Raw genomic sequence first — 118,159 nt, forward strand, 5'->3', positions numbered from 1 at the left:
ACATCCTTAATCATCGGGGAAATGCAAATCAAAACAACCCTGAGATTCCATCTCACACCAGTCAGAATGGCTAAGATCAAAAATTCAGGTGATGCTGGCAAGGATGTGGAGAAAGAGGAACACTCCTCCACTGTTGGTGGGATTGCAAGCTTGTACAACCACTCTGGAAATCAGTCTGGTGGTTCCTCAGAAAATTGGACATAGCACTACTGGAAGACCCTGCAATACCTTTTGTGGGCATATACCTAGAAGATATTCCAACTTGTAATAAGGACACATGCTCCACTATGTTCATAGCACCCTTATTTATAATAGCCATAAGCTAGAAAGAACCCAGATGTCCCTCAACAGAGGAATGAGTACAGAAAATGTGGTACATTTACAAAATGGAACACTATTCAACTATTAAAAATAGTGAATTTATGAAATTTTTAAACAATAGATGCATCTGGAGGATATCATCCTGAGTGAGGATATCAACCCAATCACAAAAGAAGTCACCAGATATGCACTCACTGCTAAGGGGATATTATCCCAGAAACTTAGAATACCCAAGATACAATTTGCACAACACATGAAACTCAAGAACAAGGAAGAACAAAGTGTAGATACTTCGTTCTTTCTTAGAATGGGGAACAAAATACCCATGGAAGGAGTTATAGAGACAAAGTTAGGAACTGAGATGGAAGGAAGGACCATCCAGAGACTGCCCCACCCAGGGATCCATCCCATAAACAATCACCAAACCCAGACACTATTGCATATACCAGCAAGATTTTGCTGACAGTACCCTGATATAGCTATCTCTTGTGAGGCTCTGCCATACCTGGCAAATACAGAAGTGGATGTTCATATTCAGCTATTGGATGGAACACAGAGTCCCCAATGAAGGAGCTAGAGAAAGTCCCCAAGAAGCTAAAGGGGTCTGCAACCCTATAGGAGGAACAACAATATGATCTAACCAGTATCCATCCCCCCCCAGAGCTTTTGTCTGTAGTTGCATATGTGGCTGTTGATGGCCTAGTGGGCCATCGATGGCAGGAGAGGCCCTTGTTCTTGTGATGATTGTATGCCCCTGTACCGGGGAATGCCAGGGTCAGAAGTGGGTGGGTTGGGAAGCAGGGCAGGGTGGGGGGAGGGTATAGGGGACTTTCGGAGAGGAAACTAGGAAAGGGGATAGCATTTGATATGTAAATGAAGAAAATATGTAATAAAAATGAACTATTCAAAAAAATCTAGCAAGTGCTCTTAATCTCTGATAGATCCCTACAGCCCAGCTCCAACTATTAATGTAAAATAATGTTTCTCTATAGCTCCTTCCAAACATCCTTAGTGTTATTTACCCTTCTTCCCTCCCTCTTCCTCTATATGGCCCTTCCTTCCTTCTTTCCATCTAAATATCCTCCATTTTCCCCATCTACCTACCTATTTATACCACTTGTGTACTACAACCTCTTTCTATGAAGACCCCACTTTCCATGACCACTTTTTACTTTCCTGATCCTTACAGTTACTCCAGGTTATGTAATCACATCTAAAGATTCAGGATGGGAATCTAGAAAAAGAACAGGCGTAGCATTTTTCTTTCTGGGTCTTAATTACCTCACTCAGTATGTTCTCCAATTCCATCTATTAATGCTTAAATTTCATGATTTCATTTTTCTCTGCAGATGTCTAGTATTTCATAGTGTGTATACACATTTCCATTATCCAGTCATCAGCTGAAGGACACATAGGTGGCAATCAACATGGCTGAGCAAGTATCTGTGGAGTAGGATGTTGGTTCCTTTGAGTATATGCCAAGAAGTGATAGAGCTGAGTCATAAGGTAGACTTATTTTTAGCTTTTTGAGAGCTCTCCACACTGATTTCCGGATAGGCTATGCCAGTTTGCAATCCTACCAACATTGAGTGAGGGTTTCTTTTCTCCCACATTCTTGCCAGCATTTGTTGTCAGTTGTTTTCTTGAGCTTAGTCATTCTAAGGTAAGATAAAAACCTCAAAATAGTTCTAATTTATACTTCTCTAATTTCTAAGGATGTTGAACATTTTTAAGATGTTTCTTAACCATTTTAATTTCTTTTTTCAAGAACTCTCTGTTCAGATCCATAGCCCATTTTTAATTTGGTCTTTGTTTTCTCAACTCTGATTTCCCCCCATTAGGGGTAAAAGGCAATTTATTATTGTTGTTGCTCTTGTTGTTGTTGTTGTTGTTATTTAATCTTGTTTTACAGTCCAGTCATTATTACCCTGCCAGTCTGCCCTCTTATCCCATTCCTCCTTCTCTGTCCCAAGATGATGTCCCAACCCCACAAGACCTCCCCACTCCCTCAAGTCTTTCAAGGGTTAGATGTGTCTTCTCTCACTGAGTCCACACCCAGCATCTTCTGTTGTATATGTGTTGGGGGCCTCATATCAGCTGGTGTATGTTGCCTGGTTGGTGATCCAGTGTCCAAGAAATCCTGGGGGTCCAAGTCAATTGAGACTACTGTTCTTCCTATGGGGTTGCCCTCCTCCTCAGCTTCCTCCAGCCCCTCTCCAATTCAACCACAAGGATCCCCAGCAAAGATTCTCTCCCTTCTGTGTGCTTGTTCTTCATTCAATTGTTTCCTGTTTTACAGAAGACTTTTAGTATTTTTAATGTTTGTTTGTTTATTTATTTATTTATTTATTTATTTATTTATTTATCTTTTTTATGTGTATTGGTGTTTTGCCTGCAAGTAAGTCTATGCAAACGTGTCAGATCCTGGAGTTACAAACAGTTGTGAACTGCCATGTGGTGCTGGGATTTGAACCCCAGACCTCTAGAAGAACAGTCAGTACCCTTAACTGCTGAGCCATCTCTCCAGGACTTCCTTTTAGTTTTGTATGGTCAATTATTCACTTTAATGCTGAGCAAATGGAGTACTATTCAGAAAGTCCTTTCCTACATCTATACAGTACTGCCTATATTTTCTTCTAGCAGTTTAAGGATTGAAACATACTTTTTGGTTTCCTTTTCCTTTTTCTTTTGATACAGAATCTCACTGTGTAGCCCCAGCTGCCCTATAATTAACTATGTAGACCAAACTGGACTTCAACTCAAATATCTGCCTACCTCTGCCCCCTGAGTGGCTAATATTAAAGATATGGTCCATCAAGCTCAGACCCAAAGTATGCTTTTGAACAATAAAGCAAATATTCCAATTATTTAGGAAGACATAGCCTATGGAGAAGAAAACTTCTGTCTTTCAATGTGGTGGCAAACATTAGGTAAGCTAAGATGGATGGTCATAAGTACATACAAAATCTATAGAGTACATATAAAAATTAATAAACAGTGTATTTCTTCAAAGACTTCACAGCTGGGAGTGCTGCTGATGCTTATCTAGGCAAAAACACAGAGCCTTCAAATCAAAAGAATAAAGGATAGTTTATTCTAGAGCCAAATGTAAGAAACCATGGTCCAGGAACACACACATTGAGATTGCCTCTAAATACCATGCTCCATCATAAATCAAGATATTTACTAAGTGTATTGATGGAGTCCTTGGGTGGGTGGGTTTCAAAAAAACAGGCGAAACTATGCTATAGATTCCAGATGCTAATTGATGACATTCTTAGCTGTTGGATTGGTGGAAGCTAATGTTTTTACTAAGAATACTTTTTAAAGGTTTTGATAGTCACAAGAATGTTAGATAAGACACAAGGGTGTGTACAATGATAACTTTTAAAGGGACTAACATAGTCAAATATTATCTGTCTCTAGTTTATTTCTCATTGACAAAATATGAATCTTGTTTATAGATATGGAAAAATACATATACTTACATAAAATTAATAGATAGGTACATTGTCAACTTTTGGGGTGTATATTAAAGACTCATGTAAACATAAAGCATGGACTCTTAAGGCATAATCTACTAAAATCATTATTTCTTTGGAGATTGATTGATTTAAACAATTTATATAAATATAGAAAATTCCAAAGCATACCTACAAGAGTCAATAGACTTGAAATTACTCCAACATAGACAGATGTCTGTGAGAGCCTTTGTCTTAGTTAGGGTTTTACTGCTGTGAACAGACACCATGACCAAGGCAAGTCTTATAAAAAACAACATTTAATTGGGGATGGCTTACAGATTCAGAGGTTCAGTCCATTACCATCAAGGTGGGAGCATGGCAGCATCCAGGCAGGCATGGTGTAGGAGGAGATGAGAGTTCTACATCTTCATCCAAAGGCTGCTAGTGGAAGACTGACTTCCAGGCAACTAGGGTGAGGATCTTTTGCCCACACCCACAGTGACACACCTACTCCAACCAGGTCACACCTATTCCAACAAGGCCAGACCCCCAAATGGTGCCACTCCCTGGTCCAAGAATATACAAACCATCACAGCCCTTAATTTATTATACATTAAATTTTTATAGCAATAGTAACAGTAATCTATAATTAATTGGAGCTGGCTTACAGTTCAGAGGTTTATTCCATTATAGTCATGGCAGGCAGCAGGAAGAGACCTTGAAATGCTGGTCTAGCTTGAGCATCTGAGACCTCAAAGCCCACACCCACAGTGACACACTTCCTCTAACAAGACCACATCTACTCCAACAAGGCCACACCTCCTAATAGGATCAATCCCTTTGGACATATGGGACTATTTTTATTCAGCCCACCACAGTCATGGTTCTATTGCTGTGAAGAAACATCAAGACTAAGGTAATCCTTATAAATGAAAACATTTAATTGTGTGCTTGCTTACAGTTTCAGAGATTAGTCCATTATTACAGTGGGAAGCATAGCAGACATGTACACAGGCAGACATGATGCTAGAGAAACAGCTGAGTATTCTACAACTTGAGCCATAAGCAAAGAGAGAAAGATACTTGAGCCTTGGCATGGGCTTTTGAAATCTCAAAGTCCACCACCAGTGACACACTTCCACCAACAATGCCATACCTCTTAATCCTTCTAATCCTTTCCAAACAGTGCCACTCTCTGGTAATTAAGCATTCAAATATATAAGCATGTGGGGGTCATTCTTATTCAAACCACCACACACAGATTGGTCAACAAGAGTTTAGGATGCTTGTCAGCCCTATGGCTTAGCCAGCACTTGCATACTCAGCCTCCAGGAAAACATCAGCAAACATAGATTTTTTTTTCAGTTAATCCATTTGACTCTAGACCAAAACTAGCAACAATGTCAAGTACCATGTGAGTGTACCAAATATTAAAGACCCAGATTCCACATTGAGCCTAATAGAAGCAGATTCCAGATCACAGGTATTCTTAAGTTCCAAAGGTCCCAAGGTCCAGATTTGCTCCATTAGGCTCAGAATTTACACAGATTCCTGTATCAGAACAGAATGTATGTCCTGAAGCTTGAAGAGCAAATCTACAGATGAAGACTCCAGACCTGCTAACACAGACTCAGGTTTCAAAACCTGTGTTGCTTAGTTAGGGTTACTATTGCTATGATGAAACGTCATGACAAAAAACAACTTGAGGAAGAAAGGGTTTATTTGGCTTATACTTTCATATCACTGTTCATCATTAATGGAAGTCAGGACAAGAACTTAAACAGTTCAGGAGCCTGAAGACAGGAGTTGATGCAAAGGCCATAAAGGAGTACTGCTTAATGGCTTGCTCTTTCTAGACTTCTTAATCTGCTCTCTTATAGAACCCAGGAACATCAAACCAGGGATGGCCTCTCTCCTAATGGACTGAGACCTCCCCCATCAATCATTAATTAAGAATATGCCCTACAAGCTTGAATGCAGCATGATCTTAATAAGGAGATATTTTCTCTTATGTCAAGTTGACATAAAACTAGCCAGCACACTATCCAAGTGCGTTCAGACATCAGGCCTATCAAAGTACCAAGCTAGCCCATGTGAACTTAGGCCTCATACACATACTAATAGACACCAAGTGTCTACACCCATCCATTCCAGTGTCTAGTCAATACCTGAAGATTCAAGCTGTAGGCCCACTCCACTGAAAGATCATACCCTATCAACTAAGACTTCAGGACATTCCCTGGAAATACAGGCTCCAGGTCCACTTTTGGGAATCCAAGGTGTAGGCTAATTCTCACATAAACAATCATAGTTGTATTCCTGTGAATCCAGGCTCAAACTCAATTATTTAAGCACCCAGAATTCCCACCTAGAAACTAAAACTACTTGCCTAAAAGAGATAGCAACTACTCTGCCCTTAGAGCATGGCATATGTCCTTACTAGAATCTCTAGTCAGGCTGACATTTGAAGGGCGTTCCCAGACAGTACCAGTCTGTAAAGACTGTAATGTGACCTTAGTTCCTCAAATACAAACATAACAGCATAAGGCAATAATAACCATGAAAAAGTGGAGAACGTACAGTTCTACCAAAAGAAAATATTAATTATCCAGGAGCTGGCCCTCCATAAAATGAATTGTACTATGTGACAATGAATTCAAAACAATTGGATTTTGTTTAGATTTATTAACTATATTGTGTATATGTATGTGTGTGTGTACTTTGCCTGCATGTATCATGTGTATGCCTGGTGTCCAAGGAAGTCAGAAGAGAACATTGAATCCCCCAGAAATGAAGTTATAGTCAATTATGAGCCACCATATGCGTGCTGGGAACCAAACCCAGGTCCTCTGTGAGAACATCAAGTGCTCTTAAGCACTGAGCTAACTCTCCAGCCTTATTGATAAAATAATTGTTTTAAGGAACTTAGGTTAACTTAATGGAAAAATTCACTAAAATTTGGAAAACAGTAATGGGCAAGATGAGAGATTTTAAAAACAAAAAGAAATTCTGTGGCTAATAAGTGAAGTAAAGGAAATGAAAAACTAGAGAAGCACCAGCAGCAGAATCATTTGGAAATAAGAATCTAAATGTGAAGATGACTTATTTTAAAACACAGTAAAAGGAGGAAAGTGAATAAATAAATATAAAGAAAAAATTTTCATTTAATTTTATTGTTTCACTTATTCATCTTACATCCTGCTCATTGCCCCCTCTTGGTCACCCCTCTTACAACCCTTCCCCACATCGCCCTCTCCCATTCTCCTCTGACCTGGTTGGGGCTCCCCTGGGTATCCCCCCATCACACTAGCACTTCAAGTCCCTGTGAAGCTAGGTGCTTCCTCTCTCACTGAGGCCAGACAAGGCAGTCATGCCAGTAGAACATATCCTATGCACAGACAACAGCTTTTGGGGTAGCCCCCATTACAGTTGTTCTGTACCCACAAAAAGAACAAGTTGAACATCTGCTACATATGTTCAGGAAGGCCTAGGTCCAGCCCGTGTATGTTCTTCAGTTGGTGGCTCAATCTCTGAGAGCCCCAAGGGTCCAGGTTAGTTGACTCTGTTGGTCTTCCTGTGGACTTCCTCTCCCCTATGCATCCTGCAATCCTTCCCCCTATTCTTCCATAAAAGTCCCCAAGCTCAATCCACTGTTTGGCTGTGGGTGTCTGCATCTGTCTGAGTCAGCTGCTTGGTAGAGCCTCTCAGAGGATAACATACTCCTGTCTGCAAGCATAACCGTATTATTAATAGTGTTAGGGATTGTGCTTGCCCATGAGATGGTTCTCAAGTTGGGTCGGTTTATGGTAGGCCATTGCCTCAGCCTCTGCTCTATCCACTGTGCCTGCATTTCTTGTAGACAGGAAAAATTTTGGGTTGAAAATTTTGTGGGTGGGTTGGTGTCTCTATCCCTCCATGGGGGTTCCTGTATGGCCTCAGGAGGTAGCCACTTCAGGTTCCATATCCCCAGTGTAGTGAGTCATAGCTAAGGTTAACCCTATTGATTCTTGAGTACCTCCCTTATCCCAGGTCTCTGTCTCATCCTGGAGATGCCCTTCCCACCTCCTCACCCCTGTCAGTTGCAGATTTCCATTCATTCTCATAGCCATTTCTCCTGTCCTTCCACACACCTGATCCTAAACACCACATTCTCTGCCCCATAGCCCCTCCCTCCAAGTTCCCTCTCTCCATCTGCCTCTTATGACTATTTTAGCCCCCATTCTAAGTGAGATTCAAGTTTCCTCACTTGGGACTTCTTCCTTGTTTAGCATCTTTGGGCCTGTGGAGTGTAGCATGGTTATAAAGAACATTTACTGAGACACAATTAAAAACAAGAAAGCAGGAAAAGAGGTATGCATGGTGGTGCACACTTTTTATCCCAGCACTCAGGAGGCAGAGGCAGGTAGATCTACAAAGCAAGTTCCAGTACAGCCAGAGCTACACAGAGAAACCCTGTCTCAAATAAAAATAAAAAAGGAAAGGAAAGAAAGGAGGGAGGAAGGGATGGAAGGAAGGAGAGAGAAAGAGAGGGGGAGGGAGGAAGGGAGGGAGGGAGGGAGGGAGGGAAGGAGAGAGAAAGAGATGGGGAGGGAGGAAGGAAGGAAGGAAGGAAGGAAGGAAGGAAGGAAGGAAGGAAGGAAGGAAGGAAGGAAGGAAGGAAGGAAGGAAGGAAGGAAGGAAGGAAGGGAGGGAGGGAGGAAAGAAGCAGGACTAGTAGCAGATATTTCAGCAGTTAAGTCACAGGCTGAAACAGAGTGCAATGATATATCAGAGTACCAAGGAAAATATCATCTAACCAAAAATTCTGTTACCAGCCTAGCAAATATGTTCTTTAGATACAAATGTAGAGACAAAGACTTCCTCGAAGAAGCAAAAGCTGAGGAAGCTCATCACCATAAGATCATTGTTTCAAGCCATGCTAAACAAGGGTGTTCAAATGAGGTACGTGATGCTAATTAATAACAGGAAAATATATAAAATATAACATCTACTGTTAAAAGCAAGTACACAGCCAAATTCATAGCACCCTACTACTATAAGAGTGGTATGTAAATTATTTTCTTTAGTAAGAGGATTTAACATAGAACTATTAAAATAACTAAAATAAATTTAAACCACATACAATGAAAATAATGGGAATTATGATATCAAAGATATTAAATAAGAAAATGATATAAACAAGTATATATCTTATACTGTCAGAGTAGTTATTATCAGCTAGCAATGCTCTCTTATGCCTATTATTTTCAAGCACCATGGTAAATATTAAGTAAAAACCTATAATAGATTTTTTGAAAAAAGAAATCAAAACCTACAACTATAGAAATCTTTTACTCAAAATCGTGTAATGAAAATACCCAAAGAGTAAAAAGAAACAAAGTCTTCTCAAAACAACCAAAGAATAATTAATACACTGACAGTTGTTTACTTGAATCTTAAGTGAATTAAGTTCCCTAATCAAAAGACCTAAAGCAGCTGAATAGGTTGTTGTTTAAAGGTCACAACTGCATACAATCTGCAAGGACTGCCTTCACATAGACTGGAAATAAAGAGACAAAAAACAATGCCTCACAGTAGTGGAAAACAAAAGAAAGCAAGAGTAGACAAGTTTATAATGGATAAAAGAGACATTCATTCAAAACCTGCAAAATAAACTATAGAAGCCATTAAGGGACTCACTCAGTCCACCAAGACTATTGTTGAATTAACTATAACAATTTAAACTAAGTGCTGAAAAAGTTGTGGAGAAAATGCAAAGCCTGCACACTAGAGATGAGGATGTAAATGAGTGCATCCACTTTGTATAATAGCAGGAGAATTCGTGAAAACACTAAAACCAGACTGCCATATATCCCAGAAAATTCCACTATTGAATATCTCCAGCAAAATGGAGTTAAACAGTATCTCAAAGAGGTACTGTTCATTGTATGAGCACAAACCAAGTAATAGAAATAACCTATATATTATAGATGAATATGTAAAGAATATATGATATATAGAATGTTATTCTGTATTACAATGGAAAAACATGCCTGAAAAAAAAAGAGTATCATTCTGTCATTTGCAACATCATGAACAAGAGTAAGGAATTATTGAATGGAATACAGTAGCAACACAGAGTTAAACACGACATGGCATCACTAAATCAATACTAGTTGAACACATACACAGGTAGCCATCAGATGTAGAGGCGCCAAGATGCTGTTAGGGAAATGTTGAGCAAAGAAAACAAAATTTCAGGTGCAATAGAAGAATAAACTCAAAAGATATTCACTAATCTAGTGGTTGTGTTCCCGAGAATGTTGTATTTTACAACACATCAGAAAAACATCCAGTTTGCACTGAGTAGCTCTGACAAAGCTCCAATCCTGGAGAAGACTTAAGCTGCTGCTTCAAGTAACTGTCTCTGAGTTTGGGATTGCTTATTATTGATCTGGAGATTTTCCTTCCTGTCATAGGTTTTTATTTTTATTCTAGTCTTACAAATATTTAAATTTTATTTTCAGAAGCAGCTTACAGATTGTCCTCCTAGGTTTAGGCAGTTTGCATATTTATTTCTTTATTGTGCTGACGGTTCTTTTTATCTCCTTAATCTCTCTCTTCCTAGCCTTCTTCTCCCATCTTCTCCCTGCTTCTATTTCATTTAAAAGGGATTCTCCTTTCATTTTCCCCTTGCCCTGTTCAATATTGCATCTAATTTTTCTTTCTATTTTGCCTTAACTAATTTTTAACTTTTTACCTTATTCTACAAAATTTTCAAAGACTGACTATACACAAATTTTGAGCATGCATGTGCAGATACCCAAGAAACACGGACCAGGGAGTCAAATCCACTTAAGTTGAGGTGACAGGCAGCTGTGAGTCACCTCATATGGATGCTAGAGTCCAAACTCTGGTCCACTGGAAGAGCAACCAGTTCTCTTAGCCACCGAGTCATCTCTCCAGCCTTTGGTTCACATTAGATTTCCCATTTCTCTTCTGTGGTCACTGGTGATATCAGAGCAGGCAGTAATCAATTATGAGTGTCTGCCTCTGTTTTGCTTGCTTTGGCATGGCTGCCAGTTCAGTGTTAAACTTTACTGAAACTTTACAGTTTAAATCTGTTACAACAGATGTGCACACCACAGCAGAGAAACACAGGAAACACAAAAAAGTAAGACAGTATGATGCCTCAGTTACAAAATTCCAAGCATATGAAACAGATGTCGACCAGTTTGCAAGTATTTTATTGAGATCTCTGTCTATGCTCATCGGACAAATTAGTTTCTATGTTGCTGTGTCCTTGACTACCAGGAAATGGAAATAGCTTAGATTCCCATCAATTGATGAATCGATAATGATAATAATAATAATAATAAGTGGTACGTTTACACAGTGAGATATTATTCTGCCATTAAGAAAAGTGAACTTGGTTTTTGTGGCTGTGCTGTTTCTGTAGCTGAGCAAATCATTTGTGGAAGGAAGCATGTGCAAAGTGTGGAAGGAAGCATGTGCAAAGTGTGAAAGGAAACCTGGTCCAGCTATCACTCCAGATACACAGAAACACATAGAATGCCACAGAAAATGGTGAGGGAAAGTAGAGCAAAAAAGTTTGACTTTGGGGGCTGGAGACATGGCTCAGTGGTTAAGAGCACTGACTGCTTCTCCAGAGGTCCTGAGTTCAATCCCCAGCAACCACATGGTGGCTCACAACCATCTGTAATGGGATCTGGTGCCCTCTTCTGGTGTACATGCATACATTATGTAGAAAACTATACATAATAAAGAAATTAATAATATTAATTAATTAAAATGATACATAATTTTTAATAGAAAAGCAACGTTTCACCTGCACAAAAAGGATAAGTCCTCCAGTTGCAGAATTGGAAAAAGGAAATCTGTCAGTCAGGCTCCCATTACTTCCAGGGCTACAAAAAAGGATGTCCTTACCCTGTGTGGTGGCCCTGTATGGCAAAAAGGGTGACAGGACCTCCGGAACTGGAGTTACAGTTGGATGTCAGCAGTCGTGAGGATGTTGGGAACCAAATCCAGGTCCTCTGCAGGAGCAACAAGCTCCCTCCACTGTGGGGCCATCTCTGCAGCCCAACATATGTATGTGTGTGTGCATGTGTGCATGTGTGCATGTGTGCATGTGTGCATGTGTACATGTGTGCGTGTGTGTGTGTGTCTGTGTGTCTGTGTGTGTGTGTGTGTGTCTGTGTGAAATTACTAAGGCTATACTCTGAAATTGGCATACACCCTCATTCTTGACAAATGTGGTTCTAGACTCAACAGTCCCTTAATTAATTGAAGTTTCGTGAGCTATTTACCTATTCGAGGCCATTATTGCTGAATGGTTCCTCAGTAATTAGTCTAAACCCATATTAAAGACAAGTTGCGTTTTTTTCTTTTATGTTTGTTGTTGAGACTAAAGTGCCAGTTCCTTTGACTTGTGAACAAGAACCCAATGGGCACTCATTAGTTCAAATGAGTATACCAGATTTCAGAGAAACACATATTATCCAAATTATCTTAAATTCAAATTGTCCTGAAATTGCCCAGAGAACAGAGTTTGTCCTTGACAGTATCTGCCTGGGCTCTTAAGTATAAAAACGAATCTCTACTTTTTGAGAGAACTTTTTGAAGCAGAAAACGAAAGAAAAACAAAAATAAACCTCTCCATCTCCTCCAAAGCCATACTTGGCTCTGGCTCTCCCTCTCTCTCCTTCCCTCTCTCCTTCTCCTCTCCTTCATTTCTCTCCTCATTCCTCCCTTTTTGTCTCTTATCTTATCTTCCTCTCTTTTGTTATCTTTCTTTCTGTCTCTCCTCCCTCCTACTTTTCCTTTCCTTTCTCCTTCTTCCTCTCTTTCCTTCTCCCCTTCTTTCCTCTATCTCTGTCTCTCTCTTCCTCTCTTTTCCTCTCCCTCTGACAGACACTGTAGACTTCTAGGAGACAATTTTAAGGTTTCAAATGAATTTATTCTTTTGTTTTGTTTTGTTTGGTTTGGTTTGGTCGGTTTTGTTGTTGTTGTTGTTGTTGTTGTTGTTGTTGTTGTTGTTTGAGACAGGGTTTCTCTGTATAGCTCTGGCTGTCCTGGAATTCACTTTGTAGATCAGGCTGGCCTCAAACTCAGAAATCCACCTGGCTCTGCCTCCCGAGTGCTGGGATTAAAGGCATGTGCCACCACAGCCAGCGAATTTATTCTTTTTTTTATTAGATATTTTCTTTATTATTCTTATAGTGCTTACCTAGGTTTGGGCCTTCCACTTTTAAATCCTGCAGCCCACTAGGAGATCAAAAAGGTATTTCCTGTTTCTACATGAAGTGTCTTTAAGTACAAAGCACTGGATAACAGGTCAACTGCTACAGATAATTTTAAAAAATAGGTGTTGTATTTTTATTGTCTCAAGATGACTATGGAGTACATCTAAAGTTTTAGCCTCATTTTATCTATAAAATTCTTCCATGTTTTTCTGAGATGCATTGTTATTTGTGTGTCGAAGAAGGATCACAAGGGTAATGCAGAATACAAATGCTATCTTTGATGACAAAAGACAGTAGATGAAAACGTTCCGAAGAGAACAGTAACATAAAATACTTTCGATAAATGAAGGCAAAAATCAAAGCAAAACAAACAAAACAAGCTATAGAAAAACAAGATGGTGGAATCAAAGTCAAGAGTGTGTTTGGCAGAGTCCAAAAGTGATAAAAACCTATAATGTACTTCTGCACTAAATGACAGAGCTGTGTGTGTGCAGAAGTCTTGTGTATACATGAGGAGAAATTGAACAAGGGTACTGCTATTTTCCCTGAGAGAGCCTTAGCCCCTTCCATTCTGTGCCCACTACCTGATCCCTTTTTACTCACAGCTCCCTCCGCCCCCAGAGGAACATTCTAGGACTAAACCTTATAGTATTCCATGTTTCAGGAATTTTAGATAGAAGTTCTAGTCTTTGCTTTGATTTCTTTTTGAAATGTTTGCTGCATTCACTTTACTATTTTTCTATTTCTTAACATTTCTTTTTCTTTGAACCATTTGAGAGTTAGGGTAGGCATCATAGCTTTTACCATTAGCACTACACAAGTCCTTCCTAAGAATAAGCATGTGATCTTACCCAGGTGTAGTTAGGAACTCAGAGGCTGAACATTTACATAACAGTTTTGTCTAGCTGGCAGTCTGCATTCCAGTTTCATCAATTTCATTTCTTATCTGCAATGGGATCCAACCCAGGATTTTGTGATGCCTGTCAGAATGCTAATGTTCAAAGATGGCTGGGCTGTTTTATGTCTTTTAAAATACTGTTGAATTGGAACAGTAAATAAGAACTACAGAATAGTTGGATATTTTCTGTTGTGCCTCATGGCTGGATTGTGCTGTGCGATATGGATAAGAATAGTAATAAGCGTGGATGTGAATAATAAGTGATGTTCTCTCACCAATCATCACATCAAGTGAGGTTCACTCACAAAACATCATACCAGATGCTCAGAATGTCTCCTGCCTGGGATGCTAATCTGGGTCACATGGTAAGGTGGAGGTCCACTTTCATCCCGGTGTCCTTACTGTTTTCCTTTTAGTGGTTCAAATCTTGGGAGAAGGAACTTTCAGGCCATGTTCATTCTGTTCCTTGTTACAGGCACCTATCCTATATTTCCCACCTTTCGATGATTCTTATGTGAACAGTTTTATTAGAATGATTGTAAATTGTGACTCATTTAAATTTCATGATTCCTTGTGTAGTTATTGTTTGTCTCTAATGAAGAAGCTGCCTTTTATCTATAATACGCCTAGCAAAAGTGCTTTTGTTCTGAACCATTTAAATGTTCCTTACAGATGTGGTAACTACTTTAACCAGAATCTTTGAGTTTGTATTTCTTGAAGATAAACACACGTTCCTTTAAAGGAAAATGAAATCATGAAATTCACAGGTAAATGGCTAGAGCTGGAAACAATCATTCTGAGTGACATAACACAGACCCCAAAAGACAGATGTCACACGCTTTCTCTCATTTGTGGATGTCGGCTTTGAACCTTTAGATATGTGTGCTTTATTTGGAATATACCCACAGAGGTCAGGTAATTAGGAGGGAACCATGGGGAGAGAGAGCTTTCAGGGGAGGGAAGATAAAACCCAGTGATAAAGAAGAGGAAAGGAGAATAATGGAACAGGAAGGGTTAACTAGTTTGGGGGATGGGAGGGCAGGACAGAGAAGGGAATATGGCTAGGGATAGCTACCACTGAAGACTTTCTGAAAAAAATCACACAAGTAAAACGATAGCAGCAGAAGCTTCTTAGAATATGAGCTTACATATAGAACATCTTGTAGTTCTGGTAGAATTTGACAATGAATGGCGCAAATCCTGAGTTTTCATTTGATGTTTCAGTTCCCTTGCTTGTTGAACATCTCTTTAATTTGTAAAGACACATGTCACCAAGACTGACAACCTGAGTTTGATCACAAGACCAAGGGCCTCTCCTCCCATTGATGGCCGACTAGGCCGTCTTCTGCGACTAGAGACATGAGCTCTGGGGGAGGGTACTGGTTAGTTCATATTGTTGTTCCACCTATAGGGTTGCAGACCCCTTTAGCTCTTTGGATACTTTCTCTAGCTCCTCCATTGGGGGCCCTGTGTTCCATTTTATAGATGACTGTGAGCATCCACTTCTGTTATTTGCCAGGCACTGGCATAGCCTCACCAGAAAGACAGCTATAATGTAAAAGGATTGTCTCATTCCTGATTTTAACTGGATTGCTTAGAGTCTTTGTTCATTTAAGATGATGTTGGCTGTGGGCTTGTCATGTATTATTTTTATTATGTTGAAATGTATTTCCTTCATTCCCATTCTTTCTAGGATTTTTATTATAAAGGCATATTAGGTTTTGCCAAAGGCCTTTCAGCATCCATTGAGATAATGCTGTATTTTTTGTCTTTAAACTTATTTACATGATCTATTGCATTTATTGACTCATGCAGGTTCAACCATCCTTGCATGTCTAGGGCAAAGCCAGTTTGATCATGATGGGTGATTTTTTTTTTTTGATATATGCCTGTATTCAACTTGAGAGATTTTATTAAGGAGTTTCCATCTATTTTCATCAGGGATGTTGCTCTCTTTTTTGTGTCATTACCTAATTTTGTTATAAGAGTTGTCCTAGCTCTATAGGAGTAGTGAAATATGACCAAAAATCGAAACAGAAAATGAACTTCCAAACTATTCCTACAGTCACAGTTTTTCTTTGAAAGTCTGGTAGAATTCTGCTGTGAATCCATGCTTTTCCAGAAGCGTTTTTATTAGTTTCAATTTCCTTATTTGTTATGAGTCTGTTTAGATTGTTGCTGTTCTCTTCTTGATTTAACTTTGGTGGTTTGGATGGATCTAGAAATTCATCCATAATGACACTTAGAATTTCTGTGTTATTTGTTGTAAGGTTTCTCTGTTGATCTCTGACTCTGTTAATTCAGGTCTTCTCCTTCATTCTTTTGGTTATTTGGGCTGTGGGTCTGTTGAGCTTCTTAGTCTTCTCAAAGAATAAGCTTTGTATTGGTTTTTTGTTTTTATTTCATTAATTTCTGTTATGATTTTTATTATTACTACCGATTACTGCTGACTTCCCGGTTCTATTCCTCTTTTCCCCATCTTTTCATTTTTAAGATGGTGCCTCTCTTTAGAGCTAAAACAAATTTCTTGTGGACAAAGTAAAGATGGGGTTTTGTTCTTAGTCCTTCCAAAAAACTCTTGCTTCTTGGTTAGGAGTTGAGACTGTTAATTTAGTTATGAAAGATGGATTGTGTTGATTGCAGTCATTAATTAATTAAGTAAATTACTATTTGTGTTCTTAATCCCATTTTGTGTTTGGGCAGTTACATCTTCATTTGTTTTCTTTCTATAGTCTCTCAGTTATGTCTTTTCCTTTTTTTACTACAGAGTATTGCTCAGTAGTCTCTATACGACTCATTTGGTAAACATGAATTTTTTGTTTGTTTGTTTGTTTGTTTTTGTTTTTTTTATTTTTAATATTTTTATTACATATTTTCCTCAATTACATTTCCAATGCTATCCCAAAAGTCCCCCATAGCGCCCCCCACTTCCCTACCCACCCATTCCCATTCTTTTGGCCCTGGCATTCCCCTATATTGGGGCATGTAAAGTTTGCAAGTCCAATGGGCCTCTCTTTCCATTGATGGCTGACTAGTCCATCTTTCGATACATATGCAGCTAGAGACAAGAGCTCCGGGGTTCTGGTTAGTACATCATGTTGTTCCAACAATAGGGTTGCAGATCCCTTTAGCTCCTTGGGTACTTTCTCTAGCTTCTCCATTGGGAGCCCTGTGATACATCCAATAGCTGACTGTGAACATCCACTCCTGTGTTTGCTAGGCCCCGGCATCGTCTCACAAGAGACAGCTATATTTGGGTCCTTTCAGCAAAATCTTGCTAGTGTATGCAATGGTGTCAGCGTTTAGAAGCTGATTATGGGATGGATCCCTGGATAAGGCAGTCTCTAAATGGTCCATCCTTTCATCACAGCTACGAACTTTGTCTCTGTAACTCCTTCCCTAGGTGTTTTGTTCCCAATTCTAAGAAGGTGCACAGTGTCCACACTTTGGTCTTCATTCTTCTTGAGTTTCATGCGTTTAGCAAATTGTATCTTCTATCTTGGGTATCCTAAGTTTTGGGCTAATATCCACTTATCAGTGAATACATATTGTGTGAGTTCTTTTGTGATTGTGTTACTTCACTCAAGATGATGCCCTCCAGGTCCATCCATTTGGCTAGGAATTTCATAAATTCATTCTTTTTAATAGCTGAGTAGTACTCCATTGTGTAAATGTACCATAATTTCTGTATCCATTCCTCTGTTGAGGGACATCTGGGTTCTTTCCAGCTTCTGGCTATTATAAATAGGGCTGCTATGAACATAGTGGAGCATGTGTCCTTTTTACCGGTTGGGACATCTTCTGGATATATGCCCAGGAGAGGTATTGCTGGATCCTCCAGTAGTACTATGTCCAATTTTCTGAGGAACCGCCAGACTGATTTCCAGAGTGGTTGTACAAGCTTGCAATCCCACCAACAATGGAGGAGTGTTCCTCTTTCTCCACATCTTCGCCAGCATCTGCTGTCACCTGAATTTTTGATCTTAGCCATTCTGACTGGTGTGAGGTGGAATCTCAGGGTTGTTTTGATTTGCATTTCCCTGATGATTAAGGATGTTGAACATTTTTTCAGGTGTTTCTCTGCCATTCGGTATTCCTCAGGTGAGAATTCTTTGTTCAGTTCTGAGCCCCATTTTTTAATGGGGTTATTTGACTTTCTGGAGTCCACCTTCTTGAGTTCTTTATATATATTGGATATTAGTCCCTTATCTGATTTAGGATAGGTGAAGATCCTTTCCCAATCTTGGTGGTTTTTTTGTCTTATTGATGGTGTCTTTAGCCTTGCAGAAGCTTTGTAGTTTCATGAGGTCCCACTTGTCAATTCTCGATCTTACAGCACAAGCCATTACTGTTCTATTCAGGAATTTTTCCCCTGTGCCCATATCTTCAAGGCTTTTCCCCACTTTCTCCTCTATAAGTTTCAGTGTCTCTGGTTTTATGTGAAGTTCCTTGATCCACTTAGACTTGACCTTAGTACAAGGAGATAGGAATGGATCGATTCGCATTCTTCTACATGTTAACAACCAGTTGTGCCAGCACCATTTGTTGAAAATGCTGTCTTTCTTCCACTGGATGTTTTTAGCTCCCTTGTCGAAGATCAAGTGACCGTAGGTGTGTGGGTTCATTTCTGGGTCTTCAATTCTATTCCATTGGTCTATTTGTCTGTCACTATACCAGTACCATGCAGTTTTTATCACAATTGCTCTGTAGTAGAGCTTTAGGTCCGGCATGGTGATTCCACCAGAGGTTCTTTTATCCTTGAGAAGAGTTTTTGCTATCCTAGGTTTTTTGTTATTCCAGATGAATTTGCAGATTGCACTTTCTAATTCATTGAAGAATTGATTTGGAATTTTGATGGGGATTGCATTGAATCTGTAGATTGCTTTTGGCAAGATAGCCATTTTTACAATGTTGATCCTGCCAATCCATGAGCATGGGAGGTTTTTCCATCTTCTGAGATCTTCTATAATTTCTTTCTTCAGAGACTTGAAGTTTTTATTATACAGATCTTTCACTTCCTTAGTTAGAGTCACGCCAAGATATTTTATATTATTTGTGACTATTGAGAAGGGTGTTGTTTCCCTAATTTCTTTCTCAGCCTGTTTATTCTTCGTGTAGAGAAAGGCCATTGATTTGTTTGAGTTAATTTTATATCCAGCTACTTCACCGAAGCTGTTTATCAGGCTTAGGAGTTCTCTGGTGGAATTTTTAGGGTCACTTATATATACTATCATATCATCTGCAAAGAGCGATATTTTGACTTCATCTTTTCCAATTTGTATCCCTTTGATCTCCTTTTGTTGTCGAATTGCTCTGGCTAACACTTCAAGTACAATGTTGAATAGGTATGGAAAAAGTGGACAGCCTTTTCTAGTCCCTGATTTTAGAGGGATTGCTTCCAGCTTCTCACCATTTACTTTGATGTTGGCTACTGGTTTGCTGTAGATTGCTTTTATCATGTTTAGGTATGGGCCTTGAATTCCTGATCTTTCCAAGACTTTTATCATGAATGGGTGTTGGATCTTGTCAAATGCTTTTTCCGCATCTAACGAGATGACCATGTGGATTTTGTCTTTGAGTTTGTTTATATACTGGATTATGTTGATAGATTTCCGTATATTGAACCATCCCTGCATCCCTGGGATGAAACCTACTTGGTTAGGATGGATGATTGTTTTGATGTGTTCTTGGATTCGGTTAGCAAGAACTTTATTGAGGATTTTTGCATCAATATTCATAAGGGATATTTGTCTGAAGTTTTCTATCTTTGTTGGGTCTTTTTGTGGTTTAGGTATCAGAGTAATTGTGGCTTCATAGAATGAGTTGGGTAGAGTACCTTCTGTTTCTATTTTGTGGAATAGTTTGTGAAGAACTGGGATTAGATCTTCTTTGAAGGTCTGATAGAACTCTGCACTAAACCCATCTGGTCCTGGGCTTTTTTTATTTGGGAGACTATTAATGACTGCTTCTATTTCTTTGGGGGATATAGGGCTGTTTAGATCATTAACCTGATCTTGATTCAACTTTGGTACCTGGTATCTGTCTAGGAACTTCTCCATTTCATCCAGGTTCTCCAGTTTTGTTGAGTATAGCCTTTGGTAGAAGGATCTGATGGTGTTTTGGATGTCTTCAGGATCTGTTGTTATGTCTCCTTTTTCATTTCTGATTTTGTTAATTAGGATGCTTTCCCTGTGCCCTCTAGTGAGTCTGGCTAAGGGTTTATCTATCTTGTTGGTTTTCTCAAAGAACCAGCTCCTTGATTGGTTGATTCTTTGAATAGTTCTTCTTGTTTCCACTTGGTTGATTTCGCCCCTGAGTTTGATTATTGCCTGCCATCTATTCCTCTTGGGTGAGTTTGCTTCCTTTTGTTCTAGTGCTTTTAGGTATGTTGTCAAGCTGCTAATGTGTGCTCTCTCTAGTTTCCTTTTGGAGGCACTCAGAGCTATGAGTTTTCCTCTTAGAAATGCTTTCATTGTGTCCCATAAGTTTGGGTATGTTGTGGCTTCATTTTCATTGAACTCTAAAAAGTCCTTAATTTCTTTCTTTATTCCTTCCTTGACCAAGGTATCATTGAGAAGAGTGTTGTTCAGTTTCCACGTGAAGGTTGGCTTTCTATTATCTATTTTGTTATTGAAGATCAGCCTTAGTCCATGGTGATCTGATAGGATGCATGGGAAAATTTCAATATTTTTGTATCTGTTGAGGCCTTTTTTGTGACCAATTATGTGGTCAATTTTGGAGAAGGTACCATGAGGTGCTGAGAAGAAGGTATATCCTTTTGTTTTAGGATAGAATGTTCTGTAGATATCTGCCAGATCCATTTGATTCATAATTTCTCTTAGTTTCTCTGTGTCCCTGTTTAGTTTCTGTTTCCATGATCTGTCCATTGGTGAAAGTGGTGTGTTGAAGTCTCCCACTATTATTGTATGAGGTGCAATGTGTGCTTTGTGATTTACTAAAGTTTCTTTAATGAATGTGGCTGCCTTTGTATTTGGAGCATAGATATTCAGGATTGATAGTTCCTCTTGGAGGATTTTACCTTTGATGAGTATGAAGTGTCCCTCCCTGTCTTTTTTAATGACTTTGGGTTGGAAGTCAATCTTATCAGATATTAGAATGGCTACTCCAGCTTGTTTCTTCATGCCATTTGCTTGGAAAATTGTTTTCCAGCCTTTCATTCTGAGGTAGTGTCTATCCTTTTCTCTGAGATGAGTTTCCTGTAAGCAGCACAATGTTGGGTCTTGTTTGTGTAGCCAGTTTGTTAGTCTATGTCTTTTTATCAGGGAGTTGAGTCCATTGATATTAAGAGATATTAAGGAAAAGTAATTGTTGTTTCCTGTTATTTTTGTTGTTAAAGTTGGCATTTTGTTCTTGTGGCTGTCTTCTTTTAGGTTTGTTGAGGGATTACCTTCTTGTTGTTTCTAGGGCGTGGTTCCTGTCCTTGTATTGGTTTTTTTCTGTTATTATCCTTTGAAGGGCTGGATTCGTGGAGAGATAATGTGTAAATTTGGTTTTGTCTTGGAATACTTTGGTTTTTCCATCTATGTTAATTGAGAGTTTGGCTGGGTATAGTAGCCTGGGCTGGAATTTGTGTTCTTTTAGTGTCTGTATAACATCCGTCCAGGATCTTCTGGCTTTCATAGTCTCTGGTGAAAAATCTGGTGTAATTCTGATAGGCTTGCCTTTATATGTTACTTGGCCTTTTTCTCTTACTGCTTTTAGTATTCTATCTTTATTTAGAGCATTTGTTGTTCTGATTATTATGTGTCGGGAGGTATTTCTTTTCTGGTCCAGTCTATTTGGAGTTCTGTAGGCTTCTTGTATGTTCATGGGCATCTCTTTCTTTAGATTTGGGAAGTTTTCTTCTATAATTTTGTTGAAGATGTTTGCTGGTCCTTTGAGTTGAAAATCTTCATTCTCATCCACTCCTATTATCCATAGGTTTGGTCTTCTCATTGTGTCCTGTATTTCTTGGATGTTTTGAGTTAGGATCTTTTTGCATTTTACATTTTCCTTGATTGTTGTGCCGATGTTCTCTATGGAATCTTCTGCACCTGAGATTCTCTCTTCCATCTCTTGTATTCTGTTGCTGATGCTCGTATCTATGGTTCCAGATTTCTTTCCTAGGGTTTCTATCTCCAGTGTTGCCTCATTTTGGGTTTTCTTTATTGTGTCTACTTCCCTTTTTAGGTCTAGTATGGTTTTGTTCATTTCCATCATCTGTTTGGATGTGTTTTCCTGTTTTTCATTAAGGACTTCTACCTGTTTGATTATGTTATCCTGTTTTTCTTTAAGGATTTGTAACTCTTTAGCAGTGTTCTCCTGCAATTCTTTAAGGGATTTTTGTGTTTCCTCTTTATTGTCTTCTACCTGTTTACCAGTGTTCCTTTGTATTTCTTTAAGTGTGTTATTAAAGTCCTTCTTGAAGTCCTCTACCATCATCAGGAGATATGCTTTTAGATCCGTGTCTAGCTTTTCCGGTGTGTTGGGGTGCCCTGGACTGGGCGACGTGGGAGTGCTGGATTCTGATGATGGTGGGTGGTCTTGGTTTCTGTTAGTAAGATTATTACGTTTACCTTTCGCCATCTGGTAATCTCTGGGGTTAGTTGTTGTCTTTGTCACTGTTTAAAGATTGGAGCAGAAGCTGTGTTCCACTCACCAGCAGTCTCAAAATCCTGTGGCGGGGGTCGTGGGTAGCTGGCAGTACCCCGGTGCTGGTCCAGCAGGAAGAGGCCTGTGGTCCTACTCAGGCCGGTTTTCTGCTTCCCTAACTAATGCAGTCTCTGGTCCCGCGTGCAATTGGATTGGAGCAGAAGCTGTGCTCCACTCACCAGAAGTCTTAAGATCCTGTGGCGGGTGTTGTGGGTAGCTGGCGAGTGTCAGCTGACCTTGCGCCCCAGCTGCCCTGGTGCTTTTCTGACAGGAAGAGGGTTGTGGCCCTATGTAGGCCGGATTTCTCTCTCCCCAACCAGAGCAGTCTCAGGTCCCGCATGATTGGACTGGAGCAGAAGCTGTGTTCCACTCACCAGCAGTCCCAAAATCCTGCGGCAGGGGTCGTGGGTAGCTGGCGGGTATCAGGCAACTCTGCGCTCCAGCTACCCTGGCGCTGATCCGGCCGGATGAGGCCTGTGGCCCTACTCAGGCCGGTTTCTGCTTCCCTAACTAATGCAGTCTCAGGTCCCGCGCAATTGGATTGGAGCAGAAGCTGTGCTCCACTCACCAGAAGTCTTAAGATCCTGTGGCGGGTGTTGTGGGTAGCTGGCGAGTGTCAGCTGACCCTGCGCCCCAGCTGCCCTGGTGCTTTTCTGACTGGAAGAGGCTTGTGGCCCTGTGTAGGCCGGATTTCTCTCTCCCCAACCAGAGCAGTCTCAGGACCCGCGTGATTGGACTGGAGCAGAAGCTGTGTTCCACTCACCTGCAGTCCCAAAATCCTGTGGTGGGGGTCGTGGGTAGCTGGCGGGTGTCAGGCAACCCTGCGCTCCAGCTACCCCGGCGCTGATCCGGCCGGATGAGGCCTGTGGCCCTACTCAGGCCGGTTTCTGCTTCCCTAACTAATGCAGTCTCAGGTCCCGCGCGCAATTGGATTGGAGCAGAAGCTATGCTCCACTCACCAGAAGTCTTAAGATCCTGTGGCGGGTGTTGTGGTAGCTGGCGAGTGTCAGCCGACCCTGCGCCCCAGATGCTCCGGTGCTTTTCTGACCGGAAGAGCATGAATTTTTTTACTTTGTTTATAGTATCAACATTTTTTTATCAGCCAATTTCATATATATACATATATATACATATATATGTATTATACATATATATTACTGTTACAAATTTTTATGTGTAAGAATTTAAATTTTTCATTATATATTTATTTTGAAAATTTTATACATATTGCAGTGTATTTTGGGCATTTTACCCGTTATGATTTATCTTTCTCCCTTTCTATTCCTACAATCTCCTCTTCTCCAAACAAATCTCTCTCCTATTTTCATGTCATTTTTACTTTGAGTCACTGTGTTTAATATCCTTGCATGAGCATGGTCAACTGTAGTAATGATTCCCCTCTCACTGTAATCAATACTTTCAATAGCATCTCAGAGAGGGATGGGGCCTCATAGACCCCTTCCCTAACAATTACTAACTGCCCATAGCTACTTAGGGAGGGGTTGGCCATTATCTATGATAGAATACTGATTGCTCAATCTTGCATAGGTCTTGGTCAGGGAACCCCACCTATTGGTTTCCAAGTATTTAAAAACAAAACAAACACAACCCCCCAAACCAGTGTATTGGATTAGAGAGATTAGATTTGGATTAGGTGATTGTGCTGTTGGGAATGCCAGAAAGATTTTGCTGACAGGACCCTAAGTGAGAAAAGAGAAGGAAATTAAAGGGAGAGAAATAGGAAAGGAAGTCAAATTTTTCATATTCATAAATTATATAACATATATAGAGATCCCAAAAATTCCACCAGAAAATTTCTAGAAATAATCAACAAGGTGGTAATTTACAAAAAATTATAACTTTTATATATATAAACAAGTACTCTAAGGGTAATAAACAGCTGTCTAAACAGAGTTAAGCCAGCTCGGCAGGAGGAAAATGATACCTACTACTATAAAAGTTGCCAATTACCAATGGCTGGTAAGGTTGTGGACCCTAGAGGAGAACCTACTATTGTCCCTTTCCTCAACTAGTTTAATTTCAAATTGCATTCTAAATGCTTATTCTTATACCCACATATAAGTGTAATTCCCATTCTTCATCAAAGGAGCTTTATCCAGCAGATGGAGACCATTACAGAATTCACAACTGGTCAAAATGCAGAAAACATCTTGAATTAACTAAAACATGGTACATTCATGAAGAAGTTTTAGTTAACCAGATTATTTGAGATAGGAAGACTCACCTTAAATCCATGTGACTTGACGTTAGAAGACCTACTTTTAATCTGGGCCACCCCTTCTGGCAGCCAATCCCAACTGATATATTTATAACACAACCCCTACATCTAAGGCTCAGGAAACATCATGGAAGAGGGAATGGAATTGTAAGAGCCAGAGGACAAGTATGTCTGCTGTGAAACAGCATATCTTCTACATATGACAGGAAAAGTGCACTCACGAAATCTTAACAATATGGTCACCTAAAAAAGAACTGCATACCACCACCAAGTTCTTATGCCAGCAAGAATGCTGGAATTCTCACAAGGCCCCTAGATGAAGAACTGTAGGCAATTAATTGATGTTGAGAAAGGAAACATCAGTCTTCTGTAGGGATGAGCCCCATGCTTAAATTACCCAAGCCCAAATGGTTAACCTTAAACAAATATACATACGAACAACAACAAATGGATTCAGCAGGCCTTAGTTATATATTCATATGTGTGACAATAATTGAAGATGTGGAAGTAACGAATTTGGGAAGAAGTTGGAGAGACATTGAAGGAGTTGCAGTGGGGAGAGGGAAGGGTGAAAATGATGTACAGTACTACTTATGTAAGAAATTATCATCTCTTTAAATGAAATATAAAATAATGACTATAAAGTAAAATTTATGTATACAACATAAAATATTAGATGAAGAAAATATATAAAATTTGTATATTATTAAAGTTATTATTACCTTAAAATAGAATTTACATCTATGGGTTTTTTTATAATCTCCATTTAACCATTTTATTAGTAAGGGTTCTCTAGAGAAACAGAACTGATACAACTGGTGTGTGTGTGTGTGTGTGTGTGTGTATGTGTATATATATATATATATATATATATATATATATATATATATATACATACAGGCTGTGGTCCAGCTAGTCCAATAATGTCTGTCTGTTTCCCAGTGGAAAGCCCCAGAATCCAGTAATTGTTCAGTTCATGAGGCTGGACATCTCAGCTGGCCTTCACTAAATGTTAGAATCCCAAAGAAGTAGGCTCTAATACCAGTGAAGGCATAGGTTTGCCAATGAGAGTGAGGACCAGCCAGGCAAAGAGTAAGAGCTTCCTTCTTCCTTGTCCTTTACATAGGCTGCCAGAAGGGGTTGCCCAGATTAAAAGTGGATCTTCTGACCTCAAGTTACATGGATTTGAGGTGAGTCTTCCTACCTCAAATGATCCAATCAACTAAAAACTCTTCATGAGTGTACTCTGTTTTAGTTAATTCTAGATGGAGTCAAGTTGACAACCAAGAATAACCAACACTATAGGAAACCTGTTACTGGGCATGATGGCACATATCCTAGAATCTCAGCCCTCAGGAGGCTGAGGAAGGAAGATCATGAGTCTCATGCTATTATGGGATATACAGCAAAAAGCCTGTCACAACAAAAATGAAAGAGCAAAATGATGAACAAACGTGAAAATTATTAACAGTAAACAAATCACAAAGGAAAATGGCAAAAAATGAGACAGAAGTAATGAAAACAGCTTGTATCTATCAATAATTAGTTTTTAAAAATGGACTATCATCTATAATAAAAATATACAGACTAAGCCAGTGGCGCACACCTTTAATCCCAGCACTCGGGAGGCAGAGGCAGGCGGATTTCTGAGTTCGAGGCCAGCCTGGTCTACAGAGTGAGTTCCAGGACAGCCGGGGCTACACACAGAAACCCTGTCTTGAAAAAAAAACATATATATATATATATATATATATATATATATATATATATATATATATATATATATACTGTACTCAGGAGGTGGACATGAAAGGCTTAGGAGCTTGACGCTAACTTGAGAAACTATCTTTTTAAAAAACAGTAAATGAACAGACAAATGAACATACATGAAGACAAGCTCCCACTGTATGCTATCAACTTTAGAATTTGTCGCTTAGAAACTGGAGAAGAAACAAAGGAAGAATCTCCGTATAAGTGGCTATCAAAAGAGAGGAAGGATGACTGTGATTTACCAAACAATGAATGCAAGAAAAGAGACAATTCCACCTAGAAGGGGGAACAAAATAATCACAGGAGGCAGAGGTAGGGAGGCACCAGGCTGGGAGAGGAGAGGGGGAGGGAAAATGGTGGGGCAGTATCAGGTATGTGGGGACACAAGAGAAAAGCCCAGAGGGACAGGAGAATGAATAGAAGTATGCAGCAGTGTGGGTGGGGGCTGGGGGAGAACCACCAGAAATTCCCAAATACCAGGAATGTGAGAGGCTCTCAGAACCCAACGGGGATGACATTAGCCAAAATGCCAAACAGTAAGATGGAACCTAAAGGGACCACTTCCAGCAGATAGACAGGGCCACCTTGTAGAAGGATGGGATCACCAACCCACCTTCAAAATTTCTGACCCAGAAGGAAATGCAGGGACAAAAAATGGAGCAGAGACTAAAGGCAAGGCCATCTAAAAACCATCCCAATTTGGGATTCCATGCACAGGCACCAAACCCCTGCATTATTGCTGATGCCATGTTATGCTTGCAGACAGGAGCCTGACATGGCTGTCCTCTGAGGGGCTCAACCAGCAGCTGACTGAGACAAATACAGATATTCACAGCCAACCATTGGACTGAGGTCAGAGACTCCTATGGAAGAGTTAGGGGAAGGATTGAAGGAGCTGAAGGGGATTGCAACCCCATAGGAAGACCAATAGTATCAACTAACCTGGACCTTTCAGAGCTCACAGGGGCTGAGTCAAAACCAAAGAGCATACATGGGCTGGTCCATGGCCCCCACTACATATGTAGCAGAGGACTGCCTTGTCCGGCCTTAGTGAGAGGGTATGTGCTTGGTCCTGTGGAGGCTTGATGCCCCAGAAAAGGGGGATGCTAGAGGAGTAAGGTGGGAGTGGGTGGGGGCGCCTTCTTAGAGGTGAAGGGGAGGGGGTTAGGAGTGGGAGATTCACAGAGAGGGAACCGAGGAACCAAGAAAGGGGACATTTAAAATGTACATAAATAAAATAATTAATTTTTAAAATACTTCAAAAATATTTCTTTCTGAAAATTTTAATTTACTATTTTTTGACTGCAGTTATCAATGAATCTCTAACAATATGGTAAAAGAAGCTACAGATTAAAAGAGAATAATAGTTATACTAATTCCAGAGGAAGCAAGCTAAGGTATAAGTAAATCATAAAGGATTTTGAAAAATAGGCATTACATAATGATAGATCAAGAAGGCAATCTTTAACTTATAATAACAATAGAACAATAATTTGCCATCAATATATTTGAGGTAAACATGATACAACTGAAAGGAGAAACAGGTGAATTCATCACTATTTTTGAGACTGTAGCAGTCTATATAAGAAAAGGGAAATATTAAGCAAACAGACAATCAATATGCACATTCTTGAATTTAACAATACCATCATGAAAACTAGCATGTTGCATATCTACACACACTTCACTTTATCCAACTTCTGAATACACATTCTCCCAAATCACCCAGAACATTCATCAAAAGAGACTACATACCAGGTTGTAATTATTTTCATTAATTTATTTATTTACTCTCTTTACATCTTGATCACAGCCACCCTCTCTCCCAGTCCCCCTACACACACAACCACACACAGCCCTTCCCCTACCCCCATCCCTTTCAACAGAGTCAGGGACAACCCCTGCTCCAGTTGCTGGGGGACCCGCATAAAATCCAAGCTGCACATCTGCTACATATGTGTGAGGAGGCCTAGATCCAGCCTGTGTATGTTCTTTGGTTGGTGATTCAGTCTCTGAAAGTCCCCAAAGGTCCAGATTAGTTGACACTGTTGGTTTTCCTGTTGAGTCCCTATTCCCTCAGGCTCTGTTGGGCTGTGGGCCTCTGCATACTTCAGTCCGGTGGTGTGTGGAGTCTCTCAGAGAATAGTTATACTAGATTCCTGTCTGCAAGCATAACAAGAGAATCACTAATAATATCAGGAATTGGTTCTTGCTTATGGGATGGGTCTCAAGTTGGGCCAGTCAGTCATTGGTTGGCCTTTCTCTGAGTTTCTGCTCCATATTTAACCCTGTACAGATTTTTTTTTTAAATTAATAACAGGATCACAAAATTCTCAGATGACAATAGGATTAAAAGACAAATCATTAGCAGAATTATAGAGTAAAATCCCCAAATACATAGACCTTAACCAGTATACTAACATGTGGTTTAATGAGAAAATGCCAAAATAAAATTTAAAATATTTGATACTAAATAAAATTCCAATTTACCAAAATTTTCAGATGCAGCAAGATTGTTCATAGAAAAAAATATGAAGTTGAATTCATTTTTAAAAAGAACAAAGAGCAAAAACTTATCACCTAAAATTCACTTTAGGAAACTAGAAAAAGAAGAGTAAATTAAATCCAAAGGAAGCAGTAGAAATGGCAAAAAAATAAACACAAATCAATGAAAGTGGAAAGAAGGAACACAGAAAATTATTAAAATCAAAAGTTGTTTCTTTGAAAAGAACAAGAAAATTTATAAATCTTTAACTGGTCTAACTAAGAAAAGAAAATTCTGTAAACATTTTAAAATTAAAAACATTCCTTCTCGGATCTGCAACCCTATAGGTGGAACAACATTATGAACTAACCAATACCCTGGAGCTCTTGACTCTAGCTGCATATGTATCAAAAGATGGCCTAGTCGGCCATCAGTGGAAAGAGAGGCCCATTGGACATGCAAACTTTATATGCCCCAGTACAGGGGAACGCCAGGGCCAAAAAGTGGGAGTGGGTGGGTAGGGGAGTGGGGGGAGGGTATGGGGGACTTTTGGGATAGCATTGGAACTGTAAATGAGGAAAATACCTAATAAAAAATACTAAAAAAAAAACCCATTCCTTCTCAAACTGCCCCCCCCCAATAGAAGAATACTTCTTAAATAAGTTAATGAGGCCAGTATTATCCTGATTCCAAAACCAGACAAGAACACTAACAAGAGAAATTAAAAACCATTCTCAAGCTGGAGAGATTGCTCAGCAGTTAAGAGCACTTACTGCTCTTCCAGAGGTCCTGGGTTCAATTCCCAGCAACACATAGTGGCTCACAACCATCTGTAATGAGGATCTTTTTTATTACATATTTTCTTCATTTACATTTCAAATGCTCTCCCCAAAGTCCCTTATACCCTCCCCCCACCCTGCTCCCCAACCCACCCACTCCAGCTTCCTGGCCCTGGCATTCCCCTGTACTGGGGCATATGATCTTTCCAAGACCAAGGGCCTCTCCTCCCATTGATGGCCTACTGGGCCATCCTCTGCTACATATGCAACTAGAGACACAGTTCTGGGGGGTACTGGTTAGTTCATATTGTTGATTAACCTATAGGGCTGCAGACCCCTTTAGCACCTTGGGTACTTTCTCTAGCTCCTTATTTGCCAGGCACTGGCATAGCCTCACAAGAGATAGCTATATCAGGGTCCTGTCAGCAAAATCTTGCTTGCATATGAAATAGTGTCTGGGTTTGGTGGTTGTATATGGAATGGATCCCCTGGGAGGGGCAGTCTCTGGATGGTCTTTCCTTCCATCTCAGGTCCCAACTTTGTCTCTGTAACTCCTTTCATGGGTACTTTGTTCCCCATTCTAAGAAGGAATGAAGTATCCACACTTTGGTCTTCCTTATTCTTGAGTTTCAAGTGTTTTGTAAATTGTATCTTGGGTAGTCTAAGTTTCTGGGCTAATATCCACTTAACAGTGAGTGCATATCCTGTGTGTTCTTTTGTGAATTAGTTACCTCACTCAAGATGATATCCTCCAGATGCATCCATTTGCCTAAGAATTTCATGAATTCATTGTTTTTAATTGCTGAGTAGTACTCCATTGAGTAAATGTACTACATTTTCTGTATCCCTTCCCCTGTTGAGGGACATCTGGGTTCTTTCCAGCTTCTGGCTATTATAAATAAGGCTGCTATGAACATAGTGGAGCATGTGTTCTTATTACCAATTGGAACATCTTCTGGGTATATGCCCAAGAGAGGTATTGCTGGATCTTCTGGTAGTACTATGTCCAATTTTCTGAGGAACCGCCAAACTGATTTCCAGAATGGTTGTACCAGCAATGGAGGATTGTTTCTCTTTCTCCACATCTTTGCCTGCATCTGCTATCACCTGAATTTTTAATCTTAGCCATTCTGACTGGTGTGAGATGGAATCTCAGGGTTGTTTTGATTTGCATTTCCCTGATGATTAAGGATGTTGAATATTTTTCCAGGTGCTTCTCAGCCATTTGTTATTCCTCAGTTGAGAAGTCTTTGTTTAGCTCTGTACCCCATTTTTAATAGGGTTATTTGATTTTCTGGAGTCCATCTTCTTGAGTTCTTTATATATATTGGATATTAGTCCCCTATCTAATCTGATGCCCTCTTCTTGTATGTCTGAAGACAGCAACAGTGTATTCACATACATGAAATAAATAAATACATTGTTAAAAAAAACTCTCTCTAACACAAATATGAGAATACTCAGCAAAATACAAGCAAATCAAATTCAATGAAAAAAATTCATTATGACTATCCCATAGGTATAGAGTGGCAAATCACAAAGATTTTTGTCTAAGGTTTAAAAACAGAAAACAGATATCCAGTCTTACCAAAATAATAAATAATATGCAAAAGATGAAATTAGTTCCTTATCTTACACCATAAAAAAATCAACCTGCAATGAAATAAATATTTAAGACTTGACATTTGAGAAGTAAACAGGAAATAAGATCCTTAGTATTTGGTTTAGCAGTGCTCTTTTGGATATTGCATCAGAAGGATAGCAAGAAACAAAAAAGCAAAATGTCAATAAATAAAGTTGCATCAAACTAAAAACATTCTGCACAGTAAAGAAAAAAACAACAAGATTAAAAGACAACATAGAAAATGGAAGAAAGTATTTGCACACCATGTAACCAATATGGAGCTAATATCCAAAATATGTAACAGCTCATAGTGTGTGTGTGTGTGTGTGCGCGCCTAGTTATGAGATAAAATAAAATAGATGGATGAATTAAGTAGATATTTTCAAAGAAAACATATAAATGGCCAACAGGTACATAAATGAACTAGCATTACTCATCTTCACAGGAATGCAAATCAAGACCACAATGAAACACATATCTATTAGAATAGCTATTATCAATAATCAAAAGATAACAAGTATTAGTAAGGGTTTGGTGAAATAGGAAACCTTATACATTGTTGGTGGGAAGGTAAATTAACACATCATGGAAAATAAGCATAGAAGTTACTCAAGACACTAAAAATAGAAATAACATATGATCCAGGAAACCTACTTCTAGAAGTATGTCCAAAGGAAACAAATTAGCACCTCGAAGATATGTGCACTCCCAAGATCACTGCAGAATTAGTCACAAGAGACAAGACATGGAAATAACCTATCAGTTGACAGGTAAAGAAAATTGCTATTACATGTGTGTAGAATATACATGCCATGAAAATACAAATGCTATATCATTTCACTGATGTGGCATTTTGAAAAATCAAACTCATAACTGCTGAGTAGAATTGAGGTTAGCACATTAATGGTAGAGTAACAGAGAAATAGTGATAAAAATTACAATTTTGGGTTATATAATAAGTTAATTTGGGGTAATTCTACCCTATATCATGATGAGTATAATTAATAATTTATTAAATACTTGAAATATTAAGAGTGGTGCTTAAACATACTCACCACAGTCACATAAGTGGTAACCACGTGGATGCCCTGTGGATCTCCTCACAGCATATAGACATACCAAAAGACCACATTACATACCTCAAATACATAACATTGTTCCATGGATAATCTTGATTCATCAGCTTAGTTAGTTTAAGAAGTGACTAAAAAATTAGGAAAGCACACTTCTAAGTATGCCTGTGAGGCCATTTCCTGACAAGATAAGCAGAGGAAGAAGAAACACCCTAGATATGAGTGGCATCACCCTACAGTTCCTCACACCCAAAGGGAATAAAAGGGGATAAAAGAGAAACACAGCTGGCAGGACATACTCAAATATTCATATTCATATTCACATTCATTCATTCTCTCTCCTTCACCTCCTGTCTTCCCCACCCTTATGGGCCATCATAGTATCAACTCTTCTACTACCATGATATGAATTACTCTGCTACCATGAGACAGATGCTCTACTACCATACCACTTACTCTGTTCTGCCACACTCTCTACACCATAAAGGACGCAGACTCCTGAAACCATGAGCTAAAATAAATCTTTCCTTCTCTTCTAAGTTGTTAATTCAAGTACTCCATAGCAGCAATGAAAGAGTAATAAGTAAAAATTTTATTCTTTTATACCTCAATAAAACTAGAAAAATGTCTTCCCAGTTGTAAATATTTTGAGGAAATAATAATAAAAATAAATAAAATAATAAATATGAAATAATATACTTGTTTTATAATTATTAATAAGATTGATTATAATTATCAATTATTTTAATAATAAAATCTTTCATTGTTTAATTTTCCTATTTCTACTATAAATTGCCTAATATATGGACAATTTCAAATATGGATTGGATATATGACATACTTTTTAAAGCAACTCCTATTGAGTGTAGCAAGATCCCTGAATTTAGTTGACCCAAGTAATATTTTGTACTAAATTTCTTACATGAAGTTTCTTCCTAATTCGACCTGATACAGTTTTAGTATGGTTCTGCTCCCTATATAGTCACCACAAGCTGTTGAAAGTCTAGCATAGTAGTTCACACCTACAATTCTAGCACTCTAGAGGCAGAACCAGGAGGATTATGGAAGAATTCAGTGTCAGCCTGGGCTGCATAGTGAATTCCAGAATACAAAGGGTTACAGTGTGAGACTTTGTCTTTTTAAAAAAACAAAGTTGTTAGAAATGCTAAACAATGCTTATTTGTTCTTTGGATGGATGTTTACACTTAAAGAACTAACTTAACTTGTTTTTCATCCTGTAGTTGGATTGTAAATTTGGAACTTTCTTTAGAATTTAACCCTCATTTGCCACACAATTCCGGTCAGTAAGGTTGCTGTTTATAAAATTGTTTGGAATAAAGGTCATATTTCCAGAAGTCCAACCCAAGACCTATTAAAAAGAGGCACGTGTATCTATTTGTAGGATGTCACTATTTGCTTGGATCGAGTACTGCCGGTCTCTAAGAGTTTTTCCCTATAGAGTTACTTAGGCTCAACTTGGCCACTAAACTTTGCCAAGGGTATTTTCAGTATAAGGTCTCTACATACCACTTTTTGAAGTTCTGTTTCACGGTTGCCCAGACTTAGACTACATCCCCTTAAGTAGTAAATCCTGGTTAGCTGACATTTATCTTGGGAATAAATTCTACCCCTGTATGAGCTTTCAAATGCCACTACAAAGAAACTGTCCCCAGGTCACATACACTGATTAAAACAACACTCAGAGAACCACGAAGACTTGCTTGATTTACTTTTACTTTTTAAGTTAGTTAAACTAAGAGATCATGAAAGAGATAGAAATCTTAGTAAGAAATGGCCCTTGCCCCTCCAAAGGTCTTCTTCTTTCAACTGTGGCAGCCCTCTCTAGTCTGAAAACTAGTTCTCAACCAGGCATACTGCAGTGCTGCAAACTAAAACATGGGCTTATGTGCCCTTCACACTGTGAATAACAAGGCTGATAAGCAGGAGACCAGTCTTGCCACTAAAGAGCAAGCCCCTTCCCTCACTGGCCCTCCCTGCTTCCTTCAGTGAGAAATTTGCTTAATGATTCTCACATCCTGTCTGCTACATTACATCAAGTGATTTTCTTTAGGATCTTTGTCCTGGTCAGTCTCTCCCAGAACCTTTTTGCTTCCTCTCCTGCACCATATAGATTGGTTCCTATAGGGACTTAAATACCAAGTCCTGTTAGTTTCCCTGCTCCTTTCTGGTTCCTAGTTTTCGAGGTCCCTCCCAACTCTCTGGGAGCTCACTTTGTTCTCAGTTGCCCCTTGTCTCTTTTTGCACTAGTCTTATCTTGACTTGAGTCAGGTAGTCCCTGATCCATTACTCAGAGCTGTACTGCTTGTCTGATATCTTCAATCCTTGCTGTCCTGACATAGTCTCCCAGTCCCCCAGAATGCCTCAGTTTATGAAGCTGGGAATGCCAGCATCAAAGGACTCTAAAATATAAGGCAGCTTAATTGAATTGAATTGACTGAACATCCCTCTGAGAATCACCATATCACAAACTGGGCTCCTGGCACTTGTCTCCTGTCAGACATTAGCATCTCTACAACTCTTAAGGACAGTTTGTTTACTCTGGCCTTAGCCAGGCTAGGGAAAATTTTAAATCCTTTTATTGGAGATGACAGCGATGGGGGTGGAGGTTGGCAGGAAAGAAGGAGCCTGGCCACAACGTTCTTTGTGAGTTATAGTATTTTATAAGTGTCCCTGCCCTTTCACCTCACAAATCCTTTTGTTAGAAGAACACTTCTGTCCAATTCTATGATTCAGCAATTTCCTCTTCTGGACCCTTTCACTTTGGGGCAGCAGCTGCCACAGACCCTTACGAAACAGAATCCACACAATAAAATGACCAAGGAGATAGGTTTGCAAATTGGGAGTGCTAATCTCACAAGAGAACGGAAGAAAAGGTTGGCCGGTCCCACGATTGCGCAAATGAGTGAATAGCGTAGTATACAAAGAGGTAAAAGGCCCTCATATGAAAGAACTCAGAGCAGTGGCTTTCCATACCCGGACCTGGGGGTTGGGGGGTAGACATGCACTGAGTCAGTGTCCTTTGATGTCCATCGATGAGTTTTAACCCTCTTTCAGAAAGCCTGGCAACAGAGGATGGCAGCTATATGGGACAGATCTGGGACCAGCTAAGGACCGCCTGCAGAGTCAAAGTAGGGCTCAGAACTATCTAGATTTGGGAATGGAAACCTCTCTCAACTGACAGTCCTTAGCCAAGAAAAATGAGAACCGCTGCACAGTCACTCGTGAATTCTCAGGCTCAGATTAAGAGACCTCGAAAGCAATGCCAAAAGGGCAAAAGAGGAGCAAGTAGGTAAAGTTTGATGAGTGGTATTCCTTCTGTGGTTGGGAGGGGGGCAATGCCTTCCAGCAAGCTCCCTTGCACCCAGCCTGGCACTCACTTGGGCTCATTTTGCCCTGCGCAGACCTCAGAAGCATAGGTCGTTCAGTGCCCGAAAACCTCAGCCGTTGAAATCTAGGAGTGCTCAATCCACCACTCTCAGTTGTTCCTGAAATAACTTGTTGCTTGCACACTATAGCAGTGAGGTCCAGGGCTTTCGGAAAAGCTCAGGGGCTTAAAAGACAGAGAAGACCCACCAGGGATAATAGGAAAGAATGGGATCTTTGTCAGCACCGGGTGAGAGGGGCGGTCAAGGAGCCACGGCCAGTCCCCGCCCCCTCCCTCCCTTTTCCCCTGACCTGGTGGCCTGGTTAGTCTGTTGGTACCCTCCTGGGGCCGCGGGCCTGTGACCCCACTGCGTCGACAGCGGGGGGCGCGGGCCCCCAGCCACTCTTGTTTTTCTTTTCCTGTCACTTTTTCTTTCTCACCCCTCCCCTCTCAGTCTTTGGGCTCCGAACAGCTGCTGCTGTAGCTCCTAACTTTGTGCCTTTCTTTCTCCACCCCCCCCCAACCCCCCACCCCCAACGGCTGTTGGCGTCTTTGGAGACGCGGGCTGGCCACCCCGCCAAGGGGGCGTGAGCAGGCGGCCGGGTCCGCGCCGAGGGGGCACGGACTGTGAGGTGGTGACCGGATGGAACGGGAGAGGAGCACGAGGCGGTGAGGGAGGGGCGGCGAGGGGCGAGGGGGCGGGGCGGGGCGGGGCCAGAAGGCCAGGGGCTGGATGTGCCTGTTGCTGGGATGCTGATGGATAGGGTTACACCGCTGCTGGGGCCGACTTGAGGAGGTGAGGGGATATTTTTGGAGGGAAGAGTTTCTGAGTTTGGGATCGGGGAGTGGGGGGAGGGCGAGAGGACACCGAAAGTTCCTCCTACATCTGGGCTTTCGTCTCCATTCAGACCACGTAAAAGGCGCGGTCCCCTCCAGCCATTGGGTGCCGCATGGACCTTCTACTGCTCTCCTGTGCCTCGCGTCCGGTGGCCTGCCCCATAGGTCCCGCCAGCTCCCTTTCTTCGCTTAGCTTCACTTGCTTGTCTTTGTATTTGTGACTGTTTTCCAGCCCGGTCTTTTACTTTTCTTAATCTTGAATTGGTCACTGTTGCCGGATCTCTTGCTATCTGGAGTCAGATCGAGAAGTACCTGAATGAAGAGCGAGGCTTTTGGAGAAGCATTTTTGTATCTACTTAGGTATGCTCCTTGACTTTGTAGCAACTATCTATACTTTTCTATGTGCAATTAGTTGTAGAATTCGGAGCTCTTACTCTCTGTGAACGCTTTGCAGAAAATCTTTTCTAATTCCGTCCTGTGGGTTTTTTTTTTTTTTTTTCTTTTTCGTTTATACGTTGACTGGTAAGTGAACTAGGTGCTCACTTTATTAGGGAGAGAAATTTCGATTCCTTGGGGAATGTACACAAGATGATTGCCCTGAGCTGGGCATCATTTATTTAGCCACCTATGGGATAAGTATGTATGGCTTAGGGTGGAAAGATTGTTGAGAAATCATTGGTATTTTGTTTTATTTTATATCTGTACTTTTGTATTGCGCCTTGAGGGTATCGTTGTTTTCGTGGATGTAAACTTTTCCAAAACTTAGAAGAAAACTATCTGGTAATGTTCTTGAACTTTCTACTTATTTTCTTCTTATTGTTGCTCTTGCTTGCCTGCTTGCTTGAATGAGTTGCCTTGTGAAATACTCGGAAGCACGTTGTCTGGTTCCTTCCCGGTGGTACAGTTGGAAATTTTTCATCCCGAATTTTGTCTACTTAACAAACAAATTAATTTGTTTGGAAATTATTTTGATGCAAAATTCATTTAAGAAATTAGTAATTATTTTCTCATTATTCTGACAGATTAAAGGGGAGTAAGGAATTTAAACATTTCTTTAAAACTTAAACACCTGAGAAAGGAGAAATCAATCTTTTTGCTACCACAGGGCTGGGTATTGCGCACCAAAGTGCCTTGCCCGGCTCTGGCGCACTCTGCCCCCTCCTTTGACATTCCACATAATGAATATACTTGAAATATGATTCTTAAAGTAATATCTGTGTCATATAGAGTGTGTAACGGGAATACCAGGGAGCGTTCATGGGTTAGTTTTGTAAATATTTTGTTACCCTGCGTTTTGTTTTGTGAAGAACGGAAAATTCGTTCTCAGAAACTTGTGCTCTTGTTTTTTCTCCACAAGCGAGATATATGTTAATTTTAATCATTCATCAAGACGTAAAATGTTCATGAAGGGTAGCAAATTAAAGGTAGTCTCCTGAGAATATTCTTTTTTTTTAATAATACCTAATACCAACTTTTTCATTCAACAGTAAATAGCAGCCTGAATGGCAGGTTTGTAAAGCACAGTTTTAGGTGAATTTTTTTTTCCACCTGTTTTTGTGTCCACCTCAAAGCAAGCCTGCGTGGAAGTCTTTCCAGACCAATGTGGCTCCGTGCAGCTCGTCACTGCTGGGGGCCAGATTTTAGCAGAAGAGTAAGTACCTTTCACTGCACTGAAGTCCTGATTATAATGGCAGGATCACCCCTTATTTTAAATTGCCCTGTGCCCACTAATACAATCCTGACGTCCTAGGACCTCAAGTCCCGTTTTAAGCTCTAGGCAAAACACCTTCTGCTCTATTCTAGGAAAATTAGATTGACCAAGAAAACGAAATCTCAACTTCCTTTCTATTATATTGGACCTCTGCTATAAATTGCAATTGCAGTTCATAATGACATTTATTCTAGAAATATTTCAGGAAAAGTAAATTTATAATGATCTGCTGCTTAGACTTGCCAGCTCTCATGATCTCTCGGATCTTCACACAAAAGAAGGTTTGCACTTGTGTGTTCACTCAACTTTCTTTGCTTGCTTTCCTTTGTTTTGCTGTGACTTAAAATCAGAGTTTGACACTATCACCAAAACTTTCACTCAAAATGAAAACAGATTTTTCACAAATTCTTATTCTGTTGTAATTACCCGAGTGAATTAAATAAGCTAAAGGACAGATTTAAACTTATTAAACATACATTCTTTGTGTGTGACTTTGTTAAAAGCGAGTCGTTTTCTGATTAAAAGGTTCAAGGATTAAAAGTAATTCACCTATGGAAAAGTTCAAATTTTTGAAATGTACAATTTAAGGTATTGTATTTGGTCATACTTTTGATGTTCAGCATAATTTGATGCTTAATGACAGTTTGGGACCATAAATTCAGTAGATTTTCTAAAATTAAAAAAAAATAATGACATTTTAAAACCAACCTTTTTTAATGATAACATCTTGTTCTTCTACAATAAGAAAGGTTGTACTCTCCAATATAAGAAATTTAGTAGTTTTAAACAGGAATATCTGACAACATAAAATATATTCATAGAGATCTTACTCTAATAATTTGTAACATCTTAATTCTTTAAAAAAATATCCTTTTTACTAGAAAGTATCATTTCTTTTGTCAAAGGGAGACAATGTTCAAATCCAGGAAAGACACACATAACATATGACCCCACTGGCCATTGCCAAAGCTAAGCATAATGTCTCAGTACTGGTGTTATGGATGTACACCACCATCATTCTATACCTTTCTATCCTAAACTTCTAACTTTTAGAGTAAGTCTTTATGGATGCCAAAAGTACTTATGACTGCCATTTGTAGTTTGAACTTCTCTTGGAGGCATTGCCTTTAAGATGTAACATAAGTGGGATGTAAAGGAATAAATAAATAGATGAAATAAAAAAGAATTACAAGAAGAAAAGACGTAACATAGTGTTTCTTAATGGAGAAACTTTTAACTTTAGAGTTAAACATGTCATTCTAGGTCAAACCCAAACTGTCCCAGAGTCCAAATCTGGTAGTGACACTAAAAGATGCTTTGTGAAGAATATAACTGCTTTTTATCATAGGCCTCAGGACACTAGAACTAGTGTTTCATAATCCTTGCTTTCTGTTAAGAACTCAAAATTGATCAATATTTTAAAATTTTTTCTAACTTTTCAAGAAGAATAGAAGAATCTTGATTTTGGTATTTCAATGCATGTTGTAGAAATGCACATTTATTCTAGGTTTGCTCTCTCCTTTTTCTCCATTTACACTTGTGTTTACATTTTAAAGGTGAAACAGGAAAAATAAATTTTTAAAAATATAAGTCACTTGTCACACCAGCCAACTGAAGTCAGCCACTGGTAAAGTCTAATTATATTTGTGCCCAAACTATTTTCGGTATATATGTATATGCACAGAAAAGTGTTAGCTACTATTGAAAGCATGCTACACACGGGTTTGTTTGGGCTTTTGTTTGTTTGGAAGTTCTTTTGTTTAGTTTTGTTTTTATTTGTTTTGGGTTTTGGAGTTACTTGGTGTTTTGAGGGAGTTTGTGAGATTTTTTTTTTTTTTTGCCATGATAAAACCTGTGACCATTCTTTCTCAACCTATCATATAGCTGGAACATCACCATCATTCTTTATCTTTCTATCCTAAAGTTCTAACTTTTAGAGTCAGTCTTTATGTATACCAAAAGTACTTAATCACTGGGACTTCAAATCATTTTTTCTATTCCATCTGGAGTATTATTTCTCTGCTTATTTTATTGAAAACCAATATAGTCTGCTCAACTGCTATGTCTTTTGGTTAACAACCCATCACTGGCAAGTTCTCCAGCAATATTTAAATTTGTAATCAACATCTTTTGCAAATATATTCTATACAGAAATTGCTAAACAGGACACTGAGTATTATCTTTAACATTTTTGTTTTCATCCATATAAACTAATAATATGTTAAGTCCCTGATTTCCCTGGAGATAAAGTCTCCCTTTGTGGTTAAGTCTGCCTTCAGACATGCTTCTCCTGTCTCAGCATCCTGAGTGCCAGGATTACAGGAATGTACCTTCAAGCCCAAAGTCTACATTTCCAACTTTAAAAGTTTTCATTCCCTACAATGTGGCAATTTCAAATTTTTTAATTACATGAACCTTTTGTATTTATTCTTTAATAGTACCTCTTGTGACCATTTTTAGGGAAAATCTCATTGATATTATTTATAATGTTCAACTTTATTTTGTGCTTTTTCACAGTCTATATTTTTTATCAAGCTTACTGGCTAACCCATAATTATTCAAATATTATAAATATACATTTCTAAAGCTAAGTAATTTTGGAAAACTTTGAAATAATGGTGGTGGTGTGCGTATACATGTGTGTGGGTGTGGGGATAGGGGGTTTTTCAGAGGGAAAACCAGGAAAGGGGATAACATTTGAAGTGTAAATAAAGAAAATATCTAATTACAAAAAAGAATCATCTATGGTGGCCAGAGAAGTGGTTCAGAGGTTAAGAGCACTGTCTGCTCTTCCAGAGGTCCTGAGTTCAATTCTGAGCAACCACGTGGTGGCTCTTAACCATCTATAGTGAGAACTGGTGCCCTCTTCTGGGCTGCAGGCATACATGCAGGCAGAATACATAATAAATAAAGCAGTGCCTGGGAAATACAGAAGTGGATGCTCACAGTCATCTATAAGATGGAACACAGAACCCCCAATGGAGAAGCTAGAGAAAGCACCCAAGGAGCTGAAGGGGTCTGCAACCTTATAGGTGGAACAACAATATGAACTAACCAGTACCCCCAGAGCTCGTGTCTCTAGCTGCATATGTAGCAGAAGATGGCCTAGTCGGCCATCACTGGAAGAGAGGCCCCTTGGTATTGCAAACTTTATATGCCCCAATACAGGGGAACGCCAGGGCCAAGAAGCGGGAGTGGGTGGATAGGGGAGTGGGGGCAGAGGGTATGGGGGACTTTTGGGATAGCATTTGAAATATAAAATAAGAAAATACCTAATTAAAAAAAAAAAGAGTTATTTACTATGCATACAGCATTCTTCCTGCATGTATGCCTGCAGGCCAGAAGAGGGCGCCAGATCTCATCATAGGTGGGTATTAGTCACCATATAGTTGCTGGGAATTGAACTCAGGACCTCTGGAAGAGCAGACAGTGCTCTTAATCTCTGAGCCATCTGTTCAGCCCACTGTTTCAACTATTTTTAATGTTAGTTTTCCTGAATGTGTGAATATATGAGTATGTGTGTGTGTGTGCACATGCATACATGTGTGATGTATAGGATTGTATGCATAAGTATATGTAGGTGCACTCTCACACAATAAAGTAAAATTGGAGACCAGAGGTCAATCTCTCTCTACCTTAATTTTTTGAGATGGGTTCTATGATTGAACCTGCAGCTTCTTAATTGATACACTGGCTAGCCAGCAAGTCCCAGTGTTCCACCTACCCATCCTCAAAGTGCTGGAAACCTAGACATGCACTACTGTACTCGGCTTTTCCATGGGTGCTGGGGCTCTGACCTCAGGTTCTCATGCTTGTGCCTCAGGCCCTTTATCCATGGAGCCACCTGCCCAACCCTTTAGTGTTTGTTTTCTTTAATTAAACTTCTTGAAATACTCTGAGAAGTCATTTGTGGCAAAAAATGAGCATGTCTTTGTGAGTTAATAATACACAGGGCCCCTAATGGAGAAGCTAGAGAAAGCACACAAGGAGCTGAAGGGGTTTGCAACCCTATAGGTGGAACAACAATATGAACTAACCAGTATCCCCAGAGCTCGTATCTCTAGCTGCATATGTAGCAGAAGATGGCCTAGTCTGCCATCGCTGGGAAGAGAGGCCCCTTGGTATTGCAAACTTTATATGCCCCAATACAGGGGAATGCCAGGGCCAAGAAGTGGGAGTGGGTGGGTGGGGGAGCAGGGAGGGGGTAGGGTATAGGGAACTTTCGGGATAGCATTTGAAATGTAAATGAAGAAAATATCTACTAAAAATAATATAATGTAAAGCACAATTAATACAATTTATATTATATTATATTATATTATGTTATATATCTAAAAATAGAGAAATGTGAATACACTCATCATGAAGAAATGATAAAAGCTCTTATAGGTTGATTTACTACATGAATCAAAGCATCCCATTGTACCTCATAAATATATATAAATATGATGTGTCAATCAAAATGCAATGTATGTTTTAATGGAGACATTTAATGGATGCTTTCTGGTAAACATTGCCTTACACTGGGTGTGGACTTCGACCTCAGCTTCAGAATTGAACTGGTCTTTTGAAACAGGGACTAGGGTTGTCCCGAAAGGAGCCTGGAAGTAAACTCTGACTATGTCATCTGATAGTGATTGACCTCTTTGTGGCACCCCCCTTATTTGGTAAAGAGCCAGAAATATTGACAATTGCCTTATTCCTGAGGTTGCCACTTTCAGAGTCCATTTCCTTGTCCAACTGTTGTATTCATGAGGAAATGTAGTTGAAATGAGCCCTCAGTAGATGATGCTAGAGACATTCCTCCTTGTTAATTTAAATAAAATAGATTTCTCTGATATTAGCCACCTAAATAGCAAATACCAAATCAATCAATAAATATTAAAAACATCAAAAATAGCAAATACCTTGAGTGAATTTTTTACAGCAATTGTTTTATCTCTAAATGAGGAAGCCTTCATTTTTAATTTGAAGCTTACATTTCTGTTCATGTTATGCACAGGGAAAACCAGTGGTCCTCAAAAGAGTAGTTCATTTATATAGTAAACTCCATTATTTAGCAAGCGCTCTTTTCTTTGGAAATACAGCATCTAATTTCGAACGCGTTGTAATTGGGACTATTTTCTGGTGATTGCCTAGTAGAGTAGGTCATTTGCAGGTAAACTGTCCAGCCTTCAGTCAGCAGTTCTGAAGCGCCTGGTAAGTACTTAGCAGTGAAGAATACAAACAAAGCAGAAGAATTTGCCTAATAAGGGACAAAGCAAGGACTTGACCCCAGGTCTTTTGACCATCAGAGTTGAGTTCACTATGAAACAATTCACTCTACCTTTTCTGACATAAAACAAAAAAATGCAGAGATAAGAACAGCACCTGTTCTCTTTCACCAATAAGTCCTTTTAATTCCCTACATAATTAATGTGGATATCAAAGAAATATAAACTGTGTTTTGTATAAAGTTAAAAGTTAAATTCAAACTGAAAACCTGGAGAAAAAAATCTAAAAATAGATTTCTGAATAATTTCCTTCCAATCATATCAATCAGTATTTACAAGAAACAATTCCTAATCAGGTTACACATATGATACATTTTTCTGCTGTCAACAAACGCTGAAAATAATGTCTGAGGTTCATCTATTCCTTTAGAAATGACTTGTACATAATCTAGTTGAGTGTGTATGTAGGTAACTCTGAATCATTCTTGTTGGGACAGACACAGAGTCAGGTATCAAAGCTGCCTATTTTAAATATCCATGTTTTTTTTACAGCAGAGTAACAGTGACTGCTTATATCTATCATCCATTTAATTGAACTATAGCAGTTCTCCCCAAAGAATATTGCCTTGTGTTCCTTTTGTTTGTTACATTTGGGTGTTTATGGTAAATGCGTCCAGACAGTCAACATTTACATAATGAGATTTTTTTTTTAAATCTTGATTGCAACATGCAATCAGCACTTTTAAAATGTAACAGTTTCTTAAAATCACCTTGAAATTAAACGTATAAAAAGAGCTAAGAAACCTGAATGTGTCTGTTTTAACATTTTCTGAACAATTTCTAAAGCTTTTATGCTTCCAAAAAGCATATTGTTTCTTTGTGTTTTTTAATCCCTTATTTTGGCCACAGTCAATAAATTTTATTCATACACAGTAGATTTATCGAAATGAATCAGGATATCTGCAGTTGCACAAATGCCACTCACAGTTTTGTGCTTTTTCTGACAAAGCATATTTTTGTCTTCTTTCAAGTTTTTTTTACATTAACTCATTACAGTCATAGACCAATTACAGTACAAAGTAGTGGCAGAATAATACTGAATTTGTAAGGAAAATGCAATAACAGAATGGAAGCATCTACGGAATTTTTTTTCAGGAGACTTCAAGAGCCTGAAAAGCAAAACTACTAAAGCTTCATTGAAAAAGGTACTTCACCTTATGGAGTAGTTAATTGACTACTTAATGAGGTGGAAAATAGATTATGTCAGGAAAGAGGTATTTAATGAAGCCACCCTAGAAATTCTCTACATTAGAAAAAATCCTTGGCAACCAAGCCTTTGTCACATTTGTCCTTAATTGTATACTTATCTATCTTACTTGTGCCTAATGGACGAAAGCTGTATTTAAAGCAGCTGTTAAACTATGTTGTAGATAGGAAAAGTGTATGGTTTTGTTCCTTTAGTCCACTTTGCCTGTAATACTGATATAACTATGAAAGTTCAGTTCTAGAGTTTTTACACTTTGTTGATATTTTGTTATATATGTTTAAAAGGATAAGTGTGTCTTCTTTGAAATAATTGTATTATTATTATTATGCTTAAGTTTTGGTGGTGGTTATATAAAGTCATAGTACCTTAAACTCATATTAACATTATTTTATTTTATGTGTGTGTGAATACTTTCTCTACACGTGCTTGTACACTATGTGCAGGCCTGGTGCCTATAGAGGGCAGAAAAGACCATTGAATCACTTGGAATATGAGTTACAGGAAGTTGTAACTACTGTAAGCCACCTCATGGGTGTTGGGAATCGAACTGGGGTCCTCTAAAAGAACAGCCAGTGTTCTTTACCTCTGAGTTACCTCTCAAGTCCCCAAATAGTCATACTATCTTTAAGAAGTTGATCTATATATGAATTTAAAGATGATTTTTTTCTCTTCATAACTATCTTTTTTTTAATTAGATATTCTCCCTCCGCCCTGCTCCCCTACCCACCCACTCCCACTTCTTGGCCCTGACATTCCCCTGTACTGGTGCATATAAAGTTTGCAATACCAAGGGGCCTCTCTTCCCAGTGATGGCCGACTAGGCCATCTTCTGCTACATATGCAGTTGCTACCCATACTGTAAAAGGGAATCGGATAATTTAACTATCCATACTGTAAAATTGAATAATGATAACTTAACCTGTAAGACTTAACGATGTAAAAGTCCAAAAAGGAAACTGAATCCCATATAATATTTGGTTGTGGGAAAAGAATTTTCACATGTTTCTATTTTAGAAAATCTGATACCAATTATAATTGCAGAACAAGTAGAACTTCTTTCTCAATTTGTACTAAAGAGTACTTCTCTCCCTCAGCCTGTCCTCTGTGAATCTGTTGGCATACTAATGTCATCCACAGCCAACAAACTCTAGCAAGGACATAGTAAATTTTATCAACTTAAGATGACTTATAGACAAATGATTGTAAATTTGGATGAACTTTAGCACATAGGAGTGATAAATAAGAGGAGAGAAAGACAGGAAGAGAAGGAGAGTGGACAAGCGAGAAACGAGATTAAGGAGAAAGAGGAGATGGAGAGAGAGAGAGAGAGAGAGAGAGAGAGAGAGAGAGAGAGAGAGAGAGAGAGAGAGAGAGAGAGAAGAAAGAGGGGAAGAAAGGCAAGAAGGGGATAAAGAAGAGGGAAGGGAGAGAAAGGAAAGAAAGGGAAAGAGGACAAGAAGAGAAGAAAAGGAGGTGGAAAGAGAGGAGTGGGAAAGAGAGTTAGACAGAGAGAGAGAGAGAAAGATTCTGCTTTAAAAAGATATTTGAAGTTGGTCAATCCATCCATCAGAGTAGACCACAAAGCAATGACTTTTGCCTTTTGTTAATCCAATATCTTGATTACAAAATATATATCTAGAATAATGTAAGTTGCTTGGCACTCCTGAGGAGGCATTTTCAAGCTCTTAAAAGGGTGACTAGTTACTATCCCTTAAACCTAAAAATATGTGTTTTTCCCTGCTAGATACAATCCAGATTTCTTTATGACTCCAAAGTTTTCTTTTCAAAATACTTACATTTAAGCAATATTCATAAATAAGGAGTCTCCTAAGGCCACTTTAAATTTTTGGAAAAGAAATAATGTCACCAAATTATGACATATACAAGTGTTCTTTTACTAATGGCTGTGGAATTATCACAAGACCCTCATTTCAAGACTTGACTCCCTCCAGAGAGGTTCCTTCTTAAGCATCTTCTATCTCTCTCACATTTCCCTACCCATTTTTAGTCTAAGTGTTTATTTTGTTGTCTAGTGTCATGTATAAATCAAGTATTTTGATCAGAGAAGAAATAGAAATTTAAATGTTTTAGTTCAAAATTTTACATTAAGTTTGAGCTATTGGGTTTAATGTCTAAGACAGCTAGGTTAATTTTTGTATTTCTAACATAATTAATGGTAACTAGTTAATTCTTACAGCTATCTTTACAATATAAAACCTTATTTATAATCAGTGCCATAAATTGTATCTGTTTGTTTGAGCTAGATATAAGTGAATAAAATAGCCTATGACTTGTTTAACTAAACCCTCATTCATATTGCTTAATATGCTATTTTTGTTTGTCTTCACATGAATGAAGAGAAAACAATTAAGCAGAAACTGTCAGCTCTATGCTTGGTTCTGTAATTTGTGAAGATCAATGATTAATTTAAATGATGTCTTAACATAATTCCATTTAACTCAATCATTCCTAGAAAGGAGAATTAAGATGGAATTTCTCAGACATACCTTGTCGTGTTTTGTCATTTAAAAAAACATGATTGTGACTACATTTAATTAAACTGTAAGATTCTGTTTGTTTGTTTATTTTAGAACTACCACTTAATGTGAAAGTCAATCCTTTTAGAGTCAATGGAACATCAACTTGCACCCATTCTTTCTGAAATACCTCCGACACTGCCAGTTATCAATGGAGATCCCATGTGCCCTGTAAGAGAAGTTTTGGCTCTTTTTTATTTTCACTATAACTGGAAATGTTATAATCTGACATTACATTGGTTATTTTCCTTGAAGGACTATTGAAAATAACTTAAGACATTCAACACTAGCTTACTTACCTGTATAGCATTTCTTTTTAAACTAATTTAGCTGCTTTTTTACATTCCTTTGCACAACTTAAAAGGTCTAGTTCTATATTATTAAGTTTCTACTCTTTACAGTTTCCTAGGGTATATCTTTTGAAGTTGTGTGTTTAAAGAAGACTAACATTCCTTCGTGCTCATTCAGTAATAAGTTCAATTATATAATATTTGAAAGTATTGTATTTGAAAAGCAATTCCTTCTATTAATTGATTTCTAGAATGAAAAGGTGTAATTAAGATTTAGCATCTGCCCCTTTAATAGATTCAGGAGAACATGTAACTCAATAGATAATGTAAAAAGAAGACGAACGTTTTGTCTCTTGGGAAAAAAAAAAGATGATTCTTTCTCATAACAGCCAGAAATGATTGAGATATATGCATGCATAAAAATATCAAAATGATACTCAGTTTTATTATTAGTGGATGATAATAAACGTGTTATTTCTAAAAGTGACAAAAGTAAAAATTTTTGTAAGCAAAATTACATTTTTTGTAGGTGGAGAATTATCTTCTGGACCCTAATGCCATGGCAGTGTGTTCTAATCATTCACAGATTATGACTCAGCATAAGATGTATAACAACTGGACGTGTCCCCAATACTGGTCTCAAGTATGACGGAATCTTCAGATAACTTGTATTGTCTGGGGTTTCATTTATTTGTTTATAGAGCTTTTGTTCTGGGGGTAGATGCAGAGGAGAATGTTGTCTTCCCACCTCAATGCACCTATTTTCCATGACCTTATTAAATTTTACTTGGGTGGGGGAATGAGTTGTTCTTACTAAGGGGTATTGAATTTCTATTAGGTGTCCATTGACCTAATTGTACTCTTCTCCTTGAACATTTTGAAATCCCTATAATTTGGAAGCCTAAATATTATTCAAAATGATAATAATGACTTTTCCATAGATTTGCAAAAAGTATGCTATTAAATAATTATCTATTTCTAGATTGTATTTGTTCAAGTTAACCCTGGAGAAATCCTTACCATTAAGGCTGATGATGGATCCATTCAGAACATTCAAGGTTTGTTAAAGTAATGCTCTTACTGTTTGGGAAACTAAATATTCTTGAAATATTCCTCATAGGAGCTTAACACCAACAAGACAACCACAGCTAATCTTGCTTATCTTTCTAGAAATCTTCAAAACTAACTTTTAAAACATGAAAGGAAGTTGAATGAAGAATTGTATTGTCAGGTCGACATTGTAGATATTGATGTTTACTTATAGTTTTACTTCTGACTTCAATAATTTAAATACTTAAATTACAATATGACCTGTGCTAAAACTTTTAATTTAATAGTAAAATGTTTGAAGCAGTTAATTTACTACAGGTTAATACAGAGGACTATACTTTATGTCTAGTGAGATGTTTGTATATTTGACAGACTGGAGATTATCAAAAGACAATGAAAATAATTGCATATACTTTTAATGTTTGCATCAAATTATAAGGCCACAGAAACATATATCGGGATATATAAACCAGTTTTATACACTTCTGCATTGACAAATAAACCTATATTTTCAAAATTAAATGACATCTAAATTGTAGTCAAAGTTAGATTCAGGTTTATTGAATTTATAAAGCACAGTATAACTGATGAACAGAATAAAACAAAATTATTCAAAAGCAAATGTCATCTCACATTCTCCTCTTCTCTTTTATTTATTTTATTTTTACTTTTTTTTCTTCAATATTTTTTATTAGGTATTTTCCTCATTTACAGTTCCAATGCTATCCCAAAAGTACCTCATACCCCCCACCCCCACGCACTCCCCTACCCACCCACTCTCACTTTTTGGGCCTGGCATTCCCCTGTACTGGGGCATATAAACTTTGCAAGTCCAATGGGCCTCTCTTTCCAGTGATGGCCGACTAGGCCATCTTTTGATACATATGCACCTAGAGTCAAGAGCTCCGGGGTACTGGTTAGTTCATAATGTTGTTCCACCTATAGGGTTGCAGATCCCTTTAGCTCCTTGGGTACTTTCTCTAGCTTCTCCATTGGGAGCCCTGTGATCCATCCAATAGCTGACTGTGAGCATCCACTTATGTGTTTGCTAGGCCCCGGTATAATCTCACAAGAGACAGCTATATCAGGGTCCTTTCAGCAAAATCTTGCTAGTGTATGCAATAGTGTCAGCAGCATTTGGAGGCTAATTATAGGATGAATCCCTGGATATGGCAGTCTCTAGATGATCCATCCTTTTGTCTCAACTCCAAACTTTGTCTCTGTAACTCCTTCCATGGGTGTTTGGTTCCCAAATCTAAGAAGGGGCAAAGTGTCCACACTTTGGTCTTCATTCTTCTAGAGTTTCATGTGTTTTGCAAATTGTATCTTATGTCTTGGGTATTCTAAGTATTTGGGCAAATATCCACTTATCAGTAAGAACATATCATTTGAATTCTTTTGGGATTGGGTTACCTCACTCAGGATGATTCCCTCCAGGTCCAACCATTTGCCTAGGAATTTCATAAATTCATTCTTTTTAATAGCAGACTAGTACTCCATTGTGTAAATATACCACATTTTGTATCCATTTCTCTGTTGAGGGGCACCTGGGTTCTTTCCAGCTTCTGGCTGTTATAAATAAGGCAGCTATGAACATAGTGGAGCAGGTGTCTTTCTTACTATTTGGAACATCTTCTGGATATATGCCCAGGAGATGTATTGCGGGATCCTCTGGTAGTACTATGTCAAATTTACTGAGGAACCACCAGACTGATTTCCAGAGTGGTTGTACAAGCTTGCAATCCCACCAACAATGGAGGAGTGTTCCTCTTTCTCCACATCCTCGCCAGCATCTGCTGTCACCTGAATTTTTGATCTTAGCCATTCTGACTGGTGTGAGATGGAATCTCAGGGTTGTTTTGATTGACATTTCCCTGATGATTAAGGATGCTGAACATTTTTCAGGTGCTTCACAGCCATTCGGTTTTCCTCAGGTGAGAATTCTTGGTATAGCTCTGAGCCCCACTTTATAATGGGGTTATTTGTTTTTCTGGGGTCCACCTTCTTGAGTTCTTTATATATACTGGATATTAGTTCCCTATCTGATTTAGGATAAGTAAAGATCCTTTCCCAATCTGTTGGTGGCCTTTTTGTCTTATTGAAGGTGTCTTTTGCCTTACAGAAGCTTTGCAGTTTTATGAGGTCCCATTTGTCAATTCTCGATCTTACAACAAAAGCCATTGCTGTTCTATTCAGGAATTTTTCCCCTGTGCCCATATCTTCGAGGCTTTTCGCCACTTTCTCCTCTATAAATTTCAGTGTCTCTGGTTTTATGTGGAGTTCCTTGAACCACTTAGATTTGACCTTAGTACAAGGAGATAGGAATGGATCAATTCACATTCTTCTACATGATAACCACCAGTTGTGCCACCACCATTTGTTGAAAATGCTGTCTTTTTCCCACTGGATGGTTTTAGCTCCCTTGTCAAAGATCAAGTGACCATAGGTGTCTGGGTTCATTTCTGGGTCTTCAATTCTATTCCATAGGTCTACTTGTCTGTCGCTATACCAGTACCATGCAGTTTTTATCACAATTGCTCTGTAGTACAGCTTTAGGTCCGGCATGGTGATTCCACCAGAGGTTCTTTTATCCTTGAGAAGAGTTTTTGCTATCCTAGGTTTTTTGTTATTCCAGATGAATTTGCAGATTGCTCTTTCTAATTCGTTGAAGAATTGAGTTGGAATTTTGATGGGGATTGCATTGAATCTGTAGATTGCTTTTGGCAAGATAGCCATTTTTACAATGTTGATCCTGCCAATCCATGAGCATGGGAGATCTTTCCATCTTCTGAGATCTTCTTTAATTTCTTTCTTCAGAGACTTGAAGTTTTTATTATACAGATCTTTCACTTCCTTAGTTAGAGTCACGCCAAGGTATTATATATTATTTGTGACTATTGAAAAGGGTGTTGTTTCCCTAATTTCTTTCTCAGCCTGTTTATTCTTTGTGTAGAGAAAGACCATTGATTTGTTTGAGTTATTTTTATATCCAGCTACTTCACTGAAGCTGTTTATCATGTGTAGGAGTTCTCTGTTGGAATTTTTAGGGTCACTTATATATACTATCATATCATCTGCAAAAAGTGATATTTTGACTTCTTCCTTTCCAATTTGTATCCACTTGATCTCCTTTTGTTGTGGAATTGCTCTGGCTAGGACTTCAAGTTCAATGTTGAATAGGTAGGGAAAAAGTGGGCAGCCTTGTCTAGTACCTGATTTTAGTGGGATTGCTTCCAGCTTCTCACCATTTACTTTGATGTTGGCTACTGGTTTGCTGTAGATTGCTTTTATCATGTTTAGGTATGGGCCTTGAATTCCTGTTCTTTCCAAGACTTTTATCATGAATGGGTGTTGGATTTTGTCAAATGTTTTCTCCACATCTAAGGAGATGATTATGTGGTTTTTGTCTTTGAGTTTGTTTATATATTGGATTACATTGAAGGATTTCCATATATTGAACCATCCCTGCATCCCTAGAATGAAACCTACTTGGTCAGGATGGATGATTATTTTGATGTGTTCTTGGATTCGGTTAGCGAGAATTTTATTGAGTATTTTTGCATCGATATTCATAAGGGAAATTGGTCTGAAGTTCTCTATCTTTCTTGGATCTTTCTGTGGTTTAGTTATCAGAGTAATTGTGGCTTCATAGAATGAGTTGGGTAGAGAATCTTCTACTTCTATTTTGTGGAATAGTTTGTGAAGAACTGGAATTAGGTCTTCTTTGAAAGTTTGATAGAACTCTGCACTAAAACCATCTGGTCCTGGGCTTTTTTGGTTGGGAGACTATTAATGACTGCTTCTATTTCTTTAGGGGATATGGGACTGTTTAGATCGTTAACTTGATCCTGATTTAACTTTGGTACCTGGTATCTGTCTAGAAATTTGTCCATTTCATCCAGGTTCTCCAGTTTTGTTGTGTATAGACTTTTGTAGAAGGATCTGATGGTGTTTTGGATTTCTTCAGGATCTGTTGTTATGTCTCCTTTTTCATTTCTGATTTTGTTAATTGGGATGCTGTCCCTGTGGCCTCTAGTGAGTCTAGCTAAGGGTTTATCTATCTTTTTGATTTTCTCAAAGAACCAGCTCCTCCTTTGGTTTATTCTTTGAATAGTTCTTCTTGTTTCCACTTGGTTGATTTTGCCCCTGAGTTTGATTATTTCCTGCACTCTACTTCTCTTGGGTGAATTTGCTTCCTTTTGTTCTAGAGCTTTTAGGTGGGTTGTCAAGCTGATAGTGTGTGCTCTCTCTAGTTTCATTTTGGAGGCACTCAGAGCTATGAGTTTCCCTCTTAGAAATGCTTTCATTGTGTCCCATAAGTTTGCGTATGTTGTGGCTTCATTTTCATTAAAATCTAAAAAGTCTTTCTTTCTTTATTCCTTCCTTGACCAAGGTATCATTGAGATGAGTGTTGTTCAGTTTCCATGAGAATGTTGGCCTTCCATTATTTATGTTGTTTTTGAAGATCAGCCTTAGTCCATGGTGGTCTGATAGGATGCATGGGACAATTTCAATATTTTTGTATCTGTTGAGGCTTGTTTTTTGACCAAGTATATGGTCAATTTTGGAGAAGGTACCAGGAGATGCTGAGAAGAAGGTATATCCTTTTGTTTTAGGATAAAATGTTCTGTAGCTATCTGTTAAGTTCATTTGTTTCATAACTTTTGTTAGTTTCACTGTGTCCCTGTTTAGTTTCTGTTTCCATGATCTGTCCATTGATGAAAGTAGGGTGTTGAAGTCTCCCACTATTATTGTGTGAGGTGCAATGTGTGCTTTGAGCTTTACTAAAGTTTTTTTTAATGAATATGGCTGCCCTTGCATTTGGAGCATAGATATTCAAAACTGAGAGTTCCTCTTGGAGGATTTTACCTTTGATGAGTGTTAAATGTCCTTCCTTGTCTATTTTGATAACTTTGGGTTGGAAGTCGATTTTATTTGATATTAGAATGGCTCCTCCAGCTGGTTTCTTCATACCATATGCTTGGAAAATTGTTTTCCAGCCTTTCACTCTAAGGTAGTGTCTGTCTTTTTCCCTGAGATGGGTTTCCCATAAGCAGCAAAATGTTGGGTCCTGTTGTGTAGCCAATCTGTTAGCCTATGTCTTTTTTTTTTTTTTGATTTTTATTACATATTTTCCTCAATTACATTTCCAATGCTATCCCAAAAGTCCCCCATAGCGCCCCCCACTTCCCTACCCACCCATTCCCATTCTTTTGGCCCTGGCATTCCCCTATATTGGGGCATATAAAGTTTGCAAGTCCAATGGGCCTCTCTTTCCATTGATGGCCGACTAGGCCATCTTTCGATACATATGCAGCTAGAGACAAGAGCTCCGGGGTTCTGGTTAGTACATCATGTTGTTCCAACAATAGGGTTGCAGATCCCTTTAGCTTCTTGGGTACTTTCTCTAGCTTCTCCATTGTGAGCACTGTGATACATCCAATAGCTGACTGTGAACATCCATTCCTGTGTTTGCTAGGCCCCGGCATCGTCTCACAAGAGACAGCTATATTTGGGTCCTTTCAGCAAAATCTTGCTAGTGTATGCAATGGTGTCAGGGTTTAGAAGCTGATTATGGGATGGATCCCTGGATACGGTAGTCTCTAAATGGTCCATCCTTTCATCACAGCTACGAACTTTGTCTCTGTAACTCCTTCCCTGGGTGTTTTGTTCCCAATTCTAAGAAGGGGCACAGTGTCCATACTTTGGTCTTCATTCTTCTTGAGTTTCATGCGTTTATCAAATTGTATCTTATATCTTGGGTATCCTAAGTTTTGGGCTAATATCCACTTATCAATGAATACATATTGTGTGAGTTCTTTTGTGATTGTGTTACTTCACTCAAGATGATGCCCTCCAGGTCCATCCATTTGGCTAGGAATTTCATAAATTCATTCTTTTTAATAGCTGAGTAGTACTCCATTGTGTAAATGTACCATAATTTCTGTATCCATTCCTCTGTTGAGGGACATCTGGGTTCTTTCCAGCTTCTGGCTATTATAAATAGGGCTGCTATGAACATAGTGGAGCATGTGTCCTTTTTACCGGTTGGGACATCTTCTGGATATATGCCCAGGAGAGGTATTGCTGGATCCTCCGGTAGTACTATGTCCAATTTTCTGAGGAACCGCCAGACTGATTTCCAGAGTGGTTGTACAAGCTTGCAATCCCACCAACAATGGAGGAGTGTTCCTCTTTCTCCACATCCTCACCAGCATCTGCTGTCACCTGAATTTTTGATCTTACCCATTCTGACTGGTGTGAGGTGGAATCTCAGGGTTGTTTTGATTTGCATTTCCCTGATGATTAAGGATGTTGAACATTTTTTCAGGTGCTTCTCTGCCATTCGGTATTCCTCAGGTGAGAATTCTTTGTTCAGTTCTGAGACCCATTTTTTAATGGGGTTATTTGACTTTCTGGAGTCCACCTTCTTGAGTTCTTTATATATATTGGATATTAGTCCCTTATCTGATTTAGGATAGGTGAAGATCCTTTCCCAATCTGTTGGTGGTTTTTTTGTCTTATTGATGGTGTCTTTAGCCTTGCAGAAGCTTTGTAGTTTCATGAGGTCCCATTTGTCAATTCTCGATCTTACAGCACAAGCCATTACTGTTCTATTCAGGAATTTTTCCCCTGTGCCCATATCTTCAAGGCTTTTCCCCACTTTCTCCTCTATAAGTTTCAGTGTCTCTGGTTTTATGTGAAGTTCCTTGATCCACTTAGACTTGACCTTAGTACAAGGAGATAGGAATCGATCGATTCGCATTCTTCTACATGTTAACAACCAGTTGTGCCAGCACCATTTGTTGAAAATGCTGTCTTTCTTCCACTGGATGTTTTTAGCTCCCTTGTCGAAGATCAAGTGACCGTAGGTGTGTGGGTTCATTTCTGGGTCTTCAATTCTATTCCATTGGTCTATTTGTCTGTCACTATACCAGTACCATGCAGTTTTTATCACAATTGCTCTGTAGTAGAGCTTTAGGTCCGGCATGGTGATTCCACCAGAGGTTCTTTTATCCTTGAGAAGAGTTTTTGCTATCCTAGGTTTTTTGTTATTCCAGATGAATTTGCAGATTGCACTTTCTAATTCATTGAAGAATTGATTTGGAATTTTGATGGGGATTGCATTGAATCTGTAGATTGCTTTTGGCAAGATAGCCATTTTTACAATGTTGATAGTTCCTCTTGGAGGATTTTACCTTTGATGAGTATGAAGTGTCCCTCCCTGTCTTTTTTTAATGACTTTGGGTTGGAAGTCAATCTTATCAGATATTAGAATGGCTACTCCAGCTTGTTTCTTCATGCCATTTGCTTGGAAAATTGTTTTCCAGCCTTTCATTCTGAGGTAGTGTCTATCTTTTTCTCTGAGATGAGTTTCCTGTAAGCAGCAAAATGTTGGGTCTTGTTTGTGTAGACAGTTTGTTAGTCTATGTCTTTTTATCGGGGAGTTGAGTCCATTGATATTAAGAGATATTAAGGAAAAGTAATTGTTGTTTCCTGTTATTTTTGTTGTTAAAGTTGGCATTCTGTTCTTGTGGCTGTCTTCTTTTAGGTTTGTTGAGGGATTACCTTCTTGTTGTTTCTAGGGCGTGGTTCCCGTCCTTGTATTGGTTTTTTTCTGTTATTATCCTTTGAAGGGCTGGATTCGTGGAGAGATAATGTGTGAATTTGGTTTTGTCGTGGAATACTTTGGTTTCTCCATCTATGTTAATTGAGAGTTTGGCTGGGTATAGTAGCCTGGGCTGGAATTTGTGTTCTTTTAGTGTCTGTATAACATCCGTCCAGGATCTTCTGGCTTTCATAGTCTCTGGTGAAAAGTCTGGTGTAATTCTGATAGGCTTGCCTTTATATGTTACTTGGCCTTTTTCTCTTACTGCTTTTAGTATTCTATCTTTATTTAGAGCATTTGTTGTTCTGATTATTATGTGTCGGGAGGTATTTCTTTTCTGGTCCAGTCTATTTGATGTTCTGTAGGCTTCTTGTATGTTCATGGGCATCTCTTTCTTTAGATTTGGGAAGTTTTCTTCTATAATTTTGTTGAAGATGTTTGCTGGTCCTTTGAGTTGAAAATCTTCATTCTCATCCACTCCTATTATCCGTAGGTTTGGTCTTCTCATTGTGTCCTGTATTTCTTGGATGTTTTGAGTTAGGATCTTTTTGCATTTTACATTTTCCTTGATTGTTGTGCCGATGTTCTCTATGGTATCTTCTGCACCTGAGATTCTCTCTTCCATCTCTTGTATTCTATTGCTGATGCTCTCATTTTTGGTTCCAGATTTCTTTCCTAGGGTTTCTATCTCCAGTGTTGCCTCATTTTGGGTTTTCTTTATTGTGTCTACTTCCCTTTTTAGGTCTAGTATGGTTTTGTTCATTTCCATCATCTGTTTGGATGTGTTTTCCTGTTTTTCATTAAGGACTTCTACCTGTTTGATTAGGTTATCCTGTTTTTCTTTAAGGATTTGTAACTCTTTAGCAGTGTTCTGCAATTCTTTAAGGGATTTTTGTGCTTCCTCTTTATTGTCTTCTGCCTGTTTAGCAGTGTTCTCCTGCATTTCTTTAAGTGTGTTATTAAAGTCCTTCTTGAAGTCCTCTATCATCATCAGGAGATATGCTTTTAAATCCGTGTCTAGCTTTTCCGGTGTGTTGAGGTGCCCTGGACTGGGCGAAGTGGGGGTGCTGGGTTCTGATGATGGTGAGTGGTCTTGGTTTCAGAAGTCTTAAGATCCTGTGGCGGGTGTTGTGGGTAGCTGGCGAGAGCCTATGTCTTTTTATTGGGGAATTGACTCCATTGATATTAAGAGATATTAAGGAAAAGGAATTGTTGCTTCCTATTATTTTTGTTGTTAGAGTTGGCATTCTGTTCTTGTGGCTGTCTTCTTTTAGGTTTGTTGAAGGATTACTTTCTTGCTTTTTCTAGGGCGTGGTTTCCGTCCTTGTATTGGATTTCTTCTGTTATTATCCTTTGAAGGGCTGGATTTGTGGAAAGATAGTGTGGATTTGGTTTTGTTGTGGAATACTTTGGTTTCTGCATATATGGTAATTGAGAGTTTGGCTGGGTATAGTAGCCTGGGCTGGCACTTGTGTTCTCTTAGTGTCTGTATAATGTCTGTCCAGGATCTTCTGGCTTTCATAGTCTCTGGTGAAAAGTCTGGTGTAATTCTGATAGGCCTGCCTTTATATGTTACTTGACCTTTCTCCCTTACTGCTTTTAATATTCTATCTTTATTTAGTGCATTTGTTGTTCTGATTATTATGTGTCAGGAGGAATTTCTTTTCTGGTCCAGTGTATTTGGAGTTTTATAGGCTTCTTGTGTGTTCATGGTCATGTCTTTCTTTAGGTTTGGGAAGTTTTCTTCTATAATTTTGTTGAAGATATTTGCTGGTCCTCTAAGTTGAAAAATCTTCATTCTCATCTACTCCTATTATCCGTAGGTTTGGTCTTCTCATTGTGTCCTGGATTTCCTGGATGTTTTGAGTTAGGGTCTTTTTGCATTTTTCATTTTCTTTGATTGTTGTGCTGATGTTCTCTATGGAATCTTCTGCACCTGAGATTCTCTCTTCCATCTCTTGTATTCTGTTGCTGATGCTTGCATCTATGCTTCCAGATTTCTTTCCTAGGGTTTCTATCTCCAGCGTTGCCTCACTTTGGGTTTTCTTCATTGTGTCTACCTCCCTTTTTAGGTCTTGGATGGTTTTTTTCAATTCCATCACCTGTTTGGTGGTGTTTTCCTGCAATTCATTAAGAGATTTTTGTGCTTCCTCTTTAAGGTCTTCTACCTGTTTAGCATCGTTCTCCTGTATTTCTTTAAGTGAGTTATTAAAGTCCCAAGGTGTGTCGGTGCTGGAAGGGACTTGTGCCCTGGTCAGGCCGGGTTTTCTGCCTCCTCTTCTCTTTTAAAAAGATGCAAGCATATATATCTTTACTTCATGTATGTACATAATGTACTGTGATTATAGCTCCATTGCTCTCTCTTGCTGCCCTCCCTCTGATGACACTCTTCCTTTTCTCCTCTAGTCTCTCTTCTCCTTTCATGGGTATCGTTGCTTGGTTTTGGTGATCCATTGAGTTTAATTAGGGTTACTTGCATGAGCATGGGTGAAGGGTTTTGTATAGAAGTGTGTATCTTAGGAGTGGCTATACTGCAGAAGAAAATGTCTACCTCTACCAACCACCACTAACTGCCAATAATTCTTCAGGAAGGTGTGGGAACTTGTGAGCCCTCTCCCCTCTAGAAAGAGTTAACTATCTATAAATCTTCTATTTTTTAAACATTCTGTTAAAAGGTAAATCTCTTATTAATTACCAATCTAAAGCAACAAAACTATATATACATTATATAAATATGTATCATATACACACAATGGGTGTTTAATTGATCAGTTTTAGACTGCTTTATAGATAGGGCCTTTAGGCAGCTCATTTATTTACATTTCCAACAAATATTTCTTTAATATCTAGCATGCACCATCATTGCAGTGTATACCTAGTAATAATAATGTCCAAGAGAGAGGACACACATATAAAGTATTATGTATAGTAATTTCACTATACTATTATAGTATTTTAATTATGCATACATATTTTATTATGTATAAAACAGAAATAATCTCAATTTTAAATAGTCAATAATAAAGTTATTGCTTTATGTCCATAGACTTACTAAAGTAAGATGATTTTTTTGTTTTATGCTAACTGTTCTATATTATAAGGTGAGTTTGATCTATTGTTGGGCCTGGAATGACAGTAACAAGCCAGAGGCTCAGTAAATGTGCTTACCAGGTCAAAATAGGCAGAAAATATTGATTAAATCTGCAGAACTAGAGACATGGTGGGCATTTAGTGACAGAGACAATCACCCCCTGAAGGGGAATGGGGTTCCTTTATACAGTTAAGGAAAGTTACTTAGTCTTCCTTCATGTGCCATTTGCATAGGTCTATATTTGGATACATAAGCAAGCTTATTAATATTTTGTTAAGTAGTAAATATTATAGCACAAGTTGTTGGGATTTTGGTCATATGGAATAAGGCAGCATGGATCCTTAAGATTTATTAGACTTTAAAACAAGACATAGTCATACATCTTTAGTCCTAGCACTCAGGAGGCAGAGGTAAGAGGATCTCTGTGAATTTGAGGCTAAACTGGTCTACATAGTTCTAGAACAGCCAGGGTTACATAGAGAGACCCTATCTCCAAAAAAACTATTATTAGGCTTTTAATATTTGTAGAAGACCTTACAAGGCACTGTGGTCAGGCTGCACATAGTGAGGGGCTGATGGTTAAAATGTGGGGATTTTTCTTTTATTTTTAGCCTTTTTATCTCTAAATTTGCTCCCTGACAAAGTAGTAAGATCAAGTCATTGGCAAGGTGCAAATATCATCATCTGGCACTTCTGCAGTGCTCAGACGGATTGTCAAAGGGACCTATTGATGTTGCTGATATATTGTAGTGTTTGAAGACCATGGGCAAAATATAGAAGGCTTAAGCATTTTGGAGGGAAAGAATAAATGACTATCTCAAGAGGTTGAAGGCCTAACTGTAACATCAACTTGGAGACTGTAAAGTCCTTGATGGAGGAAGACAGGCACTGATGTCAATGGTAATGGTAATGGCCCTACAACAGGGCCATGGGAATTTAATGACTTTTAATATGAAAAACATCAGTCATACCAAATGGTTAAGTGAAAGAGAGAGAGAGAGAGAGAGAGAGAGAGAGAGAGAGAGAGAGAGAGAGAGAGAGAGACTATGTCTGTGAGTGAGCCCAGGAGATGAAAGCCAATCAGTCCCATGAGTCCTTCCATAGGAGCCATCCCTCACTCTCCATTTGATGAGATGCCTGTTCTTTAAGTCTTATGACTACACCTTGTACTATCCCTGCTTAATTAGCATATACATGATATTTCTGTCCAAGGGCCAGGCAGGTACTCTTTGGACTACTATAAACAATTCTACCAGTTTAATTTTCCAAATGAAGCCTTAGGAGAATTAAACTGGACCTGAAGGGATTTCCAGGGTCACCTAAATATAGTCTACTCCCAAAGACTATTTTGGCCAACAAGTATAATAAGCATAAGAAGCCAATGGTACCTATATTCTGGTACCTATATTTGCCATAATAGCTTATCCTACTAAGAAGAGTATCAGATGAAAAGCCTCTGAGTCAAGAGATTACAAAAGAAGGCACAGAGAGGAGATGGTTGAAAGGAGCAACCTGGATATCAAGAGCACTAGTACAGGTATCAAATAAATTAGTGAGAACATAACAAGAGAACTTCGTTCTACATAGGAAGGAGGATGCTGAGGAATACACTTGGTGATAATTAGATAGAAAAGTAAGTGATTAGGACATTTTAAAAGGAGGAAGCTGATGCATGAAAGAAATTGTGGCAAGCCAAGGCCATTCCAAGAAAGAGCTGAAGCTAAGGGATTTCATGTTGAAATAATTAGACTATTATAGTTTTCTAATCCTAGTAGAATTGGGGGAGATCAATTTGGACTCACTATTGGTCATTATCGGAGAGAGGAAATATGAAAAGCTTTCTGAGAAGAGGCAGAATCTTATCAAAGAGACAGACTGCAGTGACTAGGGGCTAGTTTGATGGAATTGGGAGTTTAATTTAGAAGTGTTTAAGAACACATGCCTGTGAGTGTTGAAGGTTGCCTTGGATTGGGGGTATTTGAGAAAGGTATTTTCTTCTTGGTTTTTTGTTTTTTTTTTTTTTTGTCCTATCTAACAGGAAAATGAAGTCACATGATAAAATAATGCCCAGAGGAATGGACTTTTCCCTGTGGTCCTAACAAAAATGGAAGTCTGGCTTAAAAAGACAATCTGGAGAATAAAGGGATGTGGAAGAGACATCTGTGTTTCTATTCATCCACATGAGTGTTGGAAGTTGTCCTACATGATAGAGATTCCATTAGAAGTATATATGGAGAGAGACTGGGTTCATTTAAATGGAGTGGCTGGGTAAAACATGATAGTCTGGTTAGGAGTTGTAGTCAGACAAAGCCAGAAATCCTTTACAAGAGTTGAGTTGTTTTATTAGAGGAGTTCATGGACCTTTTGGAAAAGATGATAAGGGAAAATGGCTGTAGGATGTAGGAATAGGAAGGAGAGGACAATGAAAGTCACAATGGTTAAAAGTGTCACCATGGGATAATTTTAGGTAAGAAATATAATAATAATGGTTGTGAAGATGTGAAGAAGCCCTCTGTACTATATAGGAACACAGAGAGGGGTGAAGCTGGAGGAAGTGATTCAAAGGAAGTGATAACTTCAGTCCAAGAATCAGTTAAGAAACCTCCCTAAGGACCACAAGATGGTTCTGCATGAAAAAGTTCTTACCATGCAAACCTGTAAACCTGAATTTAATTTCCAGAGATCAAGAATAAGGAGAGAACTGACTCCTGACATTGTTCTCTGGCCTCTACCCATGAATGCCTGCACTCACTCACACATGCACATATAATACATACACATACATACATACATACATACATCTCTCTAAAGGAAATTTTTGAGTATGAGTTCCCTAAACTGTTATAAAAAGAATATCAAGGGAATATGAGGAAAGAGCTTGTAAAATTAGAACATTTTTTTAAAAAGCAAGAAAGAGAACTAGCTACTCATTGGGATCTAGGGCACTTTAAGACTCTGTTTCACCTTGAGTCTTACTGTAAGAGAAGTCTGATCTCTAAGAGGTTCATGGAAGCAGGCCTTTTGAGCTAGGGGTGGGCACAAGATTCACACTGGACAGATGAAGCCATGTGAAATAGGTTTTATAGATTGGCTGTTTTGGAGACCTGAGTAACACTTGGCAAAATCTGATCCAAACAACTTCAAGAGGTCTTTTAAAATGTGAGGGAGTCTTTAAGATAAACTCAATCTCCTGCATTTGTGGAAAATGACCATCACTTTTGTGTAGTTAGTGAAAATTAGTTTATTTCATGACCTTGCAAATATGAGCATTAGTCTAGAATGGCAGATTTGCCAATTAAGCACAGAAAACAGTCTTTATAAGCCTAACATAAGCCTCTTCCTCCCTTTCCTCGTTGACTGAGTAATTAGGAGGATGGAGTATTGCATTTCTCTAGCCACTTTAGCACTTGTCTTTTACTCAGCAAATATCATGTGTGGGTTTATCTCTACACTTTACATTCTCTTTATTTTAAAAACGGATCATGTACATGATCTTGCTGCATTTCTAGCTCTATGGCTAATTGTTTTCTATTTTTTGTTTTTTGTTTTTTTCGAGACAGGGTTTCTCTGTATAGCCCTGGCTGTCCTGGAACTCACTCTGTAGACAAGGCTGGCCTCGAACTCAGAAACCCACCTGCCTCTGCCTCCCAAGTGCTGGGATTAAAGGCATGTGCCCCCACGCCCAGTGGGGTTATTTTCTATTTTAAACGTGTAGTTTGGGTGTGTGTGGTAGCTTAGCAAGTGTGGGTTAGGGGGCATGGATAGCCAGACTAACAGACTCCAGCAGGGATCCAGTGTTCTTTGTTTATCTATATTTGAACCTATTCTGGCTCAAGGTAGTTTCGAAAATTGACTTTTTTCCTTATTTCTTATAGGCTAATATGAGGAGATAATACCCTAAAAGTGAGTTCAGGTTTGGTAGTGAGGGATAGTCTTGATCATCTGTCCTAGTGGTATACAGAAATAGGTAATGAGCCTCTAGACCACCAGGTCTGCCTCAAGACTTTGGAGGGGCTGGGGTGTCGACACCATTTAAGGGACTTGCTGGTTCTATCTGATCCCCAGTGGAGAATCCTTGAGATTTTTAAGGATCTAGTGTGGCCTGTGAATCATCATGCTCTAGGCTTAATTGAGAAATCTTCCCAACAAAGAGAGCCATGAGTGCTGATGCCTGAGGGAAGGCCCCTGGCTTCAAAAGATAACCATCTGGGCACTGAGCCGCCCAAAGCCTTTGTTGAAACTTCCACTGCTACTCCCTTTTGCTCATATACATACAAAGAAAAAATTTATTAAGACCTTACAGAGCTAATGCTAGGTAGGAGGTAAATCTGCTTTAGGAGATCTAGGGTTCATATCATTTCAGGGGTCCAATCTAATGGCTCTTCCTCTGTTTCCCCTAAGTCTTCATAGACAAGTTTAGCTATCAAGTCAAACTGGGAAACCCAGATCATGTAAAATTCCACCCTTCCTAAAAAGTTTCTTAGCAGGTTTCAGCTGGAGTATCATAGGTGAAACAAGATTGTTGCAGTGCTGTTAGTGTAAGTCCCAGTAAGTTGACCTTTTTTTTTTTTTTTTTTTTTTTTTTTTTTTTTTTTTTTTGGGGGGAGATCTGGGCCTTTGAACAAAAAGATCTTATAGCCACATGAAGACAATTTTTGAAAAGTTAGAACAGTATTTTGTTCTGAAGTGGATTTACTGAGTTACAGATTAATATTCACATACTGAAGGAGGCTACTCCTAGGGAGAAATTTAAGACAGGAAAGGTCTCTGTACAGATAGAGTTTAAACATCAGGAAAGATAAGGCTATCCTGAAATGTCTAAGATAAGACTACTGAGTAACTTGGGTGAAAGGGGTCCTACCATTATGACATAAACAGGAGCTGAGAGTTTGGGTAGACAGGAATACAAAAGAAAGCATCTTTAAAGTCTAACACTGAGAACCAGAAGATATTAGAGGATGTCTGTTCTAAGAGAGTTAAGGATCAGAAACAATGGCATAGATCAGAACTTCATTTATAGTCCTCAAATCTTAGGCTGTTCTGTGGTACAGCCAAACAGGGATGTCACATGGAGAGTTGCAGGGATATAGTAGCCCAGAATTTATCAATGAAAGACTAAGTTTTTTCCTGACTTAAGGCATGAAAGGATATTGGAACATTCTGGATAAGCCGTTGGGATCCTTAGGGACAACTGTGATAGAAGTAGCTGTTAGGGAATATCCAAAAATGGAGATATCCCATTTCAGGAGAAAATTCTTGTATGATGTAAGCATCTACTTTGGAGAATATATAGAGGACCTTTGAGGCCCTAGACAGCAACATATCACTCCAGAATAGGCGATACAGTACTAAGAAAGCCATAGAGTCTCTGGAACCTTAAGTGGATCTAAAGTTTAAACATTGATGTCTGCCTAGGAGGGGAATGGATCAGCTAGGTTGGACCAGAAAAGAATGAGTGAAAAGCTGTTTGTCTGAGACCAAGGTGCCAGAGACGAGAAGGTGGTCAAGACACAAACTTTCACTTTCTTGTTGATAACTGTTTTCATCCCTACCAGTTCAAGAACTGCTAAAGGCTCATCTATAGAAATGGAGAATACAAAAGTCTGTAGAGCCTTGGGGTTTGTCTAAGTTACTATTGCTGTGAGGTGACGCCATGACCATGGCAACTTATGAAAGAAATTTAATTTAATTCACAGCTTGCTTACATTTTCAAAGAGTGAATCTATGACCATCAGGGTGGGAAGCATGGCAACAAGTAGACAAACATAGTGGAGCAGTCGCTGGAAGCTTACATCTTATCCAAGAATTGGAAGAAGAGAAGAGAGACTAGACCTGGCTTAGGCTTTTGAAACCTCAAAGCCCAACCCGAGAGATATTCCTCTTTCAAAAAGGTCACAGCTACTCCAAGACCACACTTCCTAATTCTCCCTAACAGTCCACCATCTGAGAACCAAACATTCAAATATATGAGCCTATGGGGCCATTCTTATTCAAACCACCACAAGGCCTTATAAGTCTTTAGGGAGAGTGGTACCTATTTCCTTACTGGGAACAAAATGTAAGAATAAAAGGAAGACAATGAGGCAAACCCACAGTGGTAGGGAGAAGTCTGTTTCTTAAATAAACCTGAGAAAGGAAGAGAGCAAAGTTTGTTTACAGGCTAGAATTTTTATTGGAGCTGAAGAAGGAACTGAGGTCAGGTTGTGCCAGGTAGTAATCATGTATAAACTAGGATGTGCAGGAATGATATTAGTGGTGTTGATTTGAGGAAATTGACTATGGAAAGTTGTAACTGCTGGCCACCGGAAGGCTGTTGCAGCTGGAATGTAAGCACAGGAAGAAGGGGTATTCACGATGGAATGTGGTTTATAGTGAGGAAGGGAGTAGAGTGGAGTGCCCTCCCAAGTCCTATTCTTGAACTCTTGATTTTTACTTTATGGTTACAAAAGAAGATGGGGCAGCATTGGCTCTCTTTGCTCAGAAGAACATGAGGCTTAGAAGTGAAGGGTCTGCCAAATAAGGATACCTTTGACTTGTTCTTGAGAGATTGCACAAGAGTTTGTGACTCTGAAGGTTGCTAGGGAGAGGATCATCTGCATATCCAGGTGTATCTTGACAGAGGTCAAGATCTGGACTCCAATGAGTAAATAAGAAGAGAAGACTAATATTATAGGTTACAGGAAGGTTTCCTATAAGTCTTCACATGGCACACACAGGTCTGGGAGCCACAAATTCAGAAGATTCCAGTGGTGGGTGCTAGGAAGGGGAAAGATCAGAACAGGCTATCTGGAAGAGCTTCCATGGATATCCTCATTTGGAGTTAGAGTGAACGTGCCAGAGGAAGATGGAGTGTCCAAGGGCTGGGGGGTGCATAACAATCTAAAGGGGACACTTCCAAGGTTAAGTTGTGAAGGTACTGTACTAGATTTTAGAAACTCAAATAGCAGATGGAAATGGAGGTGGAGAGGGAAAGAGGAGGTCAAAGGGTAGAAAAAGAAGGACAGGAAGAAGGGAAGTCAGGACAGTGGCCTCTTCCCGAGCAGCTGAAGGATCAGGATTAGCTAACTGATTACTTAAAGGTGCACAGTTCAGTTAGTCTAAGCAGTTCACCAGACTGAAAAGAAGGAGGTGTGTTGGTGTGGTAGATGGGGAAGGTGTGGTTAACTTGCAGTTGCATACAAAGGACTGAAGGCTGCCAAGAGGTATGGAGAAAATAAATACAAGGGATGCAAAGGGTGACTTGGCAGCCAGGCAAAGGGCCTTTTGGTTTGGCCTCCTAAAGAGATGTTGAAGGGTTGTAAGCCAGTAAGAAGTCTCTGGAAATTAGTTATAGTGACCTGACTGTACAAGTCTTTGCCTCAATGCCAGTCATCCCATGCACATAGTTGATTTCAAGTATTCTAGTAGGTGTGGTGCAGTTCCCCTGTCAAAGAAAGCCAGACAGATATGGAGCAGGAAACCTGATCTGCTACCAGGTACAGGTAAACATAGTCACAAAATGAGGAGAACATGGAGGAGTTGTGGGATTTCATGAGATACATGGAGAGTAAGACAGTCTGGTTGAGGTATGGAAGTAATGATCCCTTTCTGACAGAGAGAGAGAAGGAGAGAGAATTAAGGGGAGGAACATGTTGGGAAGTACTTCAGACAGCATGCCATAAGCTCTCCTTGTCTTCTGCGATGCAGCTGACACACATCAGACTACTATTTTGGTGAGATATCAGTAGGATTCCTGAAATAGGGCTCCTGAACTGGGCCTCCTTAAACAGCTCCTCTGGTTGAGCAGAGCTGTTCTGCCTCTGTGATGGAGTAAGAAAGGATCAAGAAGTGATGTATACAGAGGAAAGAGACAATGGGCACATCCTGGCCCTAGAATGCTAGGGCAGCCCAAAGAGAGATCATTCCATTCCCCAGGGTGACAAAGTCTTTGTCTGTGAGATGTTCTTGGCAGTGAATGGTAGCATCCCCTATAGTCAATATGAATGCTTCACAGAGGAGAGGGAAAAGACTGTCATTGATGATGGTGTTGGCCTTTGGTATAAGGAAACCACCATTATCTCCAAATCTAGAAGATGGAGTGAATCATGCTATAGGTAGGTAGTTATAGAGAGCCACGATAGATGATCACTGCAGTGTTCCAGGCTGAGGATTGGACCCTGCAAGTGCAATGAGCTCTGCCTGCTTAAGAAGGAGGAAGTTTGCCTCTTCTACTCATTGAAAATGGAAGCAGTTGAGATTTTTATGCTATACCTCAACAATGGGAATCAAACCAGTGGGGGGGGGGGTCTTTGAGGGATCTACCCTCAATCAAACAATCCAGGGTCCCAGGAATGGGGCTAGAATTGAGCTGGTGGGAAACCTTAAGGGAGTCATCTACTGTCTCTAAGTAATGGTGAAATGTGTGTTTGTGTCACAAGAAGGGTGTTGTCTGTAGCTGGGAGCAGAGCGTCATGGATACTGAAGGGAACAACTGTCCAGAGGCTGCAGGGTAGAGAAAAATGATGTGACAAGACGGAGGCAAAAGGATGAAATAGAGGAGAGGACAGGAAAAAACAACTTAGTAAAGGACAGATTGAAGGCAATGATGAAGTGCAGGAACAGTCATTGCCTGAAGTTAGAGACATAGGCGTCAGCTCAGATATTTGCATCAGTTCCTTTAGACAAAGGCAGTTAGTCTAGAATGCCTAAGGCCTGATTGCAAGCACTGAAGATGTAAAGGTGGAAACATTAGAATAGGTTGGGGAGACAAAGAGCAGGAGTTCTAGGAAGAGCCAGCTTCGGGACTATAAAGACTTTATGTATTTCTAGTGTGGAAACCAAGTGATCATTGACATCACCATTTAATGTAGTATAAAAGGGTTCTGAGATGAGAGCAATGTTGAGGACACAACTTGCAATAGGTTATGAGATTTAAAATGAAAGAAGATCCTTCTTGGCATTAGGAAATGGATTGGCCTAATGTCCTCCTTCCAGGAAGCAAGAATTGAGTGTGGTATGGGGGTTACTGTCAGGCCTAGATATATGATCTGGTTTGGATCAACTAAGCCTTGCTTCTACACACTTGATATCTAATGTTGCCTAGGAACTTGAAGAAGATATGAGATTCAGGAGACAATTTGTCAGGAAGAAAGCATAAGAACATGTGTTCTATGTCTTAGAGAAGGGACTTTGGAAGAGTTTGTCCAAAGTACTGAATAGTTAGAATCCCTGAGAGAGGACAGTCAAGGTAAGGTGTTGGTAGAAATTTGAGTCATGAATCAGGTAAGAAGGTCACAGGACTTGAGGTGGAAAGTAGTGGTGAAGAAAGAACCATTGAGGTCCAAGACTGTGAAGTAATGACCAGGGTAGGTTGAGAATGGAGGACCTAAGAGTTGAGGACTACTTGGTGGAAGGGTTCACTCTTAGAAGAAACCCTTTGGTTTCTAGACTGATGGATGGGCATATTTTGGAGTAAGATCTCACAAATGGAACTAACAGAAACAATGAAATGAAAGATGATGGAGTTGATACCCATAACCCTGAGGAGGAGAATGGGTATTAGGCTATCAAAATATATTTAGAAGGGTTATTGAGGGAGCTGTGTGCAATTGATGCTATTGGGCAATACTAGACAACTTTGTTTCATACAATGGGGACACCCTAGGAGTTGCAGTGAAAGTCAAGGAATGAATGAGCTTCTCTGTCAGCTGCAGCCTAGCAAAAGAGGATAATTTGATAGAATTCGAGCTTATGGAGTAAATCCCTCCCTAGTAAGCAAAAGGGACAGGAGGGTAAAAAAAAAGGAGTTCTGTGGATAAAGTCCTGGAAGGAGAGGGTGAATAGGGGTGTGGTATATGGAATCTTAGGTTTTCCTTTTATGACAGCAAAAGGTAAGGAAACTCCTGTAGTTGTTCCCTGGTGATCAGTTAGAACAGAATTAGTCAATTGCACCAGTATCCAAAAGAAAGGGCATGGTCTTGTCATATATGATCATAGCTACCCTATGTTGTGTGGACTTAGTGTTAAAGGCACAGAGGATCTTGGATACCTTTATTCCTCATTTGATAGCATCAATACAGAAGAAAGATGCTTAAGAGGACATTTGTGACTATTTTAGGTAGAGGACTCCAGTCTGTGAATGTTCCACCCTAGCTGTGACAGCCCATATTCTAGGGCCCTTGGTGACTAAAAACTAGGCATAGTTTGGTGGGTAGCCTCAGGTTTAGACAAATCTTTGCCCATTGTCAGAAGTATTACAACAAAACTTGGTACCAGTAGATCAGAAGTATAGTGACAGAATTCCTTAGAAGCCTCTTGGTTTGGATCTTTTATGGCCAAGACAACCATGTGATATTTAATCTGTAACTTGTAAAATTAATGACTTTTTAAAGCTTAAATTGCATCCACTGTATTGTTAAAGACATGAAAGTTCAAGTTAAATAGGTCCCTTTCTGGGATCTGTGGACCCTCCTCAAGGCATTGGAACTTTCATTTTAATGGCTGTGGCTAAATGAGAAATGAACCAAAAGTGGAAAACAGTTTTCAGGAAGCTTGGGATTAAGATTGACAAATTTAGAAAGTCCAGGTTAATCCAACTGAAAGGGGACTGAGTTCTCAATTAGAGCCTGTGTTACTTCCCTAAGCCGCTAAATGGTTTATCTACCACCTTATGAGTCCAATGGGCAATGCCAGCTGAAATACTGGAGAAAATGTGGTTGAGTCATTGGTGACCACAATCTCTCATTCAATTAGTGTTCTCTCTAGGAAGAGTCATGGCTATCTTCAAGTGATCATCAGCTGCTTGACGAACAAGACTGTCAGAATGGTCCTCAGCCCCTTCAGAAATGTTCTTTCTCATTCAGGGTTAAAGAGGAATAAAGGATAATGTAGTAACCCAGTCAGGTCAGGGCAAATAGTTGGGTCATGTGGAAAAACTGTCTATGGTCATGGTCAGTAGGATCCATAGAAAAGGAAAACTACATGGCCTCTATTCAGACCAAGTGGGACTTGGAAAAGGAAACTGGATTTGAGATAGTTCGTAGAGTCTGGCAACCTCATTTATGGAGAAAATGGTCCTAGACAGCATGAAATGGGGAGAGATCACAGGGTGGGAATCATGTAACAGATGAAATGTTAATGATGATGGGTTGAATCATAGGGCCATGGAAGCAGGAGTGTGATGAGAGCAAAAAGAGTGGAGGGTCAGGGAGCTGGACCCGAGGAGGCAAACAATGCCTGTTTTCTGGTGGCAAGCTCTCCTCAGAAGGAGAGGAAGTAAAATTCCTGAGGTGAGTGATTCTATAAGGCTTACACTAGAAAAGAGGTTACTGGAAGGGGGTTGCTGGGGACTTTTTGAAATGATCAGAATCGTCTTATGGGTTAAAGGAGATAGTGTTAATGGTTAAATTAGGATGTGTTGAAACAGTATATTCAGGTAAAGTCTGGCTTCAGGAAATTGAAACTGCTTCATGAAATGGAATTCCCTTCAAAGCAAGATGATCATGAATCCTGTCACTCAACTCAAACTCATACTTCAGTAGGAAGACAGGGCAACATAGTCTCTAAATGGAACTTCCTGCCAGGGAGGGGAGAAAGCTCTAGGAAGAATGGGTCTAAAGGACAAGGGCAGCTCTAAGGTGTTCTTGTGACTTCACTAGGAGAAACTACAGTAATCCTGTGAGGCAAAACTTCTAAAGAAGTTAGTAAGCAAGTAAAGGAGAGGAGTCCCAAGGAAAGCAAGACGAAAGGGGCAACCAAAGAAAACAGCTAGGACAATGAAGATTCCAACTATGAGCTGCTGTCCTGCAAAACAGCAATGGCTCTATCCCTTAACCTCTGTAATCAATCTCTACCAAAGTTGACTTATTGATAAGGTAGACTTGATCATTCATAACTGCACATATTTGCCAGTAAGTGGTCTCCAGGAGACCAAGATACTATATGACAAACAGCAGCTAGGGAACAGATCTGGTCATGGACTGCCAGGAGCTGATGTACAACATCATATCCTGTAAAACAAGTATTGAGACTTTCTAATACTTGTTTGGAAGTCCATGTGCCCACTTCTGACAGATCCCCAAGATTGGTAGAAGGAAGATCATCTTCACAGACCAGTGTGTCCTGACAGAAGGCAAGTTCTGGATTGGGATTTGTGCGTCAGTAGGAAAAAGTTAGAATGTGGAAGAGAGGAAGGTAAGAGGACACTCTTATCTGATAAAAGGAAGAGATGTGGATGCCTGGGAACTGCTAATACAAAAGATTCCAGTGCTATATGACAAGCACACAAGTAGAAAGGTTAAAGCAGGATATCTGGAAGAGCTTCCATGAGTGTCTGCATTTGGTGCTAAGAATGAGTGAGCCAAAGGGAGGTGGAGTGTCCAAAGGCTGGGGCTGTGACAAGGTGCATAGGGTGGCATGACAATCTGATGGAGACACCTCCAAGGTTAAGTTGAAAATACTTGATTTAAAGAACAGGATTTCAGGGAAATCATGAGTATGAATTCAATAGCAGGGGAGATGTAATTGGGGGGAGGAAGGGATAGCAAAGTAATTAATGGTGGGAAAAGTAAGACACAAGGAAGGGATCAGAAAGCCAATCACTTCCCTGGAAATCAGTAGGTCTGATTTTGATTTCTGAGTTGGGGCAAGAGTGGTTAGGGTAAGGTGGCAACGATCAGATTATAAGCTACAGAAGTTACATAGGTTGCCTTGGTAGGCCAGAAAGAGGCCTTTATATCATAGCCAGTGATGAGATACTAAGGAGGTTATAGGTAGGTATGTGATCTTTGGAAACAATTATGGTGGCCTGCTTGCAGAAATCTTTGCCTCCATTCCAGACATCCCCATGTGTGTATACAGATCCAGTGGTGTCTGGTCAGGCAGGGTGCAGTCCCACTTCTGGAGCAAGCCAGGCATCAATGGGCTTCAGGAAAGCTTTGTCAGGTATTGAGGCAAGGGTAGTCAGACCTAACAGGAGGAGTGGACAGAATCATTGAAGCTCTTCTGGAGATTGGTAGTGAGTGGGGTGCTCTGGTTTAGCTATCAGATAAGGACTCAGACCCTGTCTGAGAGGGAGGGAATCAAGAAAGAGTGGTAACAGGTTTAGGTGGAAGACTATGGGTATGCATTCATCCATATTCTCTATGATGCAGATGAGGCACAACAAGGTAGGTCCTGTGCAGGTGGGAGAGTATTTAGTAACTAATGTGTTCATGTCTCCTGGGCCAAAGGAGAAGTAGTAGTACCAGTGGGAACAACCTTGAAGTTTGGATGTGGGAGGATCCTTCTTTTAAGAGGAGCTTGTGCAGGCCCTCACATGTGGGCTTTAGAGGGTTCACTGAAGTGAGAATCAAATCAAGATTTCAAAGTAGGAAGAGCAAGGAATAGTCTATTGTGTCATAGATGGAAAAGGGATCCTGGAAATTAGCAAAGGATAGTAGAAGGGTCTGAATAACTAAAATAGAGATGTATTTGATGAAGCAGGATGGTGATTTGATGGGTTCCAATTGAAAGGATGTGTGGGCAAAAGTGAAGGCCTATACATTAACTCAGGAGGGCAGGGAATGAGAGGGTTATAAGAAACCTCAGGAAGTTTGAGGAATGCTTGGGTCAAGAAAGAAATCCAGTCCATATTTAGCTGGAGGGAGGAGCAGGCTAGACAGTTCTGAAGATCCATTCACTCTCTCTCCTTTCCCATAGGACCAGCTAAGAGAAGAATGTACAAACGTCTGTAAATGTTTAGGGTACTACTGATCCATTGAGATGTTTGATAAACAAATTCAGAGCCATTGTCAAATTGAATGGGGGGCATTAGAAATGACATCTCTTGGTAGCCTTGAGGCCACAATGGAGACACATTTGCTAGAAATGGGGAAATCCTCTACCCAACCTGTGAAAGTGTCAACCACAGCTACTACCAGGAAGTACTTGGTGCATCTTATGGGAGGATGGCATGAGTTGCACAATAAGTAGATGAGTCATGAATGGTGGGTGCCTAATACTAGCTAGAAGAGAGACCATTGACAAATGTTACATTGTTTACAGAGATCCCGTAAGCATATTTTCATAAGAGCTGGCAGAGATGAGCTTGTGTAGTAAGAACAGGTCAGAGGGGAAAGGAGTTGGCCTGGAAAGTAGGAATGGCTAAGGAAAAGCTAGGAGGTGAGGAAGAGACTAGTAGGTTGTTAAAATACTACTAAAGTACTCAAAGGTTGGCCTTGGTGTATCTGAGGTGTTCTGCTGATATGAGAAGATAAATTTGAAAGGAAGAGAAGCTATGTAAAACAGTCAGAGGGAATAGATAGTGGGACACATCATGGCCCTTGGCCAGCTAATAGGGTCAGGGGTTAGGCAATCATGTTCCCAAAGTGGAGCCTTCTGGTAATGGGGCGGCTTCAAGGACACACAGCAGAAGTTTCCTGTTCATAAGGAGAAGTCCTTTGAAGTAAGGAAACACTACTCTGTCCAAGTGTGGGACTTGGAATGAATGATGTCATAGGAATTTTAAAGTGAGCATAGATGCTAGCTGTCCTATTTCTAGCTAGATATAGAGCCTCTACCTGCACCTCGTCCACATTGGACAATGATCTCTGCATGCTTAAAAAAATAGTCATCTGAAAAGGAAGGGGACTTGCCTCAGCCATCTACTGGGCTAAGCAATCAAAATCATCATGGTAGCATTCTAAGATTGTTATCAAGCAAGATGGATATGAGGGTTCCTGGAAAACTCCCATCAGTGAACCTATCCAGATGTCCAGGAATGGGAAGTGCCACAAAACCATACAGTCCTATCCATTATCTTATAATAATTATGAAATATTTGGGCCCCAAGAAAGATATTACATGAATTTGTATAGAAAGAAGTGTTGTTAGGGTTGAGTGGATTCCAGGGCTGAAGAGAAACTGGACATTGGGGAAGGGAAGTGTGACAAGATTGGGAACAAAAGGAGGAAGTGGAGAACAGTGCAGAGGGGCTGATCATATTGCACAGAGGTGGGGAACAAAGCACAGGTTGAAGGAGAATAACTTTGAAGGGTCTTGGGATGACCAGAATGGTAGTTTCTAGAACTTTAAGGCATAAGGGGCCAGCTCTGATATACAGTTAAATTTGTTTTAAGAAGTGGGCAACAGGTCAGAGTGAGTCTCCTAGTGGTTGGACTAGATGGACTAAGGCCTAGTTATGAGCACTACAGAGGTAATGGTAGGGAAGAGTCAGGAAGTACTGGGAGCCGAAGGGCATGATATTCTGAGGGTCTGTTTCAGGGTTATAAAACCATGCTGTGTGTCTGAACTGGAAAACAGATGACTATGACATTATGTTCGAATGTATCATAAGTATCATAAGAACGTTGGGAGACAATAGCAATACTGGAGAAGTACAACTGTCAGTAGCCACTGTGGCATAAAGCTGAAGGGCATCTCTCTGTCTTAGGAAAGGGAATTGGATCTAGTATATTGGGAGAAGAATGGTGTGAGAGAGGGGGATATTTGGAAGGAGGAAAATGGACAGTCAGAGGGAAAGACAGGAGAGAAGAAACAAGACAACCTGACTGCAACTGAAGAACATTCCAGAAATGATAGGCACTGTGTCCAAATCCCTGCTGAGACCCTGCCAGGTAAGTTGCTGGGAGAAGTTCTAGTCAGGGTCAGTCCAAGTGAAAAGATTGCAGAAAAAGTCCAAGATTTGGCTGGAGCATAATGGTGAACAAGGCAACTTTTGGGTCCAAGATTAAAAATGGAGGTGATGTTTGGGGGATCTGAGAGAAAATAGTAGACAGTTGGGGGATTCATGGATGGACAGCAAGTAGGAGACTATCATCCTGTCAAAAATCTAGAAAAAGGTGGGAGGAACATTGGGCTTTCGAATAGTAAAGATGGGCATGTTGTCAGTGGTAACAGAGTTTGTGGGCATGGGGATATTCACAAGGAGGTGAGAAGCTATGGGTTTGAGTCCCTGCTGTCCAGCAGGGGAAAATAGGTGCTGCAGAATTGAGATATATCAAGGATGTCTGAGGAAAATGAGCACCAATTAATGGTGTCAGGCAATTGTTGAGTGGCTTTGTGTCCTATAAAATCAGGATGACATTAGAGACAGGAACAAGTTAGAGGAATGGGAGCAGGAGTCCCTTCATGTGCCACTAGAAGAGGAGGATAAGTTAAAAACAATTTCACTGCTAAGAGAGACCTATGGTATATGCAAGTTTATGTAGCAAGTCCCTTCCTAGTAAAGAAAGCAAAAGGACACTGGAGTGTGATGAGGAATGAGTGCAAGAGAGTTATGTTATAGAAGACACAAATGAATGGGGGAGGATATTTGGAAACCTGGGTTGGACATTCATGCCAGTAATAGGAAGTGTGCTCTTAGGAAGGCAGTACAGAGGAGGTGGACAACACAAGTACTCTCTACTTTGTTACCTTGGGGCTGTGCCCAATGAGCAAGTCACCAGCCTCAACAGCAACAGGTTAGGCACCAGGTGGTTGATGGTTTAGGAGGGGGATCAATAGCAGCTCCAAAGGTGGAACCAACAATGGGAAGAGGAGTGATCTCTTTCAGGAAAAGCCAACAAGGGGGTGGAAATCTTGTAAAGAGGGAGCTTCTTACCACCTTCTGGCTCTAATCAAGGTTCCTGAGAATTTGCCAGGTCACATATGCTATTAACACTACAGAGAGATATTCAATTTATATTAGCACTAGGACATTTGCTGGGTCAGATTTTATCCTGAGACCCACCTTTTAGACAAAGGGCACCTTAAGAGAGATGTTGCAGGTATTGGGGGTAAATTGTAAACTCATGGTGGTTAGGAGATCCCAGAGTATTCTGAAGACCCCTGACCTGTGTCCCTGTCAGGATGTCAGTCAACTGTGGGACACTTCCAGGGGAAGACAGAAAAGGAAATGTCAGGCATCCCAGTAACAACTTCTTGAACTCTCCATAGAGGAAGTAACCAAGGAACAGATTTCCTAGTCACCTTGGGAGAGAACCAGAGAGAAAAGAATCACTGAACATTTCCAAGAACAAAACAAGAAGCCTTCACAATGCCAGAGCTGCTACAGAAGGGAATGGGAGAGAAAATGGTGGAGAGAGCTGAGGAGGAGAGGGAGTAGAGGAGAAGAGAGGAGAAAAAGGAGAGAAATGAGAGAACAAGTGGGAGAGGAGAGAAGAAATAGGTGAGAGTAAAAGAGAGAAGTGAGAGATAAAAAGAGTGATCCAGTCCAATGGTTCACCTAGTACATAGAGTGTGTTGGAGAAGGGATACATTCTGAAGGGTTTGGGGTGTCATGACCAGGTTCCCATACTTCTACAAAATGTATAATCATTTCTGCAGGGCATTAGACTTCCCTTGTAGTCATGGGTGAGATCCAGCCTCAGCACACTGACCAGTCTGAGGCATGTCTCAGCTAGGCTGTCCCCAGAAAACAAAGACTCTTCCAACAGTTAGAGGTGAAACAGTTTTGCCCTGCATCACACCCATGTATTTAGGCAGGCTAAATTAACCTTGAAAGGAAATCTCTCAGAACAAGATTAACCACAAACTAGTTGTGAAGGAAAGGAATGGATTCCTGGTCCCAGAGAAGATTTTTTTTAAAAAATTAAAAACCTGGTTAATCCCTCCAGTTTTGAAAGGCAACAGCAAACACTGGGACAAAGAGAAGATGATGTGCAAGAGAAAGAACTGTCAGTACATGGGAATTCTATTCTGGACAAGCTACCAGTCATATCACATGTTGAAAATGACTCCTTAGCCTTACAGACTTATGGACTTTCCTCCTCTTTTCCCACTGCCTTCAATTTTGAATAAATAGCTTTGATCAGAGTTTTGCAGTTGCAAATAAGTAAGCCTTTCAATAAGGGATCAAAAGGAAATTCTTGATGACTTACATTACTTCAGAGGCATAGCTCAGAAGCCATTGGAGATCTCTGAAAACAACCCAAGCCTACTTGGCTGACTACCATAATCAGAAGACTGCAGGAAGGCCAAAAGAGGCAAGAAGGGTTGCTCTTCCAGGCCCCAGAATATTGTATCAGAAACAAAGGTAGGGAGCCAAAGGCACCAGGGTAAAACCTATTTATAAGACCAGAAAAGATGAAGTAAAGAGAGTAAAGTCTCTAGCTCCAGGGAATGACAGAGTTGGGTTGCTCTCAGCCCTGGCCAGAGAAGCTTCTTCCTGCAGAGCGTAGTTGTTAATGCAGAGACCCTGACCTTTACAAAATGCTCAGAATGAGCAACTGTGACTGTTTAGCAGTAGATGGAACATCTACATCAACACACACATATGCAAGAACACAGGCAGGCACGCACTCACCAAAAGTCTCTCAGGGATTATCTTGGAAATAGGTTCCAAAAGAACATAAGAGCCAGAGGATGGAGAGGAGTAGCACTGTGGAAGGCTGGCCTCTGAACGTGACATGGGTGTTGTTACACACCAACTCCTCATCTGTAGTTATTGCATAAGACTTCCATAGGATCAAAAGACTTCAACTCCAGCATGGAGAAAGTGTAGCTTCCATGCCCCACCCCATGCTGAAGAATAATGGCAGTTGGTGGCTATTGAGGGAAGGTCACTTCTTTTGTGAGAGGGCTTCCATTGGCAGATTGTTCATACCTCGGTGGGTAAACACAAACACACACACACACACACAAATGTACATACTAGTAGCTTATATTTTTAAAGTAGAGTATGAAAGACAAAATGAGAAATAGATTAGAAGGGTGAGAAGAGCTGGAAGGAGAGAATGGGAGGATATATGTGACCAAGATACAGTTTATGCATATGCGAAATTACAAAGAAAGAAAGAAAGAAAGAAAGAGAGAGAGAGAGAGAGAGAGAGAGAGAGAGAGAGAGAGAGAGAGAGGAAGGAAGGAAGGAAGGAAGGAAGGAAGGAAGGAAGGAAGGAAGGAAGGAAGGAAGGAAGGAAGGAAGGAAGGAAATATGCTGCAGATACACAGCAAGATAATATGCATAGAAAGTATCACCCCTTGAAAAGGAACGAGAGCTGTTGTAAAGGAAAGTTATTTAATCTCATCTCCTGCCATTTGCATGACTAAGGCAGAGCTAGTAAGCATCTCACTATTTTGTTAAGTAGAAAATTTCATAGTTTTTCCTTCTTGAGACTGACCCTTGGGAAGAAGGTTCATTGGATAGTATACTAAGATGTTAAGAGGTCTTCTTGCTCTTGGAAAAGACCCAAGTTTAGTTCCTAGCACTCACAAGGCAGCCCACAACCATCTGTAACTCCAATTCCAGTGGACCCAACACTCTTTTCTGGTATATAATGTTTACCATGATCTCACACAAATTACCATTCCAGGACCTTAGAAACTCATGTATTCTTTGAAATAAGTACTAATTTTAATAATTTCAAATAATCCAAAGAACAATGGCATATACCTATCTGTACTGTAGTAACTTTGAGCTGCTATGTGGCAATATCAAGAATATGTGATATAAAAGTGTTGTGGTGCCTAAGTCCTTCTTATAATACATCATTTTCTAAAATCTTTTAGCTTTATCTGTTTTCTGAAGATGTGTTTATTTTTATTTTATGTGTATGATTGTTTTGTATGTATGTATGTATGACTTGGTGTCATGTGAAGGCCAAAAGAGAGCATCAAATGCCCTGGAACTGGAGTTGACAAATCATTGTGAGCCACTATGTGGGAGCTAAGAATCGAACCCAGGTCCTCAGGAAGATCAGCCAGTGCTCTCAACCCCTGACCCATCCCTCTAGGCTCCCCTTTCACTTTTTAAATTATTTCTTGAAGATTACAATATAATTGTATAATTTCCCCCTTCCCTTTTCTCTTTCCAGACTATTCCATATACCCCTCCTTGCTCTCTTGCAAATTCGTGTCCTCTTTTTTCATGAATTGTTCTTACATACATATATATGTATGTGTTCACTTTAATATTATGGAAGGAAGACCTAATGTAAAAAATTCCTTTCATTTTTATTAGGTAATATAATTCCAAGAAATAATTTTATGACACAAAGTAAAACATTAGGCAATATAAGCATGCTAAGTGAGAGAACACCACCAAAAAGCTGAAATTTTATCTCACTTACAGTGAACTTGCCAGTAGATTTTATTTTACCCAGGACTTATTGGATCCCTTGGTTATATTCCATTGGTTGAAATGAAGTTTCAATGATTTCATCTATACTTTGGCAATAGGCTTTGTGTATATGCAGTGATATTCTTTCAAAATGGCCTTTTTAAAGCTCAATGCTAGTTAACTGGATTTCTGTAGTGGGATTTGCTTAAAATTCATTAATAATTTTCTCAGGTCCTGCAGATGTACCTCTGATAGCACCAACTGGCAATTTGCCACCAATATACCTTCCTCCTGGTTACATGTCTCAGGTATGCTAATGTGGTTTTTCTTTTTGTGGTTAGCTCTTTATTATCATTTAATATTTTTTTTACTATGTCACCATATGATAATATATTTCCTGAAATATTTATCTACTTACTTTACTGTTATCATTTCTTTAAATTTTGCTTTTAACTAAACCTTTAAATGAAATTATTTCAAGTGACTGATTTTAACCAAACCTCCCTTAGACTACCCCATACATGATACCTAATTGCTTAGCAAATTTAGATAACTTAATAGTTATCTTCCATTGCTTTGTAGAGTGTGTTAATTCATCTTAAGTACCATTACAACACATACAGCAATGGCTTCTGATAATGTATAATCTTTAGTCCTTAAAAATAACATACTATTTTCAACCCAGTAGTATTTTATTCCTAAAGGTCTAAGGAAACTAATTTTTAAAATCCTCAAATATTTGTGGTGCTCTTAAAATGAGCAGGCAGATAACCCTCCTACAGATATTTTAAAAATGTTCAATGGCCTTGAAATTACAGTACTCCAGAAGATGTCTTGTTATCCTTCCTCCTAGCCTTTGTCTTCATGGCTTGTTTGGTTGTGTATATTGCATAGTATTGCAGATGTAGGTCAATATAAGGTACTTTAATCCAATACAGAATTGCTTGTAAGAAAATATCTAGTGAAAATGAGTGCACACACGCCTGTAGTCAGCAATTACATTTTAAAGAATTTACCAGACAGACATTTTTATAATTTTGTAATGGTATATTATTATAGCATATACATAATATTAATATATCCTATAAATAATATTCTTTGAATTGTTGTTTATAATCACAAGAAAGTTTGAAAACAACCCCAATGCCTATAAATGAGTGACTGTATGATATATGGAGATAATGGAGCACTAGAAAACTAGACCAAAAAAAAATTGAAAAAAAAATAGGCTGTGTAGTGGTGGCACTCACCTTTAATCCCAGCACTAGGAAAGTAGAGGCAGGCAGATCTCTGTGAGTTCCAGAACAGCCTGGTCTGCAGTAAGTTCAAAGACAGCCAGAGCTACATAGTGACACCCTATCTCAAAAAGGAGGTGGGGTGGGGCAAGGGCAGATAATAAACCAAACAGAATAGTTTTAAAGGGTATATTACTAAGTAAAAGTGAAAGTGCTGATTGGTAGAAATAAAGCTATCATGATATGAAAATAAGGAAAACAAGAAATTTGAGAAATGTTCATAAGAAATTAATAGTTTTCAGTTGGGAAGCCTTCAGAAAGTAAGGATTAGAAAGGACACTTTTAAATTATATATTACACATTAAGGTTTTGAAATGTGTCAGAAATTACCTCATTTTAAAAAGCTAGCCACAGCCAGGCATTCATCCTGGTACTCTGGAGGCAGATCTGTGTGTCTGAAGTCAGCCTGGTTGACATAGAGTTCTAGAGACTTGATACCAATGGGGCAGGGGCGGGGAATGATCTTACCTTCTTGATTATTGGTCATGAATCTTTAGATTTCTAAATTAACAGCATGTGATATAACTCTAAAACATAATGATTTCTATGGATGTTAATAGATACCTATAATTCTGTCTCCTCTTTTAGGTGGTGGAAGAAAATGGAATTCAAAAAATTGTCATTGTACCTCAGACACTTGACTACCATGTGCCCATGACTGCTCCTGTGCAACAGCCCTTTGTAGCAGCACCATTGCTCACATACCCACAGACCCCTCAACTTCTCTATTCTCCAGTTCAAGGGGAAATCCCAGTACCTTCTTACATACAAGAACCACAGCAGATCCCGCCACTACCACTTCTACCCCCACTGCCACTGCTCCCACCAGCAGCAACATTTCTATTCCAGGAACATCTTGGTAGTCTATACTTTTCTTCTATTGAGATTTTATTTTTATTTGTGTAAAGTGATGGCCTGAGTGTATGTCTGTACACCATGTGTGTAGAGTGCCTGTGGAGAACAGAAAGAAAGAGGGCATCAGATCCTCTGCAAATGAATTTACCTACAGTTGTTAGCTGCCATGTGGATGCTTGAAATTGAACCCAGATCCTCCGGAAGAGTACCCAGAGTTCTTAACCACTGAGCAACTTCTCCAACCCCAGCATATACTTTTTGTAAATGCAAAGAAAGCATTGTCATTGATTTGAGATAAAAAGAGAGTTAAGCCATGGAAGTAGACAAGAGAGTATCTGGAACTGAGAAGATGATCAGTTAGTACAGTGCTTTGCCTAGAATACACAGAGCCCTGAGTTTTGTTAACACATAAAACCAGATATGGTGGCAGATGCTTATGTCAGCATTCTGGATGTGGAAGCATGAGGATTCAAAAGGCCATCCACAAGAGAAAGAGGAGGAAGAGGAGGAGGAGGGGGAAGGGTAGAAGGAGGGGGAGGGAAAAGAAATAGGAGGGTAAGGGGGTAAATATGGACAAGTGCATGATATACTTCTATGAAAATGTTTTGTGAAACACATCACTACTTACAATGAATATGTGCCAGTGTAAAAAGAAATGTTTACAAAAGTGGAAAATAAGAAGTATTTTCAGTTCGTTAAAAGTAAACAGACTTGGGCAGCTATTGAAGTAGAAAAAAGGGAGACGATAGAAATATTTCCATGAATGATTGAATATCATATATATATATATATATATATATATATATATATATATATATATAATGGCTGATAATAGTTGGTAGGAAAATGTTTATAATGGATAAAGTTTATGACCTACATAAAATACTAATCTTGACTATTAATGCTATCTATTGGAAATATAAAAGCCAATGGAGGATGTCATCACATCCATAAGAGCTTAAGATTTTAAATTAAAGCCACTATCTATAAAAATACTGTATTTTCTCATTTTTACGTACCTATCAGTATATCCTAAACACATATACATAAATAATGAATGTTTATATTGAAGGAAAGTAAGAAAACTTTTAAAGTAAACCAAGATTTATCAGTGTTCTTTGGATAGTTAGCTAAAAGAACTTGAAAGAATATGATTACTACTGAACATTATCACATTTATTATCTCTCTTAGAAACCTATCCTCAAGGAAGAGTGAATCATAACCAATTTGATGAGAGGACTGTAAAGATTGGAGAATATTCAAAGAAGAAGATAAGAGATCGCCAACTTGGTGAACACAAGATCAACTCCACTTTTAGTGACACCACTTTGCTTCTCAACAAAGACATTGACATGCCTGCTCTTCCTGATAGTCTCTGTCCTTACACTGTGGATACTGCTCCAGGCACCAACACTGATAACAGTACTTCAGACACTTACTCTCTTAATACTGTCTTAAATACTTGCACTATTGACAGTGCTCCAAGAAACATGGCTGACAATATTTCAGACACTAACACTACTGACACAATCACTAGTTCTTCTGCTCATACCCCAAGCATTTCTACCTCAAATGCTACTTTTTGCTCTGACAACAGTAAAAATATTACAGACTCTTCTATAAGTACTCACAATCAAGTCACCTATGATGAAACTCACGAACCACCAGATGCTAAGAGTACTCCAAGCTGTACTTCCCAAAGTGCTAGCAACCCTTCTGTCTCTGAAAATGCTCATAACCCCTCCTCGATAAATGATGGCCTCAGACCTTCTGATGCTTCCAGCATTTCTGAAAACGATCATGAAGAGACAGAGGCTAACATGGGAGCTGGAGACAATAAGCAGATGTTAGGTGAAAACCAAAAGAAGAGTCAGTCGTCAAATCCATCACTGAAAGGTAAACACAGGAACCCCATTCTGTTGCCATGAAGGTACAAGCCAAATAATTTGGACTCACAGTGCATTTTAAATAAATTTCTACTATACATAATTACCTATTTATATGTGTATGTGAACGAGGGAGATCAGAGCGAAACTTATGGGAGTTTGATTTCTCCTTTCAAAGATGCAGGTCCTGGGTACAAACTCAGGGTATAGTGTTTGGTAGAAAGTACATGTACGCTCCAGGTCAACTTGCCAGCCAATTCAAAATATTACAGTGCCATTCTCCGTTTTTATTTCCCCTTTACATCCATTTTTTCTAATTTATTTTAATGTATTATTAATTAACAAATAACATGTATAAACTTATAAAATGCAATGAGACATTTTGACACATTTATATATGGAATATATAAATATAATGTGGAATTACAACATGAGCTAACTAACATCCATCATCTCACTTAGCGACTAGGATTCTTTTATTTTTCCTTTTCTTATCTTTTTTTTTTGTTCAAGCATATGAAAATGTATGTCCACTGTATTGAAATATACCTTATAATGACTAAGTAATCCTGCTGTTCAATAACTCCCAAAACCTATTCCTTCTATATGAATTTTATTTCCTTTGATCAGCAGTTCCAACCTGCTCCTATTCCAAGATTATTGTGTTTCTTTCAACTTTTCTAAATTCAACATACAAGTGAGATCATGACATTTAAAACTTATGTTCCCTGGGTTCTGATTCAAAATCTAAATTGGGTCATACTAGATTTCATAGTGATGATATACTTGTAGTGTGATCTATCTCTTTTCTCTTGTTTTGGACAATGTATTATTTTATCTGAGTTTTTTTTTCTTACTTTTAGAACACAATACAGAGGACAGAACACAACCAGGTTGTTTCGACATTGAAAAACCTGTGGTATGTAACAAAAGTGAAGATTCCATGCTCTTCCATCTTTTCCATCTAAACCCTCTAAAATCATTGCTATTTTTAGAGCATTTACTGTGTTGATATTTTCATACTCTTCTGCAGCAATGCAATAAGATCCAGTGTGGCATCATTAAAGATAGGAGTGGTGGCTAATTAATCATACTATTTAAGCACCTACTATGAGAACTGGAACTAGTATCAAACAAATAAAGAAATAAAAGTACAGATTATGATATTTAAGTATACTGCTTGCATTTTCTTCATTTTAGGTTTCTAATATTCAAACCCGATCTGCTACTGTTTCATGGACTCGAAAGAGTAATGAAAAATATGATATTAATTCTTCTATGACATATGAATTGGCACTGTCCAGCAATGGTAAAAATGGACCCTATAAAAACATTTATACGTAAGTGTTTTTAATTATCTTGCATTATTTAATTCAAGCATACAATATAAACATATGGTCCCTGTGCCCCAACTTGCACCTAGGCTGAATTCCTCATTTTCTCCTAAATTCTTTTTGACAGGAGTAGGTATCTAGTAGTAACTTACCAAGCCAATCCACATAGCTTATTAAAATCATGGTATGTATTCAAACATCTACTCATCAGCCAGGCAGTGGTGGTAATCACCTTTAATGCTAGCACTCAGGAGATAGAGGCAGGGTGATCTCTAAGTTAAAGGCCAGCCTGGACTACAGAGTGAGGGCTACTGTCTTGAAAAACCTAGATAGATAGAAGGATGGATGAATGGATTGATACAATTTTATTTTGATAATTTTTCTTCTTATTCAGAGACTTAATATGAAAATGTAAATTTATGTAAAGTTTTATTTCTTTGATAATTAATACTTAAAGTTGTGCGATCTAATAATCTTAGCCAACAATCTTCTATGCTGTGTAGCACGGATGGCAATATGCAAAATTGGCTTGCATGGAAATCTTTCTCTGGTATGTCATGTATTTTATGAGCACCACTCCCTTAAAAAGATAAACAAGTTAGCTCTCAGCATTGGAAGGAGACAGAGGGAGAAGAGGAGGAGCTACTTCAGTAGGAGGAGACTGCCTATTTGCTTCCACCTCTGATTACCCTTTGCTCAAAAGCAAAGTAGCCTTTGATTAAAAGTATCAATAGCTTCCATTTTAGAGCTTTCTTTTTAGGATCTAGAGCTAGAAGGAATTCCATGCTCTTTGCTCAGGAAGACATAGCTGTGGCAATATAATCCCTCTGTTCATGTGACAGACAGAATCTCACCCAGAAAGTCCCTCTTAAACTGAATGAGTGAATTGTGTGAGACATGCTGTTCTTCAAAGCATTTGGTATCTACACATTTTGAATAAGCTACTTAAAACCAAAACTATACTATTTTGGTTAAATATATACAGTACTAAAATGCAAATTGGATACTTTGAATGACTATGGTATAAATATATACTGAATGAAGAGACAAGACAAACTCAGAACTTCTTGGTGGCTGCTTTTCTGATGACTATTTTGTTCAGCTCCTTCAGCTTCCTCTTGGTGCAGGTGTGCATATGAGTAGTAGAGTGGATTTGCAGATGTGTATCCCCACCCTCTGAACTTGAGCCTTAGAGACCTAGAGCAGCTCTGTGGTGTGTCCACTAGATGGTAAAAACCACATACCTCCCAGATCATACCATCCCCCCAAAACTTGATATGCTCCTCAATGGAGGCTGCAGCCTTCTAAGAACATTATTTTGCTCTCATATAAAGTGGTTTAAAGTGATTGAAACTTTCAGAAGAATACGGGTTCTTTATAAGTTATTCATTAATTATGGGGCTAAAACAGTGTACTTTGCTTTTAAATGTGTGTGAGATCCCATATAAACAAAGTTTATCTTCACAGTGGTGATGGCATTACTGTGGTCCTACATGATCTACAACCATGCATGGTCTACTTTTTAAGGTAAGGACTCTGTCCCACACAACCAATCACCAGCCTGTAGCTAGCAGAGACTTCTTAATCTATATAGGTTTAGTACTTAGAATTGCTATAGGGAGTCTATCAATTTGCTGGCAAAGTGTCCTCGAATACTCATATAAACAACCATAGTTTAAACTCATGAGGCTGGAAAAGAAAAAGGAAAAAAAATGATGAAAATAGAAGTCAGGTGACTAGTTTGAGGGAATCAGGGAGCATGGGAAGCGAACAAAAGAGTTTTATGGGGAGGTAGGATGGTCATATATGAGGATGCCATAATGAAAGATGTTACTGTGTATACTCAACATGTGCTAAGAATATGTCTAGAAATACAAACTTGTAACTTGGGACCTGAATGCACCAATTTCTGTTCCCCTTTCAGAGTAACAACCATAAGAAATGTAGAACAGAGAAGTGTGTCTGAAGTGGTTAGCTTCACAACACCAGGCTGTGAACCAGACCCTCCTCTTGCACCCACATTGATCAGCAGAACCAAGAACAGCCTGAGTTTACAATGGAAAGTAAGGATTTGACTGACAAAAGAATTTCAATCTGATTTTCAAACACTATCCTGTTTCCTGAATTTTAACCATAAATGATGCATGTTTCATCTAAGTTATTTCTCCATCACATCTCTTCACAATAATCTTTCCGCTCAGTCTAAGAGATCATGCCAAGTGACTTGAGAAATATCAATATACTTTGGATCATTAATAACAAGCTAACTGCCCATTTCTAGCACTCATGTTTTGGTGTCGGTCATCCCAGTTACCAATAACACCATGTCTCTGGTTCCTTAGGTGTCCATTTTAACTTCCTTCCTTTTATGCAGTCTGGAAACATGAGATATACAGTCGGGCTGTGTCGTGGAGACTGGAAAATGTGTGTTTTAAACTTAAATCCGAACTGCAATAAAAACAAATATCCCTACACAAATTTTTGCAATACAAATTCACCATTCTTTAAATGCATAAGCGCATGCACATGGTGTGGGTAGGTTATATATGGGCTATATAAAAATAAACCATCATAATTTTATCTTTCTAATGTTTTCAGGCTTCCTATGATAATGGATCAAAAATAAGCAGCTTTCTTTTGGAATGGGATGAGGTATGCTCATTTATTATTAATAAGAGATTTTTTCATATAATATAATCTGATTAATGTTTCCTTTCTTCCAACTCCAGATCCCTGCACCCCAACCCACCCCTATTCAAATCCACCCTTTCTTTTTCTCTTCAGAAAACACAGAAGAAAATCATAATACAATAAGATATGATTACAAACAAAGAAACCTGAATAGGACAAAACAAACAAATGAAAAGAGAAAAGAGCCAAAGAAAAAGCACAGGGAACACATGTAGACACAGAGACACAACACTTTCATACACACCAAAGGCTCATAAAGACACAAACCCAGAAAACATGATATATAAGCAAAAGACCTATAGGGATTTTTATAATGACAGGCAACACAAATTGTGTCACAAAAACACAAACACACACACACACAATAAATAAATAACTTCAGAATTACAATTGAGTTCACTCTGTGTTTGTTAACCACTGCTGGGTATAGGGTCTGCCCTCAACTGTGGTTTATACACCCAGTGAGACTCCATTGTTGGAAACTCACTTTTTTGCACACGGTTAACACTCTGGGTTATGGTCCAGTGCCCTTGCACAGGGCTGGGATCCCATCTTGCTTAGACCTGGTACAAAGGAATTTTTTTAAATCACCTGATTGGGAATGGTTAATGCTATGGTGAGCGTGTGTTAAGTGTGGCATTTTTCAATGTTAATATTTTGTGTGCATTGTCTAGGGTAAAGGTGAAGACTTCAAAAGTTGTTACAGTGGACGCCTGAAACAGCACAAGCTCTTTAAACTGAGCCCTTCGACAAAGTATTCCTTCAGATTAGCTGCCAAAAATGACTTTGGCTGCAGGTACACTGAATTATTTGCACCACTGGAAAATCTACACTGCCATCAGATCCTGACATTAATGCTTTCATTTCAACTTATTCTTTTAGCAATTTCAGTGAAACAGCAGTCTTCTATACATCAGGAAAGACCCCTCCAGCACCACTGCCACCTAAGTTGAAAGAAGCAGGAATCTACAGTTTGTCTCTAGAGTGGTGTGCCCCAGCAAACCCAAACCCAAATGACACTCTTACTTATGTGCTAGAGATGGAGGAAGCAAAATCTGTAAGTCTCCTTTTTTTCTTTTTTTCTTTTTTTTACCATAAGCTTAACCTCATCTTTCAACAACTTTTTACTTTTTATACTTATTTATCATTTGAAAAAAAAATCAGCCTTGCTTGAGTCCCTGTGTTCAGAATGGAAGCAATGCAGAGCTATTGTTGGGCAGGTCTGCATAGGCCTCCTTATCCCCAAACTAGCTTAATGTAAGAGCTCCAAGCTCTACCCAGTGTCTATACAAAGAACCCTGTTAGCATCTTAAACTCCAAGCCTGTTCTAGGTGACTTTCTGTGGCCACACATATTTTTAAGAACCTTCAAAGAAAATCTCAAGCTGTGTCCTCTCTTCATCTAGTTTCCTCATGAGGGTTAGCAACTACTTCATTCCTCTCTGACCTTCCAAATCTGTGTCAAAGAGATAGTCAATTTAAAAAGCAGCCATAGGGGTTGAAGTGATGGCTCAGAGGTCAAGAGCACTTCCAGAGATCCTGAATTCAATGCCCAGTAACCACATGGTGACTCACAACCATCTGTAATGGCATCCAATTCCCTCTTCTGGTGTGTCTGAAGACAATTATAGTGTACTCATATGAATAAAATAAATCTTTTTTTAAGAAGCAGCATAAGTTACTGTGTCCATATTTCCAAAATGTAAATCAAGCAGATAACATTGAGATAAGTTCAGGTTTGTAACTAATAGGTACTTACATCCATTTGTGCTATCTTATTACATCTTGAAAAAAAATAACTTTTGAAAAGAGAAATTATCTCCAAATTTTATTGAGAATAGATATTTCTCTCATACAAAACAACACACCTGCACCAGTTTGCCCTCCTCCACTATCCCACTCCTCCAACCTGCCCTCCCCCCTGATACACACACCCCTTTCCATCAGAAAAGGGCAGGCCTCCCAGGCATATCACCTGAACATGGCATATCAAATTACAATAAGAATAGGTACAAACACTCACATCAACCCTGGAGGAGGAACCCAACAAGAGGAAAAGGATCTCAAGAGCAGGCAAAAAGCCAGTCCCACTGTTAGGAATCTCACAGAACACCAAGCTAACTAACATCCTAACATAGATGCAGAGGACCTGATGAACCATTTTGAGGTTCAAAGCCATTCAGGTAGATAGAACATTGAAGCTACACCTTGAATCTAGTCTTTCTTCCTGAATTCATTGTCCTCCATTTTTAGGGATTAGGTTTTAAACCTAAATACAATGGAGAAGATCTCACCTGCACCATAAGAAATCTTCAAAGGAACACTATGTACAAGTTTCGGGTATGTGGCATGATTTATTTTTATTAGATATTTTCTTAATTTACATTTCAAATGCTATCCTGAAAGTCCCCTATACCCTCCCCCCGCCATGCTCCCCTACCCACCCACTCCCACTTCTTGGTGTTGGCATTCCCCTGTACTGGGGCATATAAAGTTGGCAAGTCCTAGGGGCCTCACTTCCCAATGATGACTAGGCCATCTTCTGCTACATATGCAGCTAGATACACGAGCTCTAGGGGTACTGGTTAGTTCATATTCTTGAACCACCTATAAGGTTGCAGACTCCTTCAGCTCCTTGGGTACTTTCTCTAGCTCCCCCATTGGGGGCCCTGTGTTCCATCCTATAGATGACTGTGAGCATGCACTTCTGTATTTGCCAGGCACTGGCATAGCCTCACAAGAGACAGCTATATCAGGGTCCTGTCAGCAAAATCTTGCTGGCATATGTAATAGTGTCTGAAATTGGTGGCTGATTATGGGATGGATCCTCAGGTGGGGTAGTCTTTGGATGGTCCATCCTTTTGACTTAGCTCCAAACTTTGTCTCTGTAAATCCTTCCATGGGTATTTTATTCCCTATTCTAAGGAGGAATGAAGTATCCACATGTTGGTCTTCCTTCTTCTTGATTTTCTGTGTTTGGCAAATTGTATCTTGGGTATTCTAAGTTTCTGGGCTAATATCCACTTATCAGTGAGTGCATATCAAGTGACTTCTTTTGTGATTGGGTTGCTTCACTTGGGATGATATCCTCCAGATATATCCATTTGCCCAAGAATTTCATAAATTCATTGTTTTTAATAGCTGAGTAGTACTCCATTGTGTAAATGTACCACCTCCATTGCTGGGATTGCAACCTTATACAACCAATCTGGAAGTCAGTCTGGTGGTAGCACATAGTACTACTAGAAGATCCAATACCTCTCCTGGGCATGCTCCACTATGTTCATAGCAGCCTTATTTATAATAGCCAGGAGCTGGAAAAAACCCAGATGTCCCTCAACAGAGGAATGGATACAGAATATGTGGCATGATTTGTAAGGTGGTATTATTTCTTGAAATGAAAATTTACTTGGCATTTGATTCTTTGAAATTCTCATGCAGCTGACTCTCTACATATTACTAAACTGCACATTAATTTTCGGTGATCAACAAAATATTCTCTTTCACTCAAACAGATTTTTGCCTACAATCTGGAAGGAAGGAGCAACCCCAGTGGAGAAGTAAAATATACTACTCGTCCAGCTAGGCCTGGATGCCCTAATAAACCATATGTAGTGGGAACGATCCATGCACACCAAGTGACAATTGGATGGGGTAAATAAGGCTTCTCTGTTGAAACTTTCCCCTCCCTATACAAGTATTTACTGCTCAGAAGAAATCTGCCTGCAATTTCACTAAGCAAAATATTCTCATTTGCATGTGAACCATTCTGCCTTATAAATGAGTTTAATGGTAAACCCTATTATTTTTTTCTATTTCTTATTGCTGTCTTAACTACTCACAAATGAACAAATTGTGGAACTTCATATGGATCTGTGAATAAGCTTCTTCCAAGTAAAATGTATTTACAGCCAACATAAGGCCCATAGTTAGAAGTTTGTGTGAAAGATGAATGTCAGCTTGGCCAGAAGTTATATTTACAAAAATTTATTACCTATAAACTAGGTAAATGATAATTATTCCATGTATACTTATTTAGTCTCTTCATAAAAAGTTTGAAATGCTATCTAAATGCTTGATGGCTGATATCACATGTATATAGCTTGTATTATGTTTAGAGAATATTAGTATAGAGATGTTAATATAACATTGTGACACAATTATATTTTTCTGTGAAAAGTATAATTTATGAGATAAACTTTTAGTGGAAACTTGTGTTTTACAAAAACACACTTAAAAAAAGAATCACTTAAAATTTATTTCTTCTTATAGACTTACCCAAAGACAATGGTGGAATGAACATTTCAAGTTACAGCCTAGAAGTTTGTGAAAATTCAGATGGTGGTAAGGGAACACAACTTTTAAAAGATTTTATTATGAAATAGTCTTACACTCATCTAGAAATTATTTAAAAATTCTATAGAGTTCCTCTGTAAAACTTGCACTGGGCTTCACCAGTAGCAGTGTCTCGTGTACACATAGGATCATTGCCAGAACCAGAAAATCTTGATAACCTATAAACCAAACGCTAGAACACACTGGACTCCTTTGGATGTTTTTTAAATTTTTTATTGGGTATTTTCCTCATTTACATTTCCAATGCTATCCCAAAAGGCCCCCATACCCTCCCCCCCCCCCGCTCCCCTACCCACCTACTCCCACCTCTTGGCCCTGGCGTTCCCCTGTACTGAGGCATATAAAGTTTGCAAGTCCAATGGGCCTCTCTTTCCACTGAGGCCGCCTAGGCCATCTTCTGATTCATATGCAGCTAGAGACATGGGTTCCAGGATACTGGTTAGTTCATATTGTTTTTCCACCTATAGGGTTGCATATCCCTTTATCTCCTTAGATACTTTCTCTAGCTCCACCACTGGGGGCCCTGTGATCCATCCAATAGCTGACTGTGAGCATCCACGTCTGTGTTTGCTAGGCCCCGGCATAGACTCACAAGAGACAGCTCTATCTGGGTCCTTTCAGCAAAATCTTGCTAGTGTATGCAATGGTGTCAGCGTTTGGAAGGTGATTATGGGATGGATCCCCGGATATGGTAGTCTCTAGATGGTCCATCCTTATGTCTCAGCTCCAAACTTTGTCTCTATAACTCCTTCCATGGGTGTTTTGTTCCCAATTCTAAGAAGGGGCACAGTGTCCACACTTTGGTCTTCGTTCTTCTTGAGTTTCATGTGCTTTGTATCTTGTATCTTGGGTATTCTAAGTTTCTGGACTAATATCCACTTATCAGTGAGTACATATCATGTGATTTCTTTTGTGATTGGGTTACCTCACTCAGGATGATGCCCTCCAGGTCAATCCATTTGCCTAGGAATTTCATAAATTTATTCTTTTTAATAGCTGAGTAGTACTCTATTGTGTAAATATACCACATTTTCTGTATCCATTCCTCTGTTGAGGGGCATCTGGGTTCTTTCCAGCTTCTGGCTATTATAAATAAGGCTGCTATGAACATAGTGGATCATGTGTCCTTCTTACCAGTTGGAACATCTTCTGAATATGTGCCCAGGAGAGGTATTGCAGGATCCTCCGGTAGTACTATGTCCAATTTTCTGAGGAACCATCAGGCTGATTTCCAGACTGGTTGTACAAGCTTGCAATCCCACCAGCAACGGAGGAGTGTTCCTCTTTCTCCACATCCTCGCCAGCCACCTGCTGTCACCCGAATTTTTGACCTTAGCCACTCCTTTAGATTTTAATAAGAGATTATTATTTACTGGTCACTTACAGTTTCTGATTAATTCTACTGGGAATGAAATTATTTAACAACTATAAAAATATTATTGGATTGGGGATGGGGATATGGCTCAGATGTTAAGAGTACTGACTGCTTGCCATTCCAGAGGTCATGTGTTCAATTCCCAACATACACATGGTTGCTCACAACCATCTGTAAAGGGGTCTGATAGCTACTTCTGGGGAGTGTAAAGAGAGCAACAGTGTACTCAGGCACATCAAATGAATAAATAAATCTTTAAAACAACATTTTGGATCAAGTTATTTCCCAAAATAGTTGTCTCTTAACGTACATATAATATGTACATTGCATATATGCTTTATATCATGCATACATTAACTATTATGGTGGCCTATAAAATTTATATATGATTTACAAAGACAATGAACCAAATTTCTCTTCTTCCTTCAGCAAATCTCTGGAAAATGATCTACAATGGCACTCGACAGGAATTTCTTTATGATGACCTCCAACCAGCCACCACATATAAACTGAGAGTCTTTTGCACTTCACCTGCAGGCCAAAGCCGTGTAAGAAAACAGAATAGGAAAAGTTCTCCAATTAAGAATTGAAATAGACTATTTATATGACTAAATATTTTTCTGAAGCTCATCTTGAATTTAATATAGTAGTAAAATACTTTGTATTTCTCTTAGCCTTCAGATGTATTGACAATTCAGACACCTACTCTTCCTCCAGAGTCTTGCCGTTCACAGCCCTTAAGTGGTAAAACCAAGGGCAAGGATGCCAACCTTCCTGGTAAGTAAGGCTTCCTTATGTGATTCACAATTGTCCCTAAACTTCCTGTCTTGTGACTTTTGTTTTGTGTGCATGTGTTAATATTGGTAAGTACCATTTCCTTTTAGAACAGAATTGAATAAAGGTTAACAAATGAATCCTTGGTAATTGACAACCAACTTTTTACTGTCTAAGTCAAATTGAGAAGTTAATGCATACAATGAGCTTTTGAGTGTCTAAGCAAGTTTAAAGAGTTGTCCTAACTCACTGTATAGTATGAAGTATTGTTTTAAAGAAACATCTCTAAAAACTAGGGACTTGGTGTGGAGCCAAATGATGTAGTGTGTGGTTAGTATTCACAATTCACAGGGTTACATCCCTACTACCAATGTATATTTGAGCAGGGAAGGGAAACTGAGTGCATTTTACATGTTTTGTAGACAATCGTTCTGTTAATGGGAAGCCGGAAGCACATGTGCGTGGCAAAAAAGCAAAAGGTCCTCATCAGGACAGAAAGGTGTACCCCAGCTCTGAAAAGAAATGTGCAGTAAGTAAACTCATTCCTGAAGAACCCATAGTTTCTGGATGAAAATATATAGCATGAGTTTAAAAGGTATACTATTCACATGATCCACTTGTACTTTGTTTCACTTTGAATGAATACATGCCTGCACTGTTCTTGTTGCCAAGGTGAGGAGTAACCATGCCTGCAAAGTCATGCATGTGTTTGTTTATTTGTATGTTTGTTTAATTTGTAGCTTGGATCTCAGTCAATGGAGTGTGGATCTGTACCAGCCCGGCACCCTCCTTCTCAGTGTGGTACACCTGTGCTAACCTGCAAGGGTCCAACCTGTGTTATTGTCAGTTGGGAAGTATGTTACCAATTCAACTTTTTATTCATTCTGCTGATACCCAAACATTTTACTAGTTTGGAGCACTTTTTGGAGAAAAAAAAATGAAATGAATCATAGATTAGAATTAGGATCCTACATCCCTCAGACCACGCTTTGTAGAACATACATACCTAGGACAAAATACCACTGAAGTCATGAAGACAACAGAGCCAATAATCTGCTCTTCAGGTCTCAATTATATATTTGGGGACCAAAATAAACTATGAATGGGTAACTAATTGAATTTTTGAAGCTAATGCCGGAGGCATTGAAGGTAGAACAATTTATAAAAAGTTTAATTTTCTGTGGTGCTAAGGACTGAAGCCAGGACTTCATACATGCTAGGGAAGCACTCTACTTCCCAACAATTATCCTCAGGCAAGAACTGTCTTCTCTGAAGAACTTCACTGGGAAAGCTTTTGCTGCTATAGCCAGCATGTAACTACAGTGTGATACAAAAGAATGGAAAAGATTTTAAAATGTACTTTTTACAACCATGTGAATGAATGTCTTACCAAACTAAGTTTTCGAAAGTAAGAATTAGCCTAATTATTTAGTCATATCGGGTTATTTGTGCTGTTTTTTTCCCCCAGTCTCAAGCAATGGTGTAACTTTTTAACATTGACCCAAAGGCTAAGACTGTTAATGATGCATGACAGAGCTGATTCTTTAACTTTTAAAGCCCAGATCACCAGTGCATGTGTTTTAGCATACTAACCAATGGTAATCTTAAACAATCTTAATATATTTGTTTTCATCCATCTAATATGTGGAATTAGCAAGTCCTTTTTCTTACTTTAACTTGTTCCTTTTAATGTTATTACAGTGTCATGCCTGTGTTTGTTTCTCTACATCTCTATCCTGTATCACTTGATGGATTGCAAGCTTTTATGCAGTATTCCTCCTCACGGTATCAAATATAGTGGCCACTTAGAAAAAGAACTGAATTTCTGTGTATGTTTCATCTTTCAGATTCCTAAATGCAATGGTGCTGAAATCATTGATTACCGACTGCAATGGGGACAAGTTGAAGATTCCATGCATTTGATTTACACTGGCCCTTGCTTGCGCTATGAAGTTAAAGGTCTTATTCCTGCAACCACATACTTTTGCAGAGTACAGGTAGACCTGACATTCCCTTCACTATAAAGAAGGCAATAGCTATTAAACCTATATTTTCCACATACATAATACTAACATAATTTCCAATGTAAAGACTAGAGTCAAGAAGGGAATAATTTTCAAATTAAGAATATTGCTTATATTTAACAACAGAAGATGTTGTTTGGTTGGTTTTAGTTTTTTGAGACAGGGAATTTCTATGTAGCTCTGGCTGTCCTAGAACTCTCTCTGTAGACTAGGCAGGCCTCCCACTCAGATATCCACCCACCTCTGCCTCCAGGCATGCTGGGATTAAAGGTATAGGCCAATACTGCCTGGTCAATCAGTTCCTAATTTCCAAGTTTGGTAATCATTATATTTAATAAGCATGTACAATGACTAAGAAAAACAAGACAAAGGGGCTCAAAGTCAAGGACATGTTTATTTTGAGATAGCCTTGGAACAGACTTTCATCAGAATTCAAGACAGTAAGTCAATGAACTTTTTTTATGGTCTTGGGTTGTTAAGGGGTTTGGGTTTGGAAAGGGGCTATTAGGGGGGTTGGGAACTTTCCTGAATGATCATAACAGTCTTGTTGGTTAGGTAAGTTAGTGTTAAGGATTAAACTAGGATGTGCAGGAATGGTATATTCTGATAAAGCCTGGCTTCAGGAAGCTGAAACTGTTACTTATAGGAAGGGGACTCTTCAGACCAGAATGGGCCTACCTTGAAGGCAAGATGGTCATCCATCTGTTCTTTCAGTTCAAGCTCTATGGTTTGGTAGAAAGGCAGGGCAACCAAATCTTTAAATAGTATCCCTGCTAGGAAGGGGTGAGGGTCCTTGGAACGAATGTCTGAAGGAGAATGGGAAATTTAACACGTTACTGTGGGGTGCTAGAGAAATAACTCAGTGGTTAAAAGCACTGACTGCTGTACCAAAGGTCCTGAGTCCAATTCCCAGCAACCACATAGTAGCTCACAACCATCTATAATGGGATCTGATGTCCTCCTTTGGTGTGTCTGAAGAACACAACAGTGTACTCACATACATTAAAATCAATCAATTACCCTTTTAAAAAAGACATCATTGTGAGTTCACTCTGCTAGGAGGAATTAAAGTGATCCTGTCAGCCAGAAGCTTCTGGGAAAAATTAATAGAGCAAAGAAGGAAGAGGAGTCCAGGATGATCATGACAATCAGGAACAACAAAAACCTTGTTCCAAATAACTGTGAAAGGGTTAATCATGAGATGGAGGAACAGCTGAGGAACAATGGCTCTATCTTCTATTTTAATTTACTTTTATACACGTGTCAAGTGCCCACAAAGAACAGAAGAGAAGGCAGCACTTCCGCTGGAATAGGAGCAATATATGGTTGTGAGCCACCATGTGGGTGCTAGGAACTGAACCCAGGGCCTCTGGAAGGCCCTTGATCTTAGTTATCAAGCCACTTCTCCAGGCTGCTATGCTTAAATTTTCTGAACCATCTCTGTCAGCACTGACTTACCAGTAAAGAAATACCACTGTTCATTCAGAAGTGCACACATAGCTGAAGGGCAGCCAGTAGAAGACAGAAATAGACCATGGCAGCAGCAACGGAGCAGATCTACTCTTGGATTATCAGGAACTGATATACAACATCGTTGATGCTTTTTAATAGTTGATTGGAAAGTGAGGTTAACTGGTTACTCACAGGATAGAGGAGTTATAAAATTTCTTGAGATTAATTGGTATTAAGACAGTCTCATTCTGACAAAGAGAAGGAGAAAGAAGTAAGGGGAGGAACATGATGGGAAGTACATCAGACAGCATCCCATAAGCTCTCCTGGGCCACTGGGATGCAGCTGACACATATCAAGCTGAGTATTTTGGTGAGATATCAGTAGGACTCCTGAAATAGGGCTCCTGAACTGGACCTCCTAAAACAGCTCCTCTGGTTGAGCAGAGCTGTTCTGCCTGTGTGATGGAGTAAGAAAGGATCAGGAAGTGATTTATACAGAGGAAAGAGACAATGGGCACATCCTGACCCTAGAATGCAAGGGCAGCCCAAAGACAGATCATTCCATTCCCCAGGGTGACAAAGTCTTTGTCTGTGAGATGCTCTTGGCAGTGAATGGTAGCATCCCCTATAGTCAATATGAATGCTTCACAGAAGAGAGGGAAAAGACCCTGATTGATGATGGTGTTGGCCTTTGGTATAAGGAAACCGCCATTATCTCCAAATCTAGAAGATGGAGTGAATCATGCTATAGGTAGGTAGCTATAAAGAGTCATGATAGATGATCACTGCAGTGTTCCAGGCTGAGGATTGGACCCTGCAAGTGCAATGAGCTCTGCCTGCTTAAGAAGGAGGAAGTTTGCCTCTTCCACTCACTGAGAATGGAAGCAGTTGAGATTCTCATGCTATCCCTTCAAAAATGGGAATCAAACAAGTGGGGGGTCTTTGAGGGATCTACCCTCAATCAAACAATCCAGGGTCCCAGGAATGAGGGTAGAATTGATCTGGTGGGAAACTTTAAGGGAGTCATCTACTGTCTCTGAGTAATGGTGAGGTGTGTGTTTGTGTCACAAGAAGGGTATGGTCTGCAGCTAGGAGAAGAGCGTCAGGGATACTGAAGGGAACAAACTGTCCAGAGGCTGCAGGGTAGAGAAAACTGATGTGACAAGACTGGAGGCAAAAGGATGATATAGAGGAGAAGACAGGAAAAAACAACTTAGTAAAGGACAGATTGAAGGCTATGACGCAGAGCAGGAACGGTCATTGCCTGAAGGGAGAGACATAAGACTCCAGCTCATATATTTTCCACAGGCTGGGGGTAATCAGAGCAGTTGGGCTAGAATGCCTAAGGCCTGGTTACTAGCACTGAAGAGGTAAAGGTGAGAAGCACTTGGGAAAGGAAGCGCCCTTGAGATCTAACAGAGTGAAGAGAGGTTTTGAGGGGGCTGTGGAGCATGGGGGCATTCAGTGTGAGAGACCAGGGTTCATCTGCACTAAAAATAATAGACAGAAATCACTAATTTCTGCAGGAAACAGCATTACTTTCACAATCACAGAACAATTTTACATATGTAAGTTCATAAAAAAAAAATGAGCCTAGTCCTCAAAAATCACAAAGAACTAAACCTCAGCCTGGGTGATATAAATAGCCCTGTAGTCATGAAAGAAACTTATTCTCTATATGAAAACCACTTAGAAATGCCCAGTCCCAAACAGATTCACTGGAGAATTCTACAAACGATTTAAAGATAAATTAACAGTGAGTTTACATCTTCCTTCCCAGAAAATAGAAACTAAAATAAAGCCAGAAACCAAGCCAAGCAAAATGGCGTGTACATGGAGTCTCAGGTACTCAAGGATGAAATGCTAGGATTCCTTACACTCACAGGTTTTGGTCCAACCTGGGCAATACACCAAGAATGTCTATCTTAAAACTGAGTGAATAAATAAATAAATAAAGGTTGGACAGTTAGCTCACCTGTTAAGATCACGGACTGCTATTCCCGAAGACCTGCCTTCAATACCCGGCCCTCACATAGCAGCTCAAAATGGCCTATAACTCTAGTATCACAAGATCTTTTTTTTTTTTTTTGATTTTTAATATTTTTATTACATATTTTCCTCAATTACATTTCCAATGCTATCCCAAAAGTCCCCCATAGCGCCCCCCAATTCCCTACCCACCCATTCCCATTCTTTTGGCCCTGGCATTCCCCTATATTGGGGCATATAAAGTTTGCAAGTCCAATGGGCCTCTCTTTCCATTGATGGCCGACTAGGCCATCTTTCGATACATATGCAGCTAGAGACAAGAGCTCCGGGGTACTGGTTAGTTCATCATGTTGTTCCAACAATAGGGTTGCAGATCCCTTTAGCTCCTTGGGTACTTTCTCTAGCTTCTCCATTGGGAGCCCTGTGATACATCCAATAGCTGACTGTGAACATCCACTCCTGTGTTTGCTAGGCCCCGGCATCGTCTCACAAGAGACAGCTATATTTGGGTCCTTTCAGCAAAATCTTGCTAGTGTATGCAATGGTGTCAGCGTTTAGAAGCTGATTATGGGATGGATCCCTGGATACGGCAGTCTCTAAATGGTCCATCCTTTCATCACAGCTACGAACTTTGTCTCTGTAACTCCTTCCCTGGGTGTTTTGTTCCCAATTCTAAGAAGGTGCACAGTGTCCACATTTTGGTCTTCATTCTTCTTGAGTTTCATGCGTTTAGCAAATTGTATCTTATATCTTGGGTATCCTAAGTTTTGGGCTAATATCCACTTATCAGTGAATACATATTGTGTGAGTTCTTTTGTGATTGTGTTATTTCACTCAAGATGATGCCCTCCAGGTCCATCCATTTGGCTAGGAATTTCATAAATTCATTCTTTTTAATAGCTGAGTAGTATTCCATTGTGTAAATGTACCATAATTTCTGTATCCATTCCTCTGTTGAGGGACATCTGGGTTCTTTCCAGCTTCTGGCTATTATAAATAGGGCTGCTATGAACATAGTGGAGCATGTGTCCTTTTTACTGGTTGGGACATCTTATGGATATATGCCCAGGAGAGGTATTGTTGGATCCTCCGGTAGTACTATGTCCAATTTTCTGAGGAACCACCAGACTGATTTCCAGAGTGGTTGTACAAGCTTGCAATCCCACCAACAATGGAGGAGTGTTCCTCTTTCTCCACATCCTCGCCAGCATCTGCTGTCACCTGAATTTTTGATCTTAGCCATTCTGACTGGTGTGAGATGGAATCTCAGGGTTGTTTTGATTTGCATTTCCCTGATGATTAAGGATGTTGAACATTTTTTCAGGTGTTTCTCTGCCATTCAGTATTCCTCAGGTGAGAATTCTTTGTTCAGTTCTGAGCCCCATTTTTTAATGGGGTTATTTGACTTTCTGGAGTCCACCTTCTTGAGTTCTTTATATATATTGGATATTAGTCCCTTATCTGATTTAGGATAGGTGAAGATCCTTTCCCAATCTGTTGGTGGTTTTTTTGTCTTACTGATGGTGTCTTTTGCCTTGCAGAAGCTTTGTAGTTTCATGAGGTCCCACTTGTCAATTCTCGATCTTACAGCACAAGCCATTACTGTTCTATTCAGGAATTTTTCCCCTGTGCCCATATCTTCAAGGCTTTTCCCCACTTTCTCCTCTATAAGTTTCAGTGTCTCTGGTTTTATGTGAAGTTCCTTGATCCACTTAGACTTGATCTTAGTACAAGGAGATAGGAATGGATCGATTCTCATTCTTCTACATGTTAACAACCAGTTGTGCCAGCACCATTTGTTGAAAATGCTGTCTTTCTTCCACTGGATGTTTTTAGCTCCCTTGTCGAAGATCAAGTGACCATAGGTGTGTGGGTTCATTTCTGGGTCTTCAATTCTATTCTATTGGTCTATTTGTCTGTCACTATACCAGTACCATGCAGTTTTTATCACAATTGCTCTGTAGTAGAGCTTTAGGTCCGGCATGGTGATTCCACCAGAGGTTCTTTTATCCTTGAGAAGAGTTTTTGCTATCCTAGGTTTTTTGTTATTCCAGATGAATTTGCAGATTGCACTTTCTAATTCGTTGAAGAATTGATTTGGAATTTTGATGGGGATTGCATTGAATCTGTAGATTGCTTTTGGCAAGATAGCCATTTTTACAATGTTGATCCTGCCAATCCATGAGCATGGGAGATCTTTCCATCTTCTGAGATCTTCTATAATTTCTTTCTTCAGAGACTTGAAGTTTTTATTATACAGATCTTTCACTTCCTTAGTTAGAGTCACGCCAAAATATTTTATATTATTTGTGACTATTGAGAATGGAGTTGTTTCCCTGATTTCTTTTACAGCCTGTTTGTTCTTTGTGTAGAGAAAGGCCATTGATTTGTTTGAGTTAATTTTATATCCAGCTACTTCACCGAAGCTGTTTATCAGGCTTAGGAGTTCTCTGGTGGAATTTTTAGGGTCACTTATATATACTATCATATCATCTGCAAAAAGTGATATTTTGACTTCATCTTTTCCAATTTGTATCCCTTTGATCTCCTTTTGTTGTCGAATTGCTCTGGCTAGGACTTCAAGTACAATGTTGAATAGGTATGGAGAAAGTGGACAGCCTTGTCTAGTCCCTGATTTTAGAGGGATTGCTTCAAGCTTCTGACCATTTACTTTGATGTTGGCTACTGGTTTGCTGTAGATTGCTTTTATCATGTTTAGGTATGGGCCTTGAATTCCTGATCTTTCCAAGACTTTTATCATGAATGGGTGTTGGATCTTGTCAAATGCTTTTTCCGCATCTAACGAGATGACCATGTGGTTTTTGTCTTTGAGTTTGTTTATATACTGGATTACGTTGATGGATTTCCGTATATTGAACCATCCCTGCATCCCTGGGATGAAACCTACTTGGTCAGGATGGATGATTGTTTTGATGTGTTCTTGGATTCGGTTAGCAAGTACTTTATTGAGGATTTTTGCATCAATATTCATAAGGGATATTGGTCTGAAGTTTTCTATCTTTGTTGGGTCTTTTTGTGGTTTAGGTATCAGAGTAATTGAGGCTTCATAGAATGAGTTGGGTAGAGTACCTTCTGTTTCTATTTTGTGGAATAGTTTGTGAAGAACTGGGATTAGATCTTCTTTGAAGGTCTGATAGAACTCTGCACTAAACCCATCTGGTCCTGGGCTTTTTTTAGTTGCGAGACTATTAATGACTGCTTCTATTTCTTTGGGGGATATAGGGCTGTTTAGATCATTAACCTGATCTTGATTCAACATTGGTACCTGGTATCTGTCTAGGAACTTCTCCATTTCATCCAGGTTCTCCAGTTTTGTTGAGTATAGCCTTTGGTAGAAGGATCTGATGGTGTTTTTGATGTCTTCAGGATCTGTTGTTATGTCTCCTTTTTCATTTCTGATTTTGTTAATTAGGATGCTTTCCCTGTGCCCTCTAGTGAGTCTGGCTAAGGGTTTATCTATCTTGTTGATTTTCTCAAAGAACCAGCTCCTTGATTGGTTGATTCTTTGAATAGTTTTTCTTGTTTCCACTTGGTTGATTTCGCCCCTGAGTTTGATTATTTCCTGCCGTCTACTCCTCTTGGGTGAATTTGCTTCCTTTTGTTCTAGTGCTTTTAGGTGTGTTGTCAAGCTGCTAATGTGTGCTCTCTCAAGTTTCCTTTTGGAGGCACTCAGAACTATGAGTTTTCCTCTTAGAAATGCTTTCATTGCATCCCATAAGTTTGGGTATGTTGTGGCTTCATTTTCATTGAACTCTAAAAAGTCTTTAATTTCTTTCTTTATTCCTTCCTTGACCAAGTTAACATTGAGAAGAGTGTTGTTCAGTTTCCACGTGAAGGTTGGCTTTCTATTATTTAATTTGTTATTGAAGATCAGCCTTAGTCCATGGTGATCTGATAGGATGCATGGGACAATTTCAATATTTTTGTATCTGTTGAGGCCTGTTTTGTGACCAATTATGTCGTCAATTTTGGAGAAGGTACCATGAGGTGCTGAGAAGAAGGTATATCCTTTTGTTTTAGGATAGAATGTTCTGTAGATATCTGCCAGATCCATTTGATTCATAATTTCTCTTAGTTTCTCTGTGTCCCTGTTTAGTTTCTGTTTCCATGATCTGTCCATTGGTGAAAGTGGTGTGTTGAAGTCTCCCACTATTATTGTATGAGGTGCAATGTGTGCTTTGAGATTTACTAAAGTTTCTTTAATGAATGTGGCTGCCTTTGTATTTGGAGCATAGATATTCAGGATTGATAGTTCCTCTTGGAGGATTTTACCTTTGATGAGTATGAAGTGTCCCTCCCTGTCTTTTTTTAATGACTTTGGGTTGGAAGTCAATCTTATCAGATATTAGAATGGCTACTCCAGCTTGTTTCTTCATGCCATTTGCTTGGAAAATTGTTTTCCAGCCTTTCATTCTGAGGTAGTGTCTATCCTTTTCTCTGAGATGAGTTTCCTGTAAGCAGCAAAATGTTGGGTCTTGTTTGTGTAGCCAGTTTGTTAGTCTATGTCTTTTTATCGGGGAGTTGAGTCCATTGATATTAAGAGATATTAAGGAAAAGTAATTGTTGTTTCCTGTTATTTTTGTTGTTAAAGTTGGCATTCTGTTCTTGTGGCTGTCTTCTTTTAGGTTTGTTGAGGGATTACCTTCTTGTTGTTTCTAGGGCGTGGTTCCTGTCCTTGTATTGGTTTTTTTCTGTTATTATCCTTTGAAGGGCTGGATTCGTGGAGAGATAATGTGTGAATTTGGTTTTGTTGTGGAATACTTTGGTTTCTCCATCTATGTTAATTGAGAGTTTGGCTGGGTATAGTAGCCTGGGCTGGAATTTGTGTTCTTTTAGTGTCTGTATAACATCCGTCCAGGATCTTCTGGCTTTCATAGTCTCTGGTGAAAAATCTGGTGTAATTCTGATAGGCTTGCCTTTATATGTTACTTGGCCTTTTTCTCTTACTGCTTTTAGTATTCTATCTTTATTTAGAGCATTTGTTGTTCTGATTATTATGTGTCGGGAGGTATTTCTTTTCTGGTCCAGTCTATTTGGAGTTCTGTAGGCTTCTTGTATGTTCATGGGCATCTCTTTCTTTAGATTTGGGAAGTTTTCTTCTATAATTTTGTTGAAGATGTTTGCTGGTCCTTTGAGTTGAAAATCTTCATTCTCATCCACTCCTATTATCCGTAGGTTTGGTCTTCTCATTGTGTCCTGTATTTCTTGGATGTTTTGAGTTAGGATCTTTTTGCATTTTACATTTTCCTTGATTGTTTTGCTGATGTTCTCTATGGAATCTTCTGCACCTGAGATTCTCTCTTCCATCTCTTGTATTCTGTTGCTGATGCTCGTATCTATGGTTCCAGATTTCTTTCCTAGGGTTTCTATCTCCAGTGTTGCCTCATTTTGGGTTTTCTTTATTGTGTCTACTTCCCTTTTTAGGTCTAGTATGGTTTTGTTCATTTCCATCATCTGTTTGGATGTGTTTTCCTGTTTTTCATTAAGGACTTCTACCTGTTTGATTATGTTATCCTGTTTTTCTTTAAGGATTTGTAACTCTTTAGCAGTGTTCTCCTGCAATTCTTTAAGGGATTTTTGTGCTTCCTCTTTAGTGTCTTCTGCCTGTTTAGCATTGTTCTCCTGTATTTCTTTAAGTGTGTTATTAAAGTCCTTCTTGAAGTCCTCTATCATCATCAGGAGATATGCTTTTAGATCCGTGTCTAGCTTTTCCGGTGTGTTGGGGTGCCCTGGACTGGGCGAAGTGGGGGTGCTGGGTTCTGATGATGGTGAGTGGTCTTGGTTTCTGTTAGTAAGATTATTACGTTTACCTTTCGCCATCTGGTAATCTCTGGGGTTAGTTGTTATCGTTGTCACTGTTTAAAGATTGGAGCAGAAGCTGTGTTCCACTCACCAGCAGTCCCAAAATCCTGTGGCGGGGGTTGTGGGTAGCTGGCGATTGTCAGGCAACCCTGCGCTCCAGCTACCCCTGCGCTGATCCGGCCGGATGAGGCCTGTGGCCCTACTCAGGCCGGTTTCTGCTTCCCTAACTAATGCAGTCTCAGGTCCCACGCGCAATTGGATTGGAGCAGAAGCTGTGTTCCACTCTCCAGAAGTCTTAAGATCCTGTGGCGGGTGTTGTGGGTAGCTGGCGAGTGTCAGCCGACCCTGCGCCCCAGCTGCCCCGGTGCTTTTCTGACCGGATGAGGCTTGTGGCCCTATGTAGGCCGGATTTCTCTCTCCCCAACCAGAGCAGTCTCAGGTCCCGCGTGATTGGACTGGAGCAGAAGCTGTGTTCCACTCACCAGCAGTCCCAAAATCCTGCGGCGGGGGTCATGGGTAGCTGGCGGTTGTCAGGCAACCCTGCGCTCCAGCTACCCCGGCGCTGATCCGGCCGGATGAGGCCTGTGGCCCTACTCAGGCCGGTTTCTGCTTCCCTAACTAATGCAGTCTCAGGTCCCGCGCGCAATTGGATTGGAGCAGAAGCTGTGTTCCACTCTCCAGAAGTCTTAAGATCCTGTGTCAGGTGTTGTGGGTAGCTGGCGAGTGTCAGCCGACCCTGCGCCCCAGCTGCCCAGGTGCTTTTCTGACTGGAAGAGGCTTGTGGCCCTATGTAGGCCGGATTTCTCTCTCCCCAACCAGAGCAGTCTCAGGTCCCTCGTGATTGGACTGGAGCAGAAGCTGTGTTCCACTCACCAGCAGTCCCAAAATCCTGCGGCGGGGGTCGTTGGTAGCTGGCGAGTGTCAGGCAACCCTGTGCTCCAGCTACCCTGGAGCTGATCCGGCTGGATGAGGCCTGTGGCCCTACTCAGGCCGGTTTCTGCTTCCCTAACTAATGCAGTCTCAGGTCCCGCGCGCAATTGGATTGGAGCAGAAGCTGTGTTCCACTCACCAGAAGTCTTAAGATCCTGTGGCGGGTGTTGTGGGTAGCTGGCGAGTGTCAGCCGACCCTGCGCCCCAGCTGCCCCGGTGCTTTTCTGACTGGATGAGGCTTGTGGCCCTATGTAGGCCGGATTTCTCTCTCCCCAACCAGAGCAGTCTCAGGTCCCGCATGATTGGACTGGAGCAGAAGCTGTGTTCCACTCACCAGCAGTCCCAAAATCCTGCGGCGGAGGTCGTGGGTAGCTGGCGGGTGTCAAGCAACCCTGAGCTCCAGCTACCCCGGCGCTGATCCGGCCGGATGAGGCCTGTGGCCCTACTCCGTATCACAAGATCTTACACCTTCTTACAGACACAGCAAAACACCAATGTACATAAACAGAAATAAATGAGATCCTTTTCAATATAAATGTCAAATTCATAAACAAGAAAAAACTGTAAGAAACCTTTTTATAAAAAAAAAATCATAAGAGGAAATATTTGTGATTTATGTCTAGGGAAACACTTGTTACCAAAAGCACAGCCCACATAATGGAGTTATTTGGTGAATTTGATTTACTCAAAACTTAAAACGTCTACTTCTCTACCCTCTAAACAGGATGAAAGTGAACTTAAAGGCTGGAAGATAATATTTGCAATACATATATCTTCCAAAGGAATAGCATCTAAAACATATAAAGACCTCTAAAACTCAACATTGAGTTGAAACTTGTCACTTAGGAAATGGTTAAGATTAGTGACTGAAGAGAATATACAGATGGCAAATAAGCACAAGAGAAGATGCTCAGCAGCATTGACTATTAGGGAAATGCACAATGAAATGCCTTTCCATATCTTACAGAGTGCCTAAGCTAAGGAGTAATGGTAACACCAAGTGCTGTCACAGACATGAGGAAACTGATCATTCACGCATTACTGATAAGAGCTGTAACCCTTCCTGAAAAGAGCACAGTAGCATCTTATGTTTATTTATAGGACACAAAAACTAAAAATAGCTCAAATATCTATCAATAAGTGAGTGGTTTAGTAAACAGTGATACATCTGCCCTGTGATATACTATTCAGTAATGAAAGTAAACAAAATGTTCAGTAATGAAAGTAAACAAATTATTAATATATACAATAGCTGAAAGCTCTCCAGAGAATTGCAGTAACTGCAAAATGAGCCTGTATCAAGTTTATCTCTTGCATTATTCAATTTATGTAATATTCTGAAAATATTCAGAATTGTAGTAAAGATGGCGAGCAATTAGTGGTTTCCAGCGGTTAGAAGATGGACAATGTAGGAAGAGACTGGCTATAAGAGAAACATAAGGGAACCTGTGAGAAAAAATTTCTTAAAATTGAAGTAGCTGTAGTCATTGAATAAAACTTAAGTATACACACAAATAAGTGCACACAATTCTGAATAACATCAGTGGGTTTTATGAATGGTGATTTCCTGGTTGTGGGATGGGACTTTTGAGATTGAAAACATTGTCTTCAGAGGGTAATAGGTACAGAATATATGTGTAATTACAATCTCAAAACAACAAAAAATAATGCTTTCCCAAGATAACAGAAATTGATTAACTGGGTGGGATTTTAACAGAGAGACTCAAGCATGAAGAATAATAGGGGAAAGCTTAGTGAAGTGATAGGTGAGTCTTTCAGGGGTGTAATGATCCTTAAATGCCCTCTTCAACACTCTTGACTTTCTTTCCCTTGTGTGCTCTCTTTACATTCCAAAAAATGCAGCTTGCAAGCCTCAGCTTTTATTTCTGTGACACAAAACCATATGATTAGAATATGTGACATAGAACCAAGTGGCTAGACTATGTCTTTAGGGCTCACTGTTTTCGTATGCAACAAAATGGTCCATGCATGGAAAATGGTTGAAAGGCATTGCTAACCAAACCTGTGTTTTTCAGGCTGTGAATATAGTTGGGGTTGGAATGTTTGGAGGAACTGCAAAAGTGACTACACCTGGAACAGTCCCAGCAATGGTTCCAGTGTTACAAGAAGTTGAAAACAGAGTGCCTGCCAAGCTGTCATCAACTTGCATAGCTATCCGGTGGGAGGAGCCAGACTATCATGGCTCACCTATAACCGGATATAACATTGAATATGGAGATAAAAAAATCGTGACTGTCAAAAGAATAACTGAGTATGTTCTGAAAGATCTACAACCTAATACTACATACAGGTTAGTCACTCATATCTTATTTTGGGTAAATGAAGAGAATGTTGAGAATTTAGAGCACATCTACATTTGTGTATCTAATACACACAATGTCCCTTGAGAAGAGTTCTTAATTGGTGAAATTTGATAACAGTAAGAGCCAATGTCTGCTTTTCATCAATAATTCTCAGTAGTAGTTATGTCTTGGAAATCTCTCTTGTGATCAGGATGAACCTCATTCTAATATACATAGAGTGGGTTGGCTTATATGAAGAAAATAATCTCATTTATTAAATATAAATTCATACATTTTACTTTTACCAATAGAATCAGAATTCAAGCTATCAATCATTATGGACTAAGCCCTTTTAGCCCATCAATAAGATGCAAAACCAAACCACTACCACCAGAGCCTCCACAGCTTAATTGTGTGGTCTATGGACACCAGAGTCTCAGACTCAAATGGGGCACTGTCTCAAGCAAAAAGACACTTGCCAATTTTATCAACTACAACTTACTAATGGAAGATCGATCTGGCAGGTAACTATTTTTACCATTTAAAATCTACAGCAGTAAAAAGCAATTTAAGTTGTTATATCCTGTCAGGCATGTTCTCTCTCTCTCTCTCTCTCTCTCTCTCTCTCTCTCTCTCTCTCTCTCTCTCTCTCTCACACACACACACACACACACACACACACACACACACACACACACTCCACCGCCTTGATTTCTATTGGCCTTTTGTTTTCTTGTGTTTTGTTTACCTTACTGGCTTAATGTGGCTTCTCTGGGCTTAACTGATGATTATATTGTCTCCTTAATTTTTATCTTCTTTCTCTCAGATTTTCTGTCATTTACCGTGGGCCAGATGTGACTCACAAAGTACAAAAATTGAGTGAGTATACAGAATACAAGTTTAAAATCCAGGCATGTAATGAAGCTGGGGAAGGACCAGAGTCTGACATCTACACTTTCACTACTACAAAGTCCCCACCCACTGCACTGAAAGGTAAATGGTATACAAAGACACTAACCATATTACTGGTGCTTCCACGGAACATGACCTATGCCACATGTACTGCTAATGAAAACTCTTGCTTCTAAATTTTTATATCAATGTGTTTAGGTGACAGTAACTCTGGGTAGAGGCCAGGAAACTAGAAATCTTAAGGTGGAGAATAGGCTCTCAGGAAAGGGTACAGAGGGCATAGAACACATACTATGAAAGTAGAAGGGGAAAGGCTGGAGGTAGAGAAGTCGCAGTAGCATGAGAGAGCAGGAAGCTGGGATAAACAGCAAATGGGGAAATTAAACAACACTAAAAAGCATGAAACGCCATGAGGAAACCTGTTAATTTGTTTGCAGACTAAAAATTAAATCTTGGGGCTGGAGAGTTCAGTCAGCGGTTAAGAGCACTGGATGCTCTTCCAGAGGACCAGGGTTTGATGCCCATCGCCTGACTACATGGCAACTCACAACTGTCTGTAATTACAGTTCCAGGGGAACCATTGCCCTCTTCTGACCTCCACAGGTCCCAGGCATGCACGTGATGCACACATACCATTTATGCAAGCAAACTCTCCACACACATAAAATAAGCAATTTAAAAATTATATCTTAAGATAAAACTAGCAGTAATAATTTTTAAAATCCCGAAATAGGAAAATTCCACAAACAATATAATGCTTAATTAGGGATTTAAAGGGCAATGTAAGATTTATTAAGATTTCAGGCCCAGTAGAGGTGGTTCGTGTCTTTAATCCCAGCACTCCGGAAGGAGAAGCAGGTGACTGAGTTCAAGATCAGCCTGGTCTACAGAGTTCAGGACTTCCAGGGCTACACAGAGAAACCATGTCTTGGAAACCATAAAAATGATTTAATAAAACTCCCATAGTCAGTAGCTTTTAAATGTCTTAAAGATCATCTAACTTCACCACTACCACTTTTAAGATTAAGACATGGAGCTAAAGAGATATCTCACGGGTTAAGAGTAATTGTTCCTCTTTCACGGGACCTAAGTTCACTCCCCAGTACTCACTTGGTAGTTCAAAGCAATACATACATTCATAATTCCAGTTCCAGGGAATAGGATGCCCTCTCTGACCTCTGTGAACACCAGCATACACACTGCTACCCATACCTATATGCAGGTAAAATACACATAAAATAGAATTAATAAATCTAATATAGTTTTAGAAAAAGAAGTGAGATGGTTAGTTCCACAGATGGAAGATACTATAACTAAAACCAGTCTTCAAGTCCATAGCAGAGCCACTTCAGGCTCTTGATTCCCATAATAGTGCATATTCCACATCCTCATATCCATGTAGTGCTACACAACACATTTTGCAAAAGGTGTTTAGTGAAAGAAATCAAATAGCAGGTGTAGCTATGCTGTCCAATCTACAACTAATACAATCTACAACTAATACAATATAATAAGTTTATTTCTAAAACTATGAACTTACTCTCCTTATAAGTGTTGTAAGGTATCTACCATCGAGGACTGCTCACACATGAGCCATAGAAGTCTTTATTAGCCCACCACTTGGTGTTTAGGAGTCCAGTACACCACTGAGCCTTTCTCAGGGTCACCTGTTACGCTAAAAGATCACATCCCAGGTGGACAAACTTTAGTTAACAAAACTAGGTATCCAGAAGCACAACTATAGAACCTAAAGAGCAAGGTTAGGACATTCAGAGATATTCCAGAAATATGGAGTTTAGTGGATTAGGTCTTTGTTTTAGTTTTGGCAGGTTATACTAAGTACTGAGTTGTGCACCCTGAGTTTTCCATCGTGGAGTCAGTTGTACTAAGGTCTGGGGGCCTGTTACACTTTTAGCAGTAAAATACTATGTATCACACTGACAGTGTGTACAAGTCTGCAGTTCTCAGAACCTTGGCTTTGAGTATTGCTTTTCCATTTCCCGGTTGGGATGTTTGGTTGATCTGGTCTTTCTTCAGGAATTCAGTCATTGTTTTTATTTATTTCATGGACATCAATGTTTTACCTTCATGTACAAATGTGTGAAGGTGTCAGATCCCCTGGAGCTGTAGTTACATACAGTTCTAAGCTGACATATGGATGGTGCAAATTAAACCTAGGTCCTCTGGAAGAGTAAACAGTGCTCTTAACTTCTGAGCCATCTCTCCAGCCCCCAAGTTCAACACTGGTATGAAATCATTCCTCTTTAATATACTGCTAACTGAAATGCACTCAAGTTAAAATAATCATGCTTCGATGACAATAATGCCTTCTTTTCTGACTACTATCCCTTAAAATGTAGAGAATAAGAACATGAAATAAAGAAATTACTCCTTTCTGCATCACATAATTGCTGAACTCCTACAATAATTTTTATTCGTATGAAATTACATGTAAATGTGCAACATATCATATAAATACAATGTAGATTGTTCTAGAAGTAAAGAGGAACTATTAAAGTTTATAAAATTTGAATAGAAAATCTAAAGAAGCACTATTAACTTTGTTAAAGATTTTCTGCAATCATGATGCCTGATAGTATAACAAAATTATTTCCAATAATAAGTGTAGTTTGTTGGGTGTGGTAATGCATGCCTTTAATGTCACTACAAAGTGGCCAGAGCTAGGGGAATATCTGTGACTTCAAGGCTAGTCTGGTCTTCATAGCAAGTTCGAGGCCAGCCACAGCTACATAGTGAGACCTTCTCTCAAAATATATAAATTTCCTTTTAAAGAATGGTTATATATTTCTAATGTTCGGTCTACATGTGCTTGTAATGATTGTGTGGTTGCATGAGTCTTTTCAATACATTTGAAATCGTTTAGGTAAAAAATAGACCTTCTAAAATGTAACCTTTTTCCCTAGCACCAAAAGTCCATCCACTGAATAACAACTCTTGTGAGATCAAATGGGAGTCTTTGGAGCCAATTAAAGGTGATCCCATTGTTTACTGTCTTCAAGTCACCACCGGGAAAAAGGCTAATCAGGTATATTCTCTCAGATTTAGTCTTCACCATTTTGCCAGGCATGGTAGTACATATCTGTAGCCTGAGCACTTGTGGGGAAAAGGCAGGAGGATACTGGTAATCTTTGGCTACGCAACAACTTTGAAGGTAGAGAACTTGCTTTTAAAAAAATGCCAGGTTGTGGTGGAGCATGCCTTTGATCCCAGTTCTTGGGAGGCAGAGGCAGGTGGACTTTGATTTGAGGCCAGCCTGATCAAAGGGGAGAGGAGTTATAGGACAGTGAGAACTAAAAAAATAGATAAAATTATAGTTCTATGTCCAGCTAAGGGTTGCCCTTTTGGCAGGGAGTAAGTTATTGTTGAAGGTATGTAAAATATTATCCCAAATTTCCATCTCATCCTTACCATTTATGTACCTAATCTTTATTTGGAGACAACTAGCAGGTTCATTTAATTAAATCATTACCATTGAATTGTATAATATTTCTTAATTTTCACTGGTCATAACCCAGGATTCAAATCCATAATGGAATTAAACTTTAACAGTTGTAGGGTATGCTATGCTTTGTTGAACAAAGTTATCTAAGCAATACTGAATTCCCTCAGAACATTAGAAACATTGAGTAAATTTTTACTTTTGTTATGAACCTGTACATGAAATCATTTTCATTTCTCTTATTGTAAAAACCTATCCAATGCATGTTTAATTGAAAAGAAAACCATAATTTTCATCTGATCCTTTTTCCTTAGATTTACAAAGGACCGAACACTTCCTTTTCCTTTTCCAACTATCATGCAAATTCACGCTATCGCTTCAAGGTCTGTGCAGGACGCCGATATGAAACCTCCAATGGTCTTCAAGAGCTGTGGGGGCCATATAGTCCCAGTGCCCTTTTCTCAACTTATAAGCATCACTCCGGGCATGGCAAAGGCAGTGGGGGTAAAGGAAAAGGCAACCACAATGAGAAAGGTGAAAAGTGCAAGACAGAGATGAGTGATGATACCTTTGTTCTTACCCTTCTGATAGGGTTCGCACTTATTGCAGTTTTGTGTGCTGTTGCTGTTCAGTACCTCCTGATCAACTAGTCTGTTCTTTTAGGGAAATAAAGGAAATTATATCCGGTTTAGAAAACTTTAGATACATCTTAATGCACATGCTTATATTTAAGGCTTATTGATAGAAAGTAGTAACAGAAAAACAAAACACTATCTTCACTTTTACAAACTTTTGTGACAGTAGAACAGAGATTTCTAAGGAAATATGTGTACCATGAATTTTACTATTTTCATTGTTCTGAGAAAAAACATTGCCTTGTTATGTAAAATTCAGTCATCTGTGGAAAATATTTTCTGCCTTTACTTGTCAAGTTAATATTTTCAAAAAAATGTATGACTATGATATAACAACAGTATTTTGGAATTTTTTTAGAACAAAATAAGAAATATTACTACTGTCTGTCCTGTTAATATCCATATGAAGTAATAAAAAATTTATCTACAAAACTTCTTGTGTATGTTTATTTGTTCAAAATAACATATTGACCTAGTGGTTTCTACCCTGATAAAGACTTGGTGTGTTTGTTAGGATTTGCTAAAGAACAGATCTGGCAGAATATATATGTATACACACACATACATAATAATAGGGAATATGTAAGAGTGCCTGAGAGTGTGTGTGGTCTGGATAGTACAACACTGACTGTCTCCTGACAAAAAGGCCAAGAATTAGTAGTTGTCTCATCCACAAGGCTGGTTGCCCCAGCACTCCCAGACTGGGGCTGGAGTCCTTGAGGATTCCTGGAGAGCTGCTGGTTTTCAGATTGCATTGGAATCCTGAAGACGTGGAATTTAATACAGGATAGCAACCAGATAGATAAACTAAAAGGAAAAGTAAAGAGAAAGCAGGCAAAACACCAACACTTCCTTGTCCTGTGTCCTTTGATGTACTCCACTACCAGAAGGTTCAGCCAAAATCTAGGATGGGTCTACCTGCTTGAAGTAATCTAATTAAGAAAATGCTTCACACAGGAGAACCAAGCACCTTGGGTTTTCATTGTCTCCAGATGCAGTCATGTTGATATCCAAGATTAGTCATCTTGCTTTGTAGTGGGGAAAGAGTAATTTATAGCACTTTGCTGTAATAGGAAGATGGCAAAATAGAAAGGAGGACATAAAGAACAATTCTATACCACTGTGGGCTCTTTAAAACCCTCTCATTGCTATTCTCAAATATTGTATACATGCACAATCCTATACATCCATATGGACATGGAGTGTTATCATTGTTGTCTCTCACCATAGATGGTTTCACATCCATTTCTACTTACACAGGAAGCATCGCAACATGGTTCCTACAGTTCGCCCTCCAGTAACTTTTCTCAGAATGTGTCATGAAATGTATTGGCCTCACTGAAAATGTTTAAGATGCAATTTCCTATTTCAGTGGTTCTAACAGTGAATACACTAGATTCAGGGTGAAGATATTCACTTCTAAAGGTCACTGACAATTTTGGCATATTTTAAGATACAGCTTTTTATTGGAAAATGATAAATGATATTATACAAGTACCACTACATTTTGATACACATCGGCTTAGTCTTCCTTCTCTTATGTTTGGTTGTAAGCCTAGACTTTAATTACTGAACCATCTCTCCTCTCCTCCAAGTGGATTGAAGACCTCAACATAAAACCAGATACACTGAATCTAATAGAAAAGAAAGTAGGGTAAAGCCTAAATCTCATTGGCACAGGGGAAATTTTCCTAAACAGACATCCAGTAGTTCAGACTCTAAGACCAAGAACTGATAAATGGAACCTCATAACATTGAAAAGCTTCTCTAAGGCAAAGGACATAGTCAATTGTCTGGATCAGCAACCTATGGGTTGGGAAAAATATTCACTAACTCCACATCCAATAGAGAGCTAATATTAAAAATATATAAACAATTCAAGAAGCTAACTTCCAAAAAAACAAACAACCCAATCAAAACCTGGGGTATAGACCTAAGCAGAGAATTCACAAGAAAGGAATCTTGAATGGCCTAGAAGTACTTAAAGAAATGTTCAAAGTCCTTAGTCATCAGGGAATTGCAAATGAAAATGAACCTGAGATTCCACCTTACATCAATCAGAATGGCTAACATAAAAAACTCATGTGACAGCACATGTTGGTGAAGATGTGGAGAAAGAAGAACACTTCTCCATTTCTGGTGAGATTGCAAACTGATACAACTACTCAGGAAATCAAACTGGAGCTTCCTCAGAAAATTGGAAAGAGATCTACCTGAAGACCCAGCTATACCACACTTGGGCATATACCCAAAAAATGCCCCACCATGCCACAGGGGCATGCATTCCACCATGTTTATAGAGACTTTGTTTGTGATAGGCAGAAAGTGGAACCAACCCAGGTGTCCCATAAACAAAGAATGGATACAGAATATGTGGATCATTTACACAATGGAATACTATTCAGCTATTAAGAATGAGGACATCATGAGTTTTGCAGGCAAATTGATGAAACTAGAAAATATCTAGCTGTGTGTGGTAACTCAGACCCAAAAGGATATACATGGTATGTACTCACAAATAAGTGGATATTAGTCAAAACTGTACAAAATACCCAGGATACAATCCACAGACCTCAAGAAGGTCAACGAGCAGCAGGACCCAAGTGAGGATGCCTCAATCCCACGTTGAAGGGAGAATAAAATAATCATGGGAGGCAGAGAGATGGAGGAACCTAGGTGGGAGAGGAGACAGGGAAGAGAAAGGGTGAACATGATCAGGTATGGGGAGTACAGGTGAGAAGCACTGAGGGCCAGTAGAGTGAATATAAATAGTCAAACCTTGTGGGAGTGGGAGGTGAGGGACACTCTGGAACTTACCAGAGACCTGGGAGATGACTCTCAGGGCTCAAAGGGAGGGACTTTAGATGAAATGCCCAGCAATGGGGAGAAGGACTTGTAGATTCCACCTCCAGTAGAAAGACATTAACTGGAGGGACAGGATTGCCATCCCACAGTCAAATACTCTGACCTGGAATTGTTCCTGTCTAAAAGGAACAAAAATGGAGAAAAGACTGAGGGAAAGGCAGTCCAGTGACTGGACCAAATTGTGGCCCATATCAAGGGGAGGCTCCAAGGTCTGACACAATTTCTGATGCTATGGTGTACTTACAGACAGGAGAATAGCATGGCTGACCTCTGAGAGGCCCAACAAGCAACTGACTGAAACAGTCACAGATACTTACACCCAACTGTACTGGCTAGTTTTGTGTCAACTTGGCACAGCTGGAGTTATCACAGAAAAAGGAACTTCAGTTGAGGAAATGCCTCCATGATATCCAACTGTAAGGCATTTTCTCAATTAGTGATCAAGGGGGAAAGGCTCCTTGTAGGTGGGACCATCTCTGGGCTGGTAGTCTTGGGTTCTATAAGAGAGCAGGCTGAGCAAGCCAGGGGAAGCAAGCCAGTAAAGAACATCCCTCCGTGGCCTCTGCTCAGCTCCTGCTTCCTGACCTGCTTGAGTTCCAGTCCTGACTTCCTTTGGTGATGAACAGCAGCATGGAAGTGTAAGCCGAATAAACCCTTTCCTCCCCAACTTGCTTCTTGGTCATCATGTTTGTGCAGGAATAGAAACCCTGACTAAGACAGTAGGCCAGACAGAGGTCTTTATATCATAGCCAGTGATGAGACAATAAGGAGGTTTTAGGTAGGTATGTGATCTCTGGAAACAATTATGGTGGCCTGCTTGCAGAAATCTTCACCTCCATTCCAGACATCCCCATGTGTGTATACAGATCCAGTGGTGTCTGGTCAGCCAGGGTGGAGTCCCACTTCTGGAGCAAGCCAGGCAGCAATAGACTTCAGGAAAGCTTTGTTAGGTATGGGAGGTAAGTGTAGTCAGACCTAACAGGAGGAGTGGACAGAATCATTGAAGCTCTTCTGGAGATTGGTAGTGAGTGAGGTGCTCTGGTTTAGCTATCAGATAAGGACTCAGACCCTGTCTGAGAGGGAGGGAATCAAGAAAGAGTGGTGACAGGGTTAGGTGGTAGACTGAGGTTATGCATTCATCCATATTCTCTAGGATGCAGATGAGGCACAACAAGGTAGGTCCTGTGCAGGTGGGAGAGTATTTAGTAACTAGTGTGTTCATGTCTCCTGGGCCATAGGGAGCTTCCTTATGGGGAGAAGTAGTAGTACCAGTGGGAACAACCTTGAAGTTTGGATGTGGGAGGATCCTTCTTTTAAGAGAAACTTGTGCAGGCCCTCACATGTGGGCTTTAGAGGGTTCACTGAAGTGAGAATCAAATCCAGATTTCAAAGTAGGAAGAGCAAGGAGTAGTCTATTGTGTCATAGATGGAAAAGGGATCCTGGAAATTAGCAAAGGATAGTAGAAGGGTCTGAATAACTAAAATAGAGATGTATTTGATGAAGCAGGATGGTGCTTTGATGGGTTCCAATTGAAAGGATGTGTGGGCAAAAGTGAGGGCCTATATATTAACTCAGGAGTGCAGAGAATGAGAGGGTTATAAGAAACCTCAGGAAGTTTGAGGAA

At 39.4% G+C, this 118,159-nt stretch overlaps 1 protein-coding gene across 1 annotated transcript; it reads left to right on the plus strand.

Annotated features, from left to right (window-relative positions):
* Positions 1–47,593: 47,593 nt before the first annotated feature.
* LOC110286947 (fibronectin type III domain containing protein 3C1) lies at positions 47,594–113,684 on the plus strand. Its single transcript, XM_021153632.2, has 26 exons — positions 47,594–47,671; positions 48,320–48,433; positions 48,773–48,848; positions 79,807–79,883; positions 81,459–81,729; positions 82,918–83,622; positions 84,476–84,531; positions 84,813–84,952; positions 86,414–86,473; positions 86,871–87,009; positions 87,545–87,598; positions 88,312–88,433; positions 88,520–88,694; positions 89,890–89,976; positions 91,152–91,290; positions 91,909–91,980; positions 93,797–93,915; positions 94,042–94,144; positions 94,564–94,670; positions 94,882–94,995; positions 95,989–96,138; positions 108,396–108,670; positions 108,974–109,186; positions 109,489–109,655; positions 112,499–112,620; positions 113,349–113,684. The coding sequence occupies exons 1-26, from the start codon at positions 47,594–47,596 to the stop codon at positions 113,682–113,684; spliced, it is 4,071 nt and encodes a 1,356-aa protein (XP_021009291.1).
* The last annotated feature ends 4,475 nt before the right edge of the window (positions 113,685–118,159 follow it).

The sequence above is a fragment of the Mus caroli genome, unplaced genomic scaffold, assembly GCF_978045245.1.
Source record: "Mus caroli unplaced genomic scaffold, Mus_caroli_1 scaffold_5, whole genome shotgun sequence".
Lineage (NCBI taxonomy): Eukaryota > Metazoa > Chordata > Mammalia > Rodentia > Muridae > Mus > Mus caroli.

Coding starts and splice junctions, on each gene's coding strand:
- LOC110286947 (XM_021153632.2), top strand. CDS start 47,594: ATGGAACATCAACTTGCACCCATTCTTTCTGAAATACCTCCGACACTG. Junction 89,977..91,151: donor ACACTATGTACAAGTTTCGG/GTATGTGGCATG, acceptor TCACTCAAACAG/ATTTTTGCCTACAATCTGGA. Junction 93,916..94,041: donor CACCTGCAGGCCAAAGCCGT/GTAAGAAAACAG, acceptor TATTTCTCTTAG/CCTTCAGATGTATTGACAAT.